The sequence below is a fragment of the Somniosus microcephalus genome, chromosome 5 (genome assembly GCF_052327205.1).
Source record: "Somniosus microcephalus isolate GS21.2 chromosome 5, FLI_Smic_1.0, whole genome shotgun sequence".
NCBI lineage: Eukaryota > Metazoa > Chordata > Chondrichthyes > Squaliformes > Somniosidae > Somniosus > Somniosus microcephalus.
In genome coordinates this window covers 210,255,525-210,399,224 of record NC_140991.1, presented here as the reverse complement: position 1 = coordinate 210,399,224, position 143,700 = coordinate 210,255,525, and the positions used below count along the sequence as shown (strand labels likewise).

Sequence of the window (143,700 nt, the reverse complement as noted above, 5' to 3'; positions counted from 1 at the left end):
CGAGGATGAAGGCCATTTGGATGGAAAACTTTTGTTATTCCTCCCCAGGTTGTGGGAGTGAGTTACGTGTTTGACTGTTTTTTGGGGGTGTTGTCTGTTTTTGGGTTTCATGTGGGAAGGGCCCTGAGTTTGTTCAATAAAGCTTTTTCTTTATTCAGCTTGTCCATGTGTGATGTTTGAAGTGTTTGTTGCGTTGACCGGCTGAGGGCTTGCGGAGCGGCTGCATTCATGTCCCTTCATTGCCACAAGCCATTCCCTGACAGGGGGCCTAGAAGTGTCGTTCAATAAGCCGGCGACGGACGGCCCTTGGACCTTGTGGCTCCCTCCTGGGCTGGTACTCCTCCTCCTCCTCCTCCTCCTCCTCATGGTCCTCCTGCTCCTCCTCCTGAGGTGGTGGTCCAACGTGAGGTGGCAGTGCCTGAGTCCTGCGGATAGCCAGGTTGTGCAGCATGCAGCAAACGACGACGAACTGGGAGACTCTATCCGGTGAATACTGCAGAGATCCGCCGGAACGATCCAGGCAGCGGAACCGTTGCTTGAGGATGCCAATCGTTTGCTCTATGATGTTCCTTGTGGCTTGATGGCTTTCGTTGTATGCCTCCTCAGCAGGGGCCCTGGGCGCGCGGAGCGGGGTCATGAGCCATGTACACAAAGGATAGCCTTTGTCCCCGATAAGCCATCCTCTTGGGGGAGGCTGTGCCTGGAACATGTCAGCCACAGTAGTCTGGCGCAGGATAAATGCATCGTGGCTGCTGCCTGCAAAGCGGGCATTGACAGCTAGGATGCGCTGCCTGTGGTCACACACCAGCTGTACATTGAGGGAATGGTAGCCCTTCCGGTTGCGGTAATCCTCGGCATTGTCGATAGGTGCCCGCAAAGCCACATGCGTGCAGTCAATGGCGCCCTGCACCATGGGGAAGTCGGCGATCCTCGCAAATCCGACTGCACGCTGCTCCTGCCTCTCTAGGGTCATGGGGAAGGAGATGAATTGGTGTCTCCTTGTGAAAAGGGCATCGGTGACCTGCCGGATGCAGCGATGCACGGCGAACTGGGAGATGTTAGCTATGTCCCCAGCAGCGGCTTGGAAGGAGCCGCTTGCATAAAAGTTCAGAGCCACCGTGACCTTCACTTCCACCGACAGAGACGTCCTGCACATCAGCTGTGGACGCAGATCTCTGTGAAGCAGCTGGCAGATCTCTGCCGCCACCTCCCTTCTGAAGCGCAGCCTCTTAACACACTGCGCGGCAGTCATGGTGAGATAGGACACCTGCTGGCGGTATTCCCTGAGTGGGTAAGGCCTACGTTGCCGACGCCTGATGCCCCCTCTGCGTCTAGGCATGGCTGCCCCTCTCACACAGCGTCTGCGAGCCCTTCGCACATAATGCTGGAACTGAGGGTTGGAACCCCATGCAGCCCCCATAATATACTTGCAAACAATGAAATCACAATGAGTCAACTTTCAAAGCTCTGGCCAGAAGCCAAAAATACCTCTCCTATGTTGGGCCAAATCAGTAAGGTCTCTTCCTTGGTCTCTGTCCAGAAATCCGTTGCACAAAAGTCATTGCAGCAAAATGGCTGGCCTTTATAGTTCAGTGTAAGTGCCCTTTAATTAGCGCTCCCCGAGGCCCGCAGGGCCTCTGCTGCGTTCCACTTCACAGTTCTTAACACCGCCACGCCCACATTGGGCGGGCGCGACTGAAGTTCCGGTTTGGGGCGCACAAAGGGAGTTGCACGATGCAATGACGTCATAAGTTGCGCACGCAGCTGAGCGGGCGCAAACACTTTGCGCCGGCGCTAAATGTCTACTGAAGTTGGGCGTTGGCGCAGACCGTTCTGCGCCCGGCCGCTAAGTGCCTAGCGCTCGAGATCTACTCCTCCTAGGGCGCTAACGGCTGGCGAACGCAACTGAATTTCTAGGCCGAGATGTCTATCTCACTTGGGTGTGGACTCCGCTGCGGCTCTGACCGAGGGCTCTGCAGTGGCATGGAAGTGTGAGTGCTTGGAGAGGAATCCCCACTTCCTTGAGGTCTGCCACCAACCTCCCTCTCATGGGTCAGCTCCACATTCCGCACCTGCAAGTGGCTGGAGAGCACCTTGCTGCACATCAGGGGGGCCATGAGGACTCGTATCTGCAATGGCAGTCCCACTCAGAAGGACTTCCATGAAGGTCTGGTTTCTATGTTCAATAGCTGCCCATCGCTCCTCAAGAGATGTCATTCTATTCTGAACACTCACCATGTTTTCCATACCTTGGCGACTAACCTCCTCCATGGCTGTAGCCCTCCTCTCCTCTACCGTAGCCAGTCTTACCATGGAGGCAGCAATCATTTCCACGTAGGTAGCCATCCTTTCTGTGTTGATGGGCTCATGCACCAATGAAGGCTCTGCTCATGTTTGCTATGGCCTCCTCCATTTGCTCCACACTCGCAGCGATCCTAGAGACAAAACCTGCCAGAGACTCCTGCATCTGTGCATGGAGTTCCATCACCTCTGATCTTATGGATGGACCCAGAGGCAGAGGGTCGACATGCAGCTGAGCCGAGTTGGCTGAGTCCTGCGCCCTCCGCCGATGGTTCTCCACTACTGTCCCTGTCTCCACAATCTGCTAATGCTCACTTGTGAGCTGTGATGCACCAGGTGACAACACTACTCTATGTCCCGAAGGTCCCACTGAGGTGTGAGTGTCTGCGCTGGTGCTGGGTGCGCTTATTTCTGCTGACGCTGCACCCTCAGAGGTTGCAGATTCCTCTGAGGAATGTGGAAGCTCAGGCTCTTCCTCCTGGACAGTGGGGATGGGGGCTCTCGATGGTCCTGTGGGGGAGTAAAGGAAAGAGTTAGAGATGTGAGGTCAAGGTTACATGCACATTGCATATTGCAAATGATGATAAGTCCATCTGTTATAGCTTCAGAATCATTATCAGCGACTCATGCAATGTCAATGAGAGAGATGGAAAATTATTCTGTCACCGGCTTGCTGTGATGCACCCATCTGTCCGTCCCCAACTTGCGCATCTTTTTCAACCCCGACAATTTCCAGGACGGCTTCCTCCCAGGGGGTGAGCTGGGCTAATGATGGTGGGCCTCCTCCTGTCCTGGCTCTTTCTCTTTTATTGTGAGCTCTCTTTCCCTGCAATGAGGGAGACAAGTGGAGGTTGAGTGAGAATGAAGGAGTGAGTGTAGAGATTGCATAGCATAGATACTTAGAAGGAGACAAAGATGGAGTGAGGTTGCAAGACCAAGGCCCTCCCTGTGTGTTGTCAGTTGTGTTCAAAGCATCAGAGTGATAGGGAGTGTGAGGGCTGCATGGTGGAATAGTTATGTCATTGTGACCATAGAGAGAGTGGGAATGGGTAAGGGTGCATGGATGTGAGTGTCAAGTGGGATGTGGAGGAAGAGATTGCTAAAGCTGAGTGCTGGCGAGGAAAGGCAATGGGGATCAGATTGAGGGTGATGGGAACTTCATACTTACTTTTCCAGTGCGTTGAAGGTCATGGAATCTTTTCATGCACTGCATCCAGGTGCCCCATGTGACCCCCAAGGAGCTAACCTCCCCAGCCACCTGTATCCACACAGCCTTGGTCTGACTGGGAGGCCTCTTCCTCCCTGATGAAGGAAACAGGACCTCCCTGTGGGCCTTAGCCCCATCCACCAATGCCTGTAGTGCTGCCTCATCAAACTTAGGAGCTGCTCTTGGCCTCCCGCTGGCCATTGTTCCTGCAGGTTCCTGTGCCATCAAATGGAGAAAGCTTGGAAGCCTGCAGAAGAAGCAAGGCTTGCTGTGGACCTTAAATGCAGCAGCAATGATGACGTCATCGGAGGAGACTTTCAGTCATGAAAAACCCCTTTGCAAAGGCTTCCCACACGTTGAAAATCAATTGGCCAATTGAGTTAAAATTGCATCAATCTCCCACATCCATTTAGATTTTTGTGGGAAACACGAAATTCGGGGAACACGACAAAAGCCCGCACCTGAGTTAAAATCGACCCCATTGTATCCGCTGCTGACGATGTGGTCTCCTCTACATTGAGGAGGCCAAACACAGATTAGGTGATCGTTTTGCTGAACACCACCATTCAGTCCGCAAGCATGATCCTGAGCTTCTGGTTGCTTCTTGTTTTAATTCTTTCAGTTAGTCACTTTACAGCCTTCAGGACTCAATATCGAGTTCAACTATTTCAGGTCATAACCACTGCTCCCATTGTTTCGGAATGCAGGTGCTGGTAATGATTCTGCTGTTCATTTAATCTCTCCTGCCTTCCACCCTATCACAGACCTTCCCTTTTGTTCTTTACCCCCCCAACCCCCTTTCCCTGCCTCTGTGATTGCTTAAAACCTGTTACATTTTCCACTTCTGACGGAAGGTCATAGACCCGAAACATTGGGGGGAATTTTGCCAGCCCTGGGGAGGCGGGTATTGAGGCGGGACTGCCGGGAAAATGGCAGAAACTGGGAGCGGGTACCAAAACCGCTCCCAACCCGCCTCTGTGCCATCTTCCTGGGAGGCGGGTCCCCGACTCGCGCAGGGACCCGTCTCCTTGAGGTGGGAAGGGGATTACAGCCAATTAACTACCTGTTAACAGGTAGTTAACAAGTAGTTAAGAGACTTATCCCCATTTTACCCCTGCAAGTGGGGGCTTCCCAACATCGGAAAAACCCCGTGCTGGGTCAGCAAGGTGAGCAGTGGGTCTGCAGGGGTCGGAGGGGCTGAAAAATGCATTGTGGAGGTGAGTGATGGGTGCAAGTGTGGAGAGGTAAGTATGAGAGGTGAGTGTAAAGTGTTAGAAAAAGTTTACTTACCTTAGTTTCCTCCTGCAGGCTTCAACCCTTGGGGATTCGGAGGTGCCTCATTTCAACTGCAGAGATGACAGAATGGCTTCTGCATTCTCAGATGCAGCAGCCATCTGATTCCTGCTGAGGAAAGAGGTTTGGTGAGCCTTCAGTACAAGGGCTCACCTTAGAACAGAGATTGTCAGTGTTTGACAGCTTCTCAAAAATATTTGACAGATGAAACATCATAGGCTGACGTCCTCTGTCACTGGCATTCCCTTAATTGGCTGGCTAAACCCGCAGGGCGGGCTTAACAAGGTTAATTAAGGGAAAATAGCGTGGATTGGCCGGACGTCATTGGGGGCGGGACTGAAACCCGACAACCAGCAGACCTGCCCCCAACGCGTCCCCATTGGCAAAATCCAGCCCAGCAACTCTGTTTCTCTCTCCACAGATGCTGCCTGGCCTGCGGAGTATTTCCGGCATTTTCTGTTTATAATTCTTCCCCCAATATGGCTTAAGCCAATTTCAGTGTAAATGTTTCCACTTTACACAATAGCTGTCCTTGGGGAAAGAATTGTAAACAGGATATAGTGAATTCAGAAAGAAAGTGTTTATGATTTTGCTATAAACAGTAAACAGAGGAATTATTACCCCCTTATGGACTTTCTTAGTGAAGCTGCTAATTTCTTTTCCAAATCATGAGCAATTATGTGCTTTGAGCCGATTGAGATTTCCCATAGTCACGTCATTTAGGATTATTGCAGCTAAAAGCAAATTATTTTTTATGTAACCAGTCTTGGTTGGGTTCAAAGAGATTCTAATTTCAACTGAAATTGGACTAACTGTTCTATAGTCTGCAGTTCATCATTCTGTCCCTTCTTGAACAAGGGTGTTGCATTCGCTACTCTCCAGCCCCACAGCACAATTTGCAAAATTTTGAGGATCAAAAAATTGTGACCAGAGCCTCTGCTGTCTCCTCTCTGACATTTCTCAACAACCTTCTGCACATGACATCACGGCCACCCTAACTTATCCACCTTGGGTTCTGCTCATTTTTTCAGAACCAATTTCTTTCCTACAGTTATCTCCAACAATCCACACCATCATAGATGTCAGTGTCCAGCCAACATGCACAAGCTTTCGTCAAATCACTAGTCTAATTCTGTTGCGTCACTGTTTATGAAAAAACAAAAGGACCATCAAAACAATAAATTGGTAGCACTCTCACCTATAAGTCAAAGGTTCAAGTCCCACTCTAGAGTATGAGCACATAATCTAAGATGATATAGTAGTGCAATAATAAAGAAGAACGATTGTTAAAATATGAATTATTTTAGCAGCTTCTTTTTATATTTTTATTGTTTTCTTCCAAATGATGAGTATTGTTGACATAATTGTGTAACTGGCTTGGAGAAGTTATTGAGCCTAGCAACTTGAGGAGGCTGAATGAACACACACAGGTGAAGCTGAAGCAACCTGGATCAGTGATTACAGATGATCATTCAGCTTCTCTGCACTGTCGGGGTCAGTAACTCTTCCAAATCAGTTCTACCAGAGTAGTGAGCAGCACTCACTGCTTAACCCAAAAATTTTTTTGAAAAAACAAAAGGACCGTCAAAAAAATAAATTGGTAGCACTCTCACCTAAAGTCAAAAGGTTGTGGGTTCAAGCCCCACTCTAGAGTATGAGCACATAATCTAAGATGATATAGTAGTGCAATAATAAATGAGTGTCACATTGATGGAGGTATCATCCTTCAGATGGGATTTTAACCCGAGAGCCTGTCTGCTTGGGGGAAATTTTGCCAGCCCTGGGGAGGTGGGTATGGAGGCGGGACTGCCGGGAAAATGGCAGAAACTGGGAGCGGGTACCGACCTCACTCCCAACTCGCCTCCTTGTCATCTTCCCGGGAGGCGGGTCCCCGACTCGCGCAGCGACCCGTCTCCTCGAGGCGGGAAGAGGATTAGAGCCAATTAACTGCTTGTTAACGGGTAGTTAACAGGCAGTTAAGAGGCTTATCCCCATTTTACCCACACAAGTGCGGGCTTCCCGACGGCTGCGAACTTTGCCAGGGTCAGCAAGGCGAGCAGTGGGTCTGTGGAGGTGAGAGGGATTGAAAGGTCCGCTGTGGAGGTGAGTGATGGGTGCACGTGTGGAGAGGTAAGTATGAGAGGTGAGTGTAAAGTGTTGGAAAAGTTTTGTTACCTTTGCTTCTTCCTGCAGGCTTCAACTCTTGAGGATCCGGAGGTGCCTCATCTCAACAGCAGAGATAACAGAAAGGCTGCTGCATTCTCAGATGCAGCAGCCATCTGATTTCTGCTAAGGAAAGAGACTTGGTGAGCCTTCAGTACAAGGGCTCACCTTAGAACACAGATTGTCAGTGTTTGACAGCTTCTCAAAGCTTCTCAAAGCTGTCAAACGCTGACAATTCATCTGTCAAAAAAATTTCGACAGATGAAACATCATACACTGATGTCCTCTGTCACCGGCTTTCCCTTAATTGGCCGGCTAAGCCTGCAGGGCAATCAAGGGAAAATAGCGTGGGTTGGCCAGACATCATTGGGGGCGGGACTGAAACCCGAAAACCAGAAGTCCCGCCCCCAACGCGTCCCCATTGACAAAACCCAGCCCCTTGTTCCAGTACTTCAGAACATTAAAAGTCCTGTGAAACTATTTAAAGAGCAGGGAGTTCTCTGGCCAACCCCCTCCCTCAAACAACCCCGTAAGCAGATTAATTTGTCATTTATCTCATTGCTGCTCATGAGAATCCTGCTTTGTGTAAAATGGCTACTCTGTTTGCCAACATAACAAAAATTCAAAGTAATTTATTTCAATTTATTTTGAACTACTTTGTAATTTTTCTGAGAGACATGGTGAAGCACTATACAAATTAAAATCTTTATTTCTATTTTAAAAAGTTAATAGACTGCAAGAATATATAGGCAGAGCAGTAAAGTGAAAATCTCCAAGCGTTATCCTAAGATTTTACAGGGCACTGGTCAGCCAACGCTTTGAGTCGTATGTTCACTTATAGTCACCGCACCACAAAAAACATGCACGTAATGGAGAGGGTGCAAAGAACAGCCACATGACTGATCCAACTATAAAGGAGGGGAGCTATGAGTAAAGATTAAAGAACCACAAGCTCTGCAGTATATAAAAAAAGACAGTTAAAGAGCACCTGATCGAGGTGTATGATATTAAACGGTACAAATAAAGTAACCCCAGAATATTGCTTCTAAGTAAGGCAGGAAATTAGCACCAGAGGGACATAAGTTTAAATTGGTAAGGGGAAAAATTCAGTATCGCCCCTTTTGGGGCGCCATTATTGGCCGTGCGCAAAATTTAGCGCCTGGCGCTAATTATCGCCTCCGACAGCAAACTTGGCTTTTATCAGCCCTGGAGGTGATTGGAGCGCTAAATCAGGCATTTCACACCTGTCTTAAGGCGCAAAGGCCGAGGAGCGAGATGCTACCTCAGAGCGCTGGCGAAGCAAGGAAGGGCAAATCAAAATAAACCTGCAAAGTGCTGCTCAGTATTCAAAACTCCTTCACACAGCATTGAATAAGAACATAAGAACATAATCTCTCCAGAAGTCTCTCTCTCTCTCTCTCAGAATGCGTGGTGCAAAAATGTCACCGACAAAAAAAGGCAGGAAGCGGTCACCTTTAAATAGGGCTCCCCTAGTTCCTTTCTGACAGCATAACGCTCCCCTGAACCTGTCGTTGCTAGCGGCAGGCGGTAAGGGAGGGGGGCGCCACTCAATATCCGGTCTAGGGCGTTAATGGGGCACTGCGCGCTCGACTGGCGTCACGATCTGCCGGCGCAGGAGATCGTGGCGGTAGTGTTTAGTGCCGCCGCAAAATGTCTAGTTAATTTCGCGAGTGGCGCAAACATCGCCGTGCATGGGCGCTAGTGGCTTTGCGCCCCAATTGACGCCCTCTTAAGACGCTAACGGGAGGCACAAACAACTGAATTTTTCCCCCATATAACTTCTTTACTTAAAGCTAATAGTGTTAAAGTAGCAGAGACAAAACATTAAGGATGCTCAAACACAGCTGAATTTTGTAATGGGAGAGTTATTACATCCTTGACTTCTTATATTCTTATATGTGAGCTCTAAGAGTTCTGCTCATTCTATCACACATTGTCACTCTCAGTCAACAGTTTGGATTTCAATCATTTTTACATTTATTTAAGGTAAAGATCACAGGGGTTATTTTGGTGAAAGGGTGAAAACAGACGATAACTGGGTGCTGTGCTAATAAGACACGCCAGTTTGAAAGTCTGGTTTTAGCACACAATTTTGATACTAATTTCTGATTACTATAATTTGAATGTGCCTGGAGGTGCTAAAACAGAGACACCTGCAGGTTTAGCACTCAAGCGCTGATTAGACACAATGTTCATGGAGCAGTAAATGTGGGCTCCTCACACCCACTTCCATTGAAGTTGTGGAGTGTGCTGACTGACATGCAGCATGTTTCAGGATGGCTTAGGGACTGAGTAAGAGGCTGCACGGGTTCTCGGACTTCTACATATCGTCATCAAGTAGCCATTTTCTTTATCAAATTCTGCTGGCTAGTGGTCACACGCATTTGGCACCGAATGCATGTATTGTCACAACACTGTAATAAATGTAGGGAGTCAGGTTTTGAGTCAGTGCTGCCAGTGCTCTTGCTCACTTGCTGCCTTGGTTACCAGCAGCACAAATTGGAAATTCAAACACGCACGTCCCACAAATTTTTTTTTGGCTGCAAGGATCTGAGCTTTCCTGTATTGGTCAGTTTGAATGGACCTTTCCCAGCTGCAAGAAAAACAAAAGCTGCAAACAAGACTTTTAGACAGCCCTGCATGCTCAAAGATTGCATCTGCACAATTGTTTATCTATTGTTGTTGGTGCTCTTGAATCTGCTGACAATGTGCACATGACAGATTCCACAGTAGTGACAGCCAAAACAAATGGAGTCACCTTTATTTGAACAGAAAGCAAAAGAAAACTGCAATTGCTGGGCAATGACACCACATTCCACACCAGAGCTTCTGAAATGCCTCCTTTTTCCTCAGCCCAGGAAGCCCCTCCGCCATGGTAGACAGGAACCTCAGCTGGGTCCCTCCCATTTCCCTTGTTTCTGCTCTTACCCCTTACCCGCTCCTCTCGCAACCATGCTAGGTCCCCCTTGTCCTCCCACCTTAACAGCCTCCACATTCAACAGATGATTTTCTTCCATTTTCACCACCTGCAACATGACTTCATTACCAATCACATCTTTCACTCCCCTCCCCTTCCAGCTTTTCCAATTCTTTACTATTTAAGGGCACAATTACTGCCAGATTGAGGTGTTTTGTGCTGTGGATTCATCAACATTAGTTGAGACCGACTAAAATCAGCATTATTATCATGTTTATTACAATTGGAAGTTAGTGAATTTCCTTCCACAAAAAGGCACGCTGGTTATTATTATAAAATAACCACTTGTCCTGTTATACAGTGCAATGTTGCAGATATAGCAACACCATTAACCATCTTGTAATACCACAGCAGCTGTCATGTGCAGGAACCCATGTTATTCTTGCAAGGAAATGCTCGCATAATCAATTATGTTCTTACATTTTAGCTTGGAATTTGTGGTGGGTAATAACAGCGAATGACCAGCATTCGCTGTTATTAACCCTTTGAAACTGACCGCAACTTCAGGATGTAGCGCATGTGCTTCCTAACGCGGAAATTCTGAAGTTGCAGCCAGCCATTCACTGCTCCGACACTGGCTGCACTGTGCCACCCTCCCCACCACCACCCCCCTCGCCCCCCCCCCCGCCCCCACAACCCCCAACACCCCCCCCCCGCCCCCCATAGCCGGCAATCAGGGAAATCAGTGAAACTGATGAAAACTTGGGCTTGTCAGCAGTAATGTCGCTGTTAAATCCCCCGTTAAAAGTTAGGCCTTGTTGGGGTTTTAACAGCGTATTGACTGCTAAACAAACGTTATGGCTCTGAAAACTAATTTTAATTTGTGGAGTATCAAATTTCTCCATAATGATGAAAATTACAATTTTTAAGAAACTTTAAAAAAAGTTATATTTTTAAAAAGTTTTATTTTATTTGTTCATGGAATGTGGGCGTCGCTGGCAAGGCCAGCATTTATTATCCATCCCTAATTGCCCTTGAGAAGGTGGTGATGAGCCGCCTTCTTGAACCGCTGCAGCCTGTGAGGTGAAGGTACTCCCTGTTAAGGAGGGAGTTCCAGGATTTTGACCCAGCGACAATGAAGGAACGGCGATATATAAGTTTGTTCAAATTTATTTCAGATTCTACCTTACCCCAATGTGAGAGCCTCAGTCTTTGTTTTGCTTTCTGTAACATTTTTAAAAAGTCAGAATAAAAGCAACTTCTTCACTTCCTGGTTCCCTGTCTGTGGGAATTCTGCATTGTGATTGGCTGCTTAGACAGCTTGTTTACATCACAGCAGATTGCGCTATTGGATTCCCACTACACTACACTGATCTCAATTGCACGACAAAGGCAAACTTCTCACCACAGAGATCGCAAGATCTTTGTGGGCAGCTTTCTTCCGCGCCAGTGGCGAACACCTTTGCTTCACCACTGACTGCCTTTGTTTTGGTAAGATCACACCTGAATGTTGTATCCCATCCTGGTCACTGAGGCACAAGGGACACATTCAAACCCTGGAGGCAGTACAGAGCAGATGAAGGTGACTGATCTCCAAAAGACTGAGTTATGAGGAAAGACTAGAAAATCTTGGACTGCTCATCCTTGAGAGTAAGTGACTATACGTGACAATTCAGAGGTACAGAATGGTCCACTTCAATTACAATCTTAGGCCGGAATTTTCTTTACCTGGGTGGGTCCAGTATGGGTGGTCGCCATGGCAGATCGCGAGCCCATTGCTGGCTCCATCCCACTCCACAGAACAGCTTTACATTAATGGGGCCTATTAAGCCCGCACTGCGTGTTACCCAGCCCAATTAAATGGTGCGGGTCTGGTGACATCATCAATGATGCGTTTTCAGCTGGGATATTTAAAGGAGCCATGGCCATATTGCATTTGAAGGTTTATCTAGGGGTGTGCGGTAAGTGCACTTCACAATTCCACTGCTGCACACACCACCAGAAATGACTGCACAGAGGCAGAGGGCTGCACCCAGGTTCTCCGATGACTCCCTCCATATGCTTGTGGAGGGAGTCCGAGCACGCAGGGAGATCCTCTTCCATTCGAATTGGCAGAAGAGACCTCCCCAGTAGAGCAAAGGAGCCTGGCTCCAAATAGCAGAGGAGGTGAATAGCAGGGATGTCGTGAGGAGGACCTGGGTGCAGTGCCGCAAACGCTTCAATGATCTTGTTAGGTCAGGAAAGGTGAGTCCAAAGCCACACTCACCTTCATCCTGCTGTGCCTCTTATCACATCCCCATCACTCTGCCTTCCCAACCCTTCTCCTGCACATCCTTACTCACACCACCATACCTTGCACTTCCACCCGTCCCTCTCTCTCTATCTACATTATCACATCCCCATCTGAATAAACACCCCTCACACTCACCCTCATCCTAGTGCAATCATACCAACTAACAACACGCAAGGAGGCACTTGGCATTGCTACCCAAATCCATTATAGTCTCCCTCTAAAGATGTAACCCATCCATTCCTTACACTCATTCCATCACTCTCACTCAACCTTCTCTTCTTTCCCTGCTTGCAGGAAAAGAGAGCACACAATAAGAGGGAGAGGGAGAGAACTGGTGGTGGAACAGCATCAATGGCCACCCTGACCACAGCAGAGGAGGCTGCCTTAGAGCTGGCGGGAGTCGCCGAGCACCTGGAAGTGGGAGACAGAGAATGGGGGATATCTCAGCAACCTGGTGACAGAATTATATATCATACAGCTACATGGCATACATCAGTCACTCATATGGGGGCTGATAGAAACATAGAAACATAGAAGATAGGAGCAGGAGTAGGCCATTCGGCCCCTCGAGCCTGTTCCGCCATTTAATGAGATCATGGCTGATCATCCAAATTCAGTACCCTGTCCCTGCTTTCTCCCCATATCCCTTTATCCCTTTAGCCTTAAGAAATATATCTAACTCCTTCTTGAATATATTTAATGAATTGGCCTCAACTGCCTTCTGTGGTAGAGAATTCCATAGGTTCACCACTCTCTGGGTGAAGAAATTTGAAAGTCCAAATACACCACATCCACTGGTTCTCCCTTATCTAATCTACCAGTTACATCCTCAAAAAATTCCAGTAGATTAGTCAAGCATGTTTTACCTTTTGTAAATCCATGTTGACTTTGTTCAATCATGTCACTGTTTTCCAAGTGCTCTGCTATTACATCTTTTATAATGGACTCTAGCATTTTCCCCACTACCGATGTCAGCAGCCATTGAATGGTCATTATGTGCATAATGGTATCTGTACCCAGTCTACATATAACATATCTAACTCATCACTTTACTCTCCCACAGGTCCATCAAGAGCCCATACCACTGTCCAGGAGCAAGAGGAAGATGACTCCTCAGAGGAGCCACCAGCCTCTGAGGGCACATTGTCACCAGACAGAAATGCATACCTCAGTGGGTCCCTCGCAAGATAGAGTAGTGTTGTCTCCTGGTGTCTCACAAATCACAACCAAGCAAGAGCAGATGGTGGAGACAGGGACAGCAGTGGCAACTCCTTGTTGGAGGGCATAGGACGCTCCCAGCTCTGCTCAGCTGCATGCAGATGCTGAGTCTCGGTGACCATTCAGAAAGAGAGTGATCCTGGAGCTTTAGGAACAAGTGCAGGAGGCTGTAACAGGTTTTCTGAGCGCGATGACTGCCAGTGTTCAGAGAATGGAGGAATCCATCTCCAACATGAGCACCACCATGTTGCAGGCGATGGTGTTTGTAGGCTCCTCCATGGATAGGATGGCCACTTGCATGAAGCAGCTAATGTGCCACTCAGAGAAACACATGGTCTCAATGCAGAATAGATGGATATCTATGGAGGCTAGATGGCTGTCTATGGACAATAGATGAGTATCTATATGGAGGATAAATGGCTATCTAGGGAGAATAGATGGCAGAGGATCATAGATGTCTTCTCTAGGAGGGATGTCAGTGTAGATGTAGATCCTCATGGCCCCACTGATGTGCAGCAAGGTGCTCTCCAGCTCCTTGCTAGCAGGGAACTGCAGGTGGCCCATGAGAGGGATGGTGGTGAGAGGGGACATGCAAGTGGGGGCTCCTCTCAAAGTGCTTACACTTCTTCTCTGTTGCGATCCCCTCAGTCAAAGCCCCAGATGCTTCCCCTTGACAGCAATGGCCGAGTCTGCCCCTGCACAGTCGCAGGAGGAGCAGACTTTGGCGGGGCCATCACAGGCTCCAAAACCCAGAGGACGACCGCCAAAAGTGTCTAAGCAGTCCCAGCAGGGAACTGAAGAGGCTGCCTCTACCTCTGCTGAAGCCATAGTGGTAGCACCACGTAGAAGCACGCATAAGAGAAAGTTGCCACACAAGTAGATTCACAAGGGTAGCCACTTGGGTGTTTTATTCAATGTTAATGTGAAGTTTCAGTTAATTTAATGTGAACTATGAATTTCTTTCTTTTCAAAACTTTCTGGTCTTGGACAAATTTGTGTGCACCTTTGGAAGTGGCTTAGTGAGTTGGAATGAAGTGTCAGACATAACGTTACCTCCTGCAATGGTGGTGACTGTGAAAGGAATGGATTGGTCACTATAGGGATGCTTTATGGTGTGGCTGTGGGGTGGTGCCAACCTGGTGAAGTATGTGGCAGCCATATGGGTGTACTGCATAAAGTTAAGTAAATCTGGCCATGATGAGGTCATCCCTGGCCTGCTCGATGTGCTCGAGTGCTGGTGCCATCTGCACCACAGGTTCCTCCAGCTCCTGCTCCTCCTCATCTTTCTGCTGATGCTCCTCCTCCTCCTGCTCCTCCTCCTCTGAAGAGGCTCTGCGCTCAGTGCCTTGCTCCTCATGCAGCGCTAATCCTTGCAGCTGTGCTGTGGTGTATGTGCCTTTAAGAGCCCCAGGTGTGCTGTGATGCCAGTAATTGCCACTCGGGCTATATAAGCCTGTATATTGTGTATATCCGTTAGAACCCCCCCCCCAGACTTTGCTTAGTAAATACCTATGAACCAACTCCTGTCTTCAGTGTCTTTATCAACACATCGGACACTACAGTGGTGACGAAGTGGAAACGGACTTACCTGCAATTCGGCAGCACCTCAAGGACATCGATTCCTCGGGCGTCCAGAAGACTCAAGGAAGTGAGAGAACCTGTGGTTTCACCAGCTGGCCAAGCTGGTGGCAGGTACTGCGCTAATCCTTCCTGGGCGTCAGGCTGGGGCTCCAGCGGCTGGCTCTACAGCTGAGACAGGCAGCGAAATCGGAGGCAAGCAATAACGGACTGGGAGGGAGCACTCGGAAGACGGCCGGCGCGGCAAACAGGTCAGCGTTCAGACCTCCGGCGGGAACGAGTCTCCAACAGTAAATTAAAAAAAAGAGAACGGAAACCGCAGTAAACAGCGTTGTTATCGGCAGCAGCGGCGGGAAAGCGCGGGAAGCGCCATATCTTTGCTACAGAAAAGAAAAAAGCGCGGGAAGCGCCATATCTTTTCTGGAATGCCTAAATCTGGTAATATTGATGCTTTTGATAGTGAAATAGAGGATTGGACCACATACGTGGAAAGAGTAGAGGTATATTGCACTGCAAATGGAATAGAAGATGAAAAAAAAGCTTCAGTACTTCTGAACTTAATGGGCGCAAGGACATACGGGCTGTTACGAAATTTAATCACTCCAGCCAAACCAAAGGACAAGAATTTTAAAGAAATTGTTGATACCCTGCAGGAGCACTTAAACCCAACACCGCTGCTGATAGCGGAATGATTCAAGTTCTTCAAGAGAAATCAACACAAGAATGAAAGTAATGCTGATTACCTAACCGAATTAAGAAAGCTATCAAAGTACTGCCAATTCGGGGCAGGACTATCAGATTATCTTCGAGACAAATTCGTTTGCGGTCTCTTAAGTGAAGGAACACAAAAAAGACTGCTTTCTGAAAAAGATTTAGCATTGGACAAAGCTTTCAGTATGGCTGTATCATACGAAGCAGCAGCAAAAGGAGCTGCAGAGATACAACAAAAGACACAGGACTTTGGCACCCATGAAATGACACAGGGTTTTGAAAGATGTTATTGCTGCGGCAGATCCACCCATGACCAGAGGGACTGCTGGTTCAAGGACAAAGCATGCAGGCAATGCGAAAAGATTGGACACATTGCACGGGTATGCCGATCTGGACAAAATAAATCCACTGACAGAAAAAAAAAATCAATAAAGAAAAGTACAGGAAGGTACAAATGATGACGGACAGTAGCTCCGAAGACCAGAAGAGCAATAGCGACTTCGAAAACAAGAGACTAAGCTGTCTCAAATTACATAATGTACTTGCCAAAGATGATTACCAAACCATTTGGGTTACCCTCACAATAGCAGGGTCCCCAGTTAAAATGGAGCTAGATACAGGATCAGCTCTAACCGTAATAAATCGACGGGATTACGAGAGGCTATTTTCGCATATACCTCTAAAAGACACATCCATTATCTTAAAAACATATACGGGGCAGAAAGTATACCCCAAAGGAAAAATAAGCGTGCCTGTTGTATACAACGGCAAAGAAATACAAAAGTTGTATTTATACATTCTACAAGATGGTGGTCCACCGTTGTTGGGACGTGAATGGATCAGGAAGATACGTTTAGACTGGCACTCCATTCAGGCACTGACGGAGACCAGTAAGGAAAGAAACAATGATGACATCATACCTGAACGATTAAAAGACATCTTGGCCAACGCCAAAGAAGTGTTTCAAGAGAAACTAGGAACCTTGAAAGGCATCACCGCCTCAATAAAAGTGGAAGATACAGCAATTCCCAAATTTTTTAAGGCATGTCCGGTGCCATACGCAATACATCCAGCAGTCGAGGCAGAGCTGGAGAATTTGGAAAAAGCAGGCGTATTATCCAAAATAGATTGGAGCGAATGGGCAACACCCATCGTTCCAGTCATGAAAAAAGCATTGAATAAAGATAAATCTGAAGAACAGAGAAAAATTCGCATCTGTGGTGACTTCAAGGTGACTGTAAACCCGGTCCTTCACACAGTACAGTATCCTCTTCCGAGGATAGAAGATATTTTCGCCTCACTATCCAGAGGGAAACGTTTCACCAAAATTGACTTGGCACAGGCATATCTACAGATGGAGGTTGAGGAGGCCTCTAAAAAGTATCTCACGATAAACACACACAAAGGCCTGTACCAGTACAATCGACTGGTTTTTGGAGCAGCATCAGCTCCAGCTATCTGGCAAAGAGCTATGGAGCAAGTCCTGCAAGGGATTCCGGGGACTCAATGCTACCTAGATGACATCCTTATAACAGGAGAAAACGACAACGAGCACCTTGCCAATTTGGAGCAGGTGATCACTAGGCTGAAAGAACGGGGCCTACGAGCGAATCGCCCCAAGTGCGAATTTTTCCAAAATCAGATATCATATTGTGGCCACATAATTAATAATGAAGGGTTGCATAAGTCACCTGAAAAAATTGAAGCGGTCATAAAAGCCCCAGCACCTGAAAATGTTTCACAATTAAGGTCATTCCTGGGATTAATAAATTACTATCATAAATTTTTACCGAACTTATCAACTCTTCTACACCCTCTTAATGAACTTCTACAAACAGGAGTGATTTGGAGATGGAACGAAGACTGTAAACATGCCTTCCATAAATGCAAAGACTTAATCACATCCGAAGAAGTTTTGGCTCATTACAACCCATCACTGCCAATCAGACTGGCATGCGATGCATCCCCTTACGGCATAGGAGCAGTATTATCGCATAAATTCCCTGATGGCTCGGAGCGGCCGATAGCTTTTGCGTCACGCTCATTAAACTCAGCTGAGCGTAACTATGCCCAAATCGACAGGGAAGCACTCAGCCTGGTATGGGGAGTGAAGAAATTCAACCATTACCTACACGGACAAAAATTGACCTTGTTGACTGACCATCAACCCCTCATCTCCATATTCAACCCTAAAAAGGGTGTTCCCATTATGACAGCGCAAAGGCTACAGAGGTGGTCCCTTTTTCTAGGGGCACACCAATACAACATAGAATACAAAGGGTCAAAACAGCATGGGAATGCTGACGGTTTATCGCGCCTACCGTTGCCAACGGTAGAAGAGGCACCTACAGTAGACCCAGTAGAGATGTCCCACTCTACCATAGTGGAATGTCTACCAGTGTCAAATTCTGCCATTGAAAGGGAGACGAGAATTGACCCGACTCTCTCACGGGTCTACGATTTAACAGTGAAGGGATGGCCAGCACATGGCGAACCACTGTTGCCAGCATTCTCGCAAAGAAGAGAACAGCTGTCAGTGTGCCGAGGAACATTGATGTGTGGATCCAGAGTGGTGATTCCACCCAAACTCCAGCATAAAGTGCTAAAGGAGCTTCACGAGGGGCATCTGGGTGGAATGAAAATGAAGAACCTAGCTAGGGCGTTTGTATGGTGGCCAGGTATCGATGGAGACATCGAAGAAATGACCAAGAGCTGCCTAGGATGCCAGAAGGTCCAAAACGCTCCACCACAAGCCCCTCTACATCCATGGGAGTGGCCCTCATCTCCCTGGCAAAGGGTGCACATCGACTTTGCTCGTCCATTTATGGACTCAATGTTCTTAATCACGGTTGATGCACACTCCAAGTGGCCGGAGGTAATAAAGATATCCTCCACCACCACGGAAAAACCCATCACAGTATTAAGGGCCATATTTGCCAGGAATGGGCTGCCGGAACAGATATGTTCTGATAATGGACCGCAATTTGTGTCCGAAGAATTCAGAAAGTTCTTAAAAAACAATGGGGTTAAGCACTACACGTCCGCCCCATACCACCCCACCACCAATGGATTGGCTGAAAGGTTTGTCCAGACCTTCAAGAAGGCCATAAAGGCCATGGGTAATGAAGACATAAAACTTCAGCACAAGGTGGATAACTTCTTATTCGCATACAGGAATGCAACACATATGGTTACCAACCAAACTCCCGCCATGATGTTCTTCAATAGAAACCTAAGATGCCGGCTGGATTTGGTCAAGCCCAACATCAGAAGGGACGTGGAGAACCGGCAGTTTCAAGGCATGAATGAAAGGCCAACTAGAACCTTCCAGATAGGTCAACAAGTTTTGGCCCGGGACTACCGTACCGAGAAATGGCAGCCTGGAACTATCTGCACACGACTAGGACCACTGATGTATACCATGGACATTGGAGAAAGCATAATAAGGCACCATGCTGACCAAATCATAAAGTCATCTGAAAATGGACAACCTACACCACAACTCTATACATCTAACGATGAAGTAGAGATACCCATATCTGCCTCCGATCCGGTGATACTGGAACCCGATGAACCCGACACTGGCATTCAAGCCGAATCAGCCTTGCCAGAAGAACCTACTACACCACCAGAAACTACTACACCCCCGAGGCGTTATCCGGACCGAGTCAGGAAGCCTCCTGAGAGATTAACTTATAATTAATTAACTACAGCAATGTATATTATTTTGCTTATAACATGTAATTAATAATTACTTAAAATATGATGTACTGGTTAGCTAAAAGGGGAGGAATTGTGGTGTATGTGCCTTTAAGAGCCCCAGGTGTGCTGTGATGCCGGTAATTGCCACTCGGGCTATATAAGCCTGTATATTGTGTATATCCATTAGAACCCCCCCCCCCAGACTTTATTTAGTAAATACCTATGAACCAACTCCTGTCTTCAGTGTCTTTATCAACACACGGACACTACATGTGCTATTTTGTGCAGGGCACAGCAGACCACAACGATTCTGGAGACCCTGGCTGGTGCACACTGAAGGGCTCCTCCTGATCGATCAAGGCATCTGAATCGCATTTTCAGCATGCCTATTGACTGCTCTATGACACATCTGGTGGAGATGCGGCTTTCATTATATCTCAAGGGTGTCATGAGCCACATCGTCAGTGGATAGCCCTTGTCTCCAAGCAGCCAGCTGGAAAGTCTGTTTGGAGGTGCTAAGAACTGAGGAAGGGTGGACTAGTGCAGGATGAAAGAGTCATGACAGCTACCAGCGAATTTGGCACACACATGCATGATGAGATGCCTATGGTTGCAGACCAGCTGCGCTTTGAGGGATTGGAAGCCCTTGTGGTTGACAAAGACTCCTGGGTGATGTTGTGATGCCCAGATGGCCACATGTGTGCAGTCAATGGCGCCCTGCACCCATGGGAAGCCAGCCAGAGTGGCAAAGCCGAGCGCTCACTCAATAACTCTGATTTCATCAGTGGCAAAGTTGATATAATTGGCTGACTTGTCAAAGAGGGCATCTGTGGGTGGCCGACTGCAAGATGCTGCAAATGTCTGCTTCAGATCTCTGGAAGGAGCCTGAGGCAAAGAAGTTGAGGGTGCTGGTGTCTTTGACAACCACTGGTTAGGTATGTCCACGCACTCCCCTGGGCTGCAGGTCTTCCTCCAGCAATGTGCAAGTGTCTGTGACGACCTGAGCCTCCTTTGGCATTGCTGCTCAGTCATGTTGAGGAAGCTCATCCTCTACCTGTATACCCTGTGTTGCGGGTATCGCCTCCAGCGTGGTACAGCCCTGCACTGATGCCGTCTGTCCTGTGGAGCATCAGGGCATTGAGGAGAAAGTTGGTGGTGGTGTTGTTGTTGGTGCTGCTGGTGTTGGGGCTCATCGTGGTCAGACTCTGAAAACCAAGGTGCGACAGTATAAACGATATCCATGCTGGTCAAAGAGATGGCAGGTCAAGTAGAATTGACAGAAGCAAACTGTCAATGGTGAAAGACCTTCTTCCAATGAGGTGACACTGGATGGAGACTTTGCTGGAAAGACTTGCAGCCTGCAGAAAGCTCAATCTGTGTAGAGAATGCAGTCAGCAACAGCTTCTACCTGAGAAAAGTGATCAGCTGTCAGGTGGGAGCTTTTAAACTACATTTGATGCTGTCAAGTAATCAGCTGGAGCAATGGCCACTCAACTCCTGCCTCAGGTTGATAGACGTGAATCCCGTGGCCATGCAAGGAAATTTGAAATGTAGGGGGGAAAAAAGGCTCTTAACTGTCTGAAAACAAGGTTACACTTATTTCAATTAGGTCATCCACCTCTGCCAGTCGGGTTGCTGCCACACCGGCAAACGCGCCTGAGGGAAAGGCATGTGGGGGCGGGATGATGGCGGGTTCATGACCCACTTCAACTTTTTTCAAATTTCCCACCGACCCACCTCCATCGACGCCCACACAGACCCCCAAAAAATTCTGATCTTAGTGTTAGTGCAAAGCAGTTTCCACTTCACACCAGCAGTAAAGTTGCAATACAAGTCCACCGTCTGGGTCCAGCATAATTCTAGAGAGAAGCCACATGAGACTCCCTGGAATGGGTTGCCTCACACCACTTAGGTTTGACACCATATGCAGTTCAAGCCTGGCACTGTGTCAAACTGGTTTTAAGAAGTGCCCAAGGGGTCCCTTAGGCCACCTTGACCTTTTTTACACTTCTGTAAAATTGAGAGAGTGTGAACACACCCTCAATACACTCTCAAAACATTTACATTTTAACTGCAGGAAGAGGAGCTCTTCACATGTGTCTGCTCACGTGTGCAGACCACCTCTTCTGAGCATAAGAACCAAATGTCCAGACAGGTAGTATAAAGAGGATACTACTGTAATTGATTGCAACCCATTTCTAGCTATCAGTCCATAAATGCAGCAGTAAAAAGTAAATTCAGAACATTACTTTAAATCAAATTGTGACAATAGGAGAAGGAGGCACGAGTTGAACAGTAAATTTAGGACTGTTGTCTGGAAGTTCTTCTTCATACAAAGTGTGACCAACACATAGAACTGTAGACTATTTCTGTCTGGATGAGTTAACGCAGGCTGAATGGGCTTCCTCATCTGTATCTATTTCGTGATTACATCACCTCAAACCCTGCAGTCTGCATTGAGCATGCTAAGCTGTAAAAGGTAAGAGAACAGTCTCCCCCCACCCATCTACTTATATATTGTGTGCAATAGAAAACACTTGGAATTCAATATCAGGCTCCAATTACACTAAGAAACCAAGGTAGTCATTTTCTTGTGGTTTCATGCCACTGAGCCCCGGCAATAAATTACAGCTTCTCTCAGGTACATTCTCTCAGGTGTATATGTTATTATATAGCAATACCAGCTCCATAGCTCAGTTTAAATACTGTTTGGCACCAAGGGCGAGGAAAGGGTATCCACATCAAGCTCGCACTTGCATAAAAATTATACACAGATAAGAGAAAAATATTATCTTTAGGATTTGTGTCATTTTACAATTAAAATATACATCATAATTAATGTTCTATTCACCATACTACGCCACCTTTTTAAAGGACACATTTTGGTCCGATGATAGATTTTAGGACCTGACTGGGGTCTAATTTATAAAGCCTTTTTTATTCCTACTCGCTTATCATTAAAGGCAAGAGTGAATATTTGCGTAAACCTTACATATTGTGCAAGATGATTTTAAAATCAACCGCATACACGTTTGATGTTTGGTAAATATCAGCATATGGTATATACGGAATATGACAAACGTTATATCTAAATTGCATTAAAATTACCTCAAAGGTAGTACTGGCGGTTACTTATTAATATTTCTTTCAATGTACAAAGATATTTTCGAACTCGAAGGGGTGATCTGCGTGGCAGCTGATTTTTTTTTAAAAACCTTTGAAAGAATTATTTTTCAAAAGAACAATAGGTCTGAAACGTTTAAAAAGTAAACAATTAAGCCGGTAAATTGCAATACAATTCAACATCCCAATTCAGTTGATCACCAGTTAGTATCACTAAACGGTGTGTCTGAAACCGAATGCTCCTTCTATGTAAATACCATCGATTTCCCTAAGAGCTCATTACACCACAAGGCCTGTTTTTTTCTCTCCTGGTCCTGCAGATGAACACAATTCTGAGACAGGGGAAAAAGGAGGAGAATGTGTCCGGTTTTTCGATCAATGATTTTACAAAAACTGCACACAAAAAAACTCTTTCGGTGTTATAGGTACTGAAGGAGTCAGAGTGCGCATTGTCCACGGACTCGACATGAGCAGTATAACTGCAGTATGAGCGCCGAACTAACACGAGCCGGCAGAGTTTCGCATGTAAAAAGCACCTAGATTAAAGAAGTCGGCTCGCGTCCCTTCGCGCTGCTCCTCTGCTGTGATCTACCGCAACTCGGTGCGAAACTTTTATCCCTTCTTTACAACGGCCAAGTCCCGGAGCCAAAGACTGCGGCCAAACCGGATACCAATGATCAGATTATTAGTCGCTTATAACAAATTCATACTGCCCTAAGTGTTGAAGGACATATTTTAAATTAAATCTACATCCATTACACGGGGCTTTGGGGGCTTTACCTTTCGGTCCCAGAGCACAGTGCTGAAACATGAAGAAAGGGAATACAAACGCAGTCATTCACCTTTAGGGATTTTTAAATAAGGCGCATTACAAAAGGTTTATGCTTGTTACATATTTATTGGCGGGTCATTAGTGGCTTATATAATTTTCAACAATGAGGACAGCAGAAAGCTTGATTTTCTGAAATAATTGGTATTCTAGCAGTTGAAATAAAAATGTTGAATTTGCACGAAGGCTTGCCTTACTTGTTGACGGTTTGTTATACAATCTTAGCGGAAGGAGCAGCCAATCTGGCGGTCCGAGTCAGAACTTGTCACCCGACAGGTAGTTTGTGGTGTTTGGAAATTGGCGTACACCGAATATGGCAAATAGCAGATCCAGGTCTTACAGCAGCTCAGGTCATCCGTTTTTATTTAAGTCTCGTACATTGATTCAACTTCAGCTAACAGTGCGCTTCTTGCTAAAAGTAGAGAAAGTGTAAGCTTCTGCGCGCAATATATAAGCTCAAATTTTCTTCGTACTTCATTCTGCTTTCCCCGTCTCAATATTTGCAAAATTAACTTCGAAAGCTTTAAAGATGGTTTTACGTTTGTAGAAAAGTTTTGATCGTGAGATGTTACTGTTCTTATATCATGCAGATATAATTCTAAGTACAGATTTGGGGCTAAGAGGTAAACGAGCCTATCGAAGCGGATCCCAGCTGCAGAGTAATACCGCAAGAATTTTTATTTTCGCCATTCATTTCACAATGAGCGAAGACGTCTTTGCTTCTGTTAACATCAACGGAACGAAAAATAATGTAAATTCTTAATATTTCTGTTTTATTTCTAAACTAGTTGTCTTAAATTTGCAGCGAGCGTTTTTGAAAATTTAATTTTATATAGGTAAATGCCAGGGCTTTTCTGTAGATTGTGCGGTTGTGTGAAATATCGCTGAATACTGATAGTATGATCTGTCCATTCTGACTGATATCGATTTCCTCTCTTCACACTTCCTGGTATTAACTGCGAAAATTACGTTTAAACTAACGATCAATATTATTGGATTTCTAAATGTTATATTAATGCTACAGCATAAGAGAAAGACCGATCTTTGGTCTGTATGTAAATATGTATAAGGGCATATGGCCATATCAACAAATATTACACTATAAATGGAAGAAATTGTACACCTTATGTTAGTAAAATTAAAGAAGTTCAGCTGTACTTCAAAAGTGTGGTATTAATCAGTAGAAATATTTGGAAAGGCGTTGGATACAAATTATTGTGGAATTTGTTTAAATATTTCAACTTTTAATTTATAATGTGTGTATCGACAGTAGAGACAGAATATGGCTGGCTGTTGATTTGTAATGTGCTGTCAGCCGTTTTATTATTTCTGTATTTTGATACTTGACACCGTGCTTATTTTGAATGTAATATTAAACTCCGCTATTGTTTCCAAATGTAAAATATTAGATATCACGCGAGGGCAGCTACTGCATTGCTAAAATCATGGCTTAGCCTCTTAAAATGATGAATCGGCCCTTACAACCTGAAGTACGTTTGCTTAACCTTATGGGCAAAACTATCAAAAGGTCAGAACTGGGATTGTCCTGTGTATAGACTCAGTTAATTATTTCGAAACAAATTACTGTCTTATAGTGTAGATTAATACTGTACTGAATGCACAGTTCATGCGTGTTGTTATTAAAGTGAATTTAGAAATGCAAGAAGCGCTCATAGCTTTCTGTTTTAAAAAGGTTGTTGATAACAACAGTTACTGCCCAACTAAAATAAACACGTCGACCTAAGCTGGTAAACATTGAAAATGTTTCAAACGAGGTCCAAAAAAAATCCCCGAATTACTTTTGCCTTATTCCTCACAATCCCCAAAGACGGTTCGAGGTCTCTTTAGTAGAGGTGAAAAGAATATGAGAACTTTACTAATCTCCTGACCCCAAGAACATGTGAGACTCGCAGTTTAGAAAACACACACTTTTGAAACTGTTTAAATATTAACTTTAATGTGTTGATTATTTGTGAACTTGAAATGATTTAAAAGAAACAACCTGATTTGTGTAAATTCTGTAACTATTTAAGTTGTGCTTTGAATAACCCAAACCTTGATGGTTCGGTACCCTTTGTGTTCAGTGCAGACACATTATCTACCCTGCACGTTTCATGTTGTGAGGCTGTTGGGGGTAAATATTTCTTCCACATCTATTTGTGTTATTGCTAACTGAAAATGCACTTGAACGAAAATGTATCCCTCCCCATACAATACCATAAATATTCCCTCAATATTATCTCCGTTGTCTTATGTGGCATTTCACTTTAAACCTTTCTTCATCCTGTCAAATTATCTTAGCTAGTCTATTTGTCCAGTGGCGATTGATGATTGAGAGTTGAAGAGCTGATTGGACTATTTTAGACAGAGGTCGTTTACTGATATTTATGTATATGTAGTTTATAATATCTGCATCGTTTTATAGTATTGCAGCGTGATTGTGTTGCGTTCAGGAACATTGACTAATTCACTTTAGTTTATTGTAAAATTAGATCAATTCATTATGAGCTATATTAAAGGTTTCGATTTTCAGATTGCATGGCTCATTCAGCTCGTTTTATTTGCGACTTTGAATATTGTTTGACTCCTTACATAACTTGTAATATTAATACTTCATACTGAGTCTCACCACTATTATGCGCATTGCAAATATGGAAAATTCATACAAATATTTCAGAGTTCTAATAACTGCGGAAACTGGACGGACACCAAACATTCGTAAACCTACATTTGGAAAAATGGTCCCAATATGATGCGTAAACGTGCCTGGTAACTTTCTGCATTTAGGAGTCTGTTAGGATCTCATTGTAGGTTCTTTGTATAAGCTTTATGAATACTAAATAATCGGGATTCCATTGTAATTTGCCATCTTTCAACGAAATAAATCGTTATATTAAAACAATATCTGCTGACAAAGTCTCGTTATTCCTGCATAGTGGCTGACCATTTATGTTTCAGTTCTGTCATAAAACTAAACCCCAGTATCGATTAGGACGTCAATGTTTATACCGAAGATTACTCAGAACGTGACCTGTCATTAGAATGGGGCAATAAACTATAATTAAATATTCATTTATTCAGTGATAGAATGAACTTTGACCTCAAACAAGGATAACAATTTGCTTAATACCCTGTATTATGGTGTGGATTCTGAGAGTTTTTTTTGTAATTATGCGTCGTTTGCTTCCACCATGTCGCTGGTGTAAGGGATTTGTCTGGAGTTTGTAGTTGGGGCTCACCCCAAGCTAAAACTGGAGGGCTAATTTGAAAATGACCCAACGCTGAATTAATTTCGGCTTGAACTTTCGGTGAACTGGAGATTAAACAAGGCTGAGCAGGCAGAGTGGAACCGTTTCTTAGCTATAGGGTTTTCAGTCAGCCTTGCACACTGAGTAAATATTGATCAGCTTTAATCTGATTGCCCTGGAGGAAAATGCAGAGTCTCTACATGGAAAAGGTAAATTCAAGACGGTGAATGTTACAATGGAATGAACATTGCGGGCGATCTCTCGTTTTTCGTGAGACACTCTAGCTCTTCTCCGATTAAACAGAACAGCATCGAAGAAGGCAACCCTATTCATGATAGGTCAATTCAGCATAAAAAGTGAACGTAATGTAAAAATAAAGAGTATAATGTCCCCAAGGGGTAATAGAGTGATCATTAAAACATTGGCTCGTACAGGGGAAATAATCGGGACCCCAAACCTAAACAAAATAAAAACGAATTCACCATTCAGTGTTAGATATTAGATGATTAAACTATTTTGACGGAGAACATTACGGCGAGTTTAGGTTGACATTTGGATTCTTTCCGAATATGAATTCCACCTCAAGTTAAAAGATTTGGAAGTGCAGTAAAGGTCTGCTATACATTTGCCAGTAAATCATAGGAAAGTGCGCTCATGGCTTTTGTAGTTATATTTTAAAAGATTTCACCTTCTAAGATGTGATGTAGGTTTTTGTTGCTGTTAAGACATGTGCGAGCGATAATTGTTGAATGTATTGTATCAGCATTTAAATATATTAACTGATCGGTATATGAATTGACAAGAAGTAGTAAAAGTGAGCAAAAATCTTTCGATTATTTTTCCATAGAATCGTACTGAATGTTTCTAGCAGTGAGGGTTGAGGTGTGCAGAATGAGAAAGCAAACGGATTCCACAACGATTGGATTTTACGCCTAATCACTAGCAACAGATGGCCAGGCATTACACCCTGCCTAATAGCGGAGACCTTGAAATTGAATATCTGTTCTAAACGGTTTGTAAACGTTTGTATGGGAGTCCGTAGTTATTATAATTGAACTTTTGTAAGTATATATTATTTAAAATCTAAAATGTTCTACTTCAAGAGACTTGTATTTGTAGCCTATTTAGATTCATCTAATTTCCTACATTACAACAGTGACTACACTTCAGACGTACTTCAGTGACTGTAAAGCGCTTTGGGACGTCCGAAGGTCCTGAAAGGCGCCATATAAATGCAAGTCTTTCTTTTGTCTTTTATCTGAAATTGTTTTAAGCAATCCTTTTCATATTTTAAACTCTAGTTGCCCTTAATGGCCTATTTCTGTGCCGTTATTACTCTATGACTCTAATATATTGCAATTAAAAGAATAGATTTACATTTTGGTGAACTAAACATCCAGTCCAATACTTATAAAAAGAAACAAACGTATATGTGTATAAAAGATATATTGCTTAGTTGCTTCCGAGTTTTGACTTTTTGTACAAGTTGTTTTCTTTAGTAAACAGAAAGTGATACTGGAAACGCTGAGCATCAAATAAGACAGAAGTTGAAGGCTTGTTTGAAGTTCTTTTGCATCGACTCCAACCTTCCAAAGGCAGACAGCTCTATAGCAGATATCTCCCTTGATATGGCCGATGTGCCCTAAAACACCATCGACTTTTGCTATTGACACCAAACTGCATCTAATCATGTTGATTCTGAAGCAAATGCCAGTGACATTCTAGTCACACGGCTTCAGCGGTTTGTTCAGTCAAAACAATACGAGGAAAATAGCTTAGTTTAGAAAGCTGATTCCATAATCTTGTATGTTTTCATGTCTTTACATTTCGCTTAATCGAGTATATTTATGTAAAATCAGTAAAATCTTTGGTGCAATAATCTGAAGCAAAGCTAGTTGATGACAATGGCTGTCTTTGGAAAGTGTGTTGTTTACATATATGTAAATAAGATATTCAAGGTGAAAAGGTCAGCCCTTAGATCTGGTATGTGCAGCATTTAACATTGCTTAAAACGCTTCTTTAAAGACCCCCAGGTCTTTCCTGTGAGCAGAAAACTTGTCCCATTTAACTTTAGATACAGTTTCTTTGAAACGGCAAACATTAACCTCATTGAAACCTGATGAGTTTTTTCTCTCTTCATGTCTTATCAATTAAGAAACTAAATAAATAAAATGTAATGTAAAAAAACTCAGTCTCTAAAGGAAGATAACGTTTTAAACATTGTTACTGAGTATACAAGTTTATGGAAAGGAAGGAGAAACGGCCACATTCTTGATTATCATAGAGAAGCGCAGCATTTTAATAGAATTTATTATTTGGACCCGTAAATTCTGTTCTGGATTTCAGTCACAGAAATCTCAGAACTGTCTCAAATCACGTGCTGATTGTATATAACATCTAGTCACACAGTAGAACTGATAAAACTCAGTAATGGGGAGGTACACACTGACAGCATTGTATCATGCAAAATTCCAGACACAAACCACAGGAAAAACAATCGCTTGGCTATAAATTACATTAACAGGTAGCTCATGACATCAAGTCCAACAGATTTCGGAGTAAACGAGATAATTCTGAGGTATTTTAACAATGTGCTACTGCTGGTCTTGAGACAACCCACTTACATTTGGGAGGGGGACAGGTATTTTTCAAATTTTACATAGCCCAGTGCAATGAAGTATACCGTAATTTCTGTACATATAATATTTCACAGTGTAAGGAGAGCTTCCCTATCTACTCAGCTCTGCTTTCTGCAAGTACAAGAAATGTTTCACTTACACTTCGATACATTGATCACATTTTGTTTATAAAAACTCTACATCTACATCATATAAGGGTTGTTTGACCCTGGCTTTCAGCATCATTTTTAGAAAATACTCGTAAAAAGATAAAACTCTTGACAAAATATATACAACCAGCGCAGCTTACAATATATATGCAACACATTAAATTAAAATAGGACAATTATATTACACAGTTGTTGGTTCTTAGTGTAAACACTTTTATAATAGTGCATCTCTGGTTCGTTTAGAGATTGGCAGATTTTTTTTCCAAACAAAATATGTTTCTTTTGGTTTGTTTCCCAGAAAATCATATAGAATTACATGTTTTCCTTCTAATTTAAAACAACTAGCAAATTAAATGATTCCCAGTTTGGGTTTGTTTTCGGAATGTTTCAGCCTGAAGTATTAATCGTTTCTGAGGTAGATGAAGATGGGGAGGGAGTCGATGAGGTAGAGCTAGATTTGTCTGAGGTGTCTTCTGTGTTTGCTTCGCTCCCAGGTGTGGCCGGAGAAGCTGAGGTAAGACCCTCCTTTTCCCGTTTTTTCTGCTTCATCCGCCGATTCTGGAACCAAATTTTTACCTGGGTTTCGTTGAGCTGGAGGGCAGCAGCGATTTCCACCCGCCTGGCCCGGGTCAAGTACTTGTTGAAGTGGAACTCCTTCTCCAGCTCCGTTAGTTGCTTGGTGGTGAAATTGGTTCTCACCGTATTGGGCTGACCGGCAAAACCATACTCCCCAGCCTTTCCTAAATCAGTACAAATGATCACAAAACAAACAGGTAAGTCAGGGAGGATTTAATAGACAGAATGTGACAACTGCTTGGGATTGCTGGGCTAGTTTTACTGCACTGATAATCAATCATAGCCGTTTCAGTACTTTGGAAATGTCTTGTCAGAAAAGCCTAAAAGGATTACTCTACAACTTTTACATGTCATCATCTAGTTGATGTTTAAATGATGCTTCAGATAATGCCGAGAAGACAGGGACAAATAAATAGATCACAGAAAAAGAATGTAGACGAAAGGTTAGGCCATCAGATCAGCTTTAACAACATGCAACAGATTAAGATTCATTATTTTACCCCAGTCTGATACACTTTACAATAATTTTCCTCCCCGCATTTGCTAGTATTTCTTTTCATCTTACAATTCCCTGCAGAAAGGAATGAACATAGAAAATTCAATTTACCTGTTTTTGGCGGATTCCTCTTCACTTTCATCCAGTCAAAGGTCTGTGCTGGGGGAGGGGTCTCAGCTGACGGGGAGCAGCAGGCTTCCTGGTGACTGCCCTGAACGGGTGACAGAGGGTGACAGCCTGCAGCAAGGGCTAAACTCTGCTGCTCTTGCCCGTATGGGTGATGGGGATATTGGCCTGGTCCCACCATCCCGCCATAGCCGTGGTGATGAGGGCTAATAGCTGAGGCAATGTTTCCAGCGTAGACAGCAGGAGCACACTGAGGGTACCCTCCGTTGCCATCCGTCTCTTGATTCAATGAGTAGTGATGACTGTAGCCTGTGTTAAAGCTCTGTGCTGGGTATCCTGTCCCACAGTTGGGGTGGGCACTGTAGGAGATGCCCAGGTTGTTGTGATGTGTGTAGCTAGTCTGGTGATGGTGATGATGATGAGGAGGACCACCTATTTGGATACTTCTGCTCACGATATAGCGGTCATCAGCGTTGCAGTTATTATTACTAACGGCACAAGACTGATAAGTTGTAATTCCTTGATCTGCATGGTAACTTCTGGAAGAGCAGGTCCCAGTTTCTCCGTTAATGATGGAATAGTCTAGAAAGGAGTTCATCCTTGCATTGTCCATCTGTCACTGGAATAACCAGCATGTAAAGTGACTGTCCACCAACCTGGATGGACCGTGCCAACTTGCCCACTTCCTCAATGGGGCTGAAAGAAAATGATATCAATATACAGTGAAGTGTCGCCACGTGACCCGATCCGTCCAATCGCGGAGTTCCCTGCGAAGTTTGCATGCTCTTGTTGGTGATCGATCACTGTTTTAGTGGCATTTAAATTACAAACGCTCTTCCATCAAGGTTACGCGCATTATTAGCCCACAAATGCATTATACTTCAAAGCATGCCCGGCAGAATGCAGCAGGAATTTATTCATGATGCGCGTACTGTTTTGCTCGGGTCTGCAGTGGCATTAGTGTTAGCGCCGATCGCGCGTCTACAACGGGGGATGTCCTGTCTTCTTCCGCACAGCAGCCGCTCTGTCAGGTAAGAAAAGCCGCTCGATGACATACCTAACACCTAGGACCTAAAGAGCTATCGGAAATGTGTTAGTGTCAGCGTCGCTCCACAGTGGGAAAAGAATCAGATGTTCCTCTCCCGTTTCTTAGCTATAGCATTGTGGGTGAGCGGCGTTTTTTTCAATAGGTCGGCAAAAGCTGTGCAAAGCGAGTCTGTTATGTGTCAGACCGCTTCGTGCACTTTAATGAAAGAAAATATAGGTAACTGCTGCAGTTACATTTCGTTCAGACACAGGATAGCCTGTGCACATTTATTATTGACTGATTATACCCTCATTGCTAATCCGTGCAACATAACTGAAGACGACCCTCAAAGCAAAAATGATTGATTGGATTTAAGAGGTTTATGATGTAGAGTTTGTATATAAGCTGTGTGTGATATGGTGTGCGCTTGTAAAAGGAGGCGCCATGCCTTCAATGTGCAATAATGTCACAAGGAAGCAGGCAGCAGCCTATCAAGGCCTGGCCTTTGCCTGTCCTCAGCTTTCGAGCTATTGGCATGGAAATGAGCAAGCAGCCTCTTCAATCGAACACAGGCTGGTGGGAGCATCTCCTGACTATAGGGTTACAGGCAGCCAAAGAGTCTTTCTATATTATGTTGGCTGTCTGCCTATTTATTCTGGTTGCAGCGGGAATCAGAATATAATTTTTTTTACACACAGCTATGAATAATAACTCCCCTTGGCTGAAGCAAAATGTAAGCAAACGTGGCCGATTGGAAGGCGCTGCCGCCCATCTGTCAGCTTCCTGTAGAGTCCTCTCCGAGCAGTCAGGGTCGGTGGTAATGTGAGATCAATCTTTTGCACATTACAGAGTGACGCGGATCAGGGTTACAGACAGTAATTTACTCGGATTAATTAATTATGACAAACGGTGGATTATAGCCCTACCATAAACAGGCATTGTGAAATGGCGACCACACGTGGAAAATTGAGATTACTTCGGTATAGATTTAGGCTTTGAGCACCAGTGAGATCTGAAAACTAATTAACGAAAATAAATGTCCCATTAAGATTTGTGGAATATTTTTGATTGAGTCTTCACAACTAACCCCAAAATCCTAACGATAGTATTCCACGTATCTTTGGACAATGCAGTGGAGCAAGAGCTGATCGCTGCTATTTGAGGCCCATGTGTGTTTTAATTATTAAACGGACTTCATAAAACGAGCAACAATCTGTTTAAAAGAAAATGTCACAGGGAAGCATTTTTTTAATATATACTTCTGGGCCATGGAACTTTTATGCACTGTTGGTACAAAATATGATGCTTTTACTCTGTGATTTGTCGATTGAAGTTCAGTAAAACTCCAGTTTTAACTCCAAGTGAGTAATGGTCTACTGACATATTATCCTTAAATCAGGCAAAATGAACATGGAAATGCACTGGGAAAAACACACGAAACCTTTTTGTCGGAGTTCAGTAAAATAATCTTCCGTTTCTGTTCGCACTGGTAAATTTTATCGATTTACCTTGAAAATGCATTTTTCGTCTTCTATTAGACGGCAATTAGAAATCATATTTTCGTGCATTTTCTCCTCTTTGCGTTTGCTAGTGAGTTGGAACAAATGAAAAGCTTTACTGTAACAACCAACTCCGCCATCTTTATTTACTGGGTCTGAACATCCAGTGCAGCGGAAACTGCCTGCTGAAGAAATCTGGATTGGATCGTTTTCGGGAAAAAAAAAATTATGTCTTGTATACTTTTCATTTTGAATGCTGCAAAAAATAACATTTCTCCCCGCCCCCCCTCCCCCCACAGAGGAATGTTTTTCTTGAGGCAGTTTCCCCAACTATCCCGTGAGATGTCCGTTCCCCTCCCCCACCCCCCGTAAATTAGGGTAATTGCCTTAACGATGCGCCATTGAGGGCGGCGTAAGAGCCTGTAGTTCAGAGTAACCGGGCGAGCTTCTCTCGTTGTACTTTCTCGGTAAGGACAGATCACCTAGTAACCTGCCCATTATGTCGTGTAAAGACTTGTTTAATAGTGACAGCTTATCGACAATGTGTCACTATTTGCCCGTGCGGTTTGTTTTTAATCGGCAAAAGTATCGCCTTCCTTATGCACTGAATACAGCAGCCTGATAAAGAAAGTAATAAAAACGCCTCAACACAAAGCCAGTGATACAGTGTGCAGTAAAAAGTCCTTCCCATTATTTCCCTGATTAATGATTAAACAATTGGAACTCCAGCCCAGCAGTTGCATCATTGTAAATCCTTACGTTGTAAGTTCAAATTCGAAGTGAGTGCCAGCAGCAGCAATAGAAAGCGCCGTGCTCTTTACAAGAAACAGTAAAAATGAATTACGACTCAACGCCTACAAGTTAGAAGCTGACAGGGGTTCCCCAGTCTAGGCAAATACGTAAGATGATTTTTTTTGTTATGTGCTGCTGCGATTGATCCATTTGATGACATTCTCATTCATAAAAGGGCTTTGATTTATGAGTTTAGGAAGAATTACCTCCAGAGCCGGTCCTGTCATTGCTTACGCAAAAGCCCAACGTGTTTCAGACCGCAACACCAACATATAATGCACCGCGGCTAATATTGAAAGTTTCTGTTGAATCGAAATAAGCGTTGGAACAAGCTGTTCGGGGGAGGGGGCGTGGAGGGAGAGGGGGTGTTACAGGAGGGTTAAAACAAAAAAAGAATGGTTGCCTAAAAATCCTAGTGCACAATGAAGATGCATTCCTACAGCTGTTGTTTTATTTATACAAATACTAACGTAATAACAAACCAGAATATGCGTTGTGTTTTTATAAAATGTGGGCCAAGATTTCAGATCATGTTTTCTGAAGGCTTTTTCAAAAAGAAGGATGTAACAAATTAAACATTTGTGCTGAATAGATTTTTTTAAAGCGCTGCGCCGGCGCTCTCCCGAAGCGCACTCTTTTTTCTTAAAATGAAGTTGTGATTCTAATTGAATAAAATCCGTTTTCGATATTAAATTTCTAATGTACGATTTATTAGTAAAATAATAAACTGCGTGGTAATGCGTGAGTGCCTTAACACCAGTTTTTTTTTAAATAGCAGGTTAAACGGCGCTTGGCGCAGTAAAACATATGCGAATTTATATTGCTGATGATGACTGGCAGCAAGCGAGATAAGGAATAGAGGAATCAGCGTTAAAGATTAGTTATGACATCAATAAATAAAGAGGTTTGTTTAGTAACACACATGGACATGGACACTACTAAACTTTTTTCCTTCTTTCCTAGATTTTCTGAGTGGTGGCAGAAGTGTCCATGAGTGTGAACTTAAGAAGATTTTTCTGCGAAAAATTATTAATTTCTATATATGGTATTCTTTTTGCTTTTGTTCAGGTTATGAAAGTGTTAATGTTAAAATGTAGCACCACATATTTTGTATAATTTAATAAACGCAATATTAATAGATTTTCCTAGTGCCTGGATCTGTGTCACAAACAGTTTCGAGCAAAGTTTTCAAACCCAGTTTTATTGTTGTTTCTGTAGAGTTATACAATAAAGATCCTGGATTCTTTTATTCTTCGTTCAATAAATGCTGTTATGAAAAATGTAAAGAACGAGACTGACCAGACTGTTCAATTTTATTAATGAATTTATGTCAAAAAGAAATCAAAGGATATCTATCAAGTGAAAATAGTCCTGAGAGAGAAATGCTTCAGGATGGCTACCTGTAGCGTATAATACTTTGCTCTATCAAATTATTTATGACAATGCACCCTAAAATAATACAAAAGTAAAAGAGGGAAAAGTAGAGATTTGTCGATTTCTATGCAATAATTTTCGCGAGGGACCCATATATTGCTGGATGACGAGTTATGAAAGAAGGGGCATTAGTCCAAAGATAATAACGAACTTTTGCAATTATAGATGGGCCTCGAACACATTCAAGTTAATTAAAAGGAAAAAATACTGACCATTTGAAAGGAACTGAAGGAAAGAAAACGAATTTAAAAGAAGGCATATTCTGCTCACAGCGACTTTGCAGTTAGTAGTTCAAATGCTGCAAATCGATTGTGGTTAGAGTATCCGTAAAAAAGTCAAAACTGTCAGCAGAAAGATCCACAGGGCTGTCGAGGGACCCTGGTAAACTGGGCGATACTCCATCTGAAAGCTGTAAGCAGGATTCTGTGGAAAACACGTTAAAATCCTGTAAAGAAGGGACATCAAGGGCCTCTGGACTGTCATTGTTCAAGCCAGCTGCACAGTTCTGGGCCATTGTTGACAGGCAGTTTTGAACAGTGGGTGACTGCTGATGAAAATGTTTTAGATTTTTCTCATTGCTGGGTAAAGGCGAAACTGGGAAACTTTGGGATTCTCCATTGTGTAAATTCTGGGCCTGCTGTTGAGTCAGTGCATTGGTTTGAAAAGTATAGCCTTCCCTGTCCAAGAGAGCGCCTGTAACATTGTTGATGCCTTGCTCAAAGAGTGACTTCTCCTCGTCATCTTCAGTCTGCCCACTGTCCTCCAAATTCTTAAATTTGCCATCGCCGTTTTGGTTTTCTTTGCACTGGGTCTGTCTTTTGTGCTTCATACGTCTGTTTTGAAACCACACTTTCACTTGTCTTTCAGTTAAATCAAGCAAAGCTGCAATCTCCACCCGTCTGGGTCGACACAGATACTTGTTGAAGTGAAATTCTTTTTCCAGCTCCAAAAGCTGTGTGTTTGTATAAGCTGTCCTTAACCTCCGCGACCCCCCACCTGTATTATCCGGAATTTCATGAGTTTCTACAAATAAATGGAAGTGAATAACAATAATAAAACAGTTTACAGTCACTTGAACCAAAATTAGATAAAATATAGACCATCCACTGCAACAAAATGGCCGCCTGAATGCAGTAAACCCATTGTTTCAATGTCTGCGGCTGTGGCGTCTGCCACTTGCTAAAATATTAAAGATATTACAAAATACACATGCACCAAAGCCTAATCTTGCAACAAAGTTTGCAACAGCATTTCCACATTTGGTGATCTCTGCATCAGCTGCTTTACCATGAAAGTGCGCTCATCTATCACTCTTCATTACTGTCAAATATCAAAACTCTGGGATGGGGAGAGCACAGAAGGTCATTTTCTGACTAGCTCGGCAAATAAATCATCCTCCATTAAATAAGTCGGCGAAAGTGTTTCAATCTCTTAATTATTAACTAGCAGCAAAAATAAAACTGATTAAACAATTCATGCAAATAAGCGAGACTAAGTTAAGACAATAATTAGAACTGAAACGTCTTTGAGCTGACCTTTCTGGGAAAGACAGGATGCTGCGGGTCCAGAAGAAGCAGGCAGGTGATTCTTCTTGGAGTTTTTTTTCTCTTTCATCCAGGGGTATTCCGGAGGTAGAGTCGCGGCTGGTAAAGGGCTTGTGCCATTTGGGCTCTGTTTTGGCCGACTTTGGCGAGGGTGACTGCTGGGATTCAGGCTGGGGATGGTTTGCTCAAAAGGAGGAGGAATCACTGTCGAGTGTGAAAGCGTCGAGTTCTTGATTGATGAACTTTGAAATGTATCACCGACAGGGGGAAAAGATGTCAGGCACTCAGCAAGCGACGGCTGACTATTGATAAAACCAATTTCTCGTTCAAATTCGTAATTCATTGCCGTCTCCACAGAACGTAGGGGGAGAAAGTTAGGTGTTAGTTATTTTTTGGCCCGTTAAAAAAATAATAAATATCGCTGCTGGTTTTTTTCTAATTCACTGATTACAGCCGTATGGGGACCGTGCTACTATTAAACTATTGAATTCATGGAGACAAGGTTGAAATTGGACCGAATTCGCTGTCACATGATTGCGTCTGCCCAATGACAATTTGGGGTTTAATCAAAAGAAGGCACTGTCTATGTGATTGATCCAAAAAGTCGGAGAGGAACGCCTCATTCTGGGCCAGCAGTGTTTTGATTTCCACTTTTTGATCCATCTTCCCATAATAAATGTGTAAAAGATTTTTGTTTTAAATCTCGTGGAAATCAGTTCATTCAGCCTTGCCTGTTTCTTTCTCTCTCCCTCTCTGACTCCTGCACACTTGCTGGCTTCTCTTTCTCTCTGTGTTACCGACTGTCACGAAGACGACTTGCACCTCACAAATCATCTTGCACCTAAATCTGACGCCTAGAGTCATTAACAAAGTAATCCATTAATCTTCAAAGTTTTGACACTGGACCCCAGAACCCAGCCACATAAGAAGTTACACAAGGCGAAGCTACAGCCATTTGCTTCATGTTTTCGTTGGGAGTTCGGTCCCCTATTATTATATTTGTACAGTACTGGATATTCTTTGATTATTGTGCTGTATGGAGACTATAATTCAAGCAGGAGGTCGATGTGGTGGTGATTCTGGATACTACATTACATTATTTTTATAGTCGTTTATGACCAACGAAAAACGTAAAAGGCGTATCACTGAAGGTATTGTAATCTCTTGTGTTTTGTGAAATTTGTAGTGTCTAAAGATTAACTGCGCGTGATAATAGATTACTGCGTTTAAAACACACATACATAGACACACACACATATATATATATACACACACACACACATGTATATATATATAAATAAAACGAAACGGTTTTAATAAAACAATAACTTGCGTGGTAGGGACGAAAAAATAAACTGTAGGTTTGTTTTCAAAAACTTAAATTTCGATTTCCTTTTAAAAATTAATATTACTTCTATCTAAATTGTGAAACGCGGGGGGCGGGGGGGGGGGGGAGGCGGATGAAAGCAAAGTCACGATGCACTTATATTCGTTATGGCCATGCAGTAGTTAGTAAATATATTAGCACTTAGAAAAATTCTCCTTCGCAAACAAGGAATTGTAAAGTGGTGGGATTTTGTTGAACTGGGCAAGGTGGAAATGGTAGTGGTTTTCTAGGCCTCCGTTTTGCTTATACCGCAAACAAAGCTGTAAGGAAGTATGTGCGCTATCAATCTTGTTCGGCAAAAGGTCTGACAGCTTCTGGCCCCCAAGAACACATTTAAAGCTTCTCTCTGTAATGTCGAATACCATCAGTAAGAGAGTGAGAACCCTGGTTGGTACTTTAAATAGTTACAGGAAATATTTTATTTATCATCACAGCATATTCAACGCTACTGATAGATAACGCAGCAAAGGGTGAGTTCGTAGAAAATATAAAACCAGTTAATCAGTTATACTAGCTTTCCCTCTTTTAAGTTTGAACTGTAGGTTTTGGTGCTCAGCTACAAATGGAACGACCTTTTTGCAATTAAATGGAGCTTTTGTATGTGAAATGTGTGTAGGTGTTGGCGTTCTGCAGATTTTCACAGCCTTTCTGTTGCAAGGGCATGTGGGCGAAAGCAAAGCGCATTTGATTCAGTTTGTTAGATACATAAAATGGAATGAAACCGAAAATAATTTTAAGATATAAAAGTGTTGATTTTGTTAATACATTTGCTACTTGGAAAATTTAGGGAAAAGACACATATCCCGCTGAGAATGCTTCAGTTTTACATCCCATACGGCTTGAAGAAAATCATGTTCTGGGGTGTTTATATATAAATAAGTAAGCGGCAGTTAGATTGTCACTATTTTGTGAGTAAATCATGATTGTGTTCTGGGAGTAATTACGTGGCTTTATATTGTTTTTGAGAACAGACATTTAAGCTGATTCAAAACTGGAAACGTCATTCTGAAATAAGTTAAGGGAAGTAATAAATATTGAGTAAAATATTACACTTCTACGGGATATTTCGTTGCAATTTAATATTTGGAAACCTAGTAAACTTGTCAAATAACTTTTTAATATTTCATTATGCAATATTACAGCAATCTTTCGGATCACGTCTAAAACCAGACTTTTTAAAGCGTGCTCTCGTTAAAAAGATTCATTTGCATGCATTGTACAGAAAAAAAAGTTGACCCTGCTTGTAAGAGCTCACAAAATAATTTCGTTCAATCTGAATTTACAAAACTTGTGCTTTGTGGTAGTTTGTTGATGTAATGTAGTCCATGTTATGCTGAGGTAGAATCTTTCAGTTCGTCAATATGCACTTTAATTGTATCACATTTAAAACATTGCTAGCTGAGTAAAGAAAGTCTCCTATGTATTTTGGATAGGAAGATAAATTAGACAGCATGTCCTTTGGGAAGCTCTGACAGCGAGTATGCCGACAACATGGCGTCTCCTTTCTCGGCGCTCAGGCTCTACCACATGGAAATTAATTTCCATTTTTTTAATTGCGTATTAAGTGTAAGTTTTCTTTTTCCAGTTGTTCCATAATTTAAGAAACCTATGGGCACAATTTGCAGTGTAGTAATGGGTTATCTAAAACTATAGTTGATCTTTACGTAATAAATTAATGAATGTCCATGCCATCTAGTCTCAAATATTATTTTTGAAATCAATAATCTGCATAAGGGAAAATTGTTAAGCAACGATCGTACAAATGGAATGGTACACTATCACTATATTTTCACTTTTGAGTGTTATTTGTTGGCCCGGGAAATGCGCACTGTATTAAAAAAGATTTGGTCATTGGGATTAAAAGGAATCTTTGTAAATGATGAATTGCTGAATATTTTTACATCGTAATTTGTAGTTTTAACAGAACAGTTTACTGGTGAAAGAGCAAATGTGGAGTACATTTTATCTGAAATTCGTAACACATTTTAATATAAGTAAGGGACATGCTGCCAATATTTTTTAAATAAGGTTCTTTCGTGCCTTGTTTGAAATGGTTGGATGTTGAGCCGTACGCATTAAAAAGTACCGGAATCCAAAGATACATGACTGATGTCTGATGTTTCATTATAAAAAATGCACCTCAAATTGTCTTTATTTTATTTTAGAATCGTGACATATCTGGAATTTGTATATTCAGCAGCTAGAGTTATAAAAATATTTTTCAGTAGTGTTTCTAAATCAGATATTCATTTAAAACTATTAATACCAAGCCCTTTTGAATCCTGACGTTTTCTCTTTTTTCCCCTCTCTCTGCATATACAGGATTATATGGAAAACGGACCAGGCGGCAAAAGCAATGTTTCTCTTGGCTGGTGAAATATTTTTATCCAATGCAATATCTGTACCTTTTACATGTACGATATATGTATCTTGATCAAACAAACCATTATTAATAATTAAATAAAATTAAGCCAGTAATGCCTCCTTGTACATCTTTTCATTTCTTGCGTGGGGGAGAAAATGAGTCCTTTTCTTTTTCGGCCTCAATAAATGGAGCATTGGAGACAGATGCAAGCCACATGATAATGGATGATGTTACAGTGTGGGGGTTGAAGTACTTGGTTGTAGCCACACAACACAAAGGAAATCTGACTAGAGAGCTGTGTGCTTGCTGTGTATTGCTGAACCGGTTTACATTTTCGCAAATATTTTTGAAGAAAACAGTGTATATGTTTCAGCTGAGTTAACACTACAAGTAACACATTATTGCTGACAAAAAAAATTTATTCGTCAGAACTAGCTGTTCAACGGATATCTCATTTGCAGCATGGAATGCATACCTAAAACAAAATTGTAGCAATTTTGTGTTCCATTTTAAGAATACTACAGTTACAGACTAAGTCCTTTGTCTTGGCGTTATTCCCACAATTGACCGAATTGCGTTTTTCATGAATACATTACTAACAGAAAACTACTTTTCTGTGTATTTTACAGGAATTTAAAAATAACATATATTTACCATGACTTAAAACACAAGGCTGAACAGAACCAAGTAAATAGTCAATGTACAGTTCTCTTTATAAATATGCGTCGATGGGGATAAATAATATTTTAAACACTTAGAATATTCTCCTTTGCAAGAGCAAATAAATAAATTTGAATGTTCACCAGCATACACACATACTGAAAGATGGACAAGAACACTTATTTGCCCAGGGAGACCCTGTACAAGCGCTTTGATCTTGTTTTACCATTCAATGTAAAGAAGTGCAATATAAACCATTTTACTGTTCCTCGCGAGGAAAAATAAAGCACGAACAAATTCACGTGTAAGTAATTTTAGAAAATTTGTTCATATACCCTGTTCCATAAGAGTAGAAGATTATATATGCAAAGTTCTGTAAGCCTTAGTACTTCACTTCTACTACTGAATGCTAAGGCTGGAGTCCATGAAAAGAACAACCACTAACCAGAGACAGAGCAATGCAAGCAAGGATTGGTTGTCGATAGGTACAACATTACATGTAAACTATAAAGGTTGATACTAAATCAAAAAAGGGGAGGGGGAAGAGGGAGTGTAATCATAGATAACATGACATAAAAGCATGAGAAAGTGATAGTCCACCAGGAGCTAACTGGTCCATTACAGATGAGTCAGTTTCGGCGCTTCCTGAAGTCTTCCCTGAGACGGATGGTGCGAAGAAAGGTCTGTGTATGTGGGATGTGGGTCGCAAGGTCCATGGTGATGGTTGCTGGTCATTGGCCCTGCACCATTGTAGTCCATGTTTCCAGAGGGAGGATGGCCAAGGTGAGTTAGGCTGAAAAGGGAAGGCCCAGAGCTCGGCATGGATTCCACAAAGTTCCCTCCAACATACACTGGGCTACCCTGTAAATGAGGAGTCCCATAGCCGCCATTGCCTTGAAGAGGGTGCGTGTCATATTCAGGCGTCACAGCTGCCGTCCCAGCATACCTCTTCTGTGGAGGCGGGCAACTGTTGAGGGGCCCGGGATAAGACGTAGGAATAGCATAGGCGTTTTGATGAGGTTTGCTAAAGGACGTAGGCGAGTGGGGGTCATATGGCGCACTGGTTGCCAAGGAATGCATCGAGTTTGCATATCCTCCTGCAGCTGATGGTGGGATGGGGCTTCTGCAGGGCGACTGTCCTCCAGAGGAAGTTAGCATGCCTTTCGCTTTCTGATCCTTTTTGTATTTCATTCTACGATTCTGGAACCAGATTTTAATCTGTCTTTCAGTGAGGTTTAACAGGTTGGCCATTTCGACCCTCCGGGGCCTGCAAAGGTAGCGGTTAAAGTGAAACTCCTTCTCCAGTTCCACGAGCTGGGCACTGGTGTATGCTGTGCGTGCCCTCTTGGAGGCTGGACCAGGAGGACTTTTTTCACCAGCAGAACTTTCAACTGTAAATAATGAAAACAACGATTAATCTATTTATAGGCATTGTAGATGTTGAAAATATAACAGATATATATATAAAAAAATCTCTGTGACCTATTCTAATATATTCTCAAGAGGTTACGTTGACATATTAGCCCCTATTATTTAAACCTTAATGGCTCATTCTCCACCCCTCAAAAAATACTCAATCTTTACTCCTTTACTGAATTATTATACTTAGTAATAGAGGCATAACCATACATAAACCATCATTAAAATCTAATAATGTACATTTGATAAAGCTAGGTAGTCTTTTATTAAAATGCACCATTGAAAATAAATCTGAAACTACACTTTAAATTACATTGTTTAAAAGTTATAGCGCCTTATTTTTATAAGCACAATTCCAATCAAAAGGTTAAGTTTTGAGCCGTAGTGCCGAAACGACGTGCGAATTTGACCCAAGATGTAATCAGTAGAACAGCCTTTTAAAAACCACGATGCGTGCCAATAACATTGAATTACCTACAGATAGACATATCTAATCATAATGTTTGGGTATTATTTATAAATGTAAACCGATTTCTTGCTACCGGAGCCATTTTACATACAAATATACAAACAAACCACTTTGCAGTGCCCTTCCCCCATTCCAAGAATTACACTTGTTCATGTCACAATGGTATCAAACACGATGAGAAAGATTGTTTTCCAGCTATTGAGTGATAGCTAGGAAGACATTTGGCTAGAGATATTTTATTATATGTTAAATACAAGTAACGATCATTCAAATCCACTCATCGTGATTTTGAGTTACGTTACCATCTGCTCTTATGGTTTATAGATAATTTATCAAAGCTCTTTATAAATATAGCCCTCTCTTTTTCTGTCAATACAGGTATATGTTTGTGTATTTGCAGTTGCAGCCACAGATGCAAATCTGATATCTAAATATTATCAAATCATTTTGACTAGTACAAGCAGTTCAGTTGTCTGCAAATCTGGTTATCACTAGTTATTATTTTATTTTATCAATTAGAATTGTGTGCATGCATATATTTCCATAGTTGCACACAAACACTAGACAGTACAAGTCCAACCATATATACACTGGTCATTAAAACTGAAAATTAGGTGAAGAATATGCAGTTCATCTCCCAAAACCTGGCCCTTTAAGATATGGTTAACTATCCATAGGTAGTGTATAGGCACATCACTGAAGATTTATATGTATATGTTATATAAATATGTATTATATCTTATTAAGATATAGCTGGTATAATTTAGGTAAATGTGGATTTAGAGTAGAGGATGTGTGTATGTGTGTGAGAGAAAGGGGTGGGAGAGAGGGGGAGAGAGAGAGAGAGGGGAGAGAGAGAGAGGAAGAGAGAGATGGGAGATGGGGAGAGAGAGATGGGGGATTGCGAGAGATGGAGAGAGAGGGGAGAGAGGAAGAGGGAGAGGGGGAGATGCACTCTCTCAACTGTTTCCAGATAATATGTATTTAAATTGCCTAACCTACATTTAGGAAATATTAGTGCTTATGTTTATAGATTACTTGCCTAATCACTGTTTGATAATGATCTCTACATTATTTTTAGGACAGGGTTCCACAACTTTTGAAATTATTCAGTTGTTCGTATATTATAGAGATGAGGGCGATCACTATGCAGTTCCAATAGTTCCATTAGCAACTTTACCCACTGTAGCAATGACATATCGATTGATAATCAAAAGGTAAGACAGGACGCCATATACCTGAACTGGAACTGCTGGTTTTTTGCTTGGCGTTTTGACGCGACTCTTTCATCCAGGGGAATATTTGTTTACTAATGGTGGTTTGTGAGGTAAGAGTGGGGTTTTTGCTTGTGCTGGACTGGGTCGAGTTGCTGCTGGTATTTTGGGGTGGTGAGACAGACGGTGGTGGTGGAGGTGGTGGAGGTGGAGGTGGTGGCTGCTTCTGTTGCTGTTGCTCTGCAATAACTGGGTGGTGGCTCGGTTGGCTGGCACTGGTTCGCATGCAACTTTCATTGATATCGTTGGGTTTGTGATGGGAGACTGTGCTAGCAGGTGACTGCAGAGAGCAGGCGGGTCGATGATAGTCGCTTTCCACGTGGGACGAAGGCGGATATTGCTGCTGACTGGCATTGTAGTTAAAACCATTTGCTCCTTGGTATGTGTAACCACCGAAAATTGCAGAGCTGTCGTAGTATGTCGCTTTTTGCATCTCGTTGTTTCCCAATATTTATTTCGCAAACTGACAGGGTCTTGACACCCTTATAGAATAACATTGGCACCCTGTGTCACGTGACTCTCTTCTTCCAATGGCCTCTTCGGGTAGATCTGGGGTTACAAGAAACAAAACCATAATGGCGAAATGGTACAAATCCATCTTACTCTCAATAGCAACTGACATGAAAAGGCATAAAAAAGTGTGCAGCAATATTTGGTCACACAGTTTAGCCCTGGGCAATCTGAGTATAACAGCTGTTTAAAACTGATTCTCGGCGGTAAATGCTCAGTGTGGCTGAGCAGCAAACGATCGGTAGCTGTAGATTCCAGCTTTTTATTTTATTTTGTCTCATCGGGGAAATACAATACTACATAAGGGCTCACGTGAGACATGGATTTCGGTAGGTTAAAATAGGAGCAGCCTTCTTCTTGGGTAGTTGAAAAGAAGAACCACGATACGTTTATATAAAAACAATTTTCAAACCAATGGTTACGGAATGTTATAGTTTTGCGATCTCTGTACATCTTTGGAAACCGGACTCAATTGTAAATATGTGATTCGTTAGTTACATCTCAAGCAGATCTAATGAGATGAAATCCAAATGATGCAATCACTGTGACAAGTTAATGATTTGTTAAAAAGTGAAACCGAGTGAAAGCAGATTTAGCAGCTAAAACTTTCTGCAAAGAAAGCCAAAAAAAGCAAACTCTAATTTATGCATGGGTTTATTTTAACGTTATATTCAAAACATAACTAGCAAGTTAATTGCGGCACCGTGTGAAAACGCTATCATTTAAATATCATTAAAAATATTGGCAGATTTTGCCGCTGACTGTTTAGTAGTGTTAGTTCGTATTTGTGCATTCCTCTCGTGTAACAGGCACCACTGGTATTGTAATAAAGATGTTTCTTTGGAAAAGAGTGTTAAAATACCGCTCTCGCCATTCTCAAACCCGGAACGTGGAACAAACATTCAGTATGTGCCCTAAGTGGACATTAAGTGCTCTGTGTTTGATATCATTGCATTTTAACTAGTGCTTGTTTTGGCTCTCCAAATTTATACAGACTGGCGGGTAGAAATGTCTTGCTTGTTGTTGGTTCCACTTTTAACAGGTCACCATTTGGTCTGGCGGAAATTTCCACGGGTTCCTTTTACTGTTTGAATTCTACCTGCTAAAAGCATGATGGATCGGAAAGCACCAGGAACCTGAAAAACTGGCGTTCTTCTTCATGACCACGGTGTGAACTTTTCTTCCAACCAAACGATAATAGGCTCTGTCTCTGAAACTGCTCGTAATTTGATGTATGGGGGTCACTGGGCCGGGGGAAGAGTTGCGAGCCCAGCCCACATAAAGCGCCTGCATCATGAGAAACCGGCAGTAAACATAGCACGATTCTATTCAAGTGTTTCAGTTAATTATCATCTTCCTGAAAATCCAATAATCCTTATATCTCAGTTAAAGAATAATTTTAAACTGCATCTCGCATGGAATAAAAATCAATTGAAAGGACATCAGCGAATTATTTTCGCTTCGGATATACAAAGCTCATTCTGGGCCTGCAGATCTTTGTTTAATCTACAAAAAATATTCGGATGTTTTGTCACAAACGCGCACGTTCTGTAGTTTAAGATATCTAGAGATCGGTTATTATGAAGAGATTTTTTTTATTTTGAAAACCTAGTCGAGCACACCATTATTTGCTAGGCCTTTCTTTGCCCCAGTCACACTAATACAAAGGAAAATACACTTTTAAAGCGAGCCCTTCCATTTTGTGGGACTGCTAAGAAAATAGTTCAAGCTTCTGGTAAACAGAGCTTTACTGTTCATTTTAAACCTGATTGTTTCAAAATGTTTTCTGTGTGTTTCGTACAATTTTGTTGACCGGCCAAATGTACTGCATTGTCCTTTTCTAATCTTGTACATTCTTAGGTTTCTGTAAAACATACTTTGCTACATCCCATTGAATATGACCTGAACTTCAAGGCTGCTGTAATTTTTTTTAGAGCTGTAAGCGAAAGCGAAGCTGCTAAGGTCAGTAAGGGAGGACAGAGTTGTGCTAAGTACAGGTTTTAAATAACATTTTTGTGTGTTTCTGAAACTGGACGCTCCAAGCAACAAAACATGCTTTTGAAAGATAATTGTAACGTCCTGACCTTATAGAATCTGTCATTGGTGTTGTTCGCAGCACTTAAAGTTCTCGAAGCATTTTCTAAAGCTGAAATCGTTAAATAATGAGTGATGCACAGCAAACTGTCCAGTGCTACGCCTGAAACCACAGGCCCTTGGATAAGTTTAAGGAGCTGGTTACCACCATAGGCGACAGTAACATAAAAGTTATTGAATTATTGGGTTTGAGTGTTAAGGAGTTGTCAATAATTTGCAATGTTTCGAGTTATTCTTGCTATATTATCAAGGCTTGTTCTCAAGCAAGCAGAAATAAACTATTAGGAAAACGCTGTGTTTTACTCCTTCCATTATGAAAAATAATTATTGGAAATCCTTGATAATCGGAGCTCAAACATCGAAATCTTCATTTGGTTTCGCAGACCTGCGTGCTGTCCGCCATTTTTCTTTCAACAACAAATACAACCTCACTCACCTGTGTAACGCTCTGCGTCTAATTCTACGCCATTACACTCAGTAACCCTTCAGTATTTTGTAAACCAATTTCTTCAATATTCCTAATCTTTTAAAAAAATATACCTTGGAGTGCTATTCTTTCTCATTCTGTTCATATGTTTTAGTACAAAGATGGTTTGTGACTGGAAACTGACACGTTGTACAGATAATACAGAAGCTGTTTTATTCTTACATAAATATATATATATATTTACTGCTAATCGGACAGCACAGCAGAAGAAAAATGTTATCTATTGGAGTGAAATATGGACTCATGGCTAACAAACTTTCCTCCACGTTAGGTATTTGTTAAATTAATGTATTTTTTTCCAACTAATGATACAGATAAGCCCAGGCGTAAATGCATGTTTGCAAATAAATTGCCACCATAAACAACCTTCCGCGTTCCCTCTAACATATCTAAAGGTAAGAAAGGTAGAAAAAGTTGAAAAAGAAAGCACTGGAACCCAGATTCCACCAAGAGCAACAGTGTTTCTTAGTTCATGTGTATAGATTTGCCTCAGGCGGCATTATAGGCAACAATAAATTCACAAAACTTGGAAAATGTAGAGGAAAATATCTCAAAGAAACCGATCAACGGCGAAGGAGAAGCAGAAAATAGAAATAAAAGACTTGAATTCGAAGCCTACGGGTATCAGTCACGACGTGAAAGGAAGCTATAGCATGTGAACTCTTCTTGAACCGAGATTTAAGTCATATGGTCATAAATCACTGGGACATAAACTCCGCCATTCACGAGTGATAGCCTATTTGTGTCCAGCTTACCTTAGCCTCTGACGATAGACGCAGACCACGGCACAATATTTTCAGAATCACCGGGGAAATCGATAAGCAGGAGTTTCAAAACTTCCAAATTAAGTAGAATGAAGGTAAACAGTTACTCTTATGCGCTGAAATTCACTCGTTGGCGACAACCGCAAATGGGGAAAGGAAAATGGTAGAGCTGCAAAGAACTGGAGAGAAGGCTCTAGCTTTTCGATAGACAGCCCTGTGATTATGGTAGCGCGCCCTGGTCAGGGAGATAAGACTACTATCAGCTTTCCTGGCTGCTCTTATCTAATACCAAAGAAATGGGGTATGTTTCTTATGAATATTGAATGCTAAAAGCGCGGATTTTAAGATTGCTGTCTGGGAGTACTGAACAGACAGGCTGGGTAAACTCCCCCGAAACATAGCGTCACAAGTGAAAAATTATGCAAATTAACCAACGCGGAGGACACAAGCGCTTGGGTTTGGCAATCATTGAATCTCTGCAATCATAACTTGAATCAAACTCGGCCCATTTCAATCAACTCACATTTTAATAATAATTATATTAAATTTATATAAAGGTAAACATTCTTTAAACATGCTTTTAATCTTCCGCGTTAAAAGTACTGCCTTAACTTTTATTAACTCCTTGTTGCAAAGAAAGGCCTTTGTTTGAAGTACAGCATGAGAATAGTTCGGAGGAAATATGGCACAAGGGTAAAATTACAGCCGGTTTCAAACAGGTTCAATTGGTTTTAAAGCAGTGCCAATTTCTTAGTATTCAGGGAACTAAAGGTGTTAAAGATGCTGAAGTAAAAGTGTTTCAGGCACAGGAGTGAAAAGTTACACTTCAGAAGAAAAACCGAGGCTGAAAGGCGAGGAGTGAAAGAGTATATGAGCTATAGTCACCCCTTATGCATACCAATGCTTCTGTCGTTTATGGCTACGTAAGATTTATGACTTCATGCACTCAGGCTGTAAACAGAGCACTAAAGAGAAAACACTTGCTCCTATCGCTTATTGCGATGCAACTACATGAAAGGGGAAGCCAAGCAGCGTAGGAGGGAAGATAGGGGCAAAAATTCACTCGTATGCAACTTTTCAAGTAAGCCGCTCAATGTTCTATCTGTAGTGAAGTACTTTATTGTCAATGATCAGCCCGTATACTTTTCTTAAAGTGCTGACTCCAACTTTTTCTCTTTCTCTTGAGGTCGTAGGAAGATGGCATAAAAGTAACGCCAACGGGTGCTGGATTTTAAAAAAACTTTCTGTAACTTAGTTTGGCTCAGTGGGTTTCAGTTAAGAAGCGGCTGGATAGAAATTGAAAGCGCCCGGTTTATGTCAGCGCGCTTCTAAAATCATCGCCAGGTCGTCGGGTGCAGCGAACTAAAATACTGGATAAGAAATGTTTTACGCCTTCGTGATTGACGACTCTCCCTGCAGCTAGTTGCTAAGTTTTACAAAGAGGAAGTAAACGAAGAGAGAGAGAGAGGGCGAGAACGTTTGGCTTAATCAAAGCGATAGATCCCACTGCTTTTTTACAAGGTGTTGATATTTTATTGCAGCAGTCATAACTTCCATTTCTAAGATAGCTTGCTCGAAATTCGAAGGCCATAACCAAAAGTTTACATTTCCGTCAGCCATCTTTAATACTAAATAATGTTATCTGCAACGAGTTAGCATCAATTTTACGACCTATAATGTATGATTTATGTAACTTCCTCTATAGTTAATATATTTATGTTTATTTATCGGACTATTCTAAAACCCACTTGTGATTTAAATTGTAATAGCCTATTGTGGCTCTTTTATTAGATGCTCAGCATCACCCACCGCCTGCACTGGGGCTAATAAACATGACACTTTGCAATGATTGCATTTCGAGTTTTTAACGACCATATGTATTTTTAAAAATCATAATAGTTCAGAAAACTCACCGAAAGTTTGTTCAGTCTCACTGAAAAGCCTCTGGTCGTAGAATTGTTATTTAGGATAAAGTCTGGAACGGAAACGAGAAACCATTAATTTCCACGGAGTAAAAGAAAAGGCGCCGGAGAACTGAGATCCTTGCTTTAAGTAAATCGACTAATTCTACATGGATTATTAACGGACAGAAACCAACCTAACATCTTGAATCAATTATACACATATTATAACATTCCAATAAATGAGAAAATAATCTCTGAACTACGTTAGGATTTTTGTTGAATATTGAACGAAATCTTGCAAGCTAAGGATTTATCATATAAAACCTTGTAGATTTTCTGTGCGCCATAGCTAATAATGTACTTTATGTAAGTATCTTTTTCAAATGCATCTGTACTAATCCAATTCTCATTTGCTCTCAAACACTGTAAAACAATTGTATTATTTATGTATGTTTCAGCCTTGTCAAATTTGCGCCAAGACTTGATAATAAATCAAAAAGAAACAGTGACGTGTAACCGAACTGCAATTACATTTTTTAATGTATTTAACAAAAATATTTGCTCAGTTTTTGCATTTAACGTTGGGAGGGTGGGGGTGGGGGTGGGGGAGAGAGACTAAAAACTGCAGATGTAATGCAAGGTTTTAAATAGAGGAAAAAATTGAGCCTTCAAAGTCCAATGAGGACAAAAAATAACAACAATATTCAAAGTACGGGCATGATGCATTTTGCGACAAAATAGTTTGCAAAGTAGTGACATCCTCTAATAAATGTATTTTGTTCATATACATGTAGCGTAGGACTGAATATATCGCAGAAATGAGCTTATTTACAATAATCCCCCCCCCCCCCTCCACACACACACATATTTAGCTTTATTTTACGCGATTGGTAGAATTACGGTAGGGTACTGATCTGGCTATCAATAATTGCCAATGTGATTTGTCATATATAAAAAGAAGTAAAGCATTCGTTAAAGCAGATTGCACTGGCACGGCTGTCCCAGCATACCGAAAACATAAATCAAATCGCAACACTCTGACCTTTCCTGAGCAGGACTCAGTGGTGGGCGCAATTTTATATAACATTTGCACCCCCAGCATAACATTACCAGTCTTTTCCTGCCTTTTATTCATCGCGCATGTATTTTTTTTTAAAGGGCAGTATTGGTTTAGGTTCTATCACCTTTTAATTTATTTCGTTAAATTCTCCAGGCAATCAATATTCCAATGCAATGATGGCCTGCTAGTAAATAATCCCCCGATTCAACCTGCTTTATGTCTTGCATTAATCAAATACTACCACTGTGAAGATGAACAAATATGGACATTTTTTAGGCAACAATTATTTTTTTAAATCAACCATTGAAGAACTGTCTTAATCTTTTTTTCATAAAATCACTGTACGTCATATATAGAAACATAGAATGTAATGCCCATCCATTAAGCGATGTGTTTCATTGAGAGTTCAGCGTCGCACACATAGTAACGAAAAACCTAATAACCTAATTCCAGAGACAGCACAATTCACAAACTAGCTGACTGGATTTCTAAAATGGACGAAGAACCTTTCATTGGAGCACATTATATAATGAATAAAATGTCAGAATAGGTAAATGTATATTTATGCCCATGTGATATAATAATCATTTTTATTATCGGCTATTGCAACCAGATATATTGGCGTCGAATTTTATGTGATAAACATACGATGTTTTGTTTGTACATAATCGGCAGAGAGCGGCCATTGACAGGATTTCAATATTCGATTGTTCGTGTTTTAAGGAACAACACATGCATGTAATCCGCACAATATTCTACAAAATAACTTATTTTGTATTTACCATACGGAGAGAAATATTATTGGAAATGGATTATGTGCCGAAGCAAGCAGAAAAAAAGGAAACTAAGCGTGTTCTGGCACAATCTGACACCCGTAAGCCTTTCCACTGACCTTTGCCTTGAACAGCAATAACTCACCATATTAATGAACAATCAACGGAAGCATTTGAAATACCTCAAAATAAAATCCATTCCGCTAAATGCAGCATCTCTCCCTGCTCGCATATATTCCTTCATGTGAAATCCAGCGCCCAGAGTGCAATCTCTTTAGAAGAAAATAGCTGGCTCTTAACAGAAAGTGGAAAAGCGTAATCACAGCCGAAGCCAGCATAGGTCTCCGATCCAAATGCCACAATAATGCGCTGTATTATGTGCTCACGTGGTCATACGTCAACTTAAATCCTTTTATTTGAATTTGGGAGATAATTAAAGGAACACTTTTTTCAAGCAAACCCTAACTTTTTACCCAACAAAACCTGAGAAGTTTCTTAAGCAGAGTTTTGTTGGTGTTGCAGAAGGTTGTTCCGCGATAATCCTTTGCAGGAAATCTACGATAAGGTAAGTTGTGTTGTCTGTATCTCATAGTGTGAAAGACCTCTATCCGGAGCCTGTCGACTGAACAACTTGGAACAGATGAATAGCTGTTTGTAACGCATTAAAACCAGGAACGGGAGTTTAAATCGATCTATGAAGAAGGGAGCGCCTCACATTTTCGACCAAAACAGTCAGACATGCAGGGAAGCCCCACAGTGGTTAAGCTTCCACGCGAATCTCCCTTTTCAGAGCGTGCTTTTTAGAGCGCTATTGTACTGGGCTTACTTAACACCCACACGTTACACCATGCTAGTTATGGAAACTAGAAAAGGTTTATAATTACCTGACAAAGGCAAAGCAGTGTCACAGAAAGCTTAGGTGATTTTAGTCAGTGTAACCCAGGGTGAGGAGTGGACTTGACAGCGATGTGATGATTCTGATTTTTTTTCCAGTGGAATGGTAAATCGTGTCTGTAGGGACCCTCATGTAAAATGTGTGTTTACACGTTTTCTGCCAATTGAGTGATGCACGGAATTTCTTGTGGTAGAAAGTGCAAAATAGGTTCAATGTAATATATGTTAATAGTGATGCGGAACCATTGATGAGAAATTGGCCAGTGTGTATTAATGAAATAGAATTGAAATCTCTGGGTCACAGGGTTGTTTCTCTACGGGATGTACGTTACTTTAGTGCAACACGTATTGAAAGTTTGGGGGCAAAGAGAAAGTATGTAAGAGAAAATATCAATACACCTACTATTTCCATATGACTGAAGTTGTTAAAATAAATTCCATGTAAGAGATTAGTAGTTAATTTGCCTCTATTCTAAGCACGTAAGTTCTTCAATTTAAATTTAATTATAAAACGCCCCTTCCTCTTGTAAATTCTGTACTGAACTGTCCCTTCATTCTGTTTTACGTTCTTGCGCCCCTTCCACTTCCACCCTCGCTTCCTTCTACTTATTGTCATTTTTATTTCTTGAACGTCTCTAAGAGTCGTTATATAAATATTCACTACAATCTATTTTACACAATCTAGACACGTATTCTTAAAACACTATTCTGACATGTAGGCATTGTTTAGTGCCACAAATGATCGGAAGTTGCTTTACATGTCCCACTCTACAGTTTTAGAAAAACTCACATACACCAAAAGTTTTCAGCTGGACAGCTAAGTATAGCCGGTAATGAATTGAGTTAAATTATAATCATTACAGTAACTTCAAATGTCAGGGTACAAAAGTAAGGCGAGCTATTGGCCTTTCAATGTCAGCAAACTTTAGACGCACTCCATATTCTTTACGCTGAACAAAATCCGTGCAATCGTCTTATAAAGGCCACAGTTAAACTTTCAACACACAGAGTCAAATATTAATGAATCATTGATGAACGCCACGAAGTGAAGTTCGACATTTTGACGCTGAAACTATTAAATGCACACACATACTTAAATATATGTACATAATATATAAGTACACACATATCTATAGATAGATAGCAGATAAATAGATATACAGAAACTTACGCCAGGTTTCTTTGAAATGTGCAAGAAACCTTCTGAAATTGGGACATAGACGAAATCGACTCTTCGACGACTAAAGTTAAAACATGTCTTTTGGACACTGTTGGACAAGTGGATCCCATCAAACCAACAAATCGCTCTCACGCTCACAGATCTATCTTAATGCTAAAATGTCCAAAGTTAAATACTCTTCTGTTCTATCAACTAATAGCCATTTTTGCAATATCAGCACAAACTTTAAAAACAATACAAAATTCAGCCATAAAAGGTTCGAGGACATAACTACAAATGACGTGTGCATTATAAAGATAGGAGAATCCGAGTAAAGGGCCATCGGGCTTGGCGATAAGCAATGACTTCCCTTTCCTTAGGTCAAATTTTGTGCCATTAATTACGAACTGAGCTGGAATTTATCCTGTGTGCAAATAGATAGAGCTACAAAGAAGTCTTATTGCTTACCTGAGAATTCAGCCAAATCCAAACCAGCCTCAAAGGACTGATAAAGGCTGCTGTGAAATTGGTAATGTGCTTTACTGGGGCAAAGTTTCAAAGCACACTGAAGATTCTACATTTTCCAGTCTATCCGGCTGTTTTAAATATATTGCTTTGTGCTTACTCCAGGCAGCTTTCCTTCCTCCTGCAAAACCTTTTCAAATCAGAAAGGCCAGAGAATGAAGTTTCGCTCCTTGACACTGATTCGGCACCCTACAAATACTGAACTGTTTGCCTTATAGGTTTTTGCAGACGTCTGGGGTACTGGTTTTCTGTGAGATCTATGTATTGAAGAGAGAGAAAAAAAACAGCCCGGCAAACAAGCAGGGCCAAGTCGAGGGGGGAAAAACCTTATGGAATCCGTTCACGTGACTTAAAAATAATTGTTAGCAGAATCTGGATCAAACCTGGTTATTAGCCACATACAATAAAGTTTCTGTGGTTCATTGTTAGGCTAGCATGCTTGCAAACTGGCATTGCATTTAGGCGGTGTTGGTTTAGGAAACAGCTGCACCAGACTTGAGGAGAGCTAAGTCCCAATGTATTGCGAAGGTAAGGGTGAAGCCGAGCAGCATGGCAGAGCAAATGGGGTTTGCACTTTAAGCACTAACCACTGCTACACGTTTCATTTTAATCTTCATTGATCTTTTTAAACATCCATTTATTAGCATTGTAACAAATGTAAAACTACGGATAAGAGAACTATTGTCTTGGAATCAAACGATAAGGTCTTTATTGGTGTTCAACCACGTTTAAACATAATTTCGTTCAATTTGCTCCCTAGAACAAATACACTCTTTAGGTAGAAATATTAGACCCTGAAACTGGTGAATAAACTTAAGAAACAGGATTTGGTGCAAGATTTAGGCTAACGCTGATTTGAATAAAATTAGGGTGATAGCTTGGAGCATTAGAAAACGTTCCAACAATCGAATGGCCGCAATGAAACAATCGTTTTTGTTTAAATCTAAATGATATAAACTTTAAACTGAAACTATCTGAAAAATAAAGCAGCCAAATATCAGCAAAATTCTGTTTGTTTTCATGTTAAGAGTGGCCCTCTAAGAAACTCATTTCAGCATGCGGGTGCAATTGACAAACCCATCACAACAAAGCATTAAGGCCGAGTAATTTATTACACTCCTCATTCCACGCCATAAAACTACTCTAGTTATCAAACGGCACTTTAAACTAACCAGAAAATTTGAGCTTTCTTACCACTCCGGTACTTCAAAAAGTCTAGCAACACCATTTACTCGTATTCACTGCAGGCAAATCAACACATTGTTCAATATATTGTTTATGGAATGGTGTGCAAATTAAAGGTGCCTTTGCCGTTCTTTCCTACATTCCTTTCCTTAGTCGATTCTTACTTGTGGATTTCTTTTTCTTTATTAACATGTTATATTTTTAGAATATTTAGATGTGATTTTCCATTTCACGTGTTATAACAGATATCACACCCATAACTTCTATTTGTACTGGATTTCCAATGTCGTAACTCGAGAAGGTTGAAAATAAATATTTATTTTTAAACTTTGCTTTCTGTCTTTTAATAAAATTGCACATCAAATCGGAAAGTCCGTGTATTTAGATATTTACACTAAGCAGAATGATGAAGGGAAACGGAAACAGTCGGATGGTTCTTACTTCGATTTTTGTTGTCAGTCTCATAATAATAAAACAAAGAAACCCGATATATTGTACGCTCACTTCCAGCCAAGGGATTTCAGACCCCTTCACTGTATTTTGTTTATTACAACAGCAGAATCGCGGGTTAGCTTTAATATATAAACGTAAATGGGACAAAATTGCATGCTAACGTTATAAATGGACATTGAGGAAGATTACATTGCGGTTACATTTGGTTCCTATTAAAAATAAATAGGTGGCTATACAAAGTATGCCAACCTTCAAATATGGTTACAAGCACTTTTATTTTGGCAATCTGTAAGGCTACAAATTAACATGCAAAAGAACATAGCTGCCCTACACGATTGCAGTAAATCTTTTAATAATAGTTTTCCCTGCCAAGTTTGTTTTTCAAATTCATACTATGTTGAAAATGACAAATATATTATTTGCTAGCATCACAGACAAAGTTGTCTTTCCTTTAAAAATGATAATTATTGTATTCTATTTTAAATAAATCAAGCTGTATGTTTGTAGCTCCAGTGAATTCTTTGAGGTTGCTGTGAACCCCAAACAAAGGAAGTACCCTAGGCTTTTGTTCCCTTAAATAACCACCGAATTGACACTCTCAAATGGCTCCATGGCTACCTTTTGCAGCTGGCTAATACATTTCAACGTGGAAGGAATCAACTCTGCGGCGTGCACGCAACCTCTCATCTTATAACAGAGTTGGAAAAATAAATTACATTTTCATTTAGTGTTCACTGATTCCGATGAACTGCAGCATTAAACCACCTGTTACACTAAAATAAAACACGTCCACCTGAAACCTGACATTCGATTTCAGCAGTGCAACCAAATCAAAATGTGTTACCTCTTAATTTCGGACTCTAGCCCATCTCAATGCCCAATTAGACTATTCTGGAGCGACTCCTGTTTCAGTCTAGACCTAAAAGGAGCACATTTATTGTCGTTAAAATAAAACATCGTGAATCGGTTGCCAAATAGTTACTCATAATGGATTTGTGTTGTTCTTATTTTAGGAGGTGGATCCAATTACAGAAGTGTTTTATTGGAATGCCAGCCCGGAAGCTGAAGACATTGTACCAGCCGTTATACTATTGCAATTATCTTGTTTTGATTGATCATAGCCAATAGTAAGAATAATAAAACGTACTTGACTGGAGCGATGAGACATTTAATTAAGTGCTATGTACTTTTACTAATGATCTTTTATTGTAAATATTAGGAGCGGTACTTAATTATGAGTGCAAACAATGCACGCTTTCTGGGTGTACTATCCTCAGGTACCAACATCAAATGCATCGATTAAATAAGAGCAAGAACATTGCAAAGAACAAATGCATTCTTTCACGAGGACAAATTGCGTCCAAATAAGTTCAAAGTTTATATCAGCAACACTATGGAAATATATGAATAACATATTTTGACAATAAACAGGGCCGGAAATTTGTCCTAAAGCACAACAATAAAGACAGGTGTTTCTGTACAACTCTTTGGTGTTATGTGTATTGTCCGGCTCATAGTTGCACATTATTTCCACGCACAAGGCAAGCAGTACATAGACAGAACAAGTGCTGCACTTTGCTCAGAATTACATATGTTAGTGCATTTGCTGGAGCACCATAACTCTGCCACTTATTGTAAATCGCTCAAATTAATGAATCATAGAGGAATTTAGCTTGTGCCTCTTCATTTACAAACGCTGCTGCCTACAGTTGCCTCTCAGCCCTGCGCATGTAAGAGATGGTGATTTATTAACGACAGGAAAATTGAACAAAGCAGCACAGCTACACCGTGGTATCCAGGCATACATACTGTGAACTAGAACATCATCATATGTGTTTGTATTTGTTGCAATTAATCATGAAAAAAATCTAAAATATTACTGACACGCGAGAGACTGACTAAACACCATCACAGACATGCCGTGATTTAAATCTGAATACTAAAGGGCGCTATTCATCACATTTATGACAGTTTTAAGAAATAAAAGTATTGTAAAAATATAAACAGAATAAAGCCAGGATCATAAAGACACTACTCACCACAATTCTTGCCTGATTTGTGCCTCTCCCCTTTCTGAGACAGGTCTTCCAATTATAGACTTATTTTTTAAGGAAAGTTCATTTTCACATCAGACTGAAACAGATCTAGTGCGAATACTGACGACTACATATCTATTCCGGACCGGCTGCATTAATTATTTAATGAGTCACGTGACTAGGGAGATTAAAATTTCAATACATACACAGAGGAGACGCGTGACCCTTTATCTTGGAGTGTGGAGTTTTTTTTCTCTTTGCGCCCCTTCTTACTTGAATCTTTATTGTTCTGGCTTTCTTTTAGTCTTTGGATACTTGCTGGTAAGTGGTAATACAAAAATGACTGGCCTATGCTGATCCCAGATTTGACAGATCTGCCATTTATGTCACCTATAGTTCGAACTGCCTCAGTCCAATATTCGTGGGCATTTCTTCAAGCTGTCTTTATTGTCCGCCTGACAGTTTGATTTTGAAGCTCAGTGTTACAGGAGACCGCATATATAACAGTCACATGTAAGGCAAACTCTTTCATATATGACTTTACATCCCCGCAAGGCTGCTAAATTTGACACCGAATCGACCCTCACTAGCCACAGTCGATATTTTATTATACCACCCAAATGTGTATTCGTTTTTGTATTGTGTCTGGTAGTCTTAGGAAGCCCACGATTACCATAGTGCATAGGCTAGTTCATGTAAGGGTGACAAGGAACATTGTGTTGTACAAACAGTTGATTAAAAAATACTCCCAGTGAATGTAATGGTTGGTGGCAATTTTGTTTATTGTATTAGTTGTGCTTTAAACTCAAACTGTAGTGTTTTGAGTTTGATGAAATCATAGATCTACACATTACTTTACATATTTTTAATGATAAAATAAACGTTGCATCATTTTGTAAATCAAATACGAATACATTTCCAAAATACTGGCTGCAAAGAGCTACGGGCGCAGATATAGTTTCTCGAAAGCAAGCATGTGTTTGATAGAAAAAATACCAGTTACTCCTCTATTCAATAATCAGAACAATGGAGGCCCCCTAATAGGTGAATTATCTCACAGTAACAACTGAAGGATTGGATCCATTCTTTTAAATCGTGACGACCATTAACTATAAAAATGTTATTAGCTAAACCATTTAAAATAAGCATTGTTTCTTACCACGTACGAAGATTGTATTTAAACGGACTTTTCGAGCTTACGTATAAATCAATAAATCATCGCCAAGTATTCTATACACAAACACATGCCACACAGTAAAATGCGCTATATATAAACCTTTCTCTCAGTATCGCCGTATACTTAAACATGAGTTTTAAAAATATATTATTTGGACTTTTTAAAAGACATTTTTGATGACGAGGTACATTCTTTAAACTCCTATCTGCAGGCTTAGGAAATGGTGGAAAGAGCACTGTCCATCTTTTTAAAGGTCAAGGGTTTGAGGGGTCAGTCTGCACCGCTAAAAACGGCTAATCGGTCAGAAAATTTGTCCTCTTGGTGAACTCACTCTGGTTGTCCAGCCGTTGACAAACAATGCAACTTTTTATTACAAAAGACCGTTCGATTTACAATAAACTAAAAACATCAAAGAGAAAGAAAATAAAGATGCAAACGGGTTTTCATTTGCTAAAGGCGCCTAAAGTTTGATCATATAAAGGATAGGCTTTAATAAACTTGTACTTTCCAAAACTGGCTTTAAATACTGTAAATTACCTTTGCCTTTGACAATATGCGTTTTATAATTTTCTGTGGTAATAAACATTGTCCAGCAAGAAACTCCAGAACTGTTCCAAGGGGGGGGAAAACATGGTGTGCGTCGAGATGGCCACATTTTATTCGGGAGAATCCAGTGTGTCCACACACACTTTTCCAAAAGAACGCCCTTCAGACTTGCTGTTGAAGTATACAAAGAAGTATTTATTGAATGAGGTGATTAATGATTCTGGGTAAAATCTGGTATTTTCAATCTGTTTAAAATTCCTTTTACAGATAAGCAAGCACGACTGCCTAATGGGGTTGAATTTTCTCAGCGTACTATTCTTTGTCTTTCCATATACTTTTGCACTCGTCTTAAAGCTATTATACAAAACATATTTAAGAAAGTCTATGCCTGATAATGTTAGCAGTTGTTGTTTGCCATTTGTAAAAACAAAATATTTGTATAGTTCGCAGCAAAATATCTCTCTCTCTGTAAAGAAGCTGAAATGGGGAAATTGTGTCTATTTCGTGTAATTCCTACCGAAGGTTCTGAATACATTATTCGTGAGCAATTTTACATAATTACAGAGCATTCCAGTTTTTAGACAAAATAGTTTTAGGGGGAAATACATCCAATATGTTTAATGGAAAAAAGTGTATTTTTCCCACCGCTAACGTGGTGCATTCTGTGCATTGATATTGTTTGTTCTGATTATCCATACTAGTTGACGAGGAAACGAAAAGCTATGAACGAATTTTTCTGCTGTGATTTTTAACTGGTTGCTAGGACATACAGATATATCAAAATCGATAACATGGTTTTGAAGAAGTGCATTGTTTGTTGCACAAAGAAATCTCCGATGTACACTTTTTTCAGGAAGCCTGATACTTGTGCTGTCTTCAAGCAATCAATAACATTGATCATATTAGAATTTACCATAGTCTATAATTTTAGAACTAGAAGTTTATGTTCAGTGAAATTGTTTAGCGCCCTTTTCCCCAAGATTAACAAAATTACGTCACAGTATATATTCGAATATTTACTCCTGCAGTTTATGTTTTATTGGCCATATATTACAAGTAATAAAATAAGCATTGATTGTATTTTTTTATGTTTAAAATGTCATTGCCACGTTAAATTCTGTAATGTATGAGAAAGCACAACAGTATGAGAAAGTCAAGCTAAAAATAATCCCACATGACTTCACTGTATTCCAGGATCAAAAATATAACATTTAAGGCTATAAAAGGCCGTGTTCGCCACCTTATAGATGACTTATTATTTGATCGCCTCACATTTTACTGCATTATTTACGACTTGGTGACGTAGAACTTGATGTGGAAAGGCTGTAGAAAGATGATTTGTAGATCCAGGCAGTAATTTATCCTCTTTCTCCGAGTTATTCTCCAGAACCACACGAGATATTTTGGCAGTAGGGTTTTAAATAAAATGGTTTTATTTTGAAAATAAGAATATGAACAAAAATATAGTCAAAACAAAACACATATGCATAGTCACGTTTTCGAGTCGAAAAAGTCTTATTCTCTGTGTGTTTGCTAAATCCTGACTGGAAGTAAATTATACACATACGAACAGAGATGATCCACGAATTAACATTTTATTTAAAGCCCGGGGCTTTATTTTTACACTGTAATTTATGTCTTTCGTTTTAGCAACATTTGGCACTGCACATAGCACACTGAAATATCCACAGAAAAATACACAAATCTTACCAATGATTTGTACGGTTTCGTCACAGTTTGGACTGTACCAAAATTGTTAAATATACAATGACTCGTCTGAAATCTCTGGATAAGATCCTTGCGCATTCGTTATACTGATATCAGTACCACAACTATATAGAGGATACAGGTTTAAAATAAAAAAACACCTTAAATAACGCTGGCGACATAATTTATTTTCTATATATGTAGCATCTGGACAGTTTATTCGCTCTAAAACCATTTTCCACATCCACACATATTGCTGCCTTTCTCATTTTCTAAAACAGATTTATTCTTAAATTCTCACAAATATTCCAACAGACTACACTAGTTGAAATTATGACGCTTACAGTTCCTCACAATATCTATTATTCACTGTCCTTTGCTCTTTTTGTTTTGAATATCATGGAAGCAGCCACTTTGACAGAACCAAGCATCGGTTCATGTGGAGGTAATGAAGGATACAGAATGTACCCAATCAAACAGAAAACACTTTGAAAGTCTGCAGAGAATGGGTTAACACAATAGAAATGCCTGTCCTTTTGGGGTTAACAGCATCTACCCTGGAAGAAAATTCTCACTGCAAGAAATCCCTCCACATTCAAGTCAGTTATGTGGCAAACACATTTTGGTCCAAACTATGTTGTGGGAGAGGGGTTGGAGACTCGAAGCAGCTATAGGCTTGATGAATTTGGTGCTGAACCATCTGGCTGTGGGCCCTGGGAGGATACTTGTGTTTGCTGGCTTGTAGAAGATGATGAGCTAGCAGAACGCATCTTAGTGTTAGGCAGTTTGTGATCTTTCTTCCATTTCATCCTTCTGTTCTGAAACCAGATCTTCACCTGGCGTTCAGACAGGCAAAGAGTGTGTGCAATCTCAATGCGTCGACGCCTGGTTAGGTAACGGTTAAAATGGAACTCCTTCTCCAGCTCTAAGACTTGTTGTCTCGTATAAGCAGTTCGAGACCGTTTGGGCTCTCCTCCAGTGTAATTTGGGTTCACTGAACAAAACAAAAAAAGTAACCAAACATAAATACAGACACAGGCACGAATCTGACAATGGGATTAGATGCACGTGAATGAAGGTTATAAAAGACAAGACTTTTTTTTCAAAGTGCTCTGACAACGGAGAACAATCTACTTCAATAAAATGGCTCTGGGTATTTAGGTTAGAAAAGCATCAAAGACACATGGCCAGGAGCAAGAGCCAGGGCAATCAAATTTATGGGCGCTGTAATTACCGACCTAACAGTTAGGTGATCGTAAATCTCATGAAAGGGCTAGTTACAGAAAGGGTTCCGCACATCCGATTCCAAGTGAATTTTAATTGTTTCAGTTAGCTTTAGTTACTTACCGGTGGTAACGTGAATTTTCTTCATCCACGGGTAAACTATGGGCTCTTTGCTGAGAGTACCTTTCTGGGCAGTGGGATTTTTCGCATTCTGGCTACACAAAGCTGGTGTGGCTATTGGGACCACTTCACAAAGCTGATTCTGTCTCGGTATGTGATTTTGGAGGCTAGCCTGCGACTGCACATGACCCCTTTGCGACATGTCTTGGTTGCCAGTGCCTTGGACATTGTTGAAGCTGTAGGTCGGCTCTGGGTAGTTTGATTGTGGGTATAGTGCCTCATGATGGAATCCAGGGTCCCGCGGCCGCTCGTAGTATTCAGGAGATTGGCTTGGTATGTAGTTATTTTGAGAATATTCCTCACAAGGTGGAAATTTTGGCTCAACGTAGTTGGAGTTTATCAAAAACGAACTCATGGTCATTAATTTCTGAAGTGCAAAATACTAATTTTTCTCGCGTTGTCGTTTTTCTGTTCCATAAAACCCTCCTACTTGCTGTCAAGTGTATAAAGTTAGCTGTCCATGTGATGTAAGCAGCCAATGGGATGAGTGGCTGTGGGCCCCGGATAAGGAAATACACCAATGATGAATGCATGGAGTCCAGTCAAAAATTCCATATTATCATTCAAAATCTCGTTTCCCCTGAAATTATGTTGTCGCATAGAAAGAAAAGAAACGGCAACAATCAGGAAAACACTAATTTTAAAATCATCTAAATGGGTAATGATGTTTTATCGAATGCTAATATTTGAAAATGTATGTTGACGGGAAAAAAATCACAAGATAGTATCAGCTAGAGATCTGCTACTGTCCGAAATAGTTTACTCTTTTCTGAGAATGCTTCCCTACAAAACATGTTTCAGTGCTTTCTCGGGGAAAAATATAAGACTGTTGGGAAAATAACTACGAGAGTTCAACACACTCGCTTGCCCTTTCTGCTGTAATAGATTCTGTCAAAGGCATTCTGAGATTCAGCCCTTACAAGAAGAATTTCAATAAAATTGCGAAAATACTTGGTTTATTTTAATAAAACACGAGTATTTTTAAGTCTTAGATAAGATCGAATATCTCATTGCAGAGCTTAATGTATATTCAAAGTATATGCCGAAGTGCTAAATAACTAAGGCAACGTTAGAGGATTTTGTCCATTTACTGCATTTATGTAATCAATTGAGATTCTTACTCGGCATAATAAATTTTGATTACAATATACTATCATTTACTTGTTCGATTGCAATGTGACTTATTTAGCAAAATACTGTTCTGCGAGATTATTTTTAGCTCTTCTTTAATTCATCTGCATAAAATAAAATTATAGAAACGAACATTCTATTAGTTGAGATACCCAGTAAAAGTAGATACTGATCGCATTTTTTTAAATGCACAAACACACAACTATTTAGTAAAACGATTAATTTGAATGGAGCTCTATTCTAAGGCATGTAACACACATCTTGTGTTGTACATTTGAATTTTGGAACAAAACTGCTCATTTCAAACTCCTTACATAACTAAATCCTGAATACATCAATTACATTTCAGGTGATTCTAACATATTCACACGATTAAGTCTGCATATAGTATAATTTGTTACTTCAATAAATGTAATCCGTTTCAGAAACATGTAAAACACCAGCAGTAATTGGTAACGCCTTCTAATGTTTACTTCCTTTTTTCAGAAGCAAAGATACCCTGCCGTAAAATTTTGCAAACTAATTAGCTTGTCATATTAGTTAACGTGATTAAAATTACATAATGTTTTATGTTTGAATTAATATCTACCTCAAACGGCACGCAATATGAAATTGACTAAATAGAAAAGTGACAATTTAGGTGCACTGCACGTTATTTTTTCAAAGTAGTCATATGCAATATGCTTTCTTCCCTGAAATATAATCGATTCACAACATGAGCTCTTGTCAATCAAGGACGCATTATAAAACCCTGTTTTAATGTTTGGACGATATACTGTATCCGGACATACAAGCTAACATTTCATTAGAATGAACCCTCTTCAACCATTACAACACATAGTTTGTAGGGTACATTTACCAACCCACCCTGTTTTGCTGCACAGTGTAATCGTCCATTAGAACGCTTTCAAATAAATATCTAGCAGTAAAATCAGTTGCCTTTCGGTGTAATGAACACGTTTATTTCCACTACTCACTATACAAAGGGACTATGTAGGGAAGATTTGCATGGTAACAGACTTAATATTTTGTACGATTTGGTTTATTCACCAAGAACATCTTGAGTAAATGTTTATATTTAGGTCAGTCATAATAGGTTACGAAACTGGTCCAAATGATGTTACTAAAAACTCCCTTTTCGCAAAAAAATGCCCATAAAATTCAACTTTCCAAAAATGTGTTTTTTTTCTCTTTGACAGGGGTGATGTGCATCGTTTTGCTCTGACCACGTAACTTGCCTGTAAACGCAGTCGAGCAATTAGCTGGGGCAATGTGTGTATTTAAGCGGTTTGTAGAAAAATGGGATATAAAGGTTCTTATCGCATAAACACGAGGCATTACTGAGAACGAGCAAATGCAGGTCAGTCGCCTCTGCAGTTTTTTCATAATAAACAGAGATGGAGCCAGGACCCCCAAGTGTTACCTCGCCTGCGTGCACATTTGACATTTTTACTGCAAGGGTAGATTTACAGCCATTTTAAAGCGAAAGGCAAAGTTAACTCTTTTTACGACATTTCGAAAACGTGTGTGTTTTAAGAGCTTGTATCAAATTTACACTTTAGAAAGTGTCGAGATTATGAAATCTGTTTTACATAAAAGATCATCCAAGACCTGAAGCATTGAAGGGAAGATTTCTTTCGCGGTTTGATAAATCAGAAATTAGACTTTACCAGTTTTAATTCTCCTCCGAACAGCAAATCAGCAGTTTAGATGATAAAGAGTGTCATAATTTCTTCATTTACCGTCTGAATCCGTCAGCACTGCTCGGGGTTTATCAGATAGATTGTACCATGGTGAAAATGTGATTGTTTTCGAATTCTGTCTTGGACATATGGCTAAAACAGCCGGTGTCCGACTCACAAACAAAATAAAACAAATAAAATGTACATTTGGAAGATGCATCTTCGAGCAGGTTTGCACCACATCCCACAGAGCTGCACAACTGTGCGTTTATTGGACTTCAACACGGGAAACAAAACAAAAGATTTTATTCAATGAAATGAGATTTCGTAAGGGATACGCTAAGCTAAGTTTGGAAGTGACCGAAAAGTGACACCGTGTGCATTTTGTTTCTTATTAATCTTATACATTGACAGTCTTTGTTAAGTAACAAGGCGTGCCATTCGTGAGGCGACATTTTCATATTTGTTAGACGCGGTGACCTGAATTTCACCTCGGCCTTGGACTTAGCCATTTCTAAAAGGCCTATAGTGCTCTTTCAAATATCAGGGTGTTTTGCCCAGGTCATTACCTTTGTGGAGGGGGAAACTAGGCAAAATGAGTGGTTTCTATGCAGCCCTGAGTGTTTCAATAGCCCATTCGGTAACCGTCTTTAAATGTTTGTAAATAAAATGCGCCCGGTTTCCAGTAAAAATCAATAGATGTGTAATGTTTTGTTTGATGACTCACAGAAAGCAATTAAAGTGGAGACATATTGAATAACATTTAACGGCTTCTGTAATTAGACAATTTGTTTTTGGAATTTGAAATTAATTTAACTTGCAAAAAAAGTTACACAAAGGGCTGCCTTGTTTTACCAATACATCTGCATTTCATTTCAAATCTCTCCTTTGTGCCTCCATCTGTGTGCTACAGGGTTCCAAACTTAAGCAGGCTGATTTTTTTTTAAATCGAGTCCTAAAATAATTTTGTTGTTTTAGGGCAAAATTATATTTAATTTGCAATCTTCAGTTTTAAAACATTGACAAGAATCCATATTTTTCAATTTCATCAACCTAATGACCCTAATCCATGGTTTACCGCTTATGAATACGTTTCAATGTCTTACAAACTATTCTAGTAACAAGTGTCAATTTAGCAAAACGAAATTATTCGTTTGAAATAAGTTTCCCATTTTCTCAAGGAGAAAAAAGGTCAGATTATATATAATGGATTTTTTTATTATTTTCTCTACTATAAAATGCAGTACTCTTTCATCTAAATCTACGACATTTCTATCCGTCTGTTTATTTCTCTGTCAACCTCTCTCCCTATCTATCCATACATGCATAAGTCTGTATTTTAAATCAATGTACATTTCAAGTGGAATGCGATTTTTTGGAAAATATCTATGGACTGCGAATAAACATGGCTTCTTAACCTATTGAATAATGCATTTCTTGTAGCCTCAGCTATTAAATGATTGGTCTTTTGCAACTTTTAGGATATGATGTATATTGTGAACAGCTCGGAATAAACATTATTTTCGTTTATCTCTGCATATTGTGTTCTTTTTATTTACTGATCCATTACCTGTGTGCGAATTATTATGTTTTCGAAGGTTCGCATTCTCCAGGTCCACAGAGTAGAAGAACAATACTATTGCCCTACGAAATAGATATGTAAGAAATGTTGTATCTCGTTACTCGCAATATGTCTAATATAGAGAGTGAGAATGAAGTGATATAAAATTAAAACTTTATAAGCTCATATGGCTTTACACTTTCTTGTAGCATCTTTAAGTGAAGTACATTTGACCCTTATCTTGATTGCAACTAAACGGAAAAGGTGCAGCTAAACGATTACGTTTGATATCAAATGTTATATCTGGGTTACAATAATCTGTAAAGGATATGATGCCACAAACAAAATTTGTCCTTGTTCTTACATGCTAAACTCTCTCAAACCACGTTGAATGGGCTTCAGTCGTTTACTTTAAACCTTAGGAGCCACAGCTAATTTTAAATTGTAACATTTTATTTACATTAGGAATAACGTTACAATGTTTGTTAGGCTGACGGTTTTTTATATTATTGTTGAAATGTATTTTAGCAGTGAGAAAATAAGAGGGAAAGGCACTGTCAGATAGTTATTAAAATGAATAAAAGCGCTTGAGTACCTTTACATAAATATTATTCCTACATTTTAGACAAGGAACTTTTTTTTCAAATGTCAGACATTCTATCGAGGCGAGCCTGCGAGTATTCTTGTACCATTTAAACGGAACTGAAAGAAATACAAAATAGGTCATATATATTTCAAACTAGATGATTTAAATTAGATATCAATTCAAACATATGTACTTTTGAAATGTTCATTCATTCTAAATTAGCACCAGTGTTTCGGTATTTTTAAAACGGGTTCAGAATCTGGGGAAATGTTTGTGAATCTAAACCAATTGATGCCGATCTTTGCCTTGAGTTAGACGGTGTACACTGTTGTGTGGTGTAATTTGATAGGCAGACGGCTGCTGTATTCCAATCTCTAAAAAGCGACATTCGACGCGTAAAAAGGCGAATCTAAATAAAACAATTCGATTTCTTTTTACGTGAAAAGTCTCTTAATTTTTTGTACAGTTGCTAAATGTTTACCTGCTGCACATACACAGCAGATAGAAAAATTACCGTGGTCGATTTTTCAAGATGAAATACAACGTGTCTCGATCATGAAAAGAATATTTTTTTCTTTCCTTTCGTCAGTAATTGAGGTCGTTCAGTCGCTAGGGTTCACCTGGAGTCCATAGTATGATACACGAGTAACTCAAAGCTATTTTATCTTTTGTGCTGATAGTCAAGATCGCACTATAACATTGACATCAAACTCTGTCTGAGCAGATGATTACAAGTCGTGCAAGACGTAAACTTTTGACCCTCAACTTTTTGACCTACAGTTGTACCGCCCTACCAACCACGGTACAGGGAGCCTTTTTTCAAAGCACCACTGAGGACTCAAATAATATCCCCTTTCGTTCACTATTTTCATGATGTACTGCTAATTTCAGGTTTGGGAATGGTGAAGGCATCGTCCCCACCCCCCTGCTCGTCCGCCCCCACCCTCCGTCCCCGTCCCCCCATAAGTGAAACCTTTCTTTAATCTCAAAAATGGCATGAACCTCAACTGTCTGCAAGCTGTTTATTCAAGTGCTCTTCCATTTAGTTGGATATGCCAAAGTGGGTAAGTTTTTACTGAAGCGGCCAACCGATGTAATTATAGATAGTACAGCAAAAAAAAACAATTCATTAAGCTTATGAGTCTATTTTAGTATTTCCGTCCTTTTCTGTTGCACTGATAGAACAATGGACGCGTGAGCTCCCAGTCCATGCTAATATCATATGACTGTGAACTTGGTCTAAAGCGAGCTCTGCTGGTGAGTCGCAGAGTGTGCAGATACATTTTCCTGTAATTCTCTCTCTCTCTCTCTTTCCTGAATACATACCCTCTTAGATTTAAGCAACACAAAACCCTGGAACAAGGAAATAACCCACTATTCAAATTGCATATTTTGGTAAAAATGGGAAGGGTGGTGCATATTTTTTTCTGTGCCAAAGACAGATTATTTTAATGACACTCCTCTAAGAAAAAAGTGCAATATTAATTAGCTTATATCGTAACTGCAAGCATTAAATGAAGCAATAACAAAATATCAAATGAAGACGGATAAAATAATAAATATTGTTTAATTTTGCTTTTGTGTATTGATTCTATGTGCACTTTGTTTAAAAGATTTGCTCCAACGTGTCAATTTCTTCAAGAGAACTACGACGTTGACAAATACAAATACATATATATATGTAATTCATATTGCTATTATTACTGTTATGTAATAATATGTTATGTAGAGAAGTAGTGTGTTGCTGATAATTACTTTTGTCCCTTATTTTATGAAACGACCTGTCTCTGATAAAAAAAAATAAAACACAATGGGTTTATTTAGTGGGTTCATGTGTTTTTTCTCCCCATACCGACTATAGTATGATGGAATGATATCAATGCAATCCTTCAGCTGTGTATTGCAATATCTTGCATTCAAGTAAACACAGCAGTTATTAATGAATCCATTCCAGGAAGACTTAACGAGTCCTCTATTTCTACAAAGTCATGTTGCAGCTAAAACTTTAATGCTGGGAAATTCTTGGCAGACTATTTAGTAACAATTTGCGTCCTTACGTTGTATTTTTTTGCCTGCTGAATAGCAGTTAATTTCATAAATGGTGAGTACCAAAGGACATCATGCAAAACAAATGCAAGAAATAAAATATGAATATGATACAACCACTGAAACCTATATAAGTGTATTACTTTCTGTTAAAAAACCTTCATAGCAATATATAGAATGCAAAGGATTCTGTTTGATAACTAACTAGATCGCTAAAAGTCAGACAGATACAGTAAATATAATTTAAAAAGAAAACCAGTCTGTAAAATATTTATCCAGCTTCAATATTGGGTAATATTAAATTATCATGTGCATGACGATATTATCACACATGCATTTCTATTTATTTTGCTCATAGTGATTTGTACTGTAACGTATCGTGTTCATATACAAAAGAAGCAGCATTAAGGCTTACTCTTTAAGATCTTTTACTGCGCTAATGAACGCCAAATCAATTATCTGTTACTTTGCTCATAAATAGGAAATCACAATGCTGCGGAGCCCCCTAAATTCGCTGAAAGGGGGCCCGAGAAGCTTCACCACATAATATGCAGCTGCGCAGGTTTACAAATAGGAAACTACGTTAAACTATCAGTACGTCCTGCTCTGGATTTGTTGAAGAAGCTCATTTGCAATGCTTAGGGAAAATTCTATTGTGTCCAAAAGACAAACTAGCATAGATTGCTATTGAAAAATGTGCTGTCCTTTCGGTGCCCTTAGCACAGATGAAACGTAAGCACGTCGCATTCCAGATTTTATGGCGACCATCTCTTTATTTTACTACTCACAACTTTTTAGCTGTTTTACATTTGTATTTTTTTCCCGCGATACGCTTCAGAGAATTGTTGGCGAAACCGTACAGTAGCTACTTTTTATTTTAGCCACTGATTAATGAGACGGCGTGTTAAAGGGTAGGTATAGATATGATATGTGATAGCTCTGGGTTAAGTGCCTCAACCAAAACTTTGGCAATAGCTTAATGTAAGAAAGAGCAAAGACCTTGCATTTATATTTAGACTGGCCAATCATATTTATTCATTGTAACAGAGATTTTGGAGGGGAAACTGATTCACTGCGATTTCAGATTAAACCCTCCGTTGTGACAGAAATTGAAGAATTTATTGATAATTTATGTTTGACCTATGGAACAGATGGGTTTTACACTGCATAGCATGTCTTTCTTTCGTGAAAAGGCTTCTTGAGGAAACATTTGTAAAATGCACCCCCATAACCGCCGCCCCCCCATAAAATTGCATCAGCTTACATACATGTACGATGGCAGCCCCAACCATAGAAAAAGATCTTCTGAAAGACAATTCCACACAGTTCTCTTCAGAAAGTATTGAACTCCCTCTCTCTCTAACACACACACAGCTTGTTTGTTAAATGCAGAAACAAGACAATCTCTACGTTTGGGGAATATATAGCTCCCTGCTTGATGAAGGAAAGGTCAGGGATTCAGTATTTCTAGAAAAGAACCCCATAACTATACTTTATCTTTTCATCGGTTCCCACAGAATATCTACATTGTGTATACGTATATGATTACGCAGTTTAGATAAACATTTACATATTTGATCCTTTGAATACACATTGTGCCCCCCCCCCCCCCGCCCCTCCCCACCCCCTTTTGGAGTCTCGGATTTTTAGACTGCAAAGTTTTAGAGATAACATAAATATTTCGAAAGCACAAACCTTTGTGCAATTTGAAACGAAATAACACAATCATTAATGTTTAGGATAGCAATTACACTAAAATCAATTGTAAGTCTTACAACTGATATGCAATGTTAGTCTGAATGGCACTCTAGCGCTGAGTGATACTAAAGATTGTTTCGTCTTGTTATAAAAGGTATTTAAGTGACTTGGACAGATGATATATTAAACTGTCATATTTAAATGTAAACTAATACAAAGGAAATTACAACAGATTGACACGATTGACATGGCCGATCCGGAACTGCTGTACTGATACAGGGGCCGATTTCCTTTATTTACTGTTGGATCTTTATAGCACATCGTAAAACGAACCTAATTGCAGTGGAATGTTTTGAGTAGAAATTCTGGAGGGTAATTGCTTTCAACCGTGTTATCCCTTTTAACCGTGTGGCCGTCTGCTATCTCTACTTCCTATACTACAAGATTTGTCCATATAGAGAAACATTGAATACCCATAGAAACTAAGGAACATCTTCCACATTTATTAAAATTTGCATTTTTTGTTTAGAAACGCTAAATCTTCAAGCAGTTCTCCTTATACACACTAGACTAGCGGAAGCTTCAAAGAATGAAAAACCGGTCATAAAGTTTATGGTTCGTCAGTCACAACTGTGGGAAACCTGCAATTCACCAAAACAATGTTGGTGTTACAACAGTCAGATTTAAAGTTACAGTAACTCTTCCGCTGGCTGTATTTCAAAGGATTTTTTAAAACTTTCAATGTTTCTATCATACGTAAACCTCATTCCAGGCTGTTTGAATTGGGTTTTTTTTGTTCTTCTGCATTAACATGTTTATTTATAACACGTGTACTTTAAGTCCTGAAGAGAATGATGATTGTCGCCATAAAAGTTTAAATTTAAAATAAGGAGGGGATTGTTTGGATGCGTGAATGCATGCATGTGGTTAATTGTGTGCACCTTAAGCTGGTGTGTGACGACAGAGATTATGCTGTAACACTGAGAGTAACAGCAAGTTGCTAACACTTACACAATACTCATTAAAGTATTAGTGCCCTGCAACTTCCCAAAATACATGAAAATGAAGACGTCTGAAAATATATACTTTGTAATAGTGCCAACTGGAAACCTGTCACAACAGAAACATAACACTCCCTTAAAGCAAAACACAAATAAGCAAATAAAATGGCACAACAGTTTAAAAAGAAATAAGTATGTTCTGCCCAACAATATGAAGTTACTGAACAATACCAGTAAACTTTAATGAAAATTAATTGAGTATCTTCTAAAAACTTGTAACACATCAAATATTTAAAAATTGGAACACAGTCTACCTTTTAAAAGTTATTTCCTTTTCTAACCTTACCCATTCATTTTCTACCTGTTTTATAAAATAGAAGTTCTATATGAACACAGAAAGAAACCAGTCAGTAGTTTACCCAGACACATTTCTGCCTCAGTGCACTCTGGGTGCTGCTTAAGGCCCATTTTACTGGGCCAAATTTCCTCGTGAAAAGTAAGTAACAATAATATTTCAACAAAATTTACCTTGTCTTGCAAGAAAACACAACTTTCCTGTACACTGGAGTTGTGGAGCTGTGGATAGTCCTCTGAAGAAGAAGATTAGCCATTTGAGTGGCCTGTATGCACACGCAATCTGCAAAGGAGCCAAATGAAGTGCAGCGTCAGTGAGATTATATGTTATGTAGAATATACTGTTGGTTGTCAACTCCCCAAAACCATAAAACTTACTTTAATGACACCACGTGATTTTTTATAGCCAGTGAGGCTATCAGTCTGTGCTATGGATGATTTTACGATCTAATTCATAGACAAAACCCTATTCATTTGGCACCCAAATGTCATATAGCCGGAACTGAGGTGTATAAAAGTTTACTGTTTATAACTTTAAAGAGCAAGCACCCAGTAAGCAGAAAGGCTAAAAGTGCTGATCCCCCTTGCTGTCAGGAACTAAGAGGCGAATTTTCTGTCCTGCCTTCACGCGGTAAGTAAAGTTAACTCTATAAAGTGAAAAATACCTGTTGGAAAACGTTTACGCTACACTTTGGTAGAGGAGCTGAGAGAACGTGACTAACGCCTACCTGCGGAACAAAGTGTTTGAAGTGCTTCAGGGTTCATTTTTCCCTCAGACCAACACTATAGAGTTTCCGAGAAATATTATGTCTATAAAGGGGGTTTGTATAAGAAAAGCAACAGCAACAACAAAGAAATTAGGTTTTAGCAGGAAATGTGTAGTTTAGCAAACGGTGTTGAAGTGCGCAACAGACAGGGCACATGGACTGGTACTGCAAGAGGCGAACGCATTTACTTCGAATTGCGTAAATATACCAGATTGCAATATAGCGCCACGTTTAAATATTGCATGTACTAATCCTTCCTGAATTCCACCATTTCCAATAACCAGAGATTTAGAAATATGTTTATTCAACATCCGACTTTATAAGTTTGCGCAACTTGATTGCCTGTCGTAAATCCAAGCTGCTAGACTTCCATCTGAAGGAATGGTGCAAAGTTGTACAGATTAGACCAAACTTATTGCTTTCAGTGAGAGTTTTGGACTAAAACGATGATAAACGGAAGTATTCGAAACAATTTAATTCACAGGACAACAGACGCAACAGAAATACTTATCTGAGAGGCCAAAGTCCAGGAAAGTTACTATAGAAACTTTATTTTAACTTCCAGTCAGTTTTAAAAACAAATACAAAAGCTCATCACGAATTTCTTAAACTGCCAGTCTTTTAGGCTTTATATTTATCCTTTGTCACAAAAAACATACACTGACGCTGCGCTAAGAGCCACTTATTGGAGTTCGTGCAAAGTCATACAAAGGCACAGCATAGACATACAGTTCAAAGTCGCAATATCCTTCACAAAATTCACTGCTCACTAATAACACAGAATAGGTAGCATCTCAGTGATTTAACACTACGATATCAATTACAGAGGACGATGGTCTGAAATTAAATACGTATTGCAAGCTTGGAGCTATTTTGACATTTAGCAACATTAACACATACATACACATTTTTTTGCAGAGTGCAACACATAATTACATTTTTACTGGACGATTTTATACAGTTACTTCAAGTAACACCGCTTGTATTAATATAAATAAGTTAAAACAGCTATAATTCACAAGGCTATCCTACCCCTAGACAATATACTGTAAGCAGATTACTTGTACAGGCAACAGTACGATCAGAAAACAGACTAACGATTCAAAGATTGGAATACAGCAACATGGAAATGATTTTCTTCATAGAAGTAACACGGGAAAAGAGTTTTGAAAGTCAGTACTGTATTGACATTATGCTAATTGGTCAGCTACTGCCCAGTACTTCTATTGATCATGGCCGATATCCGCCTCCTGCAGCGGCCATGCTCATGCTTTTTAACTTGTTATCTTTTTTCCATTTCATCCTCCTGTTTTGGAACCAGATCTTAATCTGTCTCTCTGTGAGGCAAAGAGCATGTGCAATTTCTATCCGCCGTCTCCGGGTCAGGTATCTATTGAAGTGGAATTCTTTCTCCAGCTCCAGGGTCTGGTATCGGGTGTAAGCCGTCCTGGCTCTTTTACCTTCTGGTCCTCCCATACTGTCTGTAACACACACACAAAAAAATGAATCCTTTGTTTAGTGCAATCAGTACATTGTCGAATATGAAATACATTACAAAATACATGAAGACGAACTGAAAGCAGAAGACCGAAATCTAGCACACGCATGTCTACGCTAACCTTTGCGCTCTTCCTATACGTTAATAACAAAATGACTTTAGAAACTTAACTAGAACTAAATGTTGAAGTATCCACTTGGACGAAGCTGTCCCATAATTAACCACACCTTTTTCTATCTATCATTTCCTACTTACTCTTACATTCCTGATACGTAACTAAACACTAAATACCCCATTACCCAAATGGTTCCAAATATAACAGCAACTTAAAAATGATGACCCTTACAGATATATTAAGAAACATTAGCGTGTATATTTAGCGTTTTGATTTACAACATCCAGGGTAATTTAGGACTCCATTAATGCAAAGATAAGAGAGGAGGGATTTTACCGTGACTTATGTGCAGTTTTCGCATCCAGGGGTAAATCTGAGGCTGCTGTTGTGCTGTGCTTTGCCCGTTCTGTGAACTTGGAGGGTCGCTGCTTGCCGGGGTGTCATCCTCAGTACCAGGCGACGTGCCAACCCCATCTCTGCTGATGTGACTGCTGCTGGAATTTGAGGAGGTAGTTGGGCTTGCTATGGAGTTTTTGATTCCGTGGTGGTTGTCGCTGGCAGGCGGACTGACCACGGCGGAGCAGGGCAGAGGGTCAGGTGAAGGAGACTGAGTGGATGTGGCAGGTTGGTTGTACCTGGTGTCTGCTCCTGCTTCTGGTCCTGCTGCTGCTGCTGCTGTTGTTGCTGCTGCAGAGTAGCTTCGAGATCTTTCACTGGCATTAAAGTGGTTAGATGCTGGACGACTAATGCTGAGATCCATCCCATTGTAACCGTAGCCGTACCTGCTGGAATGCATCGTTGCAGAATCCCTGTATTGCTCGCTCACCGAGCTATGATCTCCATAATTATGTAACTGGTAGTCCGGGCCATTTGGATAGCGACCGCAGAATGAGTTTACAAAGTAAGAGCTCATTTGATTTTTTTTTATTTATTTATTTTTTACTTGATTTGTGGCTCTTGGTCGTTTGTGCGTCTAGCACCCTGCACAATTTATGATGAATTATGGAAATGACTGGGACATGTACTTCGTTCCCTCCTACGTAGGCGCCCAAATATGGGGTACGACTTGGAATCACGTGCTTTTGTTGTCCAGTCGTAAATTCTCGCTGATGACCTCTAGAGGTAAATCCGTGCACTGTGGCTACAAATTGGAAGGTTGCGTGGAAGGAAGAACGAGGGGTACGCGCACGGGGGCGCGCCGCCGGCTCCCAGCAGCAGCTTTGGGTTGTCCTTGCGCGCCACCCTCTGGAGACTGAGGCTATGGATCCTGTGGTTCTGATGAACGGGGCAATCGGCCTCGGGTCGAATTAAGGCTACCACACATTTCAAACGTAACCGTTACATTTCGTAGAATAAACCACATAAACCAGTGAGAAGGGCATCTTTCAAAAAAAAATCCACGCCAGGCAATGGTACATTTGTTCAATCCCCAAGCGCAGATTTTTTTTACGTGATAGCGCTAATGGTGTTACAAATAGGACTCGAGGTTTTCCTGTAACTGGTTTGTTTGAATTTTAAACAAATCAGATTTAATTTTAGTTATTATGCGTTTAGAGTTTTTTCATACGCCTTGGCTGTCATCGCTGATTAGTTCAGAGGGAAAACGGTATCGTACAGCATCAAAATGCCAATTCTTTTCATATGGTACGCTTTTTAAAATTCTGTTTTGTCCGTATAGCTCATAATATTGGAGTTTTTTCGCCTATTTGTGGAAATTTCGAAGCTATCGCACACTTAAACTATCAAACCAATCTTCGTGTTCTTAAAAATCATGTCACGTATATTGAAAATGCGTTTAAATTGTTCCAATTTACTTTATTACACAGTACATGCTAAACCAGAACCCCCTTCCGACTGGTAAATAAACGTCGTCTTGTGCCTAATTTACATGGAAACAATTTCTTTGCACACAGTTTTGTGTTGGTTCGATTAGGAAGAAAGGTTTTACTGTATCTAACAATAGAGAGCCCACTTTACAAATAGTCATTCACTTAATCAAAACAAGAGCTTTGTGTCCGATACTGTTTCTAGGATTGCTATAATAAACATTATGAAGAATGCTTCATAATTTAACCGCGGGTCCAGCTACGTCTTTAGTTGTGCAGTTAGTGAAAATTGTCGTATTTAATGGACCCAGAAACCAAATAGTCATTCCTACCACGTATACTGTCTATTTTCTTCTCTGAAACAAGGACATCTACCGATCAATTTCACAGTGCTAAGTTTCCTTTCACAGCTTATTTAATACAAAAAAGTTTCGGCAGCTTTAGTTGAAGGCTAAACTCTTAGAAATCGGGCAGCTTATTTATATATATATTACTGTATATATTTAATATATATTTAAGAAAATTTTATTCGCGAAATTTCAATTTAGGAGCGGTAGCGTTGCCAGCCTAGCTTCATTTATCCTACGAATGTCAAGTCAAAAGCAAATATAAATGTTTTTCTTTGTAGAGAAAGCATGGAACAATCTGATTGAACACCGTGTCCTCTTAATTAGCCAAAAACAAAAAGAAATATTGAGGTAAAATATGGACATATACAATACAATATTTATCATTAGCAAATGGGCATATCTACTACGTTCATTTATTAGAAGTGTGTCAAATTATATCTACGAAGAAAACTATCCATTGAAACAACTGGGGTATTATTTGTGGAGCAACTCATCACATAGTAACGACTATAGAAGCAGAAACATTCACACTTCGCATTTAAAAAACAATTAATCCTATACCGTATAATTATAGCATCCTATGGAATGCAGAATTATTTGAATACTTCTTCTAGCACTTATACATAGACACACGCTCAAAAAGAGGGACAACGAAAATAAACAGAAATACGAATATTTTTTCTGCACTGTTTAGCAGAATGAGCACATAATAACTCACTACCAAACAGAAAGGCCCAGGCTAACTTCTTTTGAATTCGAGCTCTTACTCCCCTGTTTTATCCTCCGCTTCTTCGCTGTTGGATTCTGTTGTGTTTAGAAGTTTGTTTTCCTTTTTCCATTTCATTCTCCTATTCTGAAACCAGATCTTTATCTGACGTTCTGTGAGGCAGAGTGCGTTGGCAATCTCTATCCGGCGGCGTCTAGTTAAATATCTGTTAAAGTGAAATTCTTTCTCCAGCTCAAGAGTTTGGAATCGTGTATAAGTCTGTCGCCCTCGACGTCCATGTGGCCCAAATACAGAACCTGCATGGTGGAAACAAAAATTCAAAAGAAATTGAAACAAATAACTAATATTATCAAATTAAGCATTTTATTCCATTTTCCAATTCAAGTAAGTGTGCTGCATTTAACGTAATAATTAACATATGCATGCACTCTTTACGTAAAGTTGGAGCTAAGTGCTGCAGCTGAAGTTTTTTCTTATAATTTTCTACAAAAAAATACTCACTAGAACTTGAATTCATTCGTTGCATCCAAGGATAAATTGGAGTACTGTACTTCCGGTCGTTTCCTTCTTCACTTAAAAATTTGTTTTGCGCACAATCTGTTTTGTAATGTTGGTCTGAGGAAAAAAAGTCATCCTGGGCTCTATGCTTTCCACTACTGGATGGCGAAACACTGGTTAGATCCTTTTCAGGATAGAAACAAGAAGCTCCATACTCATACGATGCACGATTGCAAGCTATTACTGAGTTGGATTGTTGATAATAACAAGGTGACGAGTAACTCTTGTCCTGGAGGGTCGTTGCCCCATAGGAAGCTGGAAAGTGCCTTAGAGCATCATACCCCGCTGTATAGAGTGGGATCTGTCCGAGGAAGGAGTCCTGGCCACTGGGCAGTGAAACAGGGAAAGTAGGGTTCACAAAATACGAACTCATTTGCTCCACACTCTGTAGTAATATGATTTGTTATGTATTAGTACACAATGTGGTTTAGCTATTAGTAGTCATCGAGGTGGTTTGTTTCAGGATGGCCGAGCGCCAAAGCGACAGCAGCAAATATAACCAGCTGATCAGTCTCTGGCCAATAGAAACCGACTTTGGTTCAAAAAACTCCCTGGAGATCTGGCGACTGAGCTAGCAAAGTTACAAACAACCAAATCAGTTCTGAACTATAACAGAGGTGGTTCTAATAGAATATTAGTGGCCAAATAAGAACACTATTAGGTTGCAGGATATAGTTGTGCATACATATTTTATATAGCCCCACATATGGAAATATGACTGTACATTACATATCCAACAATAGCTGGATCAACAGTGATTAGAAGATAGATGATAGGAAATGGACGATAATAAGAAATAAATCAACAACTCATTAGTTCAGTAGATGTGCGTTATAGGTAGATGTACAGGGTAGTTTAGACAGGTAAACAACAGTTGTAAGAATAGATTAATTCTATTAATTCAGCTCTCCATTTAGATTTTTCTTTTAGTAGGCACGGGATTCCTTTTGTTAGCTTGTGTAGACTAGTTGAGAAACATCAGACATCAGTCTCTCCATAATATGTTTCTCTGTCCATTTTAAACTCGGTAAAGAACAATAGCGTCTACAAATACTGAGACCCACAACACCAAGAGACCCTGCATTCAGCATTCAGTAAATTCACACTGGTAAAATAAATAGAAAGAACGTGGTGATAAGAATATATATTCAGGAAGATGATTTATAGATTTAATTTTGGTAATCTTAGAGAGAAAATCCCAACAGAAGAGCGCAACGCGATATCTCAGCTTTAAAAGATTTCACAGTAATTGTGTGTGGGAGTAATTGTTATTGCAGCAGCGCTCTTCATTAAAGCATGAATGCTTATACATGTGCATTTAGTATACAAATGCCACAGTACTTCTAGAGAAAAGTATTTAACCAACGTTTACGAGGTTTATTCAAACGTCCAAGCGGCCTGCAAACATACAGAGACTCAATTTTATACTTGATAAGCTTGTATATGGACTCCCTTCCATCAGAATGTTGTTTTAATTGCATGCGATTGAAATTCGCTAATACTCCCCAAATCCCAACTTCGATTTTCCATAATTGCACACTGTTAAGGTTTTATCGACCATAAAATAGTGGAGTGTTTCTTTTGGAATAATTAGGCATTTTTGAACATCTCGATGGAGACATTTGTGTTTTGGAATAACAGAGCATTTACTGCGCCCTGAGCACGGCATCAGATCGCAGTGAAAGGACGGAAGCCCAAGGCTCCTTGCTAAAGATCTCATTATCTCGTTAGGTTTCCTTTCCTGTCAACAATGGTTACATCACATACTGAAATAACTAGAGTACTGTAAACAATACAAATATATGATGAGTATTTTATATATTTTAAATAGGGCAAATATTTAAGCACTGTAGTAAATATTGTTACAGCACCTATAGCCGAACTAGAAACATATCAATTATAGGACAATGATTAAAAGTTAAGGCGAAATGATGAACGCGGTTGTTTAGTAGTCAGATAATTTTACATTTTTGAATGTTAAAAATGTCTATTTGGGATGGATGCTCTTTCATTGATTAGAAGTTGTTAATATACCACGAGTAGGTTAATTTTCAGTCCTAAAAGCTTATACCTGTCTTTCTTTCCTAATTATAGACTGACTAAAAAAAAAACCGAAAGCCGGCCGAAATCAAAAGCTATATCTGTTCGAGGTGTGAGTATAAATACAGCACAACTATGGAGGGAAATGTGCAAGAACATGCCAGTTCGAACCCTCTTAATGAAAGGCCGACGCTTGCCGCTTTCCTCAGTTATTGTCCTAAGCCTCTTACTATGTTTTTCATTTCTTATTTGTGCTTGTTCTTCCTATTGTACATAACATTTTAATAAATGCGAAGTTTTCTCATCAACGTTGATCTGTTCTGTTTATGAGTTGCTTTACGTATTATTTTAAGTTTTCGTTTATTCGTGACATTCATTACACAAACCCAAGGGTTTGATTTTGAAGCCCTCACAATGGCTGTACGCTTATAACGGGTAATCTTCACAAGTTGGTGTGGTGTAAATGAGCGAAATATAGATAGTAAAATGTGATATTGAAAGATGAACAAAAGGGCAATGTGTAACGTTCAGCTATTATTTTCCAATTAGGTGAAACGGCTAATAACCACTTCACAACTGCTGCTGCATCATGTCTTAGGAAAACTGGATAAAACAAAGCAATATAATTAAAGTATGAACACACAGAGTGGGGTAAATGGCAACTGAAGAGGCCATGGAATGCATTAAACAATAACTTGATCTGTATTTATCTTTTGGACGGAAAACAACGCAGAAAAAATTGAACTTTTTCATTTCTAATATACACTTTGATACTATATTTTTCAATTCATTTTTTAAATTAACATGACACTTTCAGAAAGTACAGTATCAGTTCATTTTCCTTCCACCGTAGCTTACAATTAATTAGGAAATGGACTGCGAAAGGTTAAAATATTCTCATTGCTATTTATTCCTTCCGTTGATGTATTTGTATTTCCTTGCAGATAGCAAAAACTTCCGAATGATAATATAAAATAATATATTGTAAACACGTGAATCTAGAATTTAACGTAATGAATTTTCGCACCGTTGAAGTAAGAGAATGCCAGTCAAATTATTTTTTAAAACAAAGAAAGTTGGAATATTGTGAAATGCACAAGTATGTAAATTAGATTTTATCATGTCGTTAATAAGAGGGGATTTTCTGGCCAAGTCTTATTTGTTTCTAGGGTGATCAGGGCTGCTACAGCCTAATCAGTTACAGCAGATGTAATTCCAGTCATAAATAACTTTTAGCTCTCCTGGCCTATTAGGTATAACCGGGGCTCAGTTTGGAGCTATTAGTGAACTTAAAACGACATTATGGCTTTCCTGACCAATACAGATTATACAAAATAGTAACATTTAAACACACTTTTAATCCACTCACCTCATTCTCCCGAAATAAAACAATGTGAAATTGTGTAATGCGACGCCGTGATTCAAGATGGCAACCCACCTGGCATTTACTATGCTCATCTCTCGTTAACAAGTTGTCGCTTTTTAAACTACAACTAGTGCAAGGAAGCATTATAAATCTTTCAATTACTTTGTAGTAACTGTAACACCTTCCAAAGCCGCAATGTATCCTTGAAGTGTTTATATGATCGAATGTTTTATTTGCAGGCTCTGGCTATTCATAGTTCTATTTTTAATAGATTAAAATAAGCCTGCAATATTTTACCACCACTGAACGGGCCTGTCCAGCAGACTCTCGGTTAATTGACAACACTGCTTCTTGTTACACATTTGAAACTTCAGGGTTAATTCAAACTCTTCGTTAAATTCGAATTCACATTTCTTTCGTTCTGACACCAGTAAGAAAAAATCTAGAAAAGCTCTCTTTGACATCTTGAATATAGGTTATTATTACAGTTTAAGAATATAATTAAGGAGACTTCGTAAATTTATAGCGAACGGATTCAATATCTCTCCGTTTTATCAACAATCACAAACTGACTTTTAAATCTAATTTTCTATTTCTAACCATAAACACGCTCGTATTTTATCTTCTAAGTTTTGCATCAATATTAATTATTTACTAACGATCAAAGAGTGCCAAATAACTAATTGTGGGGATGTATTGCAGAAGTACGCATATTCCACTCAAAGACTTTACATATTCTTAGTACTATAGGGAACGCACACTGCAGTGGTGGGGGGTTATCATTTTTCTGAGCGCAGTTCAAAACTCATACGTACAGCCGTTTTAAATTTAAACAATTAATTTAATGTAAACGCGCTCTAAATGTCACTTTAATCGAGTTCAGCACATTCAGGTATTATGTAAGCAAAATGTTGATTACTGGCCTAATCAAGGAACTCAAGGAACGGTTAATTTGAGAACGCAACTCAACCATTTAATCAGCAACACATGACCAGAAGAGACGCTATGCAGCATCAACGCAAGTTTGTCCACACTCCAAACACACGGTGGCAGCAACGAGTCCAAAAAGGTTAGCAAATATCAATATCCACGCATACACACACACACACACATTTCCAGTCAGACAAGACTAACTGTGTCGGTGTCAGAAAGACAACCTCCACGTTAAGTAAAAACAATAACGGACAAATCTGCACGCTCACACCCGCAATACGATGTCTTTGAACATTTCGCATTCTTGAACACCAGCAGCACAGGAATAAACCACAAATAATTAGACCTAACGCCTCTGAGGTAAACGTTAGCAGTCTTTAATGTGCAACGCGCATCAGATTGCTATCAGATAATTTTCCAAGAAAATAATAAAAATATTTTAAAAATATATAGCATCTTAAACGAAAAGTATGTGTTGTAAAAACGACGATTCAAAAGAAAATAATCACTCGTTCAGTGAAAGATAGTCGTCGTCTTCGCTGCAACCGGCAGATTATTTATTTGCAACTGAAATAAGTGCTTTTTTCACCTTCCATAAAAATCTGCAAACGCCTGTATTAAAATGAGACACATCCTCAGGGTTCCCGCTGTATGACATTTAAAAACTCGATCAAAGAATGCGTTTTGCTTCTTTACATTTGTTCCTTATGCAAAACACTTTGAACCAACAAGCCGGCTGTTGATCAAATCAACCAGAACGTGCGACGTCAAAGCATTATTCACACTCTTTAAAAACAAATATTTCAAAAATTCAAATGCATGAAAGCTGCCCGTGAAAACGGTCAAATTATTTTAAATAAATGCATAACAAATGCAACATTTCGAGTTAATACATTCCGAAGGTGGGCGGCATTTGTGAATCATATCCTTCAACTATGACAAATTAAACATCTTTAAAATGCGGATTTTACAACCATTTGTTTAAAAGGCAATTTTTTATTTTTGGAGTATTGCAAAGCTGAAAATGACGAGTGGGCCATACCTTGTTGCTGAGTCTATTTCCCGGCCTTGTCTACCCCGGGTTCTGCACAGGCCGTGTGTAGTGTTTGCAGAGCCCGTGCTAGTTTGACAGCTGTCCGTTCGGCTCTATCCCAGGCCAATGGCTCTCGCATTCCGCCAGCGGCGTTTGGTGACGACTTGCAGGAAACTGCCCTGCGGACCAGAGCCGGCGCTTTTTAATCCAATGCTCCACCTTCCGTGGAGGAATTTGTAGCTGCCAGCCATGAGATCTGTGCTGAAAGCTTGGATTCATTGAAGCTCCATGGGCAATAATCACTGCGCTGGGAAGGGGAAAAAAAGAACAAAATATGCGTTGAAAAAAGCCTGCAAGCTCTCACATCCGAACCAAGACGCGCTTAGCACAAGAATGCAGCTCTATAGTCGCAAGGGAAATTATAAAAAGTTCATGTTCACGGTTACACTCCACATGACTTTCAGCGGCCAATGGAAAAACCGAACAACTCGTAAAGTTCTATTGCAAAGTTGTAAATTTTCATAAAACAACAACGGATTTATGACATTTCCCCATGACTATTAGGAGGCAGGTCCTAGACGCCATTTTTAACAAAGAGACAAGTTAAAATTGTGAAATTATTAAAGACTTTTTCCACTGTTTTAAACACGAATTTCCAGTTTCTGCAGTCACATTATCCTGATAATAATATCCGGTTGCAATTTGCAGGTTTTTTTTTAACAGAAGTCAGTGTTGTTTCTGCACCCAGGCTGTTATTGCAACGGATCGAGTCAATTTTACGTATTATCGCATCTGTTCTATCGATATTTTCTTTCTAGTTTTCTATTTTTTTTTAATATGCTGTCGTTAAAAATGGACATAAGCTCGCTCATATTGTGTAATCTAACACCAAGATACAGTGCCGCACTGCATACATAAAATATAAAAGATGCGCCTGGCCGAAATTTCGTTCAAAGCTCGGCGATGACAGAACGACTCGGCTTTTTTTTCCATTTCATATATATGTTTTTACTGAATCTGAATACCACACTGGACTATACTCTCACCTTTTCCATTTCTCTTAAACTGCTCTCAAATGGAATTATGGGCACGATTAGGAATCGGATCCAGATTGTTTAGTGGGAACTTCTGTCCATCTTCGTCCCAATTGGAATGTATCACGTTTGGATATTACCTTGCTTTAAAACATGCAATAATCTGGTCAATTATAATAAAATTTGCGCAATTATAACAATCGATCTTTCTTACATTCGGTTGTAATTAGTATAAAAGTTGCCGATTTAGTGTAGAAAAACTATATATCAATTTGTATATTAAAAATCAGATTAGAAGACACTGAAGGGGCTGCGGTGTATAAAGAATGATGTATTACTTTTGAAATAGTTCTTATTTAATTGCTGTTAATATTGATGTAACGTGTGTCTTTGTACCCACTCATTTGGTGGTACGTGTTTGGCTTAGACAAGAAAGCGAGATCGTGTCTATTCAAGCACCGTTTAATGTTTCTGATTTTTCTTCTCCTACAGAGATTCCATTCAAATTATACATGTCATGAACGAATATATATATTTTAAATAGATTGCACCTTAAACCTTTAACATCGGTTATTATTTAACAACACATACACAGATTACAAAGCAAACTTCCGATTGACAGATACCACACCGAATATGGACCCACAATATATTCAGTCGACGATGCAGTTCGGGTTTTCTATTATTACATTTGGTTATTAGATATTTTTATTTTATAATTTAAACAGTACACATGTATAAGACAACTGATACAACACACTTAAAGAAACACGGTTACATCATTCAGTAATACATGGTTTCTTTGCAATCTTTAGCAAGTATATATTTAATGCCACCGATCAAAAAGTAATAATGCAATTTCTCCCTTCTAATACGACTTTGTTGCTTTTTACAGCATAGTCTTTAAGCACAATGCGAAAGGATTCCATTCGCCTCAAACGTAAACCGTCATCTAGGTAGTTTTCACTATTTTCGTATTATAAAGTGGCTATATACGCACCTCATTAAAAAACATACATCAGAATATATTTTACATTTTTACTCCCATATTATGGTACTGTTATAAGTGCGAAAAGTCCAGACTCCGAGAACAACACTCTCTGTCTAGAAACGAATGTTAAATTAAAACATTTAGGTAGTTTCCATAGACGTGCAAGATGCCCACTATTGTGGATTAGGTAGTTGTATTTCATTGCTATGTGAAAACAGAGAACTTCTTCATTCCGTTAATCGAACGGTACAGCTCTGAACTAAGAGACACACTCAGAGAACAATTAAGAAAGAATGTAGAAAATAATAACAACAAAGAATTGAACAGAAATAAATTATTTTACTGGTCGAGTGAGCTTTCTGTCAGTTTTTGCAATACATGGTAGAATGGCTCAAATACTTGATTTCTGATTGGACTGGAAATGAGCATTTATTATCACCGCATTTTTTATTCTGTGAATAGTAAGCAGAAATACTTTAAAGTCTATGAAGAAGACACATTAGCAGAGGTAAAATAAGTTTGAGAAATAGCTCAGTGCATGAGATCTGTCTTATATCACATAGTGGTATAGTGAGTTTTACATTCCATAAATTACAACAATGGTTACATTTTGTTTCCTCGGCTAACATTGTTCCTTTCGTTTTACTATTGGGAGACCCAGGATCCGAATCCAATTCCCTTCAATTTACTAACACAGAACAAGGGTTCCGAATTTCAATCCCTTTCATTTTATTATTGCGAAAGAGAATCTCAATCTAACTAGGGAAAGCAAGCATTCCAAATTTTGTGACGACTACAGACAAAGGTTCTAAATCCATCAGCTTTCACTTTATTACTGAAAGCAGGGATTCTGAACCCAATTCCTACTTTTTTTTTACTAATGCCCGATAAAGATTCTGAATTTTTTTTGACTGAAACTAAATCAGAGAACTTTAAATTCTAAAGGCATAATTTCGGAAGAGGTTATTAAACATATAGGTAGTATTATGAGTGCTAATGCACAGCATCTCTGTAACAGTCCACTATTGTGGTTAGGTAGTCAAATGTCATCGTTAGCTGTTGAAGAACAACTTTGTATATTAGCATAGTTCAAGATTCAGCTGAGAATCTCACTCCTGTTTTTCCTCGGTTGTGGTACTAGAACTTCCAGCTTTGGTTTCCTTTTTCCATTTCATCCTCCTGTTCTGGAACCAGATTTTGATCTGTCGCTCAGTGAGACACAGAGCGTGAGCTATTTCAATCCGCCGCCTGCGAGTCAGATAGCGGTTAAAGTGGAATTCTTTCTCCAGTTCCAGCGTTTGGTAACGGGTATAAGTCTGACGTCCTCGCTTTCTGTCCGGACCTGAGAAGGAAAGAAGAACACCAACCATTAAACCTGTTATACAAATAAAATTTAATAATTACAAAATACAAGTAACCTGGTCAACCCATATTGCCCTTTCTAAATTTCCGCTCGTCTATCTCCGCTCTTTCATAACTCATTAAATTGTCTGTGGCTGAGCAGAATATTCAGATGTCAATGGTCTGAGTTAAGGTGCAAATGAACATTTGGGATTGCAGCGGGATTATTTTCTGGGAACGTATTTAAAGATTAAGGATATTTCCCAAAGTTCAGTGCAAGTCACTATGTGTCCTTAACTATTTACTTATAACCAAACAGGGACTCCCAACGTTATTTCACCCAAGTTAAAGGACACCAGTGCTAACATTTCAGACACAGAAATGACAGGTAACTAAAATCTTAAGCTCGCATCTATGTTTCTTAAAATATATTAGATTCTAACCCCCATATGCACTCTGATGGGTAGAGCTCCTGTATTATGTTACTAAATTGGTGCGTCTTACATACGAACCTACATCTATAAGGGGGGAAGCTTTGCATGGGCCCAAGGATCTTTCTTGAGGTGAAAATAAAATAATTTCTTCGATTCCACGACCGTACTTTATCTGTAAACATACTTTAAACCTGGAATATATCACTCTACATTTACTCAAGAATATACGGTTTCCCCGCGTATCTGTAAAAAAAAAGTTCTTATTTGATGTTGATAAAAGTGGGTAAACAAGCAATATGTGAGTTGCTGTTAACTTTAAAGGAGCGGAAGTCGAGTGCTTTTACGAGGATTGTACTGATTAATTGTGCAATAAAAGTTTTATGATTGCTATCTGCATACAATGCCACATGCGTTTGAGGAACTGTTCCTCAGCTATCATTAAAACTCTTAACTACTTTCAGGATGTACTGGCGCTCATCTTAACTGGCCATTTGCACGTCTCTCATAGCTATGTTACATTTATGTCCCATACCTGCATTCCTCATCCAGGGGTAAATCCGGAAATTGCTCTCTGCTTGAGGGTGCACGTTTGTCTGATCCAATTTTTCGCAACCCTGTTTGCTCAGATCGCTGCAAAGCACTGGAATGTTCTGGTCTAAGGCAGAGCAGCGCAGGTTGTAGGATTCTGAATTTAGGTTATAACCTGTGTTGTACATGGAAGGGCCGTGATAGATTGCACTGTTAACATTGTACAGCCCGGCCATCGGGGCTGGGAAGGCGCTGGCGCCCGCTCCATAGCTCGATCTCTGTGAGTTGGTAGCAAAGGCGCAAGAAGTTGCTTCTGTAAAGCCACTCGCGTTCTGGAAAACGGATGTCCCCGCCGTATATTTGGGAAAAAGAGCATTCACATAATACGACGAACTCATAATTTTGTCTGGTGATTTGTTGGCCAAGACTCTTCAGTGTCGGTTTTACGAGATAGCGTGATATATGGCAGCATTACACCCCCGATTTACACCAAACACCCATTTTCCTTCGGCCCGACTTATTTCTATCCACGTGACCCGACCATGTGATCCCGTCACCCAATAGCATTCCACATCACAGGTGGTACATATCATGTTATCCGACTATTTGCAAAATAAAATTGTGCAAGAATCATGAAAAAAATGTTTGCAACATTATTAATATAGATAGATTGTGGAACTTAAAAAGGAGGTGTCTTATAACTACTACTTAACAAACCATTGCCCCACATATATGTGAAGGTTTTAGGAGCGCAGGTATGTTTCCAATATTTTTAAAAATAAAATGTGTGATGAATTTGCAAGTGTTGTAATGAAACGTTTACTTGGATATAAAAAGGAGACACTTTGGTTTTACATAATAGAAATGCGCATGTTTCATATATAGAACTCGATGGTCACATTGGATTAATACTAAGGATCATTCTACACTTTGCGTTAAAAAGGAAACGGTTAAATGGTTTCAATTAAAAGAAAGGAGCAATTTCATTGTTTCTTCCCTTCCCTGTGCAGTTGTTTGCTGCCTTGCGGTGCCATGAAAACACTGTACAACACTGGAAAACTGTAGCCCTGTTGAATTAATGGTCAATACACATCTAATCTTTAGATTATAGAATAATCTGTGTGGGTTTTAGCGAGGACTATAGATACAAGATATAAACTGCATCAGCACTGGTGGGGGGGGGGGGGGGGGGGTGCGGTGGCGTCGGCATCACTGTGAAGCCAGCTCCTGCTATTAACTCTCGGAATTTTTTTTAACATTCAAGCGTGTTTGTATATTGATTTACTGAAACGCATAATTTCACTTTGGAGACAACCATGGTTCCAGTGAAACAGCTATTTTGTGGAACCCTCTTGGAGTTGCTAGGTAATCTGACTAGACCCCCGCAGGGGATTTACCCCGGCATCATTTCCTCCTTCTGTTTTACAACTTTTTTCCCTCTCTCTCCCAATCCTCTCGTTAGATCACAGAACTTGTCTCCGAAGCTGTTGTCCACAGTTTCCTTGCAAATTCTCCAGTTGCTCTACTTAGGCTGTTGGTTCCTTTCCGGTGGAACAGTTGCTTTTATGTCCAACATTAATAGAGGTATATTTGTCGGTGTTATATGTAGACAAGGAATCCCAGACCACTGTATTTACAACAGATATACAGTCTTACAACGATGCACCTGGTACGTTGAAAGTAAAGGCTTATTACAATAAACTATGTTTCTGCATTTCCGTCTGAGATCCTTTAGGAAACATTTTCTCTAATATTAGAAAATGTTATTTTCTTTTGATCTCTGGGGTCTCCTCTGGCAAGTCACAGTCCTTGTGCTAAGCAGACAGGCTTTACACCAGCGGGGATGTTTTATCAGGAGGTTGTTGCACTACATTCATCCCTCGCTCGTTAAAGAACAATCTTTGTTTGATACCCTTCTGGTCTATAAAACTGTCTGTAATCTTCATGTTTCCTGTACATTCCTAAAACGAAACGGCGCGCTAATGTAAATGTTCCGGGAAGCGCTTGGGAGCACGCTCTGTATTCTAAACTTTTCCTACATTAAAATGTATCCGAAGTCGAGCTGTCAAAGATTTTACCAGAGCGACCGGACAGCAGAAAAATGTTAAGAATTTAAATTAAATTTAAATCATGACAATCCACAGCGCGCGGCTGTGTCGAGCAGAAGGGATCAATTCAGAATGTGAACTTTTAAATAGGTCTAAAGGTTCCTCGCTGAAAATAGGTTTACCGCAACGGTTTGCTCTTTGATTGCAAGGAATAGAACTCCGACGAAAACTTGAGAAATAAAAATCAAAGAGAAAGGTGGAATGAATTGCAATGTAATAGAACGGATCAGCAATAAAGTCAACATTTCATTCATGGATTCCTAGTTCAATAATACCAAAAAGGACGCTGTTAACTTAAGTCAAGTGTTCGTCAAGAACACCGACGCTCCGCCAAACATCCAAAATCTAATTTCATAATAACATCAAACAGATGAGTGGGAAAACTTTCTTTTAACTTCTCTTTAGCCCTTTATTTCGCCAGGGCTGTAAGCTTCCTCGCACAGTTGTCCTGCGATCATTGTGACTGCAGGGTCCCAGTTACACATGCTTATACATACAATACAGATAAATAAATACAGATTACAACATTCTATGCAACATTTTAATTACGCATGTATTGAATTATCACATTAAATAATACTTTACTATTAAATCACTGGCACTAACGCACACGGTTTGTTTAACTACAATCCCAAACGCTTACTTTCTTTTATTACCAGGAATCTAAGGATGTATTGATCACAGCAACCGTATTAACAGGTCGAACTGAAGAAAGTACAGAAGCAAAGAGAACCAGACACATGTTTAACACGAATGAATAAATTATTGCGGTTGTGACTTCAAATGTTACCGTATTTTTTTTAAACAGAACATAATTGATAATTATTTATACATATGGCTGCTCTGAAAACCATGCTGTTGTTATAAAACGAGGAGTTTCGATATTTCTGCTCATCCACGCCTGGAGACCAAGGATGTCGATATCACTAAAAAAATAAAATTAATCTGATAAATATTTAGTTACACAAAATTTCACAATTGTATAGATAAACATAAAGATAGATAGATAGGTAGGTAGATTGATTGATTGATAGACAGACAGAAATAGAGAAAGACAGATTCACTAGATTGAAACGTTATGTTATGCAGACATTTTAAATTATAATGCAGATTTCGTAAGCTCTGAAGCCTGAGTTTCTTCTATATTTCCGGATACGGCTATATGTCAAATGATGTCTTTTTTCTATGCTATCCTAACAGATTGTCAGAATATAATTGCAAACTGATTACAAGCACATGAAAAGACTTTGTGCAACATTAAGATAGTGTTGCGCAGTAACAGATCATGCCGAAAGTGCAGCTGGGAAGCTTACACTTCAATAGACAAAGTAGCAAAGAGCACAGTGATCACGGAGCATATATTTGAAATGCGACTGAATAATAATGTAGACCATTCCTGTCAGCATATCTTGAAATACATATATATCAATTTCGTTACACGCCATTTGCTGTGGGTTGAAATCTATTATATAGCTGTAAAAGTTCCCCATTCCTTCTGTGCAGTTTATTAAAGGAAATAGAAGCTCGTTTTATGGTCTTTCTAAATTCTGGTTTAGTATTGTGTTGTGACAAGAAGTGCACAGATTATATTGTATAAATTGCGCTGGAATTTGGAAAGAACATTAATGAATCCGAGCATCGTTGTTTTGTAATATATACCGTGAAATCATTATCATTACCGTGATGGCAAACGTGTGAATGATCTCGGAGTTTTTGAATCCAATACACTGCGGATTAATGCGGTGAAGAACCACCTGTTCTAGTTCCAAAAGGTAAAAACTATTAAGCTACGAAAAAGGAGTTGCGCGATTTTGACTTTCTGATGTATGAGGAAGCTTAGGTGACATCACCATTTTAATATACCAGTCGCACTGTAACAAAAAGAACATCCTTTGGGTTCGACCGTCGCTTTCATTGAGTCCAAGACCAATATTGGGGAGGTTTTACAGATTCTTTCCATTGACAAAAATAATACATATGACGCATATATGCTGCAGTTTGACCCAACGAGAAAATATTATGTGGGTCCCTGTAGAAAAAAAGACATGTATTCTCCCAACTGACTTCCTTTGTTGCCATTATAACATTTGACCAAGTTATTAATGCTTTTATGAAAATTCTAAAAGTTACTAATCAGTTAAGCACATTCAACGTCTATTTCCCGATATGCCATTATTAACGCTATCCATCTAGCCACCTACCTATCCATTATCTATCTACCTTTAAAAGTATTTAACTTTTGTAGTACTGTAATATGCATTTCGTTCTCTCTGTTTGTGTGTACATAAAATAAAAATAATCACCTATTTACAGATCGTTCGTTTGTGTGTGTACTTATATATATGAGATCACATATTATTCAGTGAATGTTACTTTATGACTGTTCTAAATATCCTATTTACTGTGTCCATAGACGTGTTTTTAAATTACAACAATATGAAGCCTAGAGATAAAATATACAGAAGAATTAGTTGCATTAAGTTACTTTTCCTACCTCAAGTATACGTCACATTTAACATGTGAGTCTTACTGGAATCCCTGGAGAATTTCAGGATAAACAAATGCACGTCCACATTTATTTAGGTATGTGAGTGCACGTATGTATGTCTGCATACATGTATGTATGTTATATGTCTGTATGTGGATGTGCGTACGTATTCATGCACGTAGTTTACATATGCATAGTTGTTTTATGTACGGATGGATATATAACAGGTCACGTCATTTCGCTTTCAGATACTCACAACTTCTAATCGGCTTTCCCTTGTTGCACGCAGCACAGTAGACTGAGGAACAAAGTGGAAGATAATCAATTTAAATCGTGTTATTGTACATTAAAAATAAAACACTAAAGTACAAATGGATTTCTAAACCCCGGGTCAAGTGGAATTAATCTGTCCACAAATGAGTTGATGGATTCAAAATGAATATACTCCATCGACCTCAGTCCTTTTTTACAAGTGTCATTTGCGGTAGATGTTTTCATCCTATTTACAACCTACTGTATAAATAAATCCCAGTTTATAGCAGTTATTGCACTTTTCGGCAGCTTGGCGGCACTCTTTTTAAATTCTTCTGTGGATTAACACTGCCATCTCCTGGCTATAAAGGAAAACTGCAACGAGGAAAGTGCTGTCAGAAAATTCACAGAAAACCTTGTCTAAACTGCACAGAACCTAATACCTATATTTATTTTTTGACCATGTATTTTTTATACATACTAAATTTAATTGCAAACAGTGTTAAACTACGCTTCAAAATAACTAAAGATCTGTTATTTTTCCACTAGACGCAATAAATTAGTAAAGAGATATTTGAGGGGCCCATGTTAGAGACGAGACTAATAAAGGTCGTTATTTCCGCAGACCCTTTTGTCTAGGCATCCAGACAAAACAAATGGATGGCCTTCTCTGGAAAAATACTGATTGTAGCTGGACAGTTGTAAACTCATTAAAACCCGAATTCCAGACGGCTTGCCACTGCCAGACCCTTCATTTTATTGCAAGTCTCCCCGTTTAGTCTTTGAAGTTCCATCTGCAACAACAGAGGGCGTCACAACATTATAACCCTCCAGACTGAACACGAAAAAATAAAAAGGTAGTTCAATTTAGCAACTGTTTTAATATTATAATAAAAATCTATTTTAATAATTGTACTCCTATTCGAGTGTTTGCTGCCAGATACTGAAGAATACTACAAATGTAAGATCGTCAGTGTCGTGTTTATGTACTTCGCCCCTTAACCTCCAGCGTTTTACACCCCATAAATGCTTACAGCAGTCATTTTCTTTTATTGCGGTACACCACTCTGAATTTTACTAACGACAGCCACTGCCAAGACTTGCAACTACTCCGGCCTCTCTGTCTAGTTTCCAAATCACTTGAATCCCACTAAATCTATCCAAACTGTCTTCGGGGTCTTAAAAAGTTACTAGGGATCTTACAGTTGAAAAAGAATAATGTGCCAAGCCGTGCATATATTTTTGTTAGCGGTAAGACGCCTTATACTAATTTAACTTTCTTTGCTTCCGAAGGATCCGACTCTTTTGTGTTGCTTAGTTAAAGAAATGGCGGCAGGGATTGGTGCCAGTGCGAAATTTAAAAATTATTTACCTCTTTATAATATGATGAAATCCCAACAACTTTGGAGCTCTTTACACGGACAAGCAGTTCAAGATCATTCATTTCCACTTTCAGCAGAAGTGCTGCATTACTTGAATAAGTAACCCACAACAAATCACATAAATAACTAGCGGCCTTGGCGCATGGCCAGGCGACAGATAGAAGTTGTTAGTGCACAGTTTTGCACGTTCTCGAGTTAGTTGGTGATAACTGGGCGTTAAACTCAAATATATTCAGAATCTTTTTCATCAGATCCGCTGCCAAGACAACATTGTTACATCGCAGTTTATATTTTCTTCTCTTTTTCAGAAACCCCAACCTCAGTCTAATTTTAGTTACCCACTAAATATCAGTCATATCAGCTAAAGTGATAACATCCGTTGCAATGTTTAGTTGAGGAAAATCCAAACTTTAAGCTACGTTTTGAATATCAGAATTTTGGGGAAAATCCAATAGCTATCGTTAAATAAATCGCTACATTTTGCAAAACTGTAAGATTGATATTAGTGACGAAATGTTAAAAATTGGATTATTTTCATGAAAGTGATGCACTTTATCCGTTTATTTTATTAACTCGCTGCTGTTCGGCTGAAAGTTTACGTTTTAATTCGCATATTTGAAACGTTATATATCTCTAAAGGGAATTGTAGTTTACATTTTGAAAATGTTGCAGTTGGTATGGCGAGTTTTGAAAATTCTGAAATGGTAGTGAAATAAATAAAATCTAATCGTGGACAGAGTTCCAGGCGAGATCTTTGCATACATAGAGCTCCATAAAGAGAAAGTATATTGTATATGTAGTGAAACATATATTTTATTAGACAACAAATAAAATGACATTTCATTACAAACAGTATAGTTTGGTCAATATGACACGAGGTATTCATTTCAAACGTGTACACAAGTTTAAATGTGTTAACTCTATAGGTCTGACGACAACCCCCATTTAAAACACATTAGTGGTATGTTCTTTCTATTGCACCCAGATATTTTCCTTGTATTGTACACATTACATTTATTGACAATATTGTTTGCTTATTTATTCTACCGCATAAATGCGTCAAAACAATATTACGGGTGACATTTACACACAAAACATAGGTAGTTACTAGTTATACATATAGGTAGTTTTAAACCAAATCTTATACTTTTCTTTGCACCACAACACCGATAAATACAAAGTGTCTGAGAACTTCATTCGTGCTTTTATCACAATAGACAAGAGTATCGTGTAGCATTATGCTTAGCGCTGCTCTTTGAAATAAAACTTATATTAGCATTCTATGCAATTCAGTTTCATACAATTTCTGAAGAACAACACAATCGTCATGCACCCCGGACAAGGCCGTTACTCAGTCTCACAAAGACAGCATAAAGCCCGGAGTTTCTACAAGTTAATTCACAGTGAAAATAATACAATATATGTTCCAAGTTCACCACGAAAATAACATTTCATATGCACTACACAGCCTGTTATCTTTATATTAAACATCCTGAGTTAAATTGAGATTTTTCTTTTGTTTGTTTACACGATCTTTACTCAGACACCGCCCAGTCACAGAGGCCCAGTCACAGAGATAATCACCACAACAGACACCGATTCAAGTATATAGGCAGCCTCGTTTGCTGCATGTAAAACAAGTAAATATTAAACTAATACAGTATTACTGAATTACTGTCCACACAGAGTAGCGGTGGATTAAGAGAAGGTAGTTTTCATGTAAAGTAAGGTAGATTCCGTAGCCACAGACTTAACCTTGCCGTAAATGTCTCCCTCTTTGGTTCCCAACTAACAAGAGTATCAGTCTTTTTTTCCCACCATATGTAGTCCAGAACTGGCATAGGAATATTTTGTGCTAATGACATGACAAAATGTTCACATAGTCTTTCTGAAGCAGGGCGTATTTCGATAGTAATTGTGAATTTAGTCCTTTTCTTTCCTCAAAAATATTCTCCTTCGTGTCACCGGTCGTCTTTAGGTCGTTCCTTGTTGATTTTTTTCATCTTCATCCTTCTATTCTGAAACCAGATTTTAACTTGCCGTTCAGTAAGGCTAAGGACCCTGGCGACCTCATATCTGCGGTCTCTTGTGAGGTACATATTAAACAAGAATTCTTTTTCCAGCTCCAACGTCTGATGTTTGGTGTAAGGGCAGCGTTTCTTTCTGGTAGACCTTGCATGCAGCCAGTTGGCGGAAGGGTTATCTGAAAGTATAAAGGAAACACATTTAATATATTTCCCTTATCATGTTAGTCTAATATTGTAACATTCTCAGAATCAAAACACCTTAACAGATAAAAGAGGGCGAGGGAGCAGTGGATTAAAGAGGCTGGTTGCGATACTTTTATCTGTGTTTGCACAGTGTATTAAACTCTAATACGATTCGTTTTGCCCAATGAACAAACTGTATGAATAGAATTCAAAAACGAGTTAGAAAACTGTAATATTGTGAAGATCTGTTAATCAGACAGGTTAATAATCCAAAGCAAAATGTTGCCTGATTGTGTTGTATATTATGCGCATTTTATTTGTTTATCCAGTAGTCTGGTTTGCTTGATGCACTTGAATTACAGAGTCAGTAATTACTCAATATCTCCCCCTTTCTCTTCTATAATGAATGGATATTAGTTCAATATATACACGATTTTTGTCCATAGCAGTGCCCAAATTATACAGCATAAACCTTGAACAAATGTCTCAAATCTATTTTTAGCTGTGTAATATAAATAAAATGAACGCTAACCTGTAAACAGATCTGTGGATTTTTATTTCGCGATGTAATGAAGAAAAAGGCGGGAATATAAAATAGTTCGAATTTATAATCCTCAGCTAGAAAAGTAATATAAAAATTTGGGGTTTCCACACTTACTTGGATCCATGTGTAGCTTATCTGCGTTTGCCTCAAGCTCTCCATTATTTTCAGAAAAGGAAACCTCGTTCATACGTTTGTCGCCAGGAGAAGTTCCACAAGTATATTCTGAGAGGGCTAACGTGTGTGTTTCAAACGTGGTGCAGTCACTCCTGCGGGCAGCTACAGGCTCAGGTTTGATGCCGTAGTGTCTACTGGAAGGTAACCCGGGGAAGGACAGGGTCCCCGACATGGGATCTAGCCAGGAGCGCATGTACCTACCATCAGGCGCTGCGGCAATGGGAGCCTGGTGCATGTATGGGTGATAAACAGTGGGCATATTGGCAGAGCTCTGAGCATGAACCGGGCTCCAGGAGGTGCTGAACACTGTGGCTTTAGACTGGAAGTTGCATGGGGAGAAGTCGGGGTGCTCAGCGAGGGCTGCCTGCCTGGAAGACTGAGCCAGTGGACCCGACGCATATCTAGACGACAGCAGATCCTCGTTCTCGTGCATTATAAGGGAGTCGACATAATAATTGCTGATAGTCCCTGATGTCGACATTCTCGGCAATGACACAGCAAGCGCCCCTGAAAATATGAAAGAGCTGATTTCAATGTAACAACTTATCGCCGGGACAAGTACAGTCTGCTAATATGGTGCAGACGCACTTGCACGCCATTGGATAATTTACTCACGTGATTCAAAAACAACAATAAAATATAAATCAATCCGCAGCTTGTAACAGGGTCAATCTTTTATAGTCATTATTTTATATAGCAACTCCATATGTTTTTTAGGCAAAAGGATATAATCACCTCTATATATGGAAGCTGATTTCTTTGTTGTCAGCTGAGATGTGAAAAAATATTCCGTTGCCGTTCTTTTTTTTCGGGGACTATTTTATATCATAATCAATCTTCCCATCAGATGCTCGTTTTTTTTAACGAACACCTTATAATCGTTAACCTTCACATAAAAGATTATGGAAAGAGTGAAACTATAAACTGCAGAAAGAATCAACGAAGAAAGCGATTGGACAGGTATTTATTATTCATGCTTAGTAAAACTAAAATTATAAGCGCATTGTTAACAAATAAAAATCGTTAACGAAGTTTTAAAGGGTACCTCTGAGAAGTGGCGTGTGTACCTGCAGTTGCTAAAAATCTTTTATTTTTAAAATGAGGCGCACATAAAACACACTGTGATAATCTCCGTTTTACAACAGTTTGAGCAATAAAACTACATGTTAGCAAACTATAGCCATTCCAAAAAAGCTCTTTACCTACAATAAACCATAATTAATTACAACTTCCGCATTCAACGTGCTAGTTTGGTTTACAGATGCAGAAATACGGATAAAATGAATTTCTTCGGGAATCTTCAGATTCGTGGACTTTTTGTTTCATTCAGTCAGTGGCGGAATCTGTGGAGACTAAATCGGAAAGCTTCCCCGCACAGACGGTATTCGGAAACCAAATCTGTTATATGGTTAAGATGCGTTCCTTTCAATAGCAAATAAAAGCAAACGATTAGATATATAAACAGATATAAAACATGAGTCGTATTTCTATAAGGTTAGAGGGTGCCCTTATCACAGTGTTATCGGCATATTAAACATTGTATGTGCAACTAAATACTGTGCCTCAAAAACTTAGTAGGCCTCTATCTCCCCCTCTCTCACACACAGTGTCGATGTTAATATATGTGTATAGCGATGAACGGTTTGGCTTAGTTACATTAAAATCAACAAATAGAATGTAAGTCAGAAGGCGAGTATCCCGGTTTGATCTCGTTTTAAAGTAAATGAACTTGCAATACCTTTTTAGTAAAATAAATAAAACCCCAGAAACAATCCATAATGTCCGTCAGTGATTTTTCTAATTGTTGCCATTTTTCTCTTAGAATAATTTCTCATTGCTATTTTAACATGTAATGTTTTATTATACGTGTAAGGTTCAGACGTCAGTGCGTTTGTTTATATAGATCCAGTGCACAGGTTTCACAGAGCAACAATGTTGCAATAATGTTGCATTGTGCTATGTTTCATTGGGCTACTCTTTTAAAACATATTTGATGTATGCAGTATCTCAAAATCTGAAAGAGAATTGACAATGGTCATTCTAATCAAATGAAACTTACCCCAGTTTATAAAACGTTTGGAACTTTAAAAGCAAGCAATAATATGATTTGGCAGCTGGTTTGCATCTAGGTTTGCAACTGAGCCGTGTTGTTTTAATGCCAATTTATATTTCTTTGTGTTTTTTTAATAATCGATATATGGAGGTATTTTGTTTATTTCTGCTACAGAAAAAAACCTTCGGTGTATCTCGACATTAGCAACAGCCTATAATTGAAACGCCTATCTCCAAAATTATCGTAGAGTACTTGAGCTGTTGCGTGGATCAAATAACAGAGAAATAACCATTAAACAAAGACAATTAACAGATCCCACATTAAACCAACGTGCTGTCGCCGTCGCGTTGAATCGCTTGCTTCCCCCCAACATCCGCTGCCTATATAAGCCCAGTTTAAAACCTTACAGATAACTGAAATGCAACTTCCTTTTTTCGGTGTTTGGGTTCTCTTTACCCGAATCTTTCTTTATAGGTCTGTGCATTCCCCATTGGTTTTTTGGAGGCGGGGGCGGGGGGGGGGGGGGGCGGGGGGTGGGGGGAGGTTGCTTCAGCCTGTCGCCTGCGCGCCAGCATTGAGTATCTGGTCAGCGGAGTGTTACAGCGACACTGGCGGAGTGCTGAGGTCTAGAGCAGAATCGAGAACCATTCAAGTCCAGTGTTGAGCCTTAGCAAAAAAACGTTTTGTGTTTCCTGTGCAGATGGCCTGAAATTAGGATTCAAATGTTGATTCTATATTTACAAAGTGAAGCCACGGTGCTCTGAAACTGCACTTCGCTTAAAAGAGCCGTTCGTCTAATTGAAATTCAGGTTTTGTTTTGCCAAGAAAATATATAAAAACAAACAACCATTAAAAAGCCTGGAAGAATTTAACTACAACCTTGGAATGTGTCGCGTCTTGCTGTGATACTTAATGATTTATAGTTTCGTACGAAATGCTTGATTTTAAATGATATAGTTGAATTCGTTACAAATAACATACTGAATTCTCAATGTCAAATGGAACACGTTTTCCCCCAAAAAGGACAGTTACGAATTTTGGTGACTTGTCCGGTTTACATTTTCAGTTTAGACTTTTGTTTGAACGTTCCACACAGGAAGCTGGTGTGTTATTTACAAGTTGCAGCTTTCAGGCTAGGAAATGAAAAAATAAACAGAAAAATCCTTTACGTGAGTGGATGCAATTCACCAAAGGTCTCAAAAGAAATTATTATTAGCATACAAAATCGGTGCCGATGATTCAGCAACATACAGAAATACAATAATGCACCCATTCCAATTTTAAGACGCATATTTGGGTAGCGGAATTTTCTCCTGTTTTCATTGTATGGCAAGGGGAGTGGAACGAGGGTAAAGCGAAACTGCTTTTTGTGTGCTGTTTTGAGTTGGTCTTTTTTTAACTTGGGAATTATGTTTGATACAAATAACTAACAAAATATTTTATTAATTCGTACAACTTTTACAGCAGTTGAGTGTACCGTCAAAAGTACAGTACTCGCATTCACTCACAAATCTTGCTTAATACTTTGCGGAATTTACCCAGCCAGTATGTTATTCATTGAATACACCTTGTAGCCAGAAACACTTGGCAAAAAATTTCACATATAAAAATTTAGAAATTTTACAACACTGAGATAAAACTGGGTGATAACAGTTTCAAGGCAGAAAAAACCCTCGGGCTGTGACATTTTGGGCTTTCTAATTGTATCATTTAGAATAAACTACAAATGCTGACGCCTTTATTCCCGTTCAGATAGCATCTGTGTGAAGTTGCAAAGCCAATTTGTGGGCATGCAGAGTGCAAGGACGACAGCGTGTTCAAAGTGCTTTCATCGTTTGCGATTCTAATTGCCATATATATTGTATAATTTGGCAAAGATTTAAAAGGTATATATAAAACGTAAAATAAGACTAACCAAATCCTCGAGACGTCTGCACGAGAGGCTTCAAAACTGGCCGCGCCTGTTCCCTGACCGCACTCAAAGGCTTCGTTTCAGAAAAGTAATGACTGAATATAATCTCAAACACCAAACGTTATATTGGGGTGTTACTTGTTTACGAAAGATTGAAGCACTTTTTAGTTTATCCGCACCAGTCCGAAATTTAATGCTCCATTTAAAACTGTGCAGATAGACCGCATGCTCCGCATTTTAAAAGCCAACCTATAATTTAACATTAAAGAAGGGAACTACAAAACTATTGTGGCTTCTGTTTTTTTTTAACGTGTATAAATCATACAAGCCTTGGGAGAAGATTGCGAGCAACGCACAAATAATGACATTCGAGGTGTAAACCGAATTATTTTGAAGCATTTTTTTTACCATTAGGTTTGTCAAAACAAGACAAGGAGGAAATGCATGCACCTCGCATAGTCGAAGCACAGTTGAATTGAGAAAGATTATTCTTTCAATAATATTGCCGAAATAAAATCCTTTGCGCAATTTACTCAGAAACGTAATAATTAAATAAATATTCCCGATTTTTTGCCAAAGTATTTTATGTCAAATCTCAGCAAATTGAAGAAAAGGTCATCAGCTAAAAGCCTGAGCAGGGCTGCATTTTAACAGGGCCTGGCTGTTACCAGAAGTGATGTTTTGAACAACACAAACTTGACTGCCCCTTTTCTTTGTGGATATTTAAACCATGCCGAAGATAGTTTTCAGGTGGTACAATCGGATTGAGGTAGAATCGCCCTTCGATTGTGTAACAGCGCACATTTTTCCGGAAGATACTCTTTTGTATTTCACTGAAGAAAAAAATCAAGATAAATGTTTCTAGCTCGCGCAAAATGTCCTTCTACGACACGCCGTACATTTATATACCTAATAACGTGGATGATGGAATTTAATATTGTAAATGAGACTTTATAAATTTTATTTGAGTCAAATATTTGTAGGTTACTTACAAAGGTAATTTAAAACCGATTATATGAACATATGGAAAACTGTATGTAAGTACAATCACTAATAAAATTGCTTTGCATTCTCTTAGTTAATCTGCCGTGATCATTTTACCATGGGAAGGTTATCATTTTTGATATATGTTATATGAAATTAATTTAGTTCTTCATTCATAAGACAGCATAAAGGCTATCCCGTTGCAATGCCTATGTTGTATAATCTCATTGAGTCCTGGATTTAAATGGTTTAATTCCAATCGGGCTCCCAATTTGAATAACTGGACCAACAAAATAAAGTGCCACGGTGTTTGTCTACTTGCTATGCTTAGATTAAAGCTTCTGTTTGTCTCCTCCAAACAGCCAATATAATGGAACAAGTCTGTTTTCTGTGTTTAGTCTAGTTTCCTGCAGAGGCAGGAGCCACCGACCGAGCAGCGCTTCCACTACACTCCGCCGAGGTCGCTGTTTCCAAGAACAAAACAAATTTACGCGCCCAGGCGCCATGTAATGATCATAACCGAGGCCTTGTGCCTTTCAAGTAATTTCTTTGTCTTGCACATGGTAGAATACATATGCTTAAAACGCGTATCCTAAATCACTTGGCGCAGTCCCTTTTTATTTCCGATTTTCACCGGGAATTATAAGATCAGCTATGTGCAGAATGCACTAAAGAAATATGTGCCGTTTAGGCGATGTTAACATGATGATGAAATATTTATCACTAACAAAGACGAAATCTGCAATGCATCGATTACGCCGCTGTGCAGATGAAATTGCAGTCATCCGCAGTAGGATAGTGCCGACCAACATCAGTGTTTTCAAGTAATAATTCAACAGCACATATATACTGAGAGGAAATCTAAAATTGGTTATATTTAATTTAAACGTGAACTTGATTCTTCTTAGGAAAAATAAACAAATCTAATGTAAAACATTACATTTATGAAATTCCAATTGACAACAACGTTAGGAAAGCATGGCCCCGTGCTAGCTTGCAAAGTATAGAAGGCACTCTGCTCTTTAAAAATTATTTTACAAAGTTGCATTAATTTTGAAAAAAAACTTGTCTAAGAAACAGTTGCCATTTATTTTTATAAAACATTGTTATTCCTGTCACAAAACGTGCCACTTTACTGTTGGCCATATCAAACCGAAACCTTTTACTTATTCGTGGTTATTGAGTAACTGCGGTTTCTTTCCAAACCAGCGACAGAACTCACTGGCGAAGACGATAACTGCAGTAATTCAGGCAGTTTCGTGTTGTAGAGATAGACTTGAGCCCCAACAACATGAAACTACCTAAATCACACGTCAGTTCTATCTCAGTTCTTTAGATTCCTATCACTGCACACACAAAGGGATAATCTAAATGCACGTTCAACAGACTTACTCAAATAAAAAAGGCACAATCATCACGCTTCTCGTCAGGACCTCGCATGCAGTTTACCAAAAGCGAAAGGCACTCTTTTAACGTACAATATTGTGGGTCCCTGAAATAATTTCCCAAATAATTCAGCGTTTTGCATTCCAGGCCGAATTTGTATTCAAATGAATAGATTGAATTGCAAATTCAGCACGAGAATAATTGTTAGTTCCCCATTAAATATGGCGGGTTCTTCATTATCTCTGTGCAGGATTTCACGCGATCTGTATGCATGTCATTCATTCCAGTAATGATAAGCCATAGCAACTTGTCTGCACTGCAATAATCACGAGTTCAAGGTTTGTCCGAAGAAAAGAACTAGTCAGATGACATAGTCTATAGAGATGTATTTTCTTTTTCTCCTCTCCCCCCCCCCAAAAATAGACAACACAGTAACTTTAACTTTTATTTGCTAACAGCACTGTTTGCATTTTAAAATATACTAAAATACAAGCTTGTTAGAAATAACCTCTTACCCATTAGTTTAAAATATAGGATAATAGGCCTTAACATTCGTTCTTCTTACAGACCTCACCTTCATCGTAAATGTCTCCAGAGGTTTTATCTGCTGGCATTTTTCAAATCCTCAAACTCTTCTGAATTTTGCCGATTAAAAGATCTGGAGTGTACTGTGCTCACAGAAAATCAATTCCCTACATCCGAGCGGTGCCCTGCTTCCTCTGTCTTCGTGGCTGTTCGCTCAACTGAAACCACTCGTCCAAGACAGCAACAACCCAGATATACTAGCAAGTCATAAAACTCAACAAAAGCCGACAAACGTTACAGCACCATTGCTATATAGCCCAGACAAATTACGACCGTCTAGGTAATATTTAAATAGATTGCAACGGTAATTGCCAGTCTTTAAACCCACCATTCCTGCTGTAAACGACCTCAACAGATAAGGTAAGAAAAAAACTCGAACACAAATTGAAGTAAAAACAATATATATACCTATCTCAAAGGACTCCGACGAAATACGTTTTATTCATCTTTCATGAAAACACAAGTTTTTGTTAACGTACACAGTGCAGCAGCAATAGGACTGAGCATAATCGGAGTCCTGCGGTATGAGTAGTTCATCTTTTCAAACCCAAATCAATCAAGTCTATTTGTTTTTTGTTTTCTTCTAAAAGTGAATCGACGGCAGCGAATAAAAGGTCCGACATTCTACTTTTTTATGTTTGCAACAATTTTTCACATTTAAATGTGCTTTGATGCTTCCGTTCATGGTTTGTGATTATCTTTATGTAACAACACACTTTACAACATATTCACATTTAACTTCTATCAACATGTCAGCATACGGTAGTTGCTTATTTGTGGGACTATTTTAACAACATGGATCATCTGTATTTAAACATTATAAAGTTTGATTTACTTAGCTGATAATTGGTCATTAGTACAATTAAAATATTGTTGACATGTTGTTTCCCCCCCCCCCCCAGTTGTTGGGAAAAATCATCAAACATGGCGATAACTTCTGTGCATGCCTTGCTTATCAATGGCAACACTTATTATTATAATTACAGAAACAGACTATCGCCACGAATAAAAACAAAACACGTAAATCGTAAATATCTACAACCAGCACAGTGCTGCGAAGTCAGAGGTAAGTGGAAAAGTTTTTAGTCTTTTAGTAACACTAGCACAACTTCCCGATGTCCCGTTAAAATCTGTAAACCAGTGTTTGTGTTTATCATGAAAAGCTGAAGTTAGCTGTGAGCTCCCGAATCCTGTTCTCACGGTTCATTTTCTTGAGTTTCATCCTGCGATTTTGAAACCAGATTTTGACCTGTCTGTCAGTCAGGTGGACACTGCGGCTAATCTCTAGGCGACGCTCTCGAGTCAGGTACATGTTGAAGAGAAACTCTTTCTCCAGCTCCAGGGTCTGATGTTTGGTGTAAGGGCATCGTTTTTTTCTGCCACTCTTTGCAGTCAGCCAGTTGGCCCCGTTTTCAGCTTTCACTTCCCCTAGTAAGTAAAGGGGAGAAAAAGAGCGAGAGAACAAGAAAACAGATAGATAAATAGAGAGAGACGAGATAATAGATGGAAGAGAGAAAGAGAAGAAAGTTTATCATGTTTCGTCATATAATTTTCAATAGGTACCTACGTGTGGCAGGCTGGATGTTTTTATTTGTACCCTTCATGGTACAGTGTCACTACATATAACACAACTATAGGTACGCTATGGAATACTTAAAATGTTACATCTTCCAATTTTCAATTTTCTGTTTTGATCCTATGGCACTAGGCTTTAGTCAATATTGTACAATTTATCTTCTTGTCCGCATGCTATGTGTACGTCCACATGGAACGCAGAAATAACATATTTTCAATTATTTCATGACTTAAACGGGTTTCTGAAATGCAGATCTACGTGGTGTAAAAGTGAGTTGTAGGTGCATTTAAACTGAAGACGAAATTAGTTTGAAAATTCTATTTTGTTACTGTTAAATATTTTTTAAACGATTGTTAAGCTTGCTATGTACTTGGGGTGGCACTGTCTGTTTGGTTTCATTTTATTCTACAAGAATCCTGCTCGTTCTCCTTTTTAGTATGTTTAGTATTTAGTATTTTAGTATGTCCTCGCAGTTAGTTATCCACTGAGTTTTACTGCCATTATAGGTAACATTCAATATTTTGCATAACACCAGTAGGCGTGTCTTCCCCTCTGGTATCATTTCCAACTTTTAAGTTTCCAGCCCTGTTTCTCGCCAGGTTTCATACCAAACAAAAACTGTGTTCATCTATTTCATTAGTTCGAGGAAATTAAGCAAAGCTTTTGTTTAAGTAAACAAATCCGAATGAAACAGATTGAAATATTCTCCTCTTCGCTGCAATGTTTTAAGATCGTTGCCTTTTCAGTACCTCATTGTTTCACTTGTTTTGAAATAACTTTATCAAATGTTTTCTTCGGAAGTTCGTTAGAGTTAAGATTAATCTTTTCCAAAGCAGGTCCATCTTTCTGTTGTGATACCTCCATGTAGTTAGTCACCTGGATTTTAGGCGCAGCAAAAACTAACGACTAAAACTGATTTATAACTTCAAATTTGATCTATTTAAAAAATACAGATGAGTAATAATTCTGCACTGGTCAAATAGTATCAAACATCTTAAAGTAAAATATGACAGTGCCATCCTTCAGTATTTTGAAAACTTTTCTAATTTTTTTTCAAAGTATTTTTTCTCGAAAGGCGCGCTAGATCATAAAACATCACTGGTTTCCTTTGAGTATTATTTATTGGCTGTCCTCTGTTTACTTTGGACTCTGTGTGCAAATATGTCCTTCTATGCGGTACACTTAAATAACTGCAGAAAGGATTGGTGGTTTGTAACTTATCTGACAAGTTTAGAATGTGGCTACAATGGACTCGGGAGCGTGGGCTCGTGCTGTAAACTATAGCAGGCATTAATTTTTACAGCATAGCTCACGCCCAAAAATAAAAAGTTCACAAGGTCAGAATTAACCCCCCTTTGTTACGCTTGTTGGCTGTACCTGCCACGTCTACCCGTTTCTGAGTGCTAGTTGTATAAATCCCCCTCTGCCTCTTATTTACCTACCTTTTGTTTGTTTCTCAGGAGAGTTTTTGCTGCTTTCTGAAGGGACTGGAGATGACTCTTCGTTCGCTGAAGAAGCCGGAGCTTCTGCTTCTTCTCTTTCCGAACCGCAGGTTAAATGACCGGGGGATGTCCCTTCACTTCCTTTTCTCCCCAACTCAGTCGGGGTCGAAGCTGAAGAAGGGGGTGTTCCGAAACGGATCTGGGACTGGGGCACGAATGGAGAGGCCCCAACTTGGCCCGTGTTGTTGTAAAGTGTCTGTTTGGATGTCGGATAGGCTTGGGACAGACGGAAATAGCCGGGGACAGGAACCCCGCCGCTAGTAGTAGTGTCACTATTGGAGCAAGATTCTGATGTTAGCCTTGGGAACGTGGAAAGATCTGTTGCGGCTGCGCTTTTGGGACATTTCTCAGAATCATATAAGCAATATGCATTCTCTTCTTTGATATTCTGGGGGAAGGAACATGCTGCTACTTGCTGGGTTGCAGGTTGCTCCATGCGACAGGACCTGGGAGGATCTGACCAGACCTCCATCCCGCTCATGTAGGGATGAGAAGTCAGGACCATACTCTGAGAGTTGTTCTCGCTGCGTTTGCTCAGAGATGGGAAAAGTCCACAGTTCTGGATGCCGTAAGACAGATCAGAGGCAGGCGGCAGGTAAACGCTGCTGTTGGGGTAATAGGTTCCTTCCCCGCCACGGCCCACGCTGATCAGAGAATCTACTAAAAAGGAGTTTGCAGCCGGGCTGTCTGAGCATGACATTGTTGTGGGGTAATTTGGCGAAAGCAGAAGATATCCAGTTCAGGCTGACATTTCTTGTGCAAACACGCTGAATATGATTAGAGATACCTCCGCAGCACGACAGGCAGGACGAGCCAATCAAATGGCACAGCTGGACATAAGCCCCTCCTCCACGGCGGGCTACGTCACTAGAACTGCAATAAGGTCACCATATGTATTCGGTAAACTGCAAAAGCGTCTAAATGCATCTTTATTTACTCGGTTCTACTTTATTAGAATCACGTCCTTCAAATTAAATAAAAACGCTGCTCCAATATGTAATGCTGCATCACCACAAGTTTCAGCATTATGCAAAGCTGCATTACTGGTTCATAGTAGCAATCATTTTAATATATTAAATTATTCACATATGAAGTTGACAAAAAGGAAAAGTTTTAGTCCTGTTATAATACACGTCTAATCACGCGCTAAGATTCACTGGCAGGTATACGCGAGAAAACATAAGTAATCTTGACTTTCACGGGTCTGACTGTGATTACCCAGCCGGCTGCTGCTCCAGTTTCACAGTGACCACTGTAATTCTGATCCACACTGGGACTTTTCTGATTGTTATTTCTATTACTATTCTGTGAGGCGTGGTGTTCAAGAATAACTCCTGAACACACAGCCGCTACATTGCATTTCTGGCTTGATGTTTGTAGTCTAGAGTTTAGTAGGTTAATGCAACGTGCTGCAGCTCTGTAGGTTAAGTGCAAAAGGTCAGTGACAACAAACTAATAATGCAACAAAACCTATTTATTTTCTTTCCCCTTCTATTTCTCCAGCATTGGATATTAGAAGTTGATTGAGTCATGACCATTTATGATATTTCATACTTACCATTTCAAGAAATCGAAAGCATTTGTTTCTAAATGTTTTAACCATGTGTTCTTCGGCTGCCTGGGCTAAAGTAGACAGCATTAACCACATCTATAAAATCGATCTCATGATTTCGGGTTAAAAATAGAAAACAAGGCTGTTAAACAGAATTTACAAGCATCTCAACTACAAACTGGTCAAGTTTAAAACAAGGCGCGGAACAGAAGCTTCGTCCGGAGTCTCTCTCTCCACCTCATCCAAAGGTAACTTTTAGAAATGAAATCAGACAGAAACTGCAAATGCCCCTGTCTCTGTTCCAGGAGGAGTGGGAGCTACGGTTTGTGAACTTTTCTTTCGGAATGAGGTGACGTTCAAGGACAGTTGTACACTAAATGAAGCAATTATCCTTAATATTAGTGTCGGTAGAAATTAAGTAATTAACAATTAAAAATTACCCCCCCCCCCAAAAAAAAAAGAAACACCTTTTTAGTCTAAGGAAATGTGCGCGTTTAGTAGTGTGTGCGCGGTCTTTACCTTCGAATTGTTGATTTTGTGGCATATCTGTACAATGTGACATGTATCAATGCGGCTCCGAATAGGAGACAGTGCTGTGCTTAAATCATGTTATGTGTATTTTGTTCGGCCACCTCTGTAATCAAGTGCAACCAGCAAAGACGCTCGCAAATGTAGACTTTAGTTTGGGATCGGCGTAAACATTGTGATTTCACAATGACAAAGGATTTAATCTTCAGTCTCTGGTATTGCTGCGTTTCACTACGAGTCAATTTTAAGCCGTGCTCGAATTGTGCGCCCCCCCCCCCCCCCCACCCGCCCCCCAGCACCAACGCCGCCACCCCCCATCTCTGCGCTATTATTCCAATAACTGTTATTTTAACTTCTGGCGCTGGATTAAAGCTCAGAAAATGTTGCTAATCTAAAGCAGGTTATTTAAAATATCGTTTGTGTTAAAGTCAGCGGGATATGAAGGCCGGCTGTACACACATCGTGTTTGCTAAGGGGCCGTCTCAGAGGATTCCTTATTCTTGCTAGTTTTTTTTAACACAAACGACTGCTTAGAATTATCACGGTCGTCCAGAAAACCCATAAAAACTTAAATGTGCTTTATCAAAAAAATTGAAAAATTTCCCTTTTGCAGTCCCACTGTGCCCATGACACGTATGATCATGGGAGCAGACAAAGATTTAATGGGGGGAAAATAACAATTGCCTTCTATACCAGCGTCTCAGATATAAAGGCTCAAGCTACTGTACAACAATGCTAACTAGCAGCGCGTTTATGTGTTGAAGGCGGATATTTGTCTGGTTCTCTTGGTAAATATTTCATTGCTTAATAAATTGATACCATATTTGGATAATTTTATTGGCGTATTTTTGGAAAGATAATGGGTTTAAATGTGTATAACCCAGTTTCACAGTAAAACTGTAATGTGGATAGTGGATTGGTTTCTGCAGTTTCTAAGGACACTGCAGTCCTTTCTCAACTTTATGGGTAGGAGTGGGGCGAGGGCAGTGTGGCTCCTGTGTACATTAAAACACACACACACTGGGAAGTAATTGAAGCACCAAGGACTTGCGGGAAACAGTTTCTTTCCTAGTTTCTAAGGTGGTCGTAACTGTTAATTACGACATTGTTAACAGTTAAGAAATATGGTTAACTCTGCCGAGAAGGAGGTTGGGGCAAATGAAATGGTTTTATAGTGTACATGACTAGAAAAAAATAAGTACAAGAAATAGCTACAGAAATCGCCTAACCCCGTATAAGTTATACAAAACTTTTTGTAACGTTTAACGCGTTCCCCTTGACATAAGAAAGAATAACGAAGACAGTTTTATTTCCGCCGAGCTGTATCGATCGTGAGTATTGCAAGATTCCTCCATTTCTCCGTCAAGGCGCCATCAATAAACACACGTCTCCAAACATTGCATCAAACGAGGTAAACGATACGTTGTCCAGTCAGTGGTAAAAGAGCGAACATAGAAAGCAGTGGAGCGAGTGGTGGTTCTCTAGTAAATAAGTGATTTCAAAGCCTGGGCAGAGCAGGCTGACCGCACTCATAGCTCGCCTCGTTCTTAGCCTAGATCGTGAACTTAAGACTGAAAGCCAGACAGAATGAATCTTTCACTCTGTTTCTTAAATAAAGATTCGAGGGGAAGATTCATATATCCACCACTTGCAGCACTGAGTAAGATTACTTGCAATTATTTACCTCTGATTTGTATCAACAAAATCTATGCAACACTTTGTGAAGTCTTAAAAAGACGCCTCACCCTTCAAGTGTACCGTCCATTGTATGTGCGCAGTGAATTCTTTTCAGTCTACCAACTAGAGCAAATATTTGCCATTCGCGAACTCTGATTTAACATATATCGTCTTTTTTTTAAATATATAATTATCTGTGATTCGCTAAGATAGCTGGCGAGGTCGAAGAGAGATAATTGCTTTGTGTCTTAGAGATAAATCTGAAAACAATGGCGCCCTTTAACTGCCTATGTATTAAACGGTTTTATAGGCAGCCATCCTGAGATCCCTGTACAGTTTGCCCATCAGAATGTGTTTACAAATAGATGTTTTTTTAATACACTTCATGTAAACGTGCAAGTTATATGGATAAGAAAACACCGAAGACTGGCAACCCCGCGGTTCTAAAGTGCTTCACTTCTTTACATTTGATGTTTAAAACATCGAATACATTAAAACAGAAACACCATTCCGGAATTTTAAAAAGTTACTCAACGAGAACTTTATACAGACGTTGCACATAAAACACAAACTAAGGGACACAGACCGCAATCAAGAAATTAAAAACAAAGCAGTCTATAACATGTCCTTGTTGAATTCATTCAAGCTTACTTTTCACTAAATCTACAATTCTAACTAACTTGGTTAATTGTTGCCACAGCATTCTACTGCAGGAAAAGCGTTACGTGTTTTGGGGTAACTTACTGTTCAGCGTAAAAAAAGTGTTAGAACAGAGAGAACCAAAGAAAGCAGGTTAAACAATATTTTACACATGCATTTCAATGCAAAAGAAACGAGGAATAGAGTTAGAACACAAAAAGAAGACTACTATCGTTGTACAACAAGTTTGAATAAAATTTAGTGTAACAATAAAAATGGGCACACGACTGTTTAACATGTCGGTACGATAACAATATCAATACCAGTAAATAAAAAAAACTTGTCTGCTTAAATTGACTTCAGTGAAGATGCCTAGAGTAATATGTAACTATGATTCATTTGTTTTATTTTTAACCTTATTTCAGTTCAGCTATTTTACTTTTTCAGAATGATGTGCCAGGAATCCCGTCAACAAATGAAAATTAAGAAATAGCGATTGGATTATGATTTGAAATTAATTATCCGAATTTGAACATGAACAATGAATAACATTTCACAAGGTAAAGGATCTAACTCTGAAATTTGTGTTCGTAGTGAAAATTATAGTATTTTACGCATCATTTTATGTCTCAGCAACAGTTTTTGTCGATCAAGGTTGTTCAATTAAAACATCTAACAATTAAAAAAAAATGCTCCGATGAAAATAGGGTGGGGAACTGTGTTGTCGAAGTTTTAAATCTATTATCTAGATTGAATAGAGTGAACTGTTTCCTGTGCAGTATTGTGGATGATACGGTGATACCGGTTTCTTTAAGTCTTAAAATAATTCTGATGTTAATTTCGCTTCAGAGAATACAGGTGAAAATTTTCAAATTATGCAGAAACCACGCATACAAAACACAAGCACATAAACACAGAAATGCGCCAACACACTTCCATGTCGCTTTATAATTAAAGAGATTTTGATTGGATTTTGTTGAAATCCGGAGACGGGTTTCTCTTATTTGAAAAAATAAATTTATGTTAATTTCTATCATTTGTAATCAATCGCACGAATTCTGATTTTATTTAGCATGGTTTTAAGTAAATGCCTACACAACATTTTTGCCACTGAGAGAATTGCTCACTGCCTTTATTCCCCCCAAAAAGCGGCATTTCAATCGCTTAGGCCACGGTGAAGGTGACGCAGCGGGGGTCAGGTCACGAAGTAAAAAGAATGTCCATGTTACGCATCACGTCGAAAATAGTCTCGGTGTAAAATATACAATTAAAACAAATTTCTCACATCAGTCTCCTGTATAGAACTACACTGACTGGAACGCTATCATTCAATAGTTTGATACCTCTAAACAAAGACAAATTTGTGGTATTAATGTTCAATTTAAAGTCGTTCAATAACATAACGGAATGGTAAATGCCTTAGAGCAAAATGCAGTGTAACTTCTTCAGATATGAAGTGTGCATGTGCCATTTCTTTTTAATGTACAGCTTCAACGTTCCAGAGTAAAGTAAACGTTAACTTTCACTAATACATCTCCCCCTTTCTAACAAAGAACATACTGTAACCAGTACTATCATATTTTGCAATTTACTGCTGTAGAAACAAAACTGTATTTTAGTTAAATATTTTTAACGTACATTATTATCTTGCTTGAGCGATCGGAGTTCAGTAGCTACACAGCGGAAGTTTATGTGCAAAGTAATGCGTGTTGGGAGATAACTGTAAAATGCAGTTGAATGGTTAATAAGACACACCTAGCTGCACAGAATGAACAATGTGTTTTATCTGAAATAGCGAAAGAAGAAATTAGCTAATCTTTTTTTAAAAATCGATGAATGTGCAATTAAACTTCGGAATGTCTAGACGGTTCTATTTTCCGAACAGTTAAATTGAAGCTCACAGCGGCAGGTCGGTGCTAATGTTTGTTCTTTAGTTCCTCGTACTGTTTCTTACTCATCCCTCACTGTTCCAAAGTGTTGGCAATCTCACGTGGAAAATCTTCAGTTTCCACAGTTTATTTGGGGATTTATCCAGTTATATATTAATCAAACCCTCAACTATTTAATCGAAGGTTTAATACTTGCATACACTTTAAAGGCTGCCGTTTCAGTAATTGCAAAATATGATACGCTTTTTTGCAATACCAAATCTCATGTGCCCACCAAGAGCAAAGAGCAATTGCTGAAAATGTCTCTTTTTAATTATATAGCATTTAACAAATAGGCTACCACAGACTTTTTGTGACTATTGTGGCAGTAAGCACGGAGGTAATAATTGCCCGTAGAAATGGAGCCCTATTTTTAATTGTTTTTATTAGCTTCTGATCATTAAAACCATTTAGTTCTGCAATACCCGAATACACTTTCTACAGCAAGAAAAATCCAGAATGAATCACTGGTATGTTGCTGTGCAAGTGCTAATCCTAGACCCAGAGGGCGCTGTGGCCTAACGTTGCCTCAGCTTCTAACTCATATGCATAAAATATTGAAGTTGCACTGATTCGTGATAGGAATGTACTTCATGACATGCATCGAACACTAGGTAACACTTCATTAAAATAATAAGCACGTATAATAATTGGAAGTTGTCATTTTTGTCCTACCGTCTAAAACAAAGGAATACGTTGAGAGGGAGAAATAATATTGCAAATATAGGTTAGCAGCATTATTCGGGTATGGAAACTAAGTAATTTGCAATTTAGCCAAACCAAACCATTGGATTAATACTAGACCGTAATTCACGTATAATATTTTTTTTAATCAAACCTTTTACTAGATAAGCAGTCACGTAAACTTACACATATATACACGCACGCATACATTTTCCACGAATTTCCTTCGAATCCATATACCACAAGAATTTTAACGCAGTAATAGTTGTCGCAAATAGTATGTTTATGCAATGTTTAGTCAGCCCGATTATTATAGGGAATCGTTACCGAAAGAAATGTAGTACAAGACAAATTTGATCTCTGTTTCCCCGCTGGTACAACTTAAGATCAGCAAGTATAGTGTTCATATGAAATTTAGTTCAAAATGCCACAAAAATCGTGCGATTAATTTTAGTTTAGTGAATAAATTCTGAATTGAAATTAAGTTTTATTAAATGTTAAATTACTTTGTATCCAGTTGCTTTACTGCTGACTTTTTATTTTAATGCCTTTTAAAATTAGCTGTCTATATTAAAAATCACAACATGTTTAGTGGATGGCAAAATATGTAGGCAAATACTCTGGAAATATTGATCGCATTCATTTCTGCCTTAACCGTTTAAAATTGTATAGTGCGGGAAATAGAAATAAATTGATATCCATTGGAATAAAAAGCGTAACATTACAACAAAGTACAATGTTTCTTTGAAATGTAAAAGTTACCTATTAACTGTAGAGAAACAATACTACCCGGCTAAGGCATATAAATGACAAAACTGTCAAATTAGTAAATCAAGGCAAGATTCGGTTGAAGTTTTAATTTTCAATCAATATGTAAGAACAGATAAAACAGTGAGAATGGATTATTTCAAGTAAATGAACAGTTGAATATTTTTAAAGGAGAAAAAAATATTCCTTCCTTTGTATGAATGGGAATCACACAGGACCAGGCAGTACACAAGTTACAGAAATGTGCTGTATCTTGAACGCAAAACCCAAGATCAGCGGCAGAGCACATTTGAACTTTGTCTGTGGCTTTGAATAATACAAATGGTCATTTAGCGGTTAGAATTCTAAAAATACAAAATGTCCCGGTTGTTGAGAAACAAATCAAATTTAACATTGCAGATCAAATTATAAGGAAATAACTGTTGGTGTTTTTTGATAGTATTATGTTGATACTTTATAAAAGAGCAATCATGCAACATCATGCAACAACAGAAATAAATAAAAGAATTAAAAGAAAGATAACGGAAAAGCCTAATTCCAGAATTAAACCTTTCCTTCCTAACCAGCAAATCTGACAGTGTACGTGTTATATTGTTACTGTTGCAAAATGTTTTATCGTAAGTGATTTATGTAATCATCAAGTTTACAGTATTGTCTATCCTGTTTTCAAAATTCAATTAAAGTCTGCTGTGTTTGAAATGAAAAACGCGCACTTCCCCTTTTGCAGAGTTTTTTTCGGACGAAGTAAAAGCAATTTGAAAAGGAACTTTCAGCCTTCCCGTCTTTAATTCTTACATTAACTGTAACATAAAATCTGTGATTTTTCGTTGCTAATGGTGTAGTAGCATTTGTTAAGCGGGTTGAAGAGTCTGTAAACTATTATATGGATTTTGTCGAATAAAACGTCCATGTCGTATCTACATGGAGTCTGATCACCTACCTTTTGTTAGCAAAACAGTTATTTTGAAGCTCTTTTGGAACATTCCGAACGTATTGGATTTAATTTATCTCTCGAAGTTCTGCAGCATTCAATTCGACTTTAAGTAACGAACATAATTCTTTTGGAAGTCTTGCTTTGGAATGGCGATGGACAAAGTATTTTTCCTTATAGGTTTTTGCTGCCCTACAGCGGCTTTGACATTGATCTAAATTGCGCCACCATGTGGGCTGAACGTCCTATTGAAAGAATTCACTGTCACAGCTGCGGCAGCACAAAAACCTAGAACGAACGCAAAAAGATATCTAGAATGTGAGAACAGCTAAAATCGAGTTATTTGATTACGTTCCCCGCATTTGCAATTCTAAATCTATTGCGGTAATCTTGGAAATATGCAGATAGCCACATTAAATAGGCTTTATGACTTGTCCTGCTGTTAGTAACCACAGCAACAGAGACGATCCCTTGTCATTTGCCTTGAATGCCACAGCCCCTTAATCTGGTACAACGCTGGTCTCAACTCCCTCTTCCGTAGAGCTAAAAGCTACGCTCATATCTTTAATCACAGCTAGTATCATTCATTATTAAAACAACCTCACACGCAACATTAAACTTCCGTGATACTAGATCATAACTCGCTAGGAACTCTGCAGTCCTCTTGATCAATCTCTTATAATTTGTAGCGGGCTCCCGTCACCTCCGGCGGGAGTCTAACCAGTGTATGGAAGCTTCAGGGCTGATTATCCCTTCATCCCCAAGGTTAGAGGTGACGTCCATGGCGCAACAGAAGTTCAAAGCCAGGAAACAAGCAAGAAAAAAGCATGCAAACCGGCATTAAAAATATTGTAATACAAATGAAAGGTATTGCAATCACTTCTAAAGTAGGTCCCTAAAAATCCAATCAATCGCACTTGAATGTTTGCCAATCGGAAAGTTTAGATTGGCAATATTATCCAAATTACAGAGTCAGTTTTTGTTTATACTAAATACACTATGTTTAAACTAATTCGAATTCCGGCATTTCAACCGATTTTATCTATGTGAGCAACACGACAAGTTGTGTGGTATGACTTTGATTTGTGCCATGAGAAAGCTAATTGAAGTTGCATTGTCCAAAATTTGATTTCAATTTATAGGTTTCCAGAAAACAAACCAAAGAAAAACATACTAATGTATGTAGGATGATGTGGAATGTTATCCAGCTTTAATGATTGTTTATTACGTACATGAAACGCACAATAATACAGTACTTTGCAGGTGTTTTAGTTTTCGTCTTGAATACCCGACAAAGTTCAAGAAGCCTCCATTGATCGCCATCAAGAAAAAGCACTTTTAGTTACTTTTTCGACCTTGAATCCCATTGTACGCTCTCTGAACGTGTACATGCAAATCTTACACCCTTTAGTCAACTCGATAAATAGAAATTATATACAAATGTTAAGCAAATGTTGATATCACATTTAATTTAACAGCATTTGATTAAGACTTGCGCTTAAAAGAACTTGCATTTCTTTCCAAAATCTAAATGCTTAATGTAAAAAAAACACCACGTTCTGTGGTGCATATTCCAGCCTTTTAATACATTTCAGTGTTTTGCAAATTAAACTAGAATAACCAAAGAAAGTAACGGCGAATACTCGACCACTGTCATCTGTCGTTTTATGAGAAAGTACAATAAAATCATCTACTTTAATGATGGCAATGATACAGACCACAACGAAACTTTAAATTAAATTGGTATAATAAACAAAACTGTTTTTAAAGGCTGGTATATGTTATCAGGTAACGTGTAGGCGATATTTGTACAATACGGCCTATGGGTATATCGGCCTATAAAAAGCTTATACGGTGAATGTACAGGAAATGTTACCATTGTGCAATAAAACACGTATGTGTTTAATGAAAATAATTTTCTGTCTTTGGTTCACACGGATAAAGATGGCTTCAATATTGTAAATACTGCAGACTTGTCATCTTTTGGAGGAATCCGTGAAAATAATAGATGCATGAGCAGCAGTTTTTAAACCCTATTCCTATTTAAAACTGTCAATACACATTCATATTGTACCAAAAGAGCGATATATTTACAATACTTTGTGCTCAAGTATGCCATCACGGGTAGCATCTCTTCCCTTTGAAAAGTAAAAAGTAAAAACTGCATTGGCAAATTACGACGCACAATGTGTCAAGTACAAATAAACAACGGATTGCTTCAGCAAGCATAGGATAGCCTGTTTTTGAAAATCTTATTACTCCAAGCTAAACGGTAAAGTATTTCTATATAGAGCCCCACAGCTAAAAAGGTACAGAACTTTACATTTTAACCAGAATTTAATTACACTTGCGTATTTTGGTGGCGAATATAAATTTGACACAAAAACGCCTTCGATTCCCATTAGCAGCCGCTTTTTTACTATGAATTCCAGGCTGGATATTTACACGCATGCTCTCCGTTTGGGGTAGTGGGGGCACTACTCATTGTTATTTATAGAAACAAAAGTGTTTTTTTTTGTATTTTGTAGGTTTTAATCCGCCTTTCATATACACAAGTTTCAGTATTCTAAGCAGCGATGAGCAGGCATTGTTTAGAGAATTGTCGAGCTAATTTACCTCCTTACGGAAGGTTCAGTTACAAAAGAACGAGGCTGGTTGCCTCCGTGTAACTGAAGATAAAAAATATATATCCAATAGTTGTGATTGGGAGTGAGAGTCACTGAAAGCTTCCTAATCTAAAGCATGCGCACATTTTATTAGTTTATTTTTAAAAATATTTTTATATTGCAGCTGGTCCACAACAGTCAACTCTTTCTCCTCGGGCTCCAATACACAGGTCCGTATTCGTATAGAAGCTGCATTCTTCTTCGAATTAAAAAAATCTGTTTCGCTGAACTAAATCCAAGCATTCACCTTGGCATCTCAACGTTAATCTCTAGAGACACCCTTTGTACAAAGCATATAGACAACACAAGTGAGAATATAAGTGTGTGTGTATGTGTGTATGTGTGTGTGTGTGAAATCAAGGATGAGCATTCATTCCAGTTACTTTTTAAAGTTGAAACTAGACGTCCCAATTAGTTTTGCAAAGTTGTCCGGCCCGTTAGAGCTGTACTAAAGTGTCTGCTCCCAAACTCGAACTTGAGTTTTTTTTTACCTCTGCATTCTGCCCTGGCCGGATTCTTCGTGGAAGGAGAAGTTAAGAAGGAGAACTGCTTCTTTGTAATCTCAGTCTAATCTCAGAGCAATGGATTCGTAGTGTAATATTGAAGGCGGTCCCTGTTTAACTTCTTTTCCTTCATCCTCCTGTTCTGAAACCAGATTTTAACTTGCCGGTCGGTTAAGTTGAGCATCCGGGAAAGTTGCAGCCTCTTCTCTTTGTTGATATAGACACTGAAAAAAAATTCTCTCTCCAGCTCCCTGATCTGGTACTTGGTGTAAGGACACCTCTTTTTGCGTGTACGCTGGCCACCTGTAACAGGTAAACAGGGCGTTAAAACCTTGAGAGTTGGAAATGAGAGGAACCATCATTTTTCCGTGCGTTAGTATATGCTTTACTGTGAACACATTCACAGGAAAATGCTCCATGGCTCCTGATTTTCACACGCCGATCTTTGTCAGCAGTACCCGAAGTACAGAATTGTTCGCTACAGCATTAACGCGTTTTTTTCATATTTTGAATGGTCCTTGGAATAAAAGATGGCTGCCTCGCTCTGCATTGATTCTAATGGTTGTGGAATTCTCAGGTTGAAGCTGTAGTACTCCTTCCAACGATATACATGAACATTACAAACGAGCTTCCCGTAACCAGGGACTAGCTACAACTTTTAGAAGAGAAATATTTTTGAAAGGAGAATCGTTCCAGTATTAGTGCATTAAAGACAGAAAATGGATGAAATGCAAGAAGTACAAAGTTTTATTTTATCTGAAGTGTTAAAACGAAAAGGGGTTGGGGAATGGGACACTTGAGTTATCATTTTAAAATATACTAGGAAACACGAAATAGCTTCCGTGGGGAGGGGACTTTATTATGTAGCCATTCAGTGTTGAAAAACTCGACATGGAGCAGCCTTCAGAAGTAATATTACAGCGTTAAGACTGCGCCGATCGGATGTCCAGCTATAAAATGTGATTATTAAATAAAATACGGCCACCCGGTCCTGAAATAAGTTTTTTATGGTGGAAAGCTCCATGCTAAAGGTATTCCAGTATTTATGCAGCTGTTAAAAATGTAATGTTACCATATTATGTTTTAAAGCGGTTACTTATGGAATTGAATACAAGCTATAAATAGAGTTTCTGTGTCAACACGTGTGTTTTATAGAATTGCTGAGCTGTGTGAATACACGCAAAGATCACAATAGCGAAATGCAAATGTTTCATGAATTTACACCTAATAATTTAAATGATCAGATTTTTAACCCCAATCTCACTTTTTGAGGTGCTAGTGGAAGTATTTTAATGCAGCGATTGGCTGGAGTTATTTCACGGCCAATTTCAGAGCTGAACACGTGATCCTGTCATTTATATAAAAAAGTTTTGTTGGGAAATCTACAGGCCATCCATAAACCCCCTTATATGCTTATAAAACAGCACATAAAAAATTTAACAGCAGCGCGCGACATCGCAAAACTTTCTCTCATAAGTGGGCACTGATTCTACCTACTGGAGTTGCTGCCTTTTTCCTCATTGTTGCCGGAAGAAGACTCCGGGCTGCTGCTCCCGGGGCTCGTCTCTTTCTCCACGGACACCCTCGAAGTCTCCGAACTTGAAGTTGCCGCAGACGGCACTTTATCTGGGCTCTTCTCCCCGCAATACTCCGACTGCTGATTCTCACTGGAACCGTAGGCAGTCTCGAAGAACTGATCAAATCCTTGCGGCAGGACACCGTTCCTACCCACCGGATTGTAGAAGCTGGAAGACGCGTTGGAGCTGGGGTGGTAAACGCTGGCGCTATTTTTCATTAACATCTCGCCCATGGTGCTGGCAGGCAGACATTCTCTGTGCATCAGCTCCTCTGCGGAATAGCAATGGGGCAGATTGCCCCTGTGATGCCACTTATTGGAAGGATCGATGGCATAGTCTCTGAAGGTAACTTCTCGCACAGGTTGAACCTGGGGGATATTAGACGAGTAAGAGTATGTCATGGGGCGAGTAGCCGGTGTTTGGGGTAAAAAGGAAGGCAGGCTGGAGAAATCCGGACCCGAGACATAATAGGTGCAGCTAGGCAAATAAAGATTAGAGCCACAAGAAACCCGCTCATCAAAATCCATCATCGCTTTCTTGGGGTCCCCTAGCGCAAGAATAGCTTGCATTCGCACAGCTAAACATGGTCCTTAGATGCTGCTGCCTCTTTGAAGCTGATCCGCGGAGTAAAAATTTGGAAACGTAAGCTGACGTGGAAATGTATCTCCATACATCGCAGGGACAAGCCAGTCATGTGACCTGATGCCTGGAGAAATTGACATGCATCACTTTGGATTCCCCCCTCGCACCAGGAGCGCAAAGCTCCTTACATCTGAGCTCTGCACATTTCTAAAGGGGGAAAGGAAAGCTCGAATAATACTGTGAAGGTGTTCAACCTTCACACCAGAGACGCATTTGGCACATTTACTTCACGTCGCTCCAATAAGCTGGCTTGAAACGAGGGTGGACGTGGAAATAACTGCTAACGATTTCCGCAGTGGAAATATATCAAAAACTGTTTATTTTCTAGAAAGAACGATTTTCGACCTATCTCTTACATATTTGTTCTGCTGGAATATTGTGGGAATATTCTGCATTTTTATTGTCAAATAATTCCCTTTGCTTTCTCTTAGCATTTTAATGAGAGAAAACTGTGCAACATACCTATTTCGCCTGTACGGAATTTGTGAAATTAGGGATAAATAATGATCAAAACTCTATAAGAAACCTGACCGAAGTACATAATGCTGAGAGGACAATCTTTAAATGGCTAAATCGTGTTTTATGTATAATAATCTCTCCTATCTTCCCTTAAAAAACCCATAAGGGCGCACAATCATCGATAGACCCCACAGAGACGTAGGGCAGATAAGTTAGACCGTCCACAAGTTCGACATGGGCGTAGGCTTCTCTGTGTTTTTGTGAATGTATCCAAATCGATATAAGGTTATTTCTCCCATAAAAATGAATCCGTACAAATCTGCCAAATGTGGGAGGTGAACAGAATATTTTTCTTAGAATTGTTATGCTGCTTCTGGCTTGTGGGCAAGCGGGCATGGTCACGTTCAACTCCACCACATACAAAATCCTCGCCCTATCAGCAAAATAGATAAAGCAGGTATCCGTTTAGGTGGATTTCGAGAAATATTAGCGTTAAAAAAAATCCAATGTGCAGCACAGTTTCACATTTCAGACAGAGTTTTTGTGCATGTGTTATTCAAGAACACTTGCCGTCATTGAAAATAAGTTTAGGATGAAACAAACAGACGTGAACAAAAGCGGCTAAAGGGAATGTTGTTCTATTTGACATTGGCCGTGGCCACATTTTTTTCATAATTCTATAAAATGTCAACAAGGACAACTGAATACGTAATCGACTCAGATTTAGTGCAAATTGAGATTTTTTAAAAATAATTTAGTTTAGCGAGGGATATATTCATTAAAAAACGTCCAATAAAATACACTTTATTTAGGTACACTATCACCGTGTAACAATCTCTGATTTAAATACACGCCTAAGAGTTTGAAAGCCACGCAATGAACCCTGGTGTTGTTGAAAAGAATGGGACTATAGAAAAGAGTTGAAGTTAAACTTTGCCTTCGAATTTGTCACAAATTAGCTTATTGCTGTTCCAAAAACAACTGCGCAGTGCCAAAACAAACAGGTTTTCTGGGAAAAAGGACCTTTGCCATAAACATTTGCCAGAAAGACCTTATATTTAAATTAAATTCCATGCTCTAAAAATATCTTTACTAGAAACCATTCTAGCTACAAGATGACAATTTAATCTTGTTTTTCTAATTGTTTCGTTATGATAAATGCTCAACAACGATATGAAAATTCTGCAAATGCTTGCATCACAGATTTTATTCATTTTCTGGCCTGCCGTAATCGGATAATTCAATCGCTATAAAATAAGGCCAGCATATAAAACAGTAATTTTGGATACTGAAAACACAGAGAATATTAATATAATTATATATAAACGCCATATTTTATAATAAAGCTTGATAATATTGAATATAAAGTCTATGTGTGCAGTTCAACCGTTGCTCATTACACTTACCCAACACTTCTACATTTTTATTTAAAGTCTTGTTAGAAAAAATGATTTGTATGAAACGGAATGATACAGGGGAGTCATAATGTGCGAGTGGCTGCAAATTTGACAGTTTAAAAATAAGATATGAATCAAATAGCATAGAATGGTTTTAAAACTAAATAGGATTGACTCGCAATCGGGTATATTTAGTAACCTCCGTATTCAAAATTACTTAAGTATGATGTAGAATTTGAAGTTTTACGATTTTTAAAAATAAAGGAAATCCGATAGGACAGTGGTACGATCTGTCGCTGTAAGAATGGGCAAATTCCGACATATGTACAGTGTTTCTCATAATATAATTAAAAACAAGGCGCCTATGAAAACCGAAAGCGGTTTAGTTTGACTTGCTGTTTTAATAGCAGCTTTGACAACCAGCTTCGCCAGATGCCCGAATAGGCATTATAGCTGACCAGGGGTGAGCTAAAGACGCCACCTACATGGAATCCTTGACATCCCCAGTTAACGTGAGCATTCAGGCGTCCCCAAAAAGAGACAAGGACGCGGCCTTTGTCTGATAAAAGTCCGGCTGAGTTTTAAAGAGTACTGTACATTGCGCGTCTTTGCTACGTGTTGATCAAAATCTAGTTCCTTGCCCCTTTCTTTCTCTGCGAGAAGGATGGATTCTACGTAGGTATGTTGCTATGTGTTTTAACGCCGTTTGCCTGTAATACTTCAAAGAGAATAACAGAAGCAAAGTTGCAGCTGTTTAATAATCTTCCAAACGAAAAAGGGAAGCTGGCGATTGCGTTTTCGATTAAATAAAAGCCGAAAAACGAGCAAAGATCCACCTTATAGGCTGCGCCATTTTCAATCCATTTCCCAGTTATCACACTTGTATTGCAGTAAGTATCGCCCTTTTACAGTTGACTTGTAATTACAGATTCTACATCAAATTAACTCGTGTCGTCATTTTTAGTCTTTAGTCGTAGTCATTTCCAAGAATATAGTCACGTAAAGCTAAAGAGGTGGTTCCAAAAATTAAATATACCCACCTTGTTGTTGTCATATCAGGCACACACTGCGGACATTCGGTTGATATTTGATGTGAATGAAATGTAATGTAAATGCCGAAGTTTAAGGGGATCAGTGAATTATTGCGGCGTAGACTATTTTCCTGCAGGAGTCCAACTCAACGGGAGAGATGGGACCCGGATGAAGCTGAATTTCTTCACACTGATGTATACTTTGCAGCTTCGTCGCAGTTATTGTCAGAAACAAAATCGGATTAAAAACACTAGTGCTGAAGTTTGAACATAAAAACAAGCACAGAAGCAAGATTGTGGTAAGACAAAGTCTTTACTTGAGCTATTTGACGACTTTGCAGTTTAAGGGTGCACAGCCTGCTTAACATTGAACTTCAACTTTGGAAAATGCTGCACAAGTAAAAAAAAGGTACTTTTCAAGATGAGAGTTATACTATCCGAAATTAAAATGAATCATAATGAAAATGGCTTAATTCCAATGTTCCTCTTGAAGAAAAGATAAATATTTGGGCGAGCACTGCCGACATTTGTAAAGTTGATCTTGTCATTAATTGTAATGTAATGGGGCAGTGAATAAAAATATAATTAGTCGTGCATGGATTCATTAACTTTAAAGTATCACTATCCACGGGGTAAAAATTAATAGCTATTTTTGCGGTGAGCACACTTTTGTTGTTACCCTCAAGCTATTCAATGCGGTATGCAAACAACCAGCCTTTACTGGTTTTGCAGGATATTGTATTCATATTAGTTATTCACTTGTTCCCACGAATTACATTGCACCTTACTTATCACTGTGGAAATAAAGTAACATATGTCTTAATTGCGTGCAACCGCAAAAGCACTTTGCTATACTACACCCCAAGCTAATTTTCTAACGTGGAATGGTTTAACTCATTACTGCATTATCTGTCTCCTTTTTTTAGACGGGAAAAACGTTGCAAATGAGAAGAGTATCTTCATGGATAAGTGGAAGTGGATATTTCCTCATTTAGCCCCCTACATATAATGACATCTTCAACTGGAGCTATTGTCAGACAGTAACTGTCGCCTTTTAACGGAATTCCTTCACATTATTGTAATACTTCATCGCAGTTATTAGTTCAAAAATAAGCTGACATCGAAATTGTCCCGGCAAACTGCGCCCGTATATATCCGTTCATATATTTTCGAGCCAATAGCATTCTAAGTCAATGGTGTGAAATCAAATAAACTGAAAAATAAAATCCTTTCTTGGTGGAGGGGGTCTACAATGACTTTATTTTTCTCTGATTACCAAAAAATGAATGTCATGAATTTCAAAATCTAAACTGCAAATGATTGGCCTCAGAAGGTTACGTCTCTTTTAACGAAAATCCATGTTGTTTTTGTGTGAGTGGTTGTTTTGCCCCCTTGTTCAGTGACACTGGCAATGACAAGACAACGGTGACGGGCGGCCATTTTTATGCCTAGCGTCTCGGAAATTCTGCAGAAAGTTCATTTAAATACTTCAAGAAAGGAGCACTTTATTAGAAAGATGAGTTGAATTGATATAATATGATTTTTTTAAGATTAAAAAAACAGCCCGAGTAGAGCAATAATAGGGCATAGCCTCCGAGCAGATTATACTTGAAGATGAAAACTAAGCCAAAGTTGTATCGTTTTGTTTCATTGTAATTTTGTTGAACCACAGTAGATTTATTAAAATTACTGTGAAATAAGACATTCTACATAGAATTCTGTGACCCACAACTAAGCAAAATAAATATTTTAAACTTGATTTTTCTAATATTCTTTTGGTGCCCGATCAAAACCAGGACAGCACAGTAATACCCTCGCAGGATCGCGCGTATTTAGTAAGGATTGGCAGTGAAACCTGACGCCAACACGGTTTACAAATTATAAGTGAGCATTTTACACTTTTTACTTATTTGCGCGGAGGTTTCTTATTTTCTCTGTCATCATGCACTATACTATGAAAAGGAATGCGTGTATCTATAATATTGGCAATTCGCAATGTATCAATCTTGTTATGGTAAATATGTACTACTTTGATTCCGAATTCTTTTTAACGTCTGTATAGTTGCCCAATAAAATTATTAAAACTCTTTCACGTATTTTAATATGATACTTTATGCAATTATTTCAATACATTCCACAATTTGGAATCCAAATATGTCAAGCTGCCGAATAAGTCATGAAGAAAACGCTCAGCCGGTGCTTTTTTAACACTGCATGGCTAAATAAATTAGATATTAATTAATACTGGAACTTCCCTTTTGAATAATTTGGGCTTAATCGTCGTAACATTGGTGTTTTATTTACAAATACACGCGAACAATGTTTCAACTCTGAGCATTTTTCAGTCTTACACGTGCGATTTTATTTTGAACCAAACATTCATTATCACTTTTATATGAAATACCAATTTGAGGAGGGTGAGTAGTTCATCTAATGGTTTGAACTTGGCATGCACGACAAAAAATAATTTGGAGATATGCCCGTTGCCGACAAAGCAACATTTCAGCTATAGGTTTAGTGCTTGAAAGCGGGACTCATATGAAATATAAAAATAAATATGTTAAATAAACCCAATAATAGTTCAGTGGTAATTTTAGGCAGTATTATCCTTCACGAAAACATTTGTGTTAACTGGCGCCTCTCCTCTATTGCAATATAAAAGCTGGGCCAAGCAGTCATGAGCATTGAAATAGCTAGAAGGAATGCAGAGTTTCACCTGAACTGGCCGGGTTTGAACTTGAAAGCTCCTTACTTTGAACTTGGCTAGAGGAACACAGCTTGGAATTTCAGGATTCTCTTCATTAAAAGGCGCTCTACTCACCTCAACATGTAGCAAAAACTGTGACATGAGTATATGAACTATTTTCCTGCATATTTCGGATGGATTCTTCCAGTTTCTAATCCTCAGTCTTTCAATAAGTAGCCGGTACTTCAGAATGCGCAGGTGCGGTGGGTTCGGAACATTTCCTGAAGCCTTATATCTGTTCAGTGCCAAGTTGGCGTACCCATATGAACACAGCAGCGGCAGTCTTCTAATTGCATCTAATCTTCGGCAGGTTAGCATATCCCAAGCCGTGGTGTGATGCAGTTGTCTCCTAGATGAACATTCAGAACACACACACGTCGAATGTGTGCTCACTAAACTTTGAATGTGAAAAATGACTGAATCCCTTTCAACTGAAAGAACATATGGAATTACATTGACATACTGAAATTGTGTTAAATGTCAACAAGACTGACCGCGACTGTGTGCATCTGAGAAGAGACGGAGTGAACTGTGTTTTAATGAAAGCTACAATTAACGAATTGCATGAGCACTCATTCTGATGCTTTAGTAATGAGTTATGTAAATTACTTTGGATGACAGTGGCTCTGAATGCCGTTATATATTTTTCTGAATGTAGAACGTAATAAATGCTTTGAGCTCAATGGGCAAAGTTCATATCACAATATGCTGCTTCAGTTTTTCAAGAGTATGCTTTCACACAACTGTGAACGAATTTACCATTGGAACTTTTATTTTATCTGTTTACATCCGTCCATGTAGAGATACAAAGCTAAAGTTTTACTGCTAATTCATTAACTATTTGAAAACAAATCACATTAACAAAGAAATGAGAACCATATCACATTCCAAATACGATACATAAATAACACCTCAGAATAATAGTTGGAGCTGGACAAATCTTCGACGTTGATTATACTGAAGAACATTTCGGACTGTATTATTTCGGCAAACCATTAAAGAGCATCACTACACTACTGGAAACTGAGCTGTAAGACCACGCGCAAAAAATAATTCAAAGCGATTCAATATTTCATAAACCGTCACAGAAATTACATTTACTCTATTAAAGAATGAAAATAAAGATTAAAAAATCAAGGTTTTTTTTGTTTTTCGTGACATATAGTCATTACTTTAATCTCAGGCTTGCATTTGGAGATGCAAAAATAATAATACAATTAAGACGTAATGAATCATTTTATGTCCAACATAGAATATCCCCTAAATGGAACAGTTGGACTTGTAATTTTAAGGAAGTCTCGAATTATACATCATGCTAAATGTATTACGGTATATTAAAGCTATTTTTTTGATTTGTGATTTTATATTGTTAAGTGGAATTATACTGACATCATCGCACAGTTAATTAGAAAATACTTAAGAGCGTTTGCAAATACTCAAATTTAATTTTTATCAATAGCAGTATTAAAAAAAGATTTCCGCGATCTGAAATATATTTCCCAACAAAATGCACTAGAATATATTAGACATATAATTCTTTAATTATTCCTCAAGTTAGTTTGCAAACTTAAAACCCATTAGTCAGTTAAAAGTGTAACATTACACACCCGAAATATCCTGCAGCATAACCTGCCCCAAATATGTGTGTGTACAGATTTTTTATGTGTATTAAAAAACACAGCCTGCACTATGTTTTTATGTGACTTCCTATATTAAGATCTGTTCAGATTCCTGGAAAGACTTTGAGCTTTAACTAAATAGTGTAGATTTTATTTTTAACAAACCTTTTTAGACTTAACAAAGTATTTAATTATTTAATTATTATGTGTATATCAACATGAAATATATCCGTTTAGTATATAGATATATCAAATAAACGGATATATTTCATGTTGATATGCATCCATTAATATGCGCACACAAAATTGATATTCGCAAAGATTATACTGTGGCAGGTAGTCTGTAAATTCAATGTTTGAGGTTGCATAAATGGCCTTTTTTGTGTACTATATATTTTCATTTTATAAAATGCAGTTTATTATTTGTGCAATATATTGGATACATAAACGACTAAAGTAGGTCTCCGATACCGCGAGTGTTTCCGACATATCCCATTTCTAAAGGGTTATACTTTTCCGGATCCATGTTGTCAAAAATGTCTTATCTAGTAGGCACTATTTTTGCACTGTGGGTATATTCTATTCTAAATTAAAGTAAAATAACGAGTCAACGTGTACAACCAAGCACCTTTGAGTTAACTAGAACCAGACATATTACAGTACTAAGGCTCCGCTTTATTTTTCATTTATAAAAACAAGTTAATTTTTGGATCGAATTGGCTTGATAATATTTGGTTATAAATTTTAAAGTAAATTCAACAATTTTAAAGTCAGTTTGATGTAATTTTGTTTAAAAATATAGGTAGCCCTTTCAAATAGCTGTGCATACTGTTCATTGGGGGATAGTACGTTTAATTAAAACTCCACTTTAAGCAGCCCGAGGTTCTTCGTTGAATTCATTAAATATTATTTTGTAATGATTCACACTAGACGTTAAATATTTATTTATTTGGTTCTTATTATTAAGAATATTAATTTTTGGATACATTTAACTGTATGATAAGACGTTCTGCTTAGCAATAAACGCAAAAAATTAAAACGCGTTTTGTAGTATATATATATACCTCATATAATGAATTATGTATAGCCTTAGAATTGATAGTTTGTCTACAGCCGAGTGAAAGGAAAGAAACAAAATAAATCAAATATACCATTTTATCAAGATATAAATAAACACACGGGCTGCGAATAGAACAATCACTCCAAGTTAATTTAATTTGGATATAGATACAATGATGTGAACGTTTGTATATTTTAAAAAGGTGGCGATAAGAGAAGCGAAATGAAATCTAAAACTGCATTGAAGACATTTCCAGGCCTCAATACGCCTTCAGTTCTCGTCAAATGCTGCTTTGTTTCTAATGTGCGCTAATATATGATAGAATGATATGCGCTGTTATAATTATAGCCGATACAGCGCATGGATTCCTTTAAGTTCGATTAATAATGTTTTGTTTCGTGTATTTCTATCGAAATTACAAGTCTTTTATGGCATTCTAAAGTAACATGTGCGAGCTTCTCCGCGAGGACTGCACAGGAGACCCTTACTGGGGTTATTTCGCAACACAAATTCAATGATCCAAAATGCATTATCGTTTTTACAATAAATTAGGTTAATCGCTCGTGATCGCCACTGTACTCATAAAAGGTACGTTTATTTACTGTAAATGGAGATTCACAGTTCAAGATGAATCCATTGACGCAGAACGATTGGAAGAACCGAAGGCTAAATGAATATATTCTAGAATTCCTGTTTCAACTGATTGCATTTTCTGCTTTGCTGTGCTTATATCACGGGGTAACATTGACTATATGGTTAACTTTACTTGCTCCTTTATCTTGCAATAAATGAATAACAAGAAATGAATCGAATAATCTGAAATGTCCCAGTCACTGCTCAATGGCTACGTATAGCCTTTTCCCTTTAGTATATTTTACTTAAAGCCCAAGATCGGCAAAAAACAGCCCGAAATAAATGTTTGCACTGGATTGATTTCTTTGGAAAGCACTGATAATTGTCAGTTACATCTATACTAATGATCTGTTTTGATCGCACCAATCAACAATGGTTAATCATAACTAATAAAATACCAATTAACTATTTATTCCTCTTCCGTGTAAATAGAAATCTTGCGATATTTCTAAACTCAGTGCATCTAGTAAACAACTATAAGCTGATCATTAGACCTGCCTTGATCAGAGAGAATGTGGGTGGTTCTTTTCAAGTGTTTTCCAACAAATATTTAGTCGGACTTTATAAGAGGATGCCGTGATTGGTTCGAATGCGTCATGTGATGAGTGTAGAATTTTATAATCCCACAACATTTTGACAAATCAGCTTTCATTTTGCAATAGGCAACACCTGGATTGCGGTTTGGGCTGTATTAAGAAAGGACACAAGCTGGGCTGGACATTACCCATTTAACATTGATTGGAAATAAATGTTACAAAAATTCATTGGTTACATAAGCGAGCCTGCTTAGCTTGGTCACAATTAATAATTGCAAAGAGCGCAATTCTACAACGCCTGCGATAAAAACGGAATACTGTTTGCATGTCTATTGAATTTATCTGTAACTCTGTATTAAAAAAAATGAAAAATTGTGTTAAATAGCTTCAATTTTTGGTTGATGCAAAGGTACAAAGGCAGATTAAATGATAGTTTTACACTTCTACTTCCTACAAAAAAAACAGATTATGGAATTTCACATACAATTTTCCACAGTTTCTATTTGAAATTAATATAGACTGCATGCTTTATAAATATATAGACACAATTCTTAAAATCTTGAGTTGTTTCTAACTAAATTCCATAATACCATTTACAGGGGAAAAAACAGCTAAGTGATTGCTTTAGTTTTGTGAAATTAGCTACTAAAATGTACAACTATTTTATCAGATATGGTGTGCATGAGTATGGAATTGAATTGATAATACTGGCAGAAGCAAATAGGAAAAGATGCAGATAGATAGAGTGATGGAAGGATGGATACATAGACAGACACGCTATAGACTGACTGAGCAAATATATATTTTTAAACATCATTAAAATAAAACTATGCATTTCACAAATGTGATAGTGATAATCTTTGCATGATCAGTTTGGCTACCTTTTCTTTAGTTATTTTACAGCGGCTGAAATCTAAATTATCCGTGGAAATTAATTTACAAAATATGTTACCATAGCTCTTTCTTTATATTGATTCTACACTTTCCCACTTGTGATTTTTAGTACAACACCAAAAGCTTGGTGATTGTTTTTGCCGGTTTTATTGTTTACATATTATTATATATATATGTAGTAAATCATTCCTGGCAAGTCGTCGAAATTCGAACTTTTAAAATTATTTCTCTGAGCTTTCACACAATTTGGACAATGCATAATTCGTTGTTAGTGTTAATGACCTACATTTGACGGCCACAGTTCACCCACTGCTTGTTTATTGTTGAAACAAATATGTTAGGTTGGTTGCTCGCTTGCTCAAAGCCCGTATAAATGAATACCCGCAGATGTGACAGTAGATGGCGCACTTGCTCTACCAATACACTTCATGACTATTCATAGGCTGTTAATCGTCAAGGTCAAAGACTATCTGTTTTCGTCAAGGTCAAGGTTTAAGCCCCTCTCCTAACGCCCTGCCCCCATATACAAACCAAAAGCAGAGCGTATATTTCCAATCAGAATATGGAGACTCTAATGCTTAATGCTTTTAAACTTTCAGCATATTTTCATATACAAACTTAGGGATTCCACTTCCAAAAAGTGTTTATATCGTAATAATCGTGATACTTTTCCTGGTAGTAATGTTTTCAATTAAAAACAGCAGGGAATATTCACGGATACCTTTTATTCTTAGCAAATTTCTTGATTATTTCTAAGAACTTTAGTACGATAGCATGTTTTCAAGGCATTTTAAACAAATGGCCTAGCTGACATCAAGAACAAATCTACTTGGCCCATATTCTCTACATTTTCGTTTTAAAATCTCTTAGCTGGCGTCATGTTTCTTAACAAAAAATGCGACGCTATTGTTTATAAAGACCTTTTTATTCGTGAAATAATTTGTTTTAATGCAAGTAATTCACTAGATGAATAAAGAGAATAGGGTATACAGATTAAACAGCTGCATAATAGCAATGCAAGACATATCTTAATTTCATGATTATCATTCGTGATTTAATTTTGTAACTATAATTGGTATATATTAACTAAGCAGGAGAGGTGCAAGCAGATATACAATGCGGTATTTAAAAAAATACAATTGCACACAGATGTTGTCATCTTTAGGAAGGAAGCTATGCGCCTTAAGTCTGCGTGGAGTCTAATCCTATGTGAGGTGGGTAATATAACAAGCAGACAAAAAAGACTTAATATTTAGTTAATTTACACGGGAGGGGGGTTTCCATGTTTGCAGACAGATCTTTACTCCGTTTGTAGAAAATGGCAATCTACTTTGCTGTTTAATTGCGAAAGGCGTGGGTGCTCCTAAATATATACATAAGACAAAATGTAGAGTCCTAGAATAGTACGTATTTACTTTCCCATATACATTGCTGTTTAGAATATATTCTTCCTTCTACCTGTACATTAATATCTTTAGAGATAGCGCATCCCTTCCAAAGAAAATGTAGTGCGTAAACATACATTTTATTATACATTTCACGATATATCCCATGGTTTACCTGAGGAAAAAATAGCATGCACTCTAGTTTTCTTTATTAACCAGAACCTTTTTCAGCAATACACATTTTCTTCAGGTGCTTTGATGACGTTTATGCGAAGGTACTGTATAAATCAAATTGGTACATTTATTCTTTTTAAGTGATATATTTTATATGCACTAAACAATTTACCCCGCATGTTTACTACATTTAAAAATAGCAACCCTCTAGATTCTTGATTAATGGGTTTGATTTACGTTTGGTGAATAATTAGTTTGCTTTAACAACATTTTTATACAATCTCTCTCTTAGATATTTACTTGTGTGTTTCTGTTCTTTTTAAAGCAATGTGCAGGCAGAAAGAAAAAAAAATCTAGCATCAAGAAATGAGCTGAGGTGGTATTTTTTTTCTCCAGGCTGAGATCAGTTCTTTTTTACATTTTCAAAAGAAGTCCGAACGTTTCTGGAATTGTCGCACTAGCTGTTACTTTTCAGTTTGGTAAGAACTTTCTTTTCTTTGACTCGTCTGTTTTGAAACCAAATAGTGACTTGTCTCTCAGAGAGGTTCGTTGATGCCGATATCCTCCTTCGTTTGTCCTTGGTAATGAATTTATTGGTAGCATATTCCCGCTCAAGTTCTTTCAACTGCACTTTGGTATAAGGCACTCTTTTCTTTCTTCCACGCCGAAAAGAGCTCGCATCCGAAGGATGCGAAACGACGTCTGTGAAGAGAAAAACATACCTTACCATCCATGGCATTTAGCACTTGCCACCAAATAAAAGTTTAAAAACGGACACTGTCGCCGGAGTCAAGTTCAAGATCACACCCGGGAGACGTTATATAGACTGTACCTTTTGCAATAAATTATATAGCAGAAAATATAATTTTGAAAAATGCGTGAGAATTGTGAGTTAATTGTGAAAAATCATGCAAAATAATATTTAGGCAATACACTAAACATTAAAGCATATGATAATATAGTATTACTTGTATTGGAGAATTACGAATATAATTTCTTAATTCTAATCTATTTTATATATTATCCAGGTGCCCGTACGTATTTACACATCAGAATGCTTTGTTCCCTTCATTAAACTCGTTTCTCAAGATAATTGAAAGCGCGTTGCTTTTTATCTATACTTACCTGGCAGGCTCGATTTCCAGAGGTGCGTAGCTTGGGGCTGCTCTTTTGAACAGCAGACTTGACCGTTCCACCCATTGGTAATTGCCCAGGGCTGGTAGCTCTCCATGGGTAATAATGTTTCGTGTCTCGGTTCTCCCGGAGCGCTGATGGTGGGAACCACAGGTACGTCCAAATAGCTGGGCATCGGCTGGTATGGCCCCGCGTAACCTTGGTAAAAAGCGAACTCCTTGGCTCTGGAGGTGAATTCCTCGCCGGCGGACGTGTCCATATATTTGTCGGCAGGATAGCCAGACAAGGTGGAGGGCTGAGCACAGGACTTGATGCTGCTATGGTGGCTCATTCGGCAGGGATAGTAACTGCTCCCAAAGTATCCATAAGGAAGGGAAGCACTGGACGAAGTTTGAACAGCAGGACAAGGACTACACTGTTTGACAGGTTCAGCAATGCCAGAGGCTGGCACTTCACTCGACGAGTAGGCAGAGCTGGGGGCTAGGGATGCTGGATGGGCCATCAAATTCCTGCATTGATTTGCTGTGAAGTTCCCTCCTGAAAATCCATCCATGTTTTTATTAATTTCATCCAAACTATTGTCGTAGACGAACATCACCGTGTCGATCCAGCGGGGATGAAGTATCACTGACGCTGTCATATCACGTCCAACATTGAGACTAGTGGCCGTTTTAAAAGCCCCCAAGACTGAAAAGAGATACTGAATCTCTCAGACTTAGCAGCATCGACGCGCCAATGTCGCGGAAAGTTGCCTCCTCATTGGCTGCGAGCTGACCACGTGATATGCAAAGTGGATGATAAACATCTGAAGAATAAAAAGGTAGATACTCCATTAGTCTAATAAAGCAACGTTTGGGTATTTACGTGAACGAGTGATTGGAATAAAATAAATTTATCAAAATAACAAAATACCAGCGGTGCACAAAGTAAACCAGTTATGTATGGGCATCACATAGGTGGGTGCAAATGAAAACGCATGACCAGACTGGAAAAGGCGATATTTTGCACATACACAAAACAAGACAAAGCTAAAACGGTTGGCTTTTGCATTTAACGAAATAAATAATTCACATAATTATAGGCTGTACGACATAAAATATTTGAAATGTCGGTGGCTGTATATTTGTGCATTTGATTATTGTGCCGCGGTTGAAGTTACCTTTGCAGAGATGTTTTTACAATTCATCTTTTTATAATCTGTATCTCTTCTCAATGAAAATGTACTTTCTGTCAAAACAGTGACCGATTGAGCAAAACCTGGCATCAGGATGGGCTAGAGCTATGCCTTCTTTGAATTGCACTACATACATAAAATCTCAAGGTGTTTTTAACCAATAAGAAAATAACATTTAAAGAAATAAGTAGCAGCAGCATTTTGATGGTGAAAAGGAAACATCTGTCTGACCTTTGTATTGCTTCATGACATAACTCGTTAAACCAAATAGTAATAATGCCGAAGGACAGTCCAAAATTATTCCACAGCCGAGATTTGATAAGATGTGATAAATATTTGAGCAAACGCATCTTTTCACTCTGGATATAATATTTGTAACTAAAATAAACACTAGAGGAGAGCTCAGTAAAATCAATCATTTTACATTTTCGAACTCATCTTATAGAGTAATGAAGTCAGTTTGAATTTCCATTCGCAGTGACCAATTAAAGTGTTTACCTGTTATAATAATCGCGACATTTCTAGCCAGCCACAAGTAAAGATATATCGAGATCAAAGGACATTTATAAGACAGATAATGATATTCACTAATTCTTTATTTGCCGTTTGCCAGCCGTGATACAAAAGTATTTAAATAAATGTCAGCCTTCTTACTCCCCCCGCTAATGCAGCCGATTCGTGTTAACTTGCTACAAAATGTGTATTCCTTGAGCAGGAATAGTATTTACATAACTGGATTTCATATTGAAATATCAGTACATGTGTTTTATGAGTATCTGGCGCACTTAAATACATGGAAAAGGGATAACATGTGAATTATTTAATAATATCTACCACATTGTTAAATGTACTAAAATCCATCAAGACGATTTATTTTATAATATCTAGCACATTGTTAAAAGTGTTATTTGATAGATAAATATCAACTATATTACAAATGTATTTGGAATGAACTTGCTGCAATAGGCGGAAAGCATGGGGTATACCGTCCTACTATAATCATATATCACATAATGAGGAAGGGTGGCTGGTAAAAATGCATAAAGAGAGCAAAATGTAGCCAATACTATTTGGTTGACATGGGTCGTCACAAAGGGTGACTTTTAATTCAATTTCAGTCACTTAATTATATATCAGATATTGTGATAAGTGGAATCGAAACCATATCGTATCAGGCGTCAAGCTTGCTTCAGTAATTTGTTTGTCCTGTTTTCCTGGCACAGGACCTAATTCCTGCAGTGATGCAGCTGCTAAGAGCAATCATTTTTCTATTAAAATGCTCCTTTTTGTTCTTTATAATTCCTCTCTCTCTTTCTCTCTCTCGTTATCTCTCTCTCTATCTCTCTCTCTATCTTGTTTTCTTTTACTTTCTCTTCCTTTATTTTCTTGCTCTCTTTTTTCTGTATTTCTCACACTATTCTAATACTGAGATCATAATCGCTTGAGAAACAGCTACATGCCGTTCCTTTACATGTGGACTGGAAGTGATCGGAACCTCGGTGATTTGGGAACACTGCTGCTGGCCACCGTCATTTAAACAGAGACGCTGCAATTCCAATTATGTTGAATATAAACATTCTCCGTCGACTACCATGCCATGAAATAGCAAGATTAAAAACTCCTCTCCACCGTATCTAGACATTTTCTACGTTATCCTCCCGTTCGGAAACCAACTGAAAGTGTTCACCGTTTTCTGGATAATAATTGTGCAAATATATTGCGATCATTTCAAAGCATACAACGCTGCAGCGAAATTATGACAAGCCAAATCAGGATTTTATTAAACTTTCTCAATAGATCTTAAATGATTACACTTTCAGTTCCATGACCAACCTATTCGATGGGTTCTCGTGCAGTTTATACTGCAGTGATGATTATTTGATAAGATGAATGGTACTCGAGTACATCTGTCACTGGCTGGCAATGCTTCGCCTTCCTCCCATGATTATTAGTTGGTTCAACTCCTTAGTTTGAATTTAATATAGTTGGTGTATCTTGCTTTCCCCGTGCATTATAAACAAAGGGTCTTATTAGATTTAGTTTTGGTTGTTGAATATTTTGAAGGAGAGCATTTTGTCACGTAGTTCTCCCATGTTAATCGTTAATAAAGCCGTGTCCGCAGCGTTAACTCAAAATATACACGGAAGATGCGCTACATTTCATTGTGTACGTTTTTCCATTTAAATATCCAGTTATCAGATTAAACACGAAAAAATGGGCAACGGCTGCGTCGTTTTGGATTACGTTTTAACTTGAAAGGCATTTGAGCAACTGCTTTACACGGCGTCGTATTTAATTCTCCATTCTTGAGTTAAGAGACCGCTGCCCCTCCCCCAACAAAGTACATGTTAAATTGAAGCAAACATTCGGCTGCATACTTAAGTGATAGGTAGAACCTCGAGTGCCTTCCACTTTAAAAGAGTCTTGTGCTATGGGATGTGTGCGTTATAAGTGCAAACTGTTACATATTCAAACGGCCACATTGTAGGTTATGCTACAAAATGGCAGCAACCAAATGGACAGCTCTTTTACATACGGGTTAGACACGGCTAAAGGCCAAGGTCAAGTTGAAAGTTGCAGTCTAGCCAATGTGAGTGCTGTCATTCACGCGTTGACGACCCTGTCTGAATTCTTATAAAGGCAAGCCGTGAGAATTGACTTTTTCATTGCCGTTTTGTTTGTTTTCTTTTGTTTTCCACTCACAACCCTCCAAATAAAAAAAAGATTCCACTGACCATACCGTCTTCACTTCCAGGCTGTTTCTGCATGGTTGGCAAAAGGATGTGAAATGGATGCAGTCGCTTTAAGATACATTGCAAATTGTATAGCATTGCATCCGGTTTAAATGCAGTGTTTACAAAACTTCTTGTTTTGAACTGACTGCACTAGAGGCACGTCAATGTTATTTGAAAAGGTCGGGGCATTCTGTAGAAGATAAGGCAACTGTCTTAATGAATAATACGCCAAAGTATTGAGGGTCGTACTGTGGTCTCAGGTGTGATCGCCAAGATATGGTTTCAAACAATTTACAGATTAGTACATCACCAATGAGAAGCTTACATTGTGGCAACGAGCAAAAATGCACGCCTTAGAAGTAACTGTCCAGAGAGGTACTGTACGCCGCCATTCCGGATATGCTCACGAATCGTTATAAAGCCATATTTAGAATTATAATATAAAATAAACTCTTTTATAATTATGGTCTGCTATTTCGTTTAATAAGATCAATATATTTACTTTCAAACGTGTTACAGAACATCCATGCTAAAGCACTTGACGTCCTAATTTGCTGTATGTTACCAACCTAGTTTTTTGTTCTACCGGGCTGAAATTGCGAATAAATACTACATAGGTGCGCATTATGTGTGCCCGAAATCAAAACGGTCGCTGGGGTAAAACTACAAACAAGTTGAGTGAGAACATACACGGTTGTACATATTGGTTCATAATTTGATGTGGCCTAAAACATGTCCAAGCGTTGTTCTCCAATAAGAGAATTCGTATTTTGATTCGTTTTATTGCATCAACATAGGGTTAAAGTGTACAAGCTTTTGGGGATCACCGAGATCATGATTTGCCATTTTCACCTAATGAAAGTATTTACGTGGTCCAGGAAACTTGTGTATTTTAATCCGCAAATTCTTCATTCTGAATGAAGATCTCCATGTTGGTCCAGTCAAATGTCTCTGAATATTTTATCAGTCGTGATTCCTCGGCGCAATACGGCTTAAAAAAAGTATTTTTCAACATAAATATGCCATCAAATAATATGGAAAGGATGTATTAACCGTAAAGCTGTTAAAACTGGATCTTTGCCCCTACATTTTAAGCCGTCGTCCAAGAGTATCATAGACTTAAAATATTTTTGTGTTCATTTTATTTGCGGATGTTATGAAATACGTTTAGACTATAGCATAGATTGTGCCTCGTGTACAATCCAATTATCATGTCAAAGAACTAAGCTGACTTGAGTGCATTTGTTATTTTTACATTCGAAACATTTCTAGAACCCTTTTGTGGCAATTTTAAGGTCCTATATGGCATATGTTCTCAAAGTTGCTATTTAGTTTCTCTTTTGCATGATTGCCAGCCTAATACGCTTTAAAAGGAAATAACATTCACATACTCCAGGAACTGTGTTTAAACCGATCATGTTATCATACATTTTACATTTTTATTATTTGTTCCCTTCAGTTGTTGATGAATATTTACTAATAATATTTAACGATTTAATAATTAAGATAAATAGCTAATTTAGTGGGTGTCGTTTTGATTTCCGATTTTCTACCACATAGGCCATATAAGTTACATCACTCATATTCCAATATCAGCTGTCCTTCATTCACTGCAACTACCAGTATTTCAAATTTCGAGCACTGCAGGTTAAAAAACGCAAAGCAATGACTTAGACAAAACCAACAAAGAAACTCTTTATTCTTGTGTTGCTCTATTATGTATCTATTACTTATGTTAGAATTATTTCTAGACCTTAGCCAATTAATCACAATAAGGTATTATTGCAATGCTCATTTTCCTACAACAGTTAAATTACAGCCTGTTCACCATATGGGTCTTACGAATCGTATTTGGAATATTTGTGCAGTTATTAGATGAAAACCGGCAACTCCACAAACCAACATATCCTGTCAATCATTCCATGCTGCTTTCCTGAAACATTTCGAAATACTATCCTGGAGCCCGACTGAGATCCATCAAAATGATTAACCAATGTCGCTGTCCATGAATTGCTTAATTTACAATATCATAACATACATATCAATAAAGATATCCACACTACAGATAGGAAGTGGTTCTCCTCCTTCTATCTCATAATTATAAAACATCTCGAGTATATTCAATCATAATTGTGAATGCTGCCTCATGACCCGTACCAGTGACCAACTGCCTGAGACAGACCCTGTAGATGTATATGTCCTTGGAGAACAACTTGTTACTTACGAGAACTGGGTTTGGCATCTCTAGATATCATGCGTGTTTGTATAATTTCAATTATCAAGCCGTTTCAGAATACAACAATATACAAATATTTTGCATATATGTATTTGTGTTGGCTGCCATTGATCAATGCCACACGTCCACAGACAATGGGTTAAAAGAGTAACAGACTTCGTTTTTCACATTTACTAATGTTAGTCCATCATTCGATATAAAATGTTGTTTATTTTTATTATCAATTACAATTTAAGAATACAGTATACTGTACTTGAATTGGAGTAAGTGACATCATTGAATTGTGAGTGCATATCTGACTCGGCTTCTCACACTGGTGAGGGCACCTTACGCTTTCGATTGTATCACCTTTATTATGCACAATAAGTGCGTATATTTTTTACGGTATAATTGCAAAATAAAATTGCATGTTAAAAAGTAATTCAAATGTATTTCCATAACTGTTCACGAAACTGTTGCAATATACTTATCACCGACATTATTAAAAGATAATGAGACCATTAGTGAGAAGAGGTATTTTTGTAAAAGGTTAAAAAAACACACCTTTTAACAAATATATTCTAACAAAATTCAACTGACCCTTTTATTCAAAATAAAAGAAAACGGAAATATATAATAATACACTTAAAGCCTTGCATATTTTCTATTATATTCTAAATTTACCTCTAATTTGAATTATTTAGAACAAGTCGATAGCAATACATTTGCTTCAAAATAATATTGACCTATTTCATGCTTTAAACCAAACTACATCGTCACTTCCTCGTTTTTGGTGCCATTTGTAAATATTTATCAAAAATATTTACATAAAAAGATAATTTATTTGTAAAGGTCCGGTTTCAGCTCTGCACCCCACAACTAAATTATTTGTTCCAGTTTGCTGACGGCGAATGAGTCTTGTTCTGATGCTGATTTTCAAACCAGATTTTTACCGATCAAGAGAAAATGTTATTGTAGTGGACTCCCGTCAAATAAGGCTCATTACATATTGGAGCCCGCCTGGAATATTTCTCCTTTGGAATCTTCTCGTATTTACCTGCTGTTCTGACAGTCCCAGTTTTGCAACAGCTATTGTCATTGTTGTCATATTTCAGGCGTCAGAAAGCAGGTTTCCTCGAAAGCGCGGTCGAGTTCTGCAGTCTGGGGTTTGCTATGTTGGATTTTTTTCTTCCTCTGTCTGTACTGAGCTCGTGGGTGGGCAGACCAGGGTGAATGAGCACTCGGAGCTGTAAACGAGAATACCCCATTATTCGATTCAATTATTTCCATTGTATTTAATATTATGTACAACTTTATTAATATCTGAAGAAAACGTTCATCGCTTTAACTAAATGCATATAAAGTTCCATAGTGATACTTTATGATAAAACCTCAAAGGCGTTAAATATGTACAATGAGTGCAAATACATTTTTCGAATACACCTATAAATGTGCAGATGACAGCTTTGAGGTAATTTGAATCTATGATCTCAAATCATGAAAATTCGGTAAACAACTGCTACCTAAAGCTCTATATGAGGTTTTAAATGTATAAAAGACAAGTATCTCTTCAAGTCTGCACTACTCATAAACGCACACAAGATGCAAATATTATACTAAGTTTTATATGCATTCCTTTATAAACGACAAAATGCCAAAGCCCATAGTTTGTAGGTATAAAATACAATTAGATTTAAAGACATACGAATCAATACAGACTAGAAAACGAGATTGTTGCAAATTTGTGATGTAACTGGTGTCCACACTATATGAAATCAATCTTTCATACATTTAACAAGTACAATGTCAAAGCTAAACACCAAAGTTAGTTTAATATAAGGCATTGCATATGTTTGCAATTGTGAGACGTGAATAGACACATATCATTTATTGTTCTCCTTTAACGACACATCTTTTGCATTGGCATTATTTTCTGTTACAATCTGTAACTCCATTACATATACGTGTTACATACCAAATAATAAGTGATATATTTAATGTTGTCGATGACTGTATGTTTTACAAAGATTGTTTTCTGTCGGGGTTTCTTACAGACTATAATGATAAGCTAGACGTAAGTGCTACAAATCAACGTATCTTGATGCTACTTACCGTTTATTGCTTTGAATTGTCATCCCTAATTTGGTTATTTTCATACATATATGTGAAAACAAAGAATTTGCTAAAAGGTATTACAGGAAATACAGGTGCATATATTTCCTGAACAATTTTCTATTTTGTTACTATGAATGTATTTTAATTAAAGTGTACTCTCCACCTTAATAAATCAGTAACCTTGGGGAAACGTCATATTGTATATATTCAATGAATGGGCTATTTTATTATTTAAGGTGCACTTCAACACGCAGCAGCAAAATGTATTTATAAACCAATATTATTCTTGTAAAATCAATTCACCGGTGCTTGTAGGATTTACATTATGACACTGAATATTTAAACAAACTATCTCCGCTGGGACTGGCTTCAGCTATCTGTATAAACATATCGAAACAAACATC

General features: G+C 38.9%; 11 protein-coding genes and 3 long non-coding RNA genes across 24 annotated transcripts; 2 read left to right on the top strand and 12 right to left on the bottom strand.

The window, feature by feature from the left end:
- Window positions 1-28,863: 28,863 nt before the first annotated feature.
- On the bottom strand, window positions 28,864-31,209 carry hoxa1a (homeobox A1a). Its single transcript, XM_085988644.1, has 2 exons — window positions 30,576-31,209; window positions 28,864-30,132 (listed from the first exon to the last, which is right to left on the bottom strand). Exons 1-2 carry the CDS (start codon window positions 31,201-31,203, stop codon window positions 29,780-29,782), a joined length of 981 nt encoding a protein of 326 aa, XP_085844770.1. The 5' UTR covers window positions 31,204-31,209; the 3' UTR covers window positions 28,864-29,779.
- Window positions 31,210-35,203: 3,994 nt separating this feature from the next.
- On the bottom strand, window positions 35,204-37,739 carry hoxa2b (homeobox A2b). The gene is made up of 2 exons (XM_085988640.1): window positions 36,878-37,739; window positions 35,204-36,365 (listed from the first exon to the last, which is right to left on the bottom strand). Exons 1-2 carry the CDS (start codon window positions 37,227-37,229, stop codon window positions 35,626-35,628), a joined length of 1,092 nt encoding a protein of 363 aa, XP_085844766.1. The 5' UTR covers window positions 37,230-37,739; the 3' UTR covers window positions 35,204-35,625.
- A 1,629-nt stretch (window positions 37,740-39,368) lies between these two features.
- LOC147117555 (homeobox protein Hox-A3) lies at window positions 39,369-73,477 on the bottom strand. 4 transcript variants are annotated; one of them, XM_085988636.1, is made up of 5 exons: window positions 52,235-55,297; window positions 50,229-50,290; window positions 47,055-47,116; window positions 44,425-45,009; window positions 39,369-42,689 (listed from the first exon to the last, which is right to left on the bottom strand). In XM_085988636.1, the coding sequence occupies exons 4-5, from the start codon at window positions 44,891-44,893 to the stop codon at window positions 41,917-41,919; spliced, it is 1,242 nt and encodes a 413-aa protein (XP_085844762.1). In that variant the 5' UTR covers window positions 44,894-45,009; window positions 47,055-47,116; window positions 50,229-50,290; window positions 52,235-55,297; the 3' UTR covers window positions 39,369-41,916. The 4 variants fall into 4 exon arrangements, with proteins under 4 accessions (XP_085844762.1, XP_085844761.1, XP_085844760.1 ...); XM_085988635.1 differs by lacking the exons at window positions 47,055-47,116; window positions 52,235-55,297 and adding an exon at window positions 73,372-73,477; XM_085988634.1 differs by lacking the exon at window positions 47,055-47,116.
- LOC147117557 (uncharacterized) lies at window positions 48,417-50,728 on the top strand. Its single transcript, XR_015078479.1, has 2 exons — window positions 48,417-49,396; window positions 49,502-50,728. It is a non-coding gene; the product is annotated as an uncharacterized LOC147117557 (long non-coding RNA).
- LOC147117556 (homeobox protein Hox-A4) lies at window positions 61,602-67,628 on the bottom strand. The gene is made up of 2 exons (XM_085988642.1): window positions 63,082-67,628; window positions 61,602-62,728 (listed from the first exon to the last, which is right to left on the bottom strand). The coding sequence occupies exons 1-2, from the start codon at window positions 63,497-63,499 to the stop codon at window positions 62,403-62,405; spliced, it is 744 nt and encodes a 247-aa protein (XP_085844768.1). The 5' UTR covers window positions 63,500-67,628; the 3' UTR covers window positions 61,602-62,402.
- Window positions 73,478-74,489: 1,012 nt separating the features above from the next.
- Window positions 74,490-77,902, bottom strand: LOC147117554 (homeobox protein Hox-A5). Its single transcript, XM_085988641.1, has 2 exons — window positions 75,914-77,902; window positions 74,490-75,445 (listed from the first exon to the last, which is right to left on the bottom strand). Exons 1-2 carry the CDS (start codon window positions 76,488-76,490, stop codon window positions 75,195-75,197), a joined length of 828 nt encoding a protein of 275 aa, XP_085844767.1. The 5' UTR covers window positions 76,491-77,902; the 3' UTR covers window positions 74,490-75,194.
- Window positions 77,372-84,868, bottom strand: LOC147117553 (homeobox protein Hox-A6). Of its 2 annotated transcripts, none has more exons than XM_085988643.1 (2): window positions 78,982-80,920; window positions 77,372-78,776 (listed from the first exon to the last, which is right to left on the bottom strand). In XM_085988643.1, the coding sequence occupies exons 1-2, from the start codon at window positions 79,409-79,411 to the stop codon at window positions 78,517-78,519; spliced, it is 690 nt and encodes a 229-aa protein (XP_085844769.1). In that variant the 5' UTR covers window positions 79,412-80,920; the 3' UTR covers window positions 77,372-78,516. The 2 variants fall into 2 exon arrangements, 1 of the variants encoding a protein (XP_085844769.1); XR_015078478.1 differs by lacking the exon at window positions 78,982-80,920 and adding an exon at window positions 84,420-84,868 and having other exon boundaries at window positions 78,693-78,776.
- A 1,022-nt stretch (window positions 84,869-85,890) lies between these two features.
- Window positions 85,891-89,387, bottom strand: LOC147117552 (homeobox protein Hox-A7). The gene is made up of 2 exons (XM_085988633.1): window positions 88,743-89,387; window positions 85,891-87,777 (listed from the first exon to the last, which is right to left on the bottom strand). Exons 1-2 carry the CDS (start codon window positions 89,134-89,136, stop codon window positions 87,545-87,547), a joined length of 627 nt encoding a protein of 208 aa, XP_085844759.1. The 5' UTR covers window positions 89,137-89,387; the 3' UTR covers window positions 85,891-87,544.
- A 1,640-nt stretch (window positions 89,388-91,027) lies between these two features.
- On the bottom strand, window positions 91,028-95,090 carry LOC147117551 (uncharacterized). Its single transcript, XR_015078296.1, has 3 exons — window positions 94,959-95,090; window positions 93,591-93,632; window positions 91,028-91,772 (listed from the first exon to the last, which is right to left on the bottom strand). It is a non-coding gene; the product is annotated as an uncharacterized LOC147117551 (long non-coding RNA).
- A 676-nt stretch (window positions 95,091-95,766) lies between these two features.
- On the bottom strand, window positions 95,767-98,695 carry LOC147117550 (homeobox protein Hox-A9). Its single transcript, XM_085988631.1, has 3 exons — window positions 98,632-98,695; window positions 97,837-98,403; window positions 95,767-97,171 (listed from the first exon to the last, which is right to left on the bottom strand). The coding sequence occupies exons 2-3, from the start codon at window positions 98,375-98,377 to the stop codon at window positions 96,930-96,932; spliced, it is 783 nt and encodes a 260-aa protein (XP_085844757.1). The 5' UTR covers window positions 98,378-98,403; window positions 98,632-98,695; the 3' UTR covers window positions 95,767-96,929.
- Window positions 98,696-98,776: 81 nt separating this feature from the next.
- LOC147117547 (uncharacterized) lies at window positions 98,777-126,963 on the top strand. 7 transcript variants are annotated; one of them, XR_015078474.1, is made up of 5 exons: window positions 98,777-98,856; window positions 107,853-109,694; window positions 112,738-112,850; window positions 124,999-125,175; window positions 125,803-126,963. It is a non-coding gene; the product is annotated as an uncharacterized LOC147117547 (long non-coding RNA). The 7 variants fall into 7 exon arrangements; XR_015078476.1 differs by having other exon boundaries at window positions 107,853-111,305; window positions 125,014-125,175; XR_015078472.1 differs by having other exon boundaries at window positions 107,853-111,305.
- hoxa10b (homeobox A10b) lies at window positions 105,230-108,645 on the bottom strand. Its single transcript, XM_085988629.1, has 2 exons — window positions 107,835-108,645; window positions 105,230-106,244 (listed from the first exon to the last, which is right to left on the bottom strand). The coding sequence occupies exons 1-2, from the start codon at window positions 108,592-108,594 to the stop codon at window positions 105,970-105,972; spliced, it is 1,035 nt and encodes a 344-aa protein (XP_085844755.1). The 5' UTR covers window positions 108,595-108,645; the 3' UTR covers window positions 105,230-105,969.
- On the bottom strand, window positions 117,785-122,004 carry hoxa11b (homeobox A11b). Its single transcript, XM_085988630.1, has 2 exons — window positions 121,268-122,004; window positions 117,785-120,073 (listed from the first exon to the last, which is right to left on the bottom strand). The coding sequence occupies exons 1-2, from the start codon at window positions 121,914-121,916 to the stop codon at window positions 119,841-119,843; spliced, it is 882 nt and encodes a 293-aa protein (XP_085844756.1). The 5' UTR covers window positions 121,917-122,004; the 3' UTR covers window positions 117,785-119,840.
- Window positions 126,964-133,258: 6,295 nt separating the features above from the next.
- LOC147117546 (homeobox protein Hox-A13-like) lies at window positions 133,259-135,802 on the bottom strand. Its single transcript, XM_085987145.1, has 2 exons — window positions 135,049-135,802; window positions 133,259-134,625 (listed from the first exon to the last, which is right to left on the bottom strand). Exons 1-2 carry the CDS (start codon window positions 135,695-135,697, stop codon window positions 134,381-134,383), a joined length of 894 nt encoding a protein of 297 aa, XP_085843271.1. The 5' UTR covers window positions 135,698-135,802; the 3' UTR covers window positions 133,259-134,380.
- Window positions 135,803-143,700: the final 7,898 nt, after the last annotated feature.

Bases quoted from the DNA above. Each gene is read 5' to 3' on its own strand.
- hoxa1a (XM_085988644.1), bottom strand. From the start codon at position 31,203: ATGGACAATGCAAGGATGAACTCCTTTCTAGACTATTCCATCATTAAC. The intron at 30,133-30,575 runs GTAAATTGAATT...GTACTGATTTAG, and splicing joins GAGGAATCCGCCAAAAACAG to GAAAGGCTGGGGAGTATGGT.
- hoxa2b (XM_085988640.1), bottom strand. From the start codon at position 37,229: ATGAATTACGAATTTGAACGAGAAATTGGTTTTATCAATAGTCAGCCG. The intron at 36,366-36,877 runs GTCAGCTCAAAG...ATTTATTTGTAG, and splicing joins ATCCTGTCTTTCCCAGAAAG to AAACTCATGAAATTCCGGAT.
- LOC147117555 (XM_085988635.1), bottom strand. From the start codon at position 44,893: ATGCAAAAAGCGACATACTACGACAGCTCTGCAATTTTCGGTGGTTAC. The intron at 42,690-44,424 runs GTATATGGCGTC...CATTATTTACAG, and splicing joins AACCAGCAGTTCCAGTTCAG to TTGAAAGTTCTGCTGGTGAA.
- LOC147117556 (XM_085988642.1), bottom strand. From the start codon at position 63,499: ATGACCATGAGTTCGTTTTTGATAAACTCCAACTACGTTGAGCCAAAA. The intron at 62,729-63,081 runs GTAAGTAACTAA...TGTTTTGTTCAG, and splicing joins GAAAATTCACGTTACCACCG to TGAACCCAAATTACACTGGA.
- LOC147117554 (XM_085988641.1), bottom strand. From the start codon at position 76,490: ATGAGCTCTTACTTTGTAAACTCATTCTGCGGTCGCTATCCAAATGGC. The intron at 75,446-75,913 runs GTAAAATCCCTC...TGTGTGTTACAG, and splicing joins AAAACTGCACATAAGTCACG to ACAGTATGGGAGGACCAGAA.
- LOC147117553 (XM_085988643.1), bottom strand. From the start codon at position 79,411: ATGAGTTCGTATTTTGTGAACCCTACTTTCCCTGTTTCACTGCCCAGT. The intron at 78,777-78,981 runs GTGAGTATTTTT...TCCACCATGCAG, and splicing joins ACGAATGAATTCAAGTTCTA to GTTCTGTATTTGGGCCACAT.
- LOC147117552 (XM_085988633.1), bottom strand. From the start codon at position 89,136: ATGAGTTCGTCGTATTATGTGAATGCTCTTTTTCCCAAATATACGGCG. The intron at 87,778-88,742 runs GTATGGGACATA...TTTCCTTCTCAG, and splicing joins CCCCTGGATGAGGAATGCAG to GTCCGGACAGAAAGCGAGGA.
- LOC147117550 (XM_085988631.1), bottom strand. From the start codon at position 98,377: ATGTCGACATCAGGGACTATCAGCAATTATTATGTCGACTCCCTTATA. The intron at 97,172-97,836 runs GTAAGTGTGGAA...TTATACTTTCAG, and splicing joins TAAGCTACACATGGATCCAA to ATAACCCTTCCGCCAACTGG.
- hoxa10b (XM_085988629.1), bottom strand. From the start codon at position 108,594: ATGTCATGCTCAGACAGCCCGGCTGCAAACTCCTTTTTAGTAGATTCT. The intron at 106,245-107,834 runs GTAGGTAAATAA...TTTACTTACTAG, and splicing joins TCCTGAGAAACAAACAAAAG to GGGAAGTGAAAGCTGAAAAC.
- hoxa11b (XM_085988630.1), bottom strand. From the start codon at position 121,916: ATGCAAGCTATTCTTGCGCTAGGGGACCCCAAGAAAGCGATGATGGAT. The intron at 120,074-121,267 runs GTAGGTAGAATC...TACCTGTTACAG, and splicing joins GGAAAAAGGCAGCAACTCCA to GTGGCCAGCGTACACGCAAA.
- LOC147117546 (XM_085987145.1), bottom strand. From the start codon at position 135,697: ATGACAGCGTCAGTGATACTTCATCCCCGCTGGATCGACACGGTGATG. The intron at 134,626-135,048 runs GTAAGTATAGAT...TTCTCTTCACAG, and splicing joins CTGGAAATCGAGCCTGCCAG to ACGTCGTTTCGCATCCTTCG.